This window comes from Leucoraja erinacea, unplaced genomic scaffold, assembly GCF_028641065.1.
Source record: "Leucoraja erinacea ecotype New England unplaced genomic scaffold, Leri_hhj_1 Leri_277S, whole genome shotgun sequence".
NCBI lineage: Eukaryota > Metazoa > Chordata > Chondrichthyes > Rajiformes > Rajidae > Leucoraja > Leucoraja erinaceus.
This window is the reverse complement of record NW_026576178.1, coordinates 6,614-150,300: the sequence shown is the minus strand read 5'-3', so window position 1 is coordinate 150,300 and position 143,687 is coordinate 6,614. Positions and strand designations below refer to the sequence as shown.

The 143,687-nt window shown below is 48.3% G+C and overlaps 4 protein-coding genes and 2 long non-coding RNA genes across 6 annotated transcripts in view; 3 read left to right on the top strand and 3 right to left on the bottom strand.

Annotated features, from left to right (window-relative positions):
* Positions 1-6,789, top strand: part of LOC129693398 (zinc-binding protein A33-like) — a 9,168-nt gene extending 2,379 nt beyond the window's left edge. The window contains exons 3-6 of the mRNA XM_055630226.1: positions 567-767; positions 2,761-2,783; positions 2,861-2,978; positions 5,939-6,789. Of these exons, the coding sequence (XP_055486201.1) occupies positions 567-767; positions 2,761-2,783; positions 2,861-2,978; positions 5,939-6,502 (906 nt within the window). The 3' untranslated portion in view covers positions 6,503-6,789. The remainder of the gene's footprint in view (positions 1-566; positions 768-2,760; positions 2,784-2,860; positions 2,979-5,938) is intronic.
* A 21,827-nt stretch (positions 6,790-28,616) lies between these two features.
* Positions 28,617-30,366, top strand: dhrs4 (dehydrogenase/reductase (SDR family) member 4). Its single transcript, XM_055630224.1, has 2 exons — positions 28,617-28,865; positions 29,682-30,366. Exons 1-2 carry the CDS (start codon positions 28,663-28,665, stop codon positions 30,229-30,231), a joined length of 753 nt encoding a protein of 250 aa, XP_055486199.1. The 5' UTR covers positions 28,617-28,662; the 3' UTR covers positions 30,232-30,366.
* A 4,300-nt stretch (positions 30,367-34,666) lies between these two features.
* Positions 34,667-40,244, bottom strand: LOC129693400 (uncharacterized). The gene is made up of 3 exons (XR_008722871.1): positions 39,953-40,244; positions 37,226-37,545; positions 34,667-35,329 (listed from the first exon to the last, which is right to left on the bottom strand). It is a non-coding gene; the product is annotated as an uncharacterized LOC129693400 (long non-coding RNA).
* A 30,271-nt stretch (positions 40,245-70,515) lies between these two features.
* LOC129693401 (uncharacterized) lies at positions 70,516-89,586 on the bottom strand. The gene is made up of 3 exons (XR_008722872.1): positions 89,163-89,586; positions 73,507-73,652; positions 70,516-71,316 (listed from the first exon to the last, which is right to left on the bottom strand). It is a non-coding gene; the product is annotated as an uncharacterized LOC129693401 (long non-coding RNA).
* A 937-nt stretch (positions 89,587-90,523) lies between these two features.
* On the top strand, positions 90,524-119,037 carry rnf25 (ring finger protein 25). Its single transcript, XM_055630227.1, has 11 exons — positions 90,524-90,584; positions 90,698-90,772; positions 91,083-91,185; positions 101,726-101,793; positions 103,546-103,615; positions 106,009-106,080; positions 106,373-106,516; positions 116,152-116,238; positions 116,450-116,584; positions 117,470-117,629; positions 118,913-119,037. The coding sequence occupies exons 1-11, from the start codon at positions 90,565-90,567 to the stop codon at positions 119,035-119,037; spliced, it is 1,059 nt and encodes a 352-aa protein (XP_055486202.1). The 5' UTR covers positions 90,524-90,564.
* Positions 119,038-119,585: 548 nt separating this feature from the next.
* LOC129693397 (carbonic anhydrase 4-like) lies at positions 119,586-133,014 on the bottom strand (the record flags this gene model as incomplete). Its single annotated transcript, XM_055630225.1, has 9 exons — positions 132,971-133,014; positions 132,406-132,478; positions 132,180-132,209; positions 129,513-129,680; positions 128,100-128,248; positions 127,711-127,800; positions 124,084-124,156; positions 120,454-120,617; positions 119,586-119,729 (listed from the first exon to the last, which is right to left on the bottom strand). Coding segments are annotated over exons 2-9 (882 nt in total), but the record flags the coding sequence as incomplete, so codon positions are not given.
* Positions 133,015-143,687: the final 10,673 nt, after the last annotated feature.

Here is a 143,687-nt window from a genome sequence, read left to right as displayed (position 1 = left end):
TGTGGAGAACATTGATAGATGACGTTTCGGGTCGAGACCCTTCTTCAGGATGAGAGTCAGGGGAAAAGAGAAATGAGAGATATTGACGGTGATGTAGAGAGGTAAAGAACAATGAATGAAAGATGCAAAAAGCAACGATGATCAAGGAAAGGTGGAGCCCACAAGAGTCCTGTGGGGGTAGGTGAGGGCTGGTGCAGGTGAGTGTAGTCCAGGTGAGGGCGGGTCCAGGTGAGTCGCCTGTTATGCTAGTTGTGGACTGAGTGTAACAGCTTTTTCCATGAGCAGTAGCTCTACTCAATAACCAAAAGTCTGTCGCCACCTCTTACTCTGGCATTTTATTTCATTGACATTTTTAAACTGTAATGTTTTATTCTTAATGTTTTAATATTTATGTTTTATTCTTAATTGTTGTCTGTTTGTCGCGTTGTTACTTTCGAGCGGAGCAGCAATGCAAATTCCTTGTATGTGATCATACTTTGCCAATATCCCTTCATTCATTCATTCATTCAAAGGATGTAACAGGCAGCAAATGCCTCTAACAAGCACCAATGCATGTGTCTGTGCAGGAGCAGTGCGGCAGCCTACACACGCTCATCACCGGCGAGTTTGCTGCCATGCACCGGTTTCTCACCGAGAGGGAGCAGCGTTTACTCAGGGAGTTGGGAGAGCAGCGGCGGACCATCCTCGGGGCGATGAAGCGGAACCTGCAGGCGCTCGACAACAACTTGCAATCTATCGAGCGCCAACTGGCAGAGTTGAAGGGGCAGGTGAAGGATTAGACCTGAACCAATCCCCCCCCCCCCCCATCCCATCCTCCCCCCTCTCCCCATCTCCCCATCCCCCACCCCCGCATCCTCCTCTCCTCCATCCCATATGTTGGTGTGTGTGTATGTGAACATTCTGTGTGTGCATACGCCCACACATGTGAGTGTGAACGTGTGTGTGTGAAAATATTTTGTGTGGGCGTGAGTGGGAGTATGTGGGTGTGAGTGTGTGGGTGTGTGTGTGTGTGTGTGTGAGTGTGTGTGTGTGGGTGTGAGTGTGTGGGTGTGTGTGTGTGGGGGGGTGTGTGTGTGTGTGTGTGTGTGTGGGGGTGTGGGTGTGGGTGTGTGTGTGGGGGTGTGTGTGGGTGTGTGTGTGTGTGTGTGTGTGTGGTGTGGGTGTGTGTGTGTGGGGGGGTGTGTGTGTGTGTGTGTGGGTGTGTGTGTGTGTGTGTGTGTGTGGGTGTGAGTGTGTGTGTGGTGTGAGTGTGTGTGGGAGACATTTTTCCCGTAGATTCGAAAACGCATGTGTATTATATTAAAGGGGGGGGTGAGTGTGTGTGTGTGTGGGGGTGAGTGTGGGTATGAGTGTGGGTGTGTGAGTGTGTGTGGGTGTGTGTGTGTGTGTGTGTGTGTGTGTGTGTGTGTGTGTGTGTGTGTGTGTGTGTGTGTGTGTGTGTGTGGTGTGTGTGGGTGTGTGTGTGTGTGGGTGTGTGTGTGTGTGTGTGTGTGTGTGTGTGTGTGTGTGAGTGTGTGTGTGTGTGTGTGTGTGTGTGTGTGTGTGTGTGTGTGTGTGTGTCTGTGGGTGTGTCTGTGTGTGTGTGTGCGTGTGTGTGAGTGTGTGTGTGTGTATGTGTGTGTGTGTGTGTGTGTGTGTGTGTGTGTGTGTGTGTGTGTGTGTGTGTGTGTGTGTGTGTGTGTGTGTGTGTGTGTGTGTGGGGGTGTGGGTGTGGGTGTGTGGGTGGGTGTGTGTGTGTGGGTGTGGGTGTGTGTGTGTGGGGGGGGGGGGGGGGTGAGGTGAGGTGTGGGTGTGTGTGTGGGGGGGGGGGTGGGGGTGAGGGGTGTGAGTGTGTGGGTGGGGAGGGTGGGGGTGAGGGGTGTGAGTGTGTGTGTGGGGAGGGTGGAGGTGAGGGGTGTGAGTATATGTGTGGGGGGGGTGAGGGACGTGACGTGGGGCTTTGGTGATGACGGGGTGGCGAGGAGGGTTTAAACAATAGACAATAGATGCAGGAGTAGGCCATTCGACCCTTCGAACCAGCACCGCCATTCACTGTGATCTCGGCTGATCATCCACAATCAGTACCCCGTTCCTGCCTTCTCCCCATATCCCGTGACCCCGCTATCTTTAAGAGCTCTATTAACTCTCTCTTGAAAGCATCCAGAGAACCGGCCTCCACCGCGCTGAGTCAGAGAATTCCACAGATTCACAACTCCCTGGGTGAAAACGTGTTTCCTCATCTGTGTTCTAAATGGCCTACCCTTTATTCTTAAACTGTGGCCCCTGGTTCTGGACTCCCCCAACATCGGGAACATGTTTCCTGCCTCTAGCATGTCCAAACCCTTAATAATCTTATATGTTTCAATAAGCTCCCCTCTCATCCTTCTAAATTCCAGAGTATACAAGCCCAGCCTCTCCATTCTATTAACATATGACAGTCCCGCCATCCCGGGAATAAACCTTGTAAACCAACGCTGCACTCCCTCAATAGCAAGAATGTCCTTGCTCAAATTTGGAGACCAAAACTGCACACAATATTCCAGGTGCGGTCTCACCAGGGCCCTGTACAACTGCAGAAGGACCTCTTTGCTCCTGTACTCAACTCTTGTTATGAAGGCCAACATGCCATAGAGGTGTAAGCATCCATTGGACATGTTCCTCATTATTGACATGGTCTGGGGTCCTGGGTTCGAGGGGAGGGGTCCCACAGCAGTGGGGGTGGGGTGAGTGGGGACCCTGCCCTCCAGGTCTAACCCTGCCCCCCCTCTCTGTGTCTTACAGGTGGAAGCGTCACGACAGAGCAGGTGAGGACAGGTGAGGGGAAGCGTTGTACGTGACTGGCTGCGGGCTCTCTCATTCTGGAACATTCCTGTCCCCGCAGGCCGCCCGGAGCGGGAGCTCACACGGTGCTGCGGCTGCAGCTGACCCTGGGGCAGTTCAGTGGCCCTCTGCAGTACGCTGCATGGAAGGCAATGCTGGCACACCTGTGGCCAGGTAAGGTGCACCTCCTCTCCCCCTCCCCCTCTCTCTCCCTCCTCCCCTCTCTCCCTTTTTCTTCACCCACTCCCTAATCAACATCTCCCCACCTCCCTGCCCCACCCCTCTCTGCCCCACCTCTCTCTGCCCCACCCCTCCCTGCCCCACCCCTCCCTGCCCCACCTCTCTCTGCCCCACCCCTCTGCCCCACCCCCCTCCCTGCCCCACCCCTCCCTGCCCCACCTCTCTCTGCCCCACCCCTCTCTGCCCCACACCTCTCTGCCCCACCCCTCTCTGCCCCACCCCTCTCTCTCCTCCCCCTCTCTCCTCCTCCCTTTCACTCTCTCTCTCCCCTGTCTCTTTAACCCAACTCTTCACTTTTTGTTTAAGAGGGAACTGCAGATGCTGGAGAATCGAAGGTTACACAGAAAAGCTGGAGAAACTCAGCGGGTGCAGCAGCATCTATGGAGCGAAGGAAATAGGCAACGTTTCGGGCCGAAACCCTTCTTCAGACTGATCAGGGGTGGGGGTGGGGGGGGGACAAGAAAGGGAAAAGGAGGAGTAGCCGGAAGGCTGGAGGGTGGGAGGAGACAGCAGGGGAGCTGAGGAAGGGGAGGAGACAGCAAGGACTAACAGAATTGGGAGAAGTCGATGTTCATGCCCCCGGGGTGCAGACTCCCCAAACGGAATATGAGTGCTGTTCCTCCAATTTCCGGTGCTGCTCGCTGTGGCCATGGAGGAGACCCAGGACAGAGAGGTCAGAGGCGGAGTGGGAGGGGGAGTTGAAGTGCTGAGCCACCGGGAGGTCAGCTAGGTTATTGCGGACCAAGCGGAGGTGTTCGGCGAAACGATCGCCCAACCTCCGCTTGGTCTCACCGATATAGATCTGCTGACATCTAGAGCAGCGGACGCAATAGATGAGGTTGGAAGAGATGCAGGTAAACCTCTGTCGCACCTGGAACGATTGCTTGGGTCCCTGAACGGAGTTGAGGGGGGAGGTAAAGGGACAAGTGTTGCATCTCCTGCGGCCGCAAGGGAAAGTGCCCGGGGAGGGGGTGGACCGAGAGGGAAGGGAAGAATTGACAAGGGAGTTATGGAGGGAGCGGTCTTTGTGGAAGGCAGATATGGGGGGAGATGGGAAGATGTGGCTGGTAGTGGGGTCACGTTGGAGGTGGCGAAACTGACGGAGGATTATTTTTTGTATGTGATGGCTGGTGGGGTGAAAGGTGAGGACTAGGGGGACTCGGCCCTTGTTGCGAGTGCGGGGATGGGGAGAGAGAGCAGTGTTGCGGGGTATGGAAGAGACCCTGGTGCGAGCCTCATTTATGGTGGAGGAGGGGAACCCCCGTTCCCTGAATAGTGAGGACATTTCAGATGTCCTGGTGTGGAACGCCTCATCCGTGGAGCAGATGCGGCGTAGACGGAGGAATTGGGAGTAGGGGATGGAGTCCTTACAGGAAGCAGGGTGGGAAGAAGTGTAGTCCAGATAGCCATGGGAGTCAGTGGGTTTATAGTGTATGTCGGTTATAAGTCTATCACCTGCAATGGAGATAGTGAGGTCAAGGAATGGTAGGGAAGTGTCGGAGATGGTCCAGGTGTATTTCAGTGCCGGGTGGAAATTAGTGGTGAAGTGGATGAAGTCAGTCAGTTGTGTGCGGGTGCAGGAGGTGGCACCAAAGCAGTCGTCGATGTAGCGGAGGTAGAGGTTGGGGATGGGGCCCTGGTATGTATTGAACAAGTCTGCACCCCGGGGGCATGAACATCGACTTCTCCCAATTCTGTTAGTCCTTGCTGTCTCCTCCCCTTCCTCAGCTCCCCTGCTGTCTCCTCCCACCCTCCAGCCTTCCGGCTACTCCTCCTTTTCCCTTTCTTTTCCCCACCCACCCCCCCCCCTGATCAGTCTGAAGAAGGGTTTCGGCCCGAAACGTTGCCTATTTCCTTCGCTCCATAGATGCTGCTGCACCCGCTGAGTTTCTCCAGCTTTTCTGTGTAATCTTCACTTTTTGTAATGGGCAAGCATAATACAGGCACATGTGAATACTGTGGGCAAGAGGAAACGATAGAGCATGTCATTGTACATTGTGAGAGGTATGAGGAGGAGAGAGAACAGATGAGTGAGCAGTTCAGAAAAGAAGGAGTACAATTTGATTTGGTAGATATTTTGCAAGGGAGTTCAAATAAGTGCTATCAAATCCTGTTGCTTTTTCTTAGGGAAACCAATTTGTTCGGAAGGGTATAGGATATTAGTGTATGTAATGGTGTTGTTTGATCCACACTCCATGCCAGTTGCGGTAATGCACCAAAAAAGTTGTTTGCCAACCGCCAAAAAACACTATATAGAAGAATAAGAAGAACCAACCTCTTTCCCTCTCCCTCTCGCTACCTCCCCCTCGCTCCCTCAACCCCTCTCTCTCCCTCTCCTGCTCTATCTCTCCCCCTCTCTTCCCCACTCCCCCCACTCTTCCCTTCCCTCTCTACCCTCCTCTCTCTCTCTCTCTCTCCCTCCCTCTCCCTTTCTCTCCCTCCCTCTCTCTCCCTATCCTCCTTCCTCTCTCTGTCCCCCTCCCGCTCTCTCCCCCTCCCCCCCTCTCTCTCTGTCCCGAGCCGAAAGAGAGAGAGAGAGAGAGAGAGAGAGAGAGGTCGAGACAGAGAGAGCGGAGAGAGAGAGAGAGAGAGGGGGGGGGGGGAGAGAGAGAGAGAGAGAGAGAGAGAGAGAGAGAGAGAGAGAGAGAGAGAGAGAGAGAGAGATCACCAATAAGCCCGTGTGCGGAACAGCAGAATGTGACATAAGGAATGTGCAACAAGCATAATATGTGTGGTAACAGGTATATCGTATCCACACATTAATCTACACCATGTCTCTTCCCCCCCCCTCTCTCCCCCCCCCCCCCCCCCCCCCCCCCTCCCCCCCCCCCCCCCCCTCCCTCTCACCCCCCCCCCCCCCCCCCCCCCCCCATCCTCACCTCCCCCCCCCCCCCCACAGCCCCGACCCCCCCTGACTCTAGATCCAGCCACTGCCCACCGGCGCTTGAGACTGAGCCCGGACCTGCGGTCGGTCAGCCACTGTGACATTGTCCGGGACGGGGCGACTCCCGGGCCGCTGCGCTTCGAGCCGTACGTCTGCGTGCTGGGGGCGGCGGGGGTGGGCGGGGGTCGCCGCTACTGGGAGGTGGAGGTGGGGGGCAAGAGCAAGTGGGAGGTCGGGGTGGTGGGAGAATCGGCCGACCGCAAGGGCCGCCACCACTCGCCCGCCCCGGACGCCAGCTACTGGCTGCTGTGGCTGAGGAAGGGCCGCGAATACTGGGCCCTGGAGCGGCCCCGCTGCCGCATCTGGCCCCGCCGGCCGCCCCGCACCGTCGGCATCTACCTGGACCACGAGGGCGGCCAGGTGTCCTTCTACGATGCCGACAACATGGCTCACCTGTACACCTTCACCCACACCTTCTCCGAGACCCTCTACCCCTACTTCTCCCCCTGCCTCAACGACGGGGGCACCAACTCACGGCCGCTCCGCATCTGCGACCCGCTGGGCACCCACTGGTCCTGACATTCGGCCCATCTAGCCCCCTGATAGCCCTCAGTATCCCCCCAAAGATCTCACCATCTAACTCCATGCCACCCCTGCAGTGAGTTCATAAGTGATAAGGACCCAATTAAGCCGGTGTCATATGGCCAAAAGGCATAGGAGCAGAATTAGGTCATTCGGCCCATCTAGCCCCCATGCCAGCCCTCAGCAACCTCCAGTGAGTTCACAAGCTCTTAAACATAGCGGAGTCAGAGGATATGGGGAGAAGGCAGGAGCGGGATACTGATTGGGTATGATCACATTGAATGGCTGTGCTGCCTCGAAGGACTGAACTCCTGCACCTGTTATCTATTGCTATTGTCATGATGAAAAACGTTTTCACCCAGAGAGTTGTGAATCTATGGAATTCTCTCCCTTAGAGCGCAGTGGATGCCAATTCTCTGGATCCTTTCAAGAGATTTGGATAGACGTCTTAAAGATAGTGGAGTCAGGCGATATGGGGAGAAGGCAGGAACGGGGTACTGATTGTGGATGATCAGTCAAGATTACACAGAATGGCGGTGCTGGCTCGAAGGGCCAAATGGCCTACTCCTGCACCTATTGTCTATAAGTGACAGTAGCACAATTAAGCCATTCGGCCCATCAAGTCCACTCCTCCATTCAATCACGGCTGATCTATCTCTCCCTCCGAACCCCATTTCCTGCCTTCTCCCCATAACCTCTGACACCTGTGCTAATCAAGAATCTATCTATCTCTGCCTTAAAAATATCCACTGACTTGGCCTCCACAGCCTTCTGTGGCAAACAATTCCACAGATTCACCACCCTCTGGATGCCATCTCAACGGCACTTCACTCCGCCCTCTCCCACCTCGATAACAGAGACACTTACGTAAGAATGCTGTTCATCGATTACAGCTCAGCATTCAACACCATTATACCATCTAAACTGATCACCAAACTCAGCCACCTGGGCATCAACCCCTCCCTCCGCAACTGGATACTGGCCTTTCTAACCAACAACCATCGTCGGTTAGGTCAGACGAGCACACCTCTTCAACCCTCACCCTGAACACCGGCGTTCCACAGGGCTGTGTGCTGAGCCCCCTCCTCTACTCCCTCTTCACCTACGACTGCACACCTGTACCTGGTACTAACACCATCATCAAGTATGCAGATGATACAATGGTGATTGGCCTCATCAGCAACAATGATCATTCGGCCTATAGGGAGGAGGTCCAGCTCCTAGCAGCATGGTGCGCTGACAACAACCTGGCCCTTAACTCCAAGAAGACCAAGGAGCTCATTGTAGACTTCAGGAAGTCTAGGGGCGGCACGCACAACCCCATCCATATTAACGGGATGGAGGTGGAACATGTTTCCAGCTTCAGGTTTCTGGGGGTCAACATCTCCGATTACCTCTCTTGGACCCACAATACCTCAACTCTGGTCAGGAAGACTCACCAGCGTCTCTTCTTCCTGAGGAGACTAAAGAACGTCCATCTGTCTCCTCAGATTCTGGTGAACTTCTACCGGTGCACCATCAAGAGCATCCTTACCAACTGTATCACAGTATGGAATGGCAACTGCTCTGTCTCTGACTGGAAAGCATTGCAGAGGGTGGTGAAAATTGCCCAACGCATCACCGATTCCTCACTCCCCTCCATTGAGTCTGTCCAAAGCAAGCAATGTCTGCGAAGTGTGCTCAGCATCATCAAGGACTGCTCTCACCCCAACCATGGACTGTTTACCCTGCTACCATCCGGGAGGCGCTACAGGTCTCTCCGTTGCCGGACCAGCTTCTTCCCTGCGGCTGTTACATTGCTTAACTCTGTGTCTCGGTGATTGCCAGTCACCCCCCCCCGGCCACTCCTTCCCCCAGAAAAAAATCGCACTACTACGACTGTATCTACGTAAATATATTTATTGCTCATATTCTATGTTCGCTCTTCTGGGGAGATGCTAACTGCATTTCGTTGTCTCTGTACTGTACACTGCACAATGACAATAAAGTTTGAATCTGACTCTCTGACTCTAGAATTTCTTCCTTCTTCTTCTTCTTCCTAAAAGAACGTCCTTTACTTCTGAGGCTGTGACCTCTAGTCCTGGACTCTCCCACTAGTAGAAACTTCCTCTCCACATCCTCTCAATCCAGGCCTTTCACTGTTCGCTAAGTTTCAATGAGGTACACCCCTCATCCTTCTAAACTCCAGCGGGTACAGGTCCAGTGCCGAGAAATGCTCATCATAAGTTCACTAGGTTAATTCCCGGGATGGCGGGACTGTCATATATTGATAGAATGGAGGGGCTCGGCTAGTATACTCTGGAATTTAGAAGGTTGAGAGGGGATCTTATTGAAACATATAAGATTAAGGGATTGGACACGCTAGAGGCAGGAAAAATGTTCCCAATGTTGGGAGAGTCCAGAACCAGGGGCCACAGTTTAAGAATAAGGGGTAAGCCATTTAGAACGGAGACAAGGAAAATCATTTTCACCCAGAGAGTTGTGAATCTGTGGAATTCTCCACCTCAGAGGGCAGGGTGGACGCTGGTTCTCTGAATACTTTTAAGGGAGATAGATAGAGCTCTTAAAGATAGTGGAGTCAAGGGATATGGGGAGAAGGCAGGAACTGATTGTGGACGATCAGCCATGATCCCAAAGGGCCGAACGGCCTACTGCTGCACCTATTGTCTATTGTCACTCATTCCTGTCATCGTTCTCGTAAACCTCCTCTGGACCCTCTCCAGAGGCAGCACATCCTTCCTCAGATATGGGGCCAAAACTGCTCACAATATTCCAAATGCGTAGATCACCGACGGCGTGTTAAATACATTGATATATGTTAATACCATACTAAACTAATATACTAAAACATGTGTAACCGATTCGGGAATGTCAATTCTCGTTATGTTTAATATAACCTAAGAATGAAATTCTGGAAGGGAAGCGATTTAAACAACTGCCAATTGGCCAACAGCCAAAAGTGTAATTTTGGTTAACCCCTTCCAACCAGCAGGTTATTATTTTAAGACACTGGGATATGATTGTGAAGTTTAATATAATAACTGTCAGTATATAGTAAATACATGTTTATTGGAAGACTTAAGTAGATTCATATCTTTGATGTTTCTCTATATACCATCTGGTCTCGAACTGGCCCTTCTTCCTTCCTATAATATTCGTTCAAGGGAGCAGAGCTTAATGTGAATTAACATTGACGGAAGTTCACAAAATTGTATCTACCACCAATCGGTGGTTTCACTGTTGCAGTATCCTGGGTTTTTTAAGATACTGTAATATCACTATTTTTAATTTTATATCACTTTACACTATTTTGGTTTTTTCTTTAAGGCTACTTCTAAAAGGGATATGCCAACAGAATCGAGTAGATGTAAGTGCCCACCCAACACCTAGAAGCCTGAGGTTTTGTGATGCACTACATGACATAAAGGTACCACAGTAATTTATGATGCAAGACGATACGCAAAAGAAAATTGGAGGAATCCCGTTCTGCAGCTGGAACATAAGGGGTATCAAAAGGGGTAAAATTCTTGCCCAATCACTTAATGCCAATATAATTTTCTTACACATTTGAAACCCCAAGCTCAGACAAGGCTGTAGGCAATTTGGATCGGTCAAACATGTCACTGCTCATATATCTCTAAATCTAGAGGCACGGCAATTATAATTCATAAAGGCATACCATTTAAACCAAAGAATACAATAGTAGACAAAGAGGGGGGTATGTTATAGATACAGGAGAGATACACTCTACTTCACTCACTATGGTAAATATTTATGCGCCTGACTTTGATAACCCTCTATTTTTTAACAAAATCCTGAATATATTCTCCAAGTTTAATTATCAAAATGTGATAATTGGGGGAGACTTCAACTGCATCCTAGATCTTTATCTGGATTAATCAGCACAACAAAAGAGGCTAAACATAAAATCAAAATCCAGTGAACTCTTAAATACATACATAAAAAACACAAATATAACAGACATATGGAGGATTGCAAACCCAGCTGGAAGGGAATATTCCTTCTACTCAATGGTACATAAAACCTACTCACGCATTGATTACTTCCTAGTGGACACAAAATTAATTCGATTCACAGCTAATCCTAAATACCATAATAGTATCATCTCTGATCACTCCCCGTTAACTTTTTTTCTAAAAATAGAAGGAATGCCCAATAAAAAATCGTTCTGGAGGTTCAACCCTCAAATTTTAAACATATCTAAAACAACAGATGGAATTTTTCTTTGAGACTAATGACACCCCAGGCATATCACCCTCTTTACTATGGGAATCGTTTAAGGCATTTATTGGAGGATCGATAATTTCATATCAAGCTTTTCAACATAAACAGAATAAGACTGAAAATTGCAATTGGAAGAACAAATTAGACAATTGGATTTAGACAACACAAAATACCCAACTGTAGATTAACACAATAAGATAACAATACTGACATTTAAATTGAACAGAATTTTATCTGCAAGAGTTATCAGGCTTTCAAATCACAAAACAGGAAAACTTTGAATTCGATGATAAACCAAACGCTTGGCACGACAACTGAAAAAAATGGGAAAAGGATTATAAGATTCCAAAAATTAAATCAGTTAAAGGGGAATTGATAACGTTACCTAAAGAAATTAATAAAAGGTTTGCTCAATTTTATCAAAACTTATATATATCTAAAAAATTAACAGACAGCATTAAACTCACAAATTGTTTGGATAACTGCAACCTCCCAAAACTTAATTTGCTGGAACAAGAGGAATTAGAAGCTCAAGTTTCAACTAAAGAAATAGAAGAGACAATAAATTCATTGAAAAATGGTAAAACACCAGGACCGGATGGATTTAGTAATGAATTCTATAAAGGATTTTATGAGATAATCTCACCACATTTAAACAAACTTTACACATATGCATTCAAAGAACAAACATTACCAGAAACATTAGCGGAATCAACCATTACACTTATACCTAAAAAGGATAAAGATTTAGAAGACCCAGGTTCATATAGAGCTATTGCACTGTTAAATACAGATCAGAAAATACTAGCGAAAACTAGCAAGAAGATTAAGCAAATATGTTAGTAAATTAATAAATCCGAATCAAACGGGGTTTATACCCAAGAGACATTCATCAATAACCTGAGATGTCTTTTCAACATAATGCATTCACATAAAATAGAAGAAGAGTATTTATCAATTATTTCACTGGATGCAGAAAAAGCATTCAACCAAGTAGAATGGGAATACCTCTTTAAAGTATTACAAAAATTTCATATGGGAGAGAATTTTATCTAATGGATAAAATTATTATATGGCAAGTCTACGGCTAGAATATTGACTAATAACATACAGTCTCTGAAATTTCACCTATCTAGGGGCAATAGACAGGGTTGTGCTTTATCACTCCTGCTATTCGCTCTTGTGATGGAGCCCCTAGCAGAAAATATAAGAAAGCATCTGAATATCCACGGTTATAATACTAAACAATCTAATAATAAAATATCACTATGTGCAGATGATGTACTATTATACAATACAAAATCGCAAATCAGCATACCAAACTTATTAAATTTAATAGAGGAATTTGGTTCCTTCTCAGGATATAGAATAAACTGTAACAAAAGCGAAATAATGACGATAAAACCTCAAGAGCCAACACACCTTTTAAAATTCCCCCTTAGAATTGCCACAGGAAAATTTAAATATCTGGGTATTCAAATTACCAGAAAATACAATTCTTTATTTAATGCAAATTATTTGCCTTTACCAAATTACATGCTTTGACCCAATTTTGGAAAACACTTCTGATGTCTTTAATAGGCAGAATAAATGCCATAAAAATGATTTTTCTCCTACAAATTTTGTACTTATTTCAATCAATACCAATATACCTGCCTAAAAAAAAATATTTTAAAAACGATTCACAAATCACAAATTTTATATGGAACTATAAATCCCATAGAATCCAAAGACGACATCTATGTAAACCCGAAGAATTTGGTGGACTTACACTCCCTAATTTTTTGTACTACTATTGGGCAGTGAATATCAAAAATGTAATTTACTGGTTGAACAACTCAACACAACAGGCAGAATGGATAGTAATGGAGAGAGAGGATTGTTCTCCTTTTAACATAGGAGCAATCCTTCTCTCCCCAATAAAATTGAATAATACAATATACAAGAGAAGTCCGATTATCCATAGCACAATACAAATTTGGAGACAAATAAAATTAATTCTCAAATCAAGAAACCTATAGCTTCTCTCTCCTCTAGCTAATAATCTGTCATTTAAACCATCTATTATTGAAAAAACGTTTACTCATTGGGAAAGAATAGGAATTAAAACGTTTGGAGATATGTATGAAATGGGAATCCTTTTATCATTCCAAGAATTACAACTTCAATACAATTTGAAAAGTAATCAATATTTTAGATCCCTGCAAATTCGAGATTACTTGAAAAAACATACACAAGAATATTAAACTGACGTCAGATCTACTAGATGAAGGCATGAACAGAAAGGCGGAATTAAATCATTTAATATCATACTTGTATAATACTACTTTAAATATAGAGATACCTTCGTCCGAAGTTATAAAAAGAGAGTGGGAACAAGAACTATTCATAAAAATTTCTAAAAACAGATGGGAGAAATATTTGCTATCTATATTACTAAAAGTCTGTTCTTGACCGGTTTTGGCCATCTGTGCTGCGATTTCCGAGAGAGCGCCGCCACCTATGGCCGTCATTTTTGGCCACCTTGCTCAGAGCCCCCCTCAGCCGCATGTGTACCGAGGATTTTTCCCGTCGATTGAAAATGACAGAGATATTAATATTTTTACAAAATTCCCCATTCTCTCTGCTGGCCCCGCTGGCGGCAGGGGGGGAGGGACTATAAAACCAGGAAGTGGTGTGCCACACAGTCTCTTCAAGATGGAGGAAGGCAGAGGGTCACGTTTCTCTGAGCTGTAAATAACACTGAACACATGTCTACTCAAATGTAAGTGCCCTTAGTGGCTCTAAAATGCTTGCAGAATATGTCTATTGGTTCTAAAGCTTGCAAAAAAAGTCTCTATTGGTTCTAAAGCTTGCAAAAAAGGTGTCTATTGGTTCTAAAGCTTGCAAAAAATGTCTATTGGCTCTAAAGCTTGCAAAAAAATGTCTATTGGTTCTAAAGCTTGCAAAAAAATGTCTATTGGTTCTAAAGCTTGCAAAAAAATGTCTATTGGTTCTAAAGCTTGCAAAAAGTGTCTCTATTGGTTCTAAAGCTTGCAAAAAATGTCTGTTGGTTCTAAAGCTTGCAGAAAAATGTCTATTGGTTCTAAAGCTTGCATGTGGTTCTAAAGCTTGCAAAAAAGTGTATTGGTTCTAAAGCTTGCAAAAAATGTCTATTGGTTCTAAAGCTTGCAAAAAAGTGTCTATTGGTTCTAAAGCTTGCAAAAAATATTGTTGGTTCTAAAGCTTGCAAAAAATGTCTATTGGTTCTAAAGCTTGCAAAAAAATGTCTATTGGTTCTAAAGCTTGCAAAAAAATTGTCTATTGGTTCTAAAGCTTGCAAAAAAATGTCTATTGGTTCTAAAGCATGCAAAAAAATGTCTATTGGTTCTAAAGCTTGCAAAAAATATGTCTATTGGTTCTAAAGCTTGCAAAAATATGTCTATTGGTTCTAAAGCTTGCAAAAAATATGTCTATTGGTTCTAAAGCTGGCAAAAATATGTCTCTATTGGTTCTTAGCTTGCAAAAATATGTCTATTGGTTCTAAAATGGTTCAAACTAGCGCTCCAGAAAGCCTCTCCCCCCCAACTGGCCACCAATATTAGAATTGGTGGAGAGGTGGAATTTGCGTTGGATGACCAGCCCTCCTGTGTGATGCTGTGACCCAATGGGTCCCACTTAGTCTAGTATGTACATAAATGCTTGATTAATGTTAGACACACCCTAATCCAATTTAAAATCTTACATAGACTATATTACTCGAAAACCAAACAGAATAAAATTTTTCCCGATGTCTCCCCCATCTGTGATGAATGTCACTCAAGAAGCAACCATAGCACACTCCTTTGTCTCTTGTATAAAACCTCATAACTTTTGGAACAAAATCTTTGAAATCTTCTCAAAACTATTTAAAATAAAATTGGACCCTAACACAGAATTGATTATTTTCGGAACAATGGAAGCCTGCTCTGAACTAACTTCATTTCAAATTTTCCTTAACCATGGTTTGATAACGGCAAAACAACATATACTCAAATTTTGGAAAAATGCACCGACCCCAACGCTTAAAATGTGGATCACAAACATGTCCGAAGCGTTACCGAGGCCCGGGACCGTTGGAGAGAGTGGAGGAGGGTCAGGGCGGTGAGTATATACATCGAGCGCGGGGCTTGCTTTTACAGAGGCCCGGGACCGTTGGAGCGAGTGGAGGAGGGTCAGGGCTTACCAAAGTCTGTAACGTTGCACACTTCATAGGTCAGTTCTGGTGGAAACCACTGATTGGTGGAAGCAGACTAGAGGAAGCAGCTGATTGGGTGCAACCTCAGGTTAGCATTTCTGCTTTCCGGTTAAAGTTACAGTGAGCCAAGGATACAGTGGACTAAAGGTACAGTGCTTTAGTAAACGTACAGTGAGTTAAGGGTACAGTGCTTTTTGTTTATATAATTAAGGTGCAGTTTAAAGGTCAAGAGGGAGCAGCTGTTGTGAGTCAGATACCTGCTGATTTCTCCCAGCAGTTTCTATTGTATTATACTTGTATCGGATCCAGGGTAAGGCGGGAGAATGACAGCCAGAGCAGTATACTGTTCTGGATGTCAGATGTGGGAGGTCATGGTGTCGGATGGCCCTCCAGACGTCCACATCTGCACCAGGTGCAGCGAGATGGGGCTCCTAAGGGACCGTATTAGGATCCTGGAGCAGCAGCTCAATGACCTCTGTCTGGTCAGGGAGAGAGAGGAGGTCATAGAGGGGAGTTATAGGGAGGTGGTCACTCCAAAACCACGGGAGAGAGACATGTGGGTCACGTTAATGAAGGGCAAGGGGCAGAGGCAGGGACGAGTGAGTACTCCAATGTCGGTACACCTCGCAAATAAGTACTCCTGTTTGAGTACGGATGGGGGTGACAGCCTACCCGGGGGTAGTGACAGCGGACGGGCCTCCAGTACAGAGACCGGCCCTGTTACTCCTGAAGGTAGGGACAAAAAGAAGAGGGCAATAGTAATTGGGGACTCTATTGTTAGCGGGTCGGATAGGCGATTCTGTGGATGCAGTCGGGAGACCAGGATGGTGGTCTGCCTCCCTGGTGCCAAGGTCTCGGACGTGTCTCAACGCGTCCAAGATATCCTGAAATCAGAGGGAGAGGAGCCTGAGGTCGTGGTACATATAGGTACCAATGACATAGGTAAAAAAAAGGGAAGAGGTCCTGAAGGGAGGATTTAGAGAGTTGGGAGGAGAGTTAAGGAAAAGGACCAAAAAGGTAACAATCTCAGGATTACTGCCTGTGCCACACGACAGTGAGAGTAGGAATGGAGCGAGGTGGAGGATAAATGCGTGGCTGAAAGACTGGTGCAGAGGGCAGTGATTCAAGTTTCTGAATCATTGGGACTTCTTTTGGGGAAGGTGGGACCTGTACAGAAAGGATGGGTTGCACTTGAACCCGAGGGGGACCAATATCCTGGCGGGGAAATTTGCAAAGGCTACTGGGGAGACTTTAAACTAGAATGGTTGGGGCGAGGGACTCAAATAGAGAAAGCTAGTAGACAGAATGGGAGGCAGGAAGCAGAAAAGGGAAGCACTCGGACACAAGAGGAGAAAGAAAAAAAAGGAACTTAAACAAAGAATAAGAGGTGGGGGGTTTCTTAAATGTGCATATTTTAATGCTAGGAGCATTGTAAGAAAGGTGGATGAGCTTAGAGTCTGGATAGACACCTGGAAGTATGATGTTGTGGCGATCAGTGAAACATGGTTGCAGGAGGGCTGTGATTGGAAACTAAATATTCCAGGATTTTGTTGCTTCAGGTGCGATAGAATTGGAGGGGCAAGAGGTGGAGGTGTTGCATTGCTAGTCAGGGAAGATATTACAGCAGTGCTTTGGCAGGATAGATTGGAGGGCTCATCTAGGGAGGCTATCTGGGTGGAACTGAGAAGTGGGAATAGGGGTGTATTATAGACCGCCAAATGGGGATCGAGAATTGGAAGAGCAAATATGTAAGGAGATAGCAGATATTAGTAGTAAGCACAAAGTAGTAATTGTGGGAGATTTCAACTTTCCACACATAATTTTAAGAGTACAGAATCTTTATGTTCCTGTTCCTGTTCCTGTCCTGAATCTTAAGAAAGAAATTAGAAAAGCTAAAAGAAGACATGAGGTTGCTTTGGCAAGTAAGGTAAAAGTAAATCCAAAGGGTTTCTACAGCTATATTAATAGCAAAAGGATAACGAGGGATAAAATTGTTCCATTGGAGAGACAGAGTGGACAGCTATCTGCAGAGCCAAAAGAGATGGGGGAGATATTGAACAATTTCTTTTCGTCGGTATTCACCAAGGAGAAGGATATTGAATCATGTGAGGTAAGGGAAACTAGTAGAGTAGCTATGGATACTATGAGTTTCAAAGTAAAAGAAGTACTGACACTTTTGAAAAATATAACAGTGGATAAGTCTCCAGGTCCGGACGGGATATTCCCTAGGACATTGAGGGAAGTTAGTGTAGAAATAGCCGGGGCTATGACAGAAATATTTCAAATGTCATTAGAAACGGGAATAGTCCCCGAGGATTGGCGTACTGCGCATGTTGTTCCATTGTTTAAAAGGGTTCTAAGAGTAAACCTAGCAATTATAGGCCTGTTAGTTTGACTTCAGTGGTGGGAAAATTAATGGAAATATACTTAGAGATAATATATATAAGCATCTGGATAAACATGGTCTGATTAGGAACAGTCAACATGGATTTGTGCCTGGAAGGTCATGTTTGACTAATCTTCTTGAATTTTTTGAAGAGTTTACTTGGGAAATTGATGAGGGTAAAGCAGTGGATGTTGTCTATATGTGAAAATTTGAATCCCCATTTATATGACCACTCTTGTACCTTTATTATAGCCCTCTGTAGTTTCTGCACAATAAACTTCACATTTCCCCCCCTTTTCCAGATTGCCCCATCATCCGCAGACAGTGAAACTCCCATTTCATTTACAATGTCTTCATATACATCATTTATCATTACTAAAAATAGTAAAGGACTTATTATGCTCCCTTGAGGTTTTCCATTTTCAATATGTAATATTCCTGAGTATTGATTTCCAACTCGTATTGACCTCCCAAATAAAAAATCCTTAATCCATTTAAATATACGACCTTTAATCCCCAATTTACCTCGTTTCACTAATAACCCTTCTCCCCACATCATATCATATGCTTTCTCAATATCAAAAAATACAGCTACTAAACTTTCTCTGTTAATTTGTGCTCTCCTAATTGCATGTTCTAAACATATAGCTGGATCCATGGTGTTTCTCCCCTTCCTGAAACCACTCTGGTAATTGGATAAATATCCTTTATTTTCTACATAATATGTTAACCTTTCATTTACCATTTTTTCCATTGCTTTACATATGTTGGATGTTAACGCAATAGGCCTATAATTCCCTAGGTTTGTCAGATCTTTACCTGGTTTTCCTATTGGGATTACTACTGCCTCCTTCCAGCTTTGCGGTAATTTCCCACCCTCCCACACTTTATTATAAAATTCTAACAAAAAATCCTTGGATGTTTCACTGGGATGGTTTAACATGGTGTAACAAATCTGATCTTTACCTGGTGCTGACATCTTGGTTTTTCTAAGAGCTCGATTGAATTCTGTCTTTGTGAATGGTTTGTTAAAAACATCGTTAGTGTCTTCCTCATATCGTATTAACTGTATATTCTCTGCTATAGTATTTTCTTTTCCTTTTCTTCCTTCTTCACTAACATTGTCTGAACTGTGAATTTTAGCAAAAGATTTTGCCAACATCTCTGCTTTCTCTTCATCTTTCACTGCTGTAATTTCACCGTCAGTTAGGATTGGATATTTGTATTCTCTTTTAATTCCTTTCATTCTCCTTATCATTCCCCAAACTTGACCTACTTTTGTCTCCCTTCCCACTGAGTTACAAAATGTCCTCCATGTTGTGTCTTCGTGTTTGATATCCTGATAATAAACGACACAATTCAGGTTGTTTCAGTTGCCTTATTGTACTCCTTTATTCAGCTCCTTTGTCTGTGTGGCGTAGTAATACTAAAGTGCTTACATACCTAATCACAGTGTGTGTGTGTGTGTGGTGAGTGTGCCTGATACAAAGTAGTGCAGGAGGTTGGGACTGCTACAATGAATATGTAGCATATGTAACATCCCCCCTTCTCAAAAGAAAGGAACAAAAATTAGTAAAATATCTAAGTTAGTTTGTAACACTAGAGGATTGCCAGAGCGAGGGTGGCAATCCTGTAGCAGATACCGTGGGATTATTCTGCCCACATTCGTGGCATTCTGCTTTCTAATATACTACACAACAAAATATATAATGGCAGCTTGTTTTCTTTCAGGTAGTGCGTAGCCAGTCAAGAGTCATGTCTTGGCGTGACTTGTCCCTTCCAGTGCTAGCGATAACGCGCTGGGGGTAAGATGTTGCTCCTGGATCTAGTAGATCTGGTTGTTGCCTGCAGTGTTGCACTCGATGTATTGGTAACTTGTTGAGTTGTTTCCTGGCCATTGGTTGGTGCTGGTTGACTATATGACTCACTGGTAGCAGTTTGTGAGAATGTGTTGTCATCAATGGTAGGTGTTGCTGCTGCTGTGGGTGGTGTCCTAGGAGTTGCTGGTGTTGTCTTTGAAGTTGCAGGTGTTGACATTTCAGGTGTCGGGCGGATGTGAATTCTGTTTCGTCTCAACTGCCTGCCCGGTTCTGTCTCTATGATATATGATTTTGGGGTTCCAGCCCTGCTGGTGATTTGTGCTGGGGTCCATTTCTTTGTTGTTGGATCCTGAGCATGTATGTTTTGGCCTTGAAATAGTTCAGGCAAGTACTGTGCATTTTTGTTGTATTGTTTCAGCCCCTCCTCCTGGGCAGCTGCCAATTTTGCCCTTGTTTCTTCTTGGTCGATAGGGGGTTGGATTTTGCTTGGCAGGGTGGTTTTGTATTTCCTGCCATTTAGCATTTCTGCAGGAGACTTCATGTCAGCCTTTAGTGGAGTTGCCCGTAAGGATAAAAGTGCCAGGTTTGGATCCTCCTTTGCCTCTCGGCATTTTATTAGTGTTTTCTTGACTGTCTGTACTTGCCTTTCAATAAACCCATGGCCCTTTGGGTAATGTGGTGAAGATGTTGTGATTTTGAACCCGTATTCGGTGGCTAGCTCTCTGAATTCCCGAGATGTGAATTGGGTTCCATTGTCACATACGATCTGCTCAGGTATTCCTTGCTCTGCAAACAACCCTCTAACAATTGACACAATTGTTTTAGCTTTCAAATCCTTTACGTTTCTCACAAATGGAAATTTGGAGTAGTAGCAGGCCATAATCAAATACCATTGCTGGTTCTCTGTGAACAGGTCTGCTCCGATGGTTTGCCATGGCCGGCTTGGGATATCACTGGGTGTCATTTCCTCCTTCTGTTGTGAATTCCTGTATTTTTGGCATATGTGGCATGTAGATACCAGCTTTTCTATGTCCTTGTACATGCCTATCCAGTACACAGCGGATTTAGCACGGAGTCTGCACTTTTCCGTTCCTAAGTGTCCCTGGTGGATCTTTTCGAGGATTTCTTTTTGCATGGACTTGGGTATGATGATTCGTGATCCGGCCATCAGGACTCCATTCTCTACCGAAATATCATCACGGATGGTCCAGTATTCGCGGAGGAGAGGCTGAACTTGTTGTCTCTTTTCTGGCCACCCCTGTATTACCATTTGGGTGAGGAGCTGGAGTTCTTCATCTCTGGCTGTTTCCTCTTTGATCTGTTCCAGCTTCACGCTTGTCACACTCACAATGTGGTGGATCTTTATGCTCAGCCCTTCCATCTCTTGTTTGTCATGTGTTGATAGTCTGGAGAGGGCGTCAGCTAGCAGCAGGTCTTTTCCTGGCTTGTATCTGATGTTGTAGTCGTAGTGCTGTAGCCTCAGTAATAGTCTCTGTAGTCTGGCTGGTGCTTTGGTGAGGTTTTTTTTTTCGATTTGGTCTGTTTCAATGTCGAAATTTCTTCCATATAGGTAAGTGTGAAATTTCTCGCAGCCATAGACTACTGCTAAGAGTTCTCTCTCTATGTTTGCGTACCTTTTTTTTTTTTTTTTTCCTCCCCCCTTCTCAAAAGAAAGGAACAAAAATTAGTAAAATATCTAAGTTAGTTTGTAACACTAGAGGATTGCCAGAGCGAGGGTGGCAATCCTGTAGCAGATACCGTGGGATTATTCTGCCCACATTCGTGGCATTCTGCTTTCTAATATACTACACAACAAAATATATAATGGCAGCTTGTTTTCTTCGCGGTTTTTTTACTCGAGAGTCACCGCTGCCACCATGTTGTGTCTTCGTGTTTGATATCCTGATAATAAACGACACAATTCAGGTTGTTTCAGTTGCCTTATTGTACTCCTTTATTCAGCTCCTTTGTCTGTGTGGCGTAGTAATACTAAAGTGCTTACATACCTAATCACAGTGTGTGTGTGTGTGTGTGGTGAGTGTGCCTGATACAAAGTAGTGCAGGAGGTTGGGACTGCTACAATGAATATGTAGCATATGTAACACTCCAAAATTCCCTCTTTGCATTTTTTATTACTCTTCTTACACTTGCTTGCAACCTTTTGTATTCAATAAGATTCTGGATTTCCATAATTGACAATTTCAGGGGGTTTTAACGGGCCCGCTACGCTAGAAACAATGGTAAGTGCCTACCTGCAGTACATCGCGTGTAATCCATTTGGAGTAGCATAGCAACAGTCATGGGTCGTGACCCGACTGCCGTGAAACCTCCCTATTCAGTAAAGTCGAAAAGCGGCGAAGAAAAGTAGAAAGGATCCCCACCCTCCCGGCACCCCCGGCAAGTGAAGTGATGGACGTGGGGGTCTGGACCAATCGCTGACGTCCCGCCCCCCGGCGACGTCATGTCAGTTATTTAGGTTTTCGGCGATGCGTCGTTCGATTAGTTGGCTTTTCCGCGATCCGACCATTCGGTTAGTTAGCTTTTCGGAGGTCCGCCATTTCGGTGAGTTGGATTTTAATCGTCGTTTCCGTTCAGCTCGTTGTCTTTTCAGCGATCCGCCACATCGGTTATTTACCTTTTCAGCGTAGTTTCTGTTCGGTTATTTGGCTTCCACTTCTTCGCTTCGGCATCTTGTCCTTGGACTACACGTCCGGGTACCCCGGCCAAAATGTTCCAGCTACACTAGTCCCACCTGCCTGCGATTGGTCCATATCCCTCCAAATTAGTGCTGCCCGTGTACCTCCAACTTTTTCTTAAACGTTGGGATAGTTCCAGCCTTAACTACCTGCTCTGGCAGCTTGTTCCATACATCCACCATCCTTTGTATTGTATAACCCTCTGATTCCTATTAAATCTTTCCTGTTTCACCTTGAACCTACCCTTGAATCTGGTCCTCGATTCCCGTACACAGGAGGGCTGTATTGGAAACTAAATATTCCAGGATTTCGTTGCTTGAGGTGTGATAGAATTGGAGGGGCAAGAGGTGGAGGTGTTGCATTGCTTCTCAGGGAAGATATTACAGCAGTGCTTTGGCAGGATAGATTAGAGGGCTCGTCTAGGGAGGCTATTTGGGTGGAACTGAGAAATGGGAAAGGGGTAGCAACACTTATAGGGGTGTATTATAGACCGCCAAATGGGGAGCGAGAATTGGAAGAGCAAATATGTAAGGAGATCGCAGATATTAGTAGTAAGCACAAGGTAGTGATTGTGGGAGATTTCAATTTTCCACACATCGACTGGGAAACACATTCTGTAAATGGGCTGGATGGTTTGGAGTTTGTAAAATGTGTGCAGGATAGTTTTTTGCAGCAATACATAGAGGTACCTACTAGAGAAGGGGCGGTGCTGGACCTGCTGTTATGAAATGAGACGGGTCAGGTGGCAGAGGTATGCGTTGGGGAACGGTTCGGGTCCAGTGATCACAATATCATTAGTTTCAATATAATTATGGAGAGGGTCAGAACTGGACCTAGGGTTGAGATTTTTGATTGGAGAAAGGCTAACTTTGAGGAGATGTGAAAGGATTTAACAGGAGTAAATTGGGACATTTTGTTTTATGGGAAAGATGTGGAAGAGAAATGGAGGACATTTAAAGGTGAAATTTTAAGAGTACAGAATCTTTATGTCGCTGTTCGGTTGAAAGGAAATAGTAAAAATTGGAAAGAGCCATGGTTTTCAAGGGAAATTGGACACTTGTTCAATTATCTACAATAATTATAGGCAGCATGGAGTAAATGAGGTGCTTGAGGAGTATAAAGAATGTAAAAAGAATCTTAAGGAAGAAATTAGAAAAGCTAAAAGAAGATACGAGATTGCCTAAGGTGAAAGTAAATCCAAAGGGTTTCTACAGCTATATTAATAGCAAAAGGATAATGAGGGATAAAATTGGTCCATTAGATAGAGTGGACAGCTATCTGCAGAGCCAAAAGAGATGGGGGAGATATTGAACAATTTCTTTTCTTCGGTATTCACCAAGGAGAAGGATATTGAATTATGTGAGGTAAGGGAAACAAGTAGAGTAGCTATGGAAACTATGAGATTCAAAGAAGAGGAAGTACTGACACTTTTGAAAAATATAAAAGTGGATAAGTCTCCAGGTCCGGACAGGATATTCCCTAGGACATTGAGGGAAGTTAGTGTAGAAATAGCAGGGGCTATGACAGAAATATTTCAAATGTCATTAGAAATAGTGCCGGAGGATTGGCGTACTGTGCATGTTGTTCCATTGTTTAAAAAGGGTTCTAAGAGTAAACCTAGCAATTATAGACCTGTTAGTTTGACGTCACTGGTGGGAAAATTAATGGAAAGGATACTTAGAGATAATATATATATAAGCATCTGGATAAACAGGGTCTGATTAGGAACAGTCAACATGGATTTGTGCCTGGAAGGTCATGTTTGACTAATCTTCTTGAATTTTTTGAAGAGGTTACTCGGGAAATTGATGAGGGTAAAGCAGTGGATGTTGTCTATATGGACTTCAGTAAGGCCTTTGATAAGGTTCCTCATGGAAGGTTGGTTAAGAAGGTTCAATTGTTGGGTATTAATGGTGGAGTAGCAAGATGGATTCAACAGTGGCTGAATGGGAGATGCTAGAGAGTAATGGTGGATGGCTGTTTGTCAGGTTGGAGGCCAGTGACTAGTGGGGTGCCACAGGGATCTGCGTTGGGTCCACTGTTGTTTGTCATGTACATCAATGATCTGGATGATGGTGTGGTAAATTGGATTAGTAAGTATGCAGATGATACTAAGATAGGTGGTGTGCATAATGAAGTAGATTTTCAAAGTCTACAGAGAGATTTATGCCAGTTGGAAGAGTGGGCTTAAATGATGGCATATGGAGTTTAATGCTGATAAGTATGAGGTGCTACATCTTGGCAGGGCAAATCAAAATAGAACGTACATGGTAAATGGTAGGGAATTGAAGAATGCAGTTGAACAGAGGGATCTGAGAATAACTGTGCACAGTTCCCTGAAGGTGGAATATCATGTAGATAGGGTGGTAAAGAAAGCTTTTGGTGTGCTGGGCATTATAAATCAGAGCATTGAGTATAGAAGTTGGGATGTAATGTTAAAATTGTACAAGGCATTGGTGAGGCCAATTCTGGAGTATGGTGTACAATTTTGGTCGCCTAATTATAGGAAGGATGTCAACAAAATAGAGAGCGTTCAGAGGAGATTTACTAGAATGTTGCCTGGGTTTCAGCAACTAAGTTACAGAGAAAGGTTGAACAAGTTAGGTATTTATTCTTTGGAGCGCAGAAGGTTAAGGGGGGACTTGATATAAGTCTTTACAATGATGAGAGGGATAGACACATTTGACGTGGATAAGCTTTTCCCACTGAGAGTAGGGAAGATTCAAACATGACTTGAGAATTAAAGGACAGAAGTTTTGGGGTAACATGAGGGGGAACTTCTTTACTCAGAGAGTGGTAGCTGTGTGGAATGAGCTTCCAGTGAAGGTGGTGGAGGCAGGTTCGATTTTATCATTTAAAAATAAATTGGATAGTTATATGGACGGGAAAGGAATGAAGGGTTATGGTCTGAGCGCAGGTGTATGGAACTAGGGGAGAATACGTGTTCGGCACGGACTAGAAGGGTCGAGATGGCCTGTTTCCGTGCTGTAATTGTTATATGGTTATATGGTTACTCTGGATAAGAGATTCTGTGCATCTAGCGGATCTATTCCTCTCAAGATTTTATACACTTCGAGAATATCGCTCATCATCCTCATGCGCTCCAAGGAATAGAGTCCCAGTCTGTCCCGACCTCTCTCCCTGTAGCTCAAGCCCCTCGACTCCTGGCAACATCCTCGTAAGTCTTCTCTGCACCGTTTCCAGCTTGAAACCATATTTCCTGTAACACGGTGCCCGGGACTGAACACAAAACTCTAAATGCGTCCTCGACATCATCTTGTACAACTGCAACACGACCTCCCAACTTCTACACTCATCTATCTACACGCAACTGTAAATTGTTGTTGACGGATGGAGGAACCTGGGTTGCAAATCATATGGAAAGTCTATCCACGCTGCAACAGGAAGTACTGCATTGTCGCTTCCCAGTTGTGATTGGAGCCGACCTCCTTGTACGCCATTGTTGCCTGTAAAGATCTCGGTGGCAATTCATGGGACGTCCTGACATTGGCGGCCTAAGATTAGTTGTTTAATGTATCAAATGTTGCCTTATTTTTTGGCGACAGATTTCTTGGAGTCCAGTTGCTGACACGCCCCGAAGGGCTGAGACAAAGCTTGTTTCCAAACCTATTGAAGAGCAACGAGAAACCAAGCAAATGACTGAGAGATAACACCCGGAGAATCAGATGGACTGCGATCCGGGGGCGATGATGAGGTGGAATTTAAACGCTGCCAATTGCAAAATGGTATGAGAAATGAAATGGTAGAATGCTCTTGTAGAAACAAGGAACTGCTGATGCTGCTCCATTCACAAATGGACACAAAAGTGCTGGAGTAACTCAGCGGGACCTGTCCATGTTCTCCACAGAGATGCCGCCTGACCCGCTGATTTACTCCAGCACTTTGTACCTGTCCACGTTCTTTGGGGAAGAATCCTCTGACCCCCATGGACCAGTGATATTATTGGCGGAGATTGTCTCAAACCCCATTGTCCCTCACATCCAGTCCCCGCGCCTCCTTGATTGGAGAAGCGACCGTCCATTAGAGTGCACCCGCCACCGTGGTGACCACTTACAGCTGACTTCGAGAAGGAATGGATCGCTGGTGTTTGTCTTGACCGGGTTGGACCCAGTGCAGTTGAACTCCTTGTCCGATCTGAGCACGCCGGAGATGGTGAGAGTGCAGTTGCCGTTACTCAAGACCAGCCGACCGCACGGGCTAAGCGTCAGGCCGTTCCTGGAGCAGGCATATGAGACTTCCGTGCCCACGGCCGCGCACGATAAAGTCACCGTGTCATTGTGCTCTACAGGGTGGGTGCATTGGATGTGATCACAGGCTGAGAGACAGGTTCTGTTAAAAACACAGCGAGATGATTCATTACCGGCATGGGTCACTCCGCGACCACTAACTAATACCTGCCCGAATACTTCACACATCTGGCTTCAGAGACCGCAATTGCTGCACACTTGGAAATGTGTCAGCATGGGTGGAGAGAATAAACAAAGTTAAAGTTTAGGTGTCAACTGCTCTATATCGGTGAGACCAAGCGCAGGCTAGGGGGATTGGGGGGGGGGGGGGGGGGGGGGGGGGGGGGGGAAACGAAAGGAAGAGGCTGAGACAGTAAGATTTGTGGGAGAACTGGGAAGGAGAGGGGAAGGAGGAAGAAGGCAAGGACTGTCTAAAATTGGAGAAGTCAATGTTCATACCGCTGGGTTGTAAACTGCCCAAGCGAAATATGAGGTGCTGTTCCTCCACTTTGCGCTGGGCCGCACTGTGACCACGGAGGAGGCCCTGGTCAGAAAGGTCAGATTGGGAATGGGAGGGGGGGGGGGGGGGGTTATGAAGTGCTGAGCAACCTGGAGATCAGGTTGATTATTGCGAACTGAGCGGGGGTGTTGGGAGAAGCGATCGCCGCACTTGCGCTTGGTCTCACCAATGTAGAGCAGTTGACACCTGGAACGGAGGATGCAGTAGATGAGGTTGGAGGAGGTGCAGGTGAACTTGTGATGTTATATCAACTGATTGGACAGCGGGCAAAACACGTTTTTCACTATACCTCGGAATACATGAGATAAATAAATCGAAAGGTAATGTTAAACCCAGATCCGGCCCCAAAAATCTCAAGCCAATCCGTTTCGGCAAAAACAGGACAGAACCCAAATGGGGCAGAAGTGTTTTTTGAACTTCCAATTGGACAGATCTAAAGAGGGGAGAGCCAAAACTCAAAACTTTGTTGAAGGGTTACTTGAAATTAGAGAAATCGATATTCACACTGCTTGGCTGTCAGTGGTGCGGGAACAAATGGGAAAATAGAGCTCTTAAAGATAGCGGAGTCAGGGGATATGGGGAGAAGGCAGAAACGGGGTACTGATTGGGGATCACAGTGAATGGCGGTGCTGGCTGGAAGGGCCGAATGGCCTACTCCTGCACCTATTCATATAACAATTACAGCACGGAAACAGGCCATCTCGACCCTTCTAGTCCGTGCCGAACACATAATCTCCCCTAGTCCCATATACCTGCGCTCAGACCATAACCCTCCATTCCCTTCCCATCCATATAACTATCCAATTTATTTTTAAATGATAAAAAAACGAACCTGCCTCCACCACCTTCACTGGAAGCTCATTCCACACAGCTACCACTCTCTGAGTAAAGAAGTTCCCCCTCATGTTACCCCTAAACTTCAGTCCCTTAATTCTCATGTCATGTCCCCTTGTTTGAATCTTCCCTACTCTCAATGGGAAAAGCTTTTCCACGTCAACTCTGTCTATCCCTCTCATCATTTTAAGACCTCTATCAAGTCCCCCCTTAACCTTCTGCGCTCCAAAGAATAAAGCCCTAACTTATTCAACCTTTCTCTGTAACTATTGTCAGGTAGATGAGGCGGAGAGGGCGACCCGGCCGCCAGCACGTTACCCACCTCTCTCAATCTCTCTGCCTCTCCCAAAGATCTTAGACCATATAATCTTTGGCCTCTCCCGCAGAAAGTCCCGCCCCATCCCTTATCCGTCACCAACACGACCTCGTCGCTCACCAGTCCCCGCCCCCCGCTCCCCCATTGGCCGCTCGCCCACGTCGCTCAACGTAACCCTCAAATCCCGCCCTTCACGCTTCCATTCAACCTTCCATTGGCCGCCTCCTAGGGATGATCGGCAGCAGCCATTGGCTGTTCCCCGCGTCGCTTAACGAACCGCCTAAGACACCGGCGCTCCCATTGGGTGCTGCCAGCGTCATTCAGGGCATCTAGCGTCCCCCATTGGTGGAAAGGGAGGTTAACGTCCCGCACCCTCTCTCCCATTGGCTGTTCCCCGCGTCGCTTAGCGCCGCATTCCGCGTCCCATTTGTTCGGGGTGGGGACGGGGCGGGGTAGCACCGTGACCTTCAACGAGCACATGGGCTGCGCCGCGCAACCGAGCTTGAACGAGGATGGCGCGACATAGTTTGGATACGCGACGTGGTGACGTCATCACGCCGTCTGACCGACCAGTGGGCGGAGATAGGGGGCGGGACATGGAGGTGCGCGTTGACGGATATCCGGTCCGAGCAATCAACGAGTGTCGACGTCGGTACGTCACGCCGTTGAGGGCAGGACATGAGGTGGGCAGTGACTGACATGCGGACGGACCAATGAACGAGCGTGGACGGTCATTGCATCACGCCGTAGTAGGTGGGATATCAGGCGGGACCAACCAATGAGAGGCCGTGATGGGGAAGGACGACGTTGATCGACAGCTGCTCCGCCCAATCGCCAGGCATCCGGGCATCCAACGTCGCCGCGGTCATCCCCCGCCATGTTGTCCGGCAAAGCGGCCGTGCTGACCGCTTCGACCCGCGGCATCGGCCTGGCCACCGCCCGCCGCCTGGCCCGCCACGGCGCCCGGGTGCTGGTGAGCAGCCGCCGGCAGGACCACGTGGACGAGGCGGTGTCGGGCCTGCGGGCTGAGGGGCTGGAGGCCTGGGGCGTCGCCTGTCACGTCGGCCGCGGGCCGGACAGGTAACGGCGCCGCTGCGTCACAGGGGGCAATCACAGCGGTGATGTCACAGGGTGGCCGTGACGTAACATGGCTGTGACGTCACGGAGGGGGAGGCGGCCAATGGGATGCGACAGTGGTGACGTTATGAGGGGCGAGACGGCGAATGGGAGAGGAGGTGGTGACGTAATGGGGGTAAAGGAGGCCAATGGGATGCGATAGCGGTGACATCATGGGGTGCGAAGCGGCCAATGGGAGACGGGGGTGGTGACGTCATCGTGGGCGAGGCAGCCAATGGCAGACAGGGTGGTGACGTCATCGTGGGCGAGGGGGCCAATGGGAGAGGGGAGCGGTGACGTAATGGCGGGGCGAGGCGGCCAATGGGAGGCGCGAGCGTTGACATCATGGCGAGGCAGCCAATGGGAGGCAGGATGGTGACGCATTTGGGGACGAGCCGGCCAATGGGAGGTGGGTTTGTGACGTGGGGCGAGGCAGCCAATGGGAGGCGGGTTCATAACATCCTAAGGGTGAGGCAGCCAATGGGAGGGAGGAGCGGTGACATCATGGGGGGCGAGGTGGCCAATGAGAGATGGGTTGGGTAGTGGGCAGATGCATGGCCGATACAATTTAATGATTGTGGATGATCTGCCATGATCACATTGAATGGCAGTGTTGGCTCGATGGGCCGAATGGCCTACTTCTGCACCTATTGTCTATTGCCAATTTTCAACAGAATATTGTAGGCATGAATACAGATCAGATCAGTGTGCCCACATTGAATGGCGGTGCTGGCTCGAAGGGCTGAATGGCCTACTCCTGCGTCTATTGTCTATTGACAGGGAGGCGCTGGTGGCTGAGGCCGTGCGCCTGTTCGGTGGAGTGGACATCCTCGTCTCCAATGCCGGAATCAACCCGCACGCGGGCAGCATCCTGGACTGCCCGGAGAGCGCTTGGGACAAGCTGTGGGAGGTGAACGTCAAGGCGGCGGCACTCCTCGCGGGGCTGGTGGTCCCCCACATGGAGAAGAGGGGAGGTGGGTCTATCGTGCTGGTTGGCTCGGTGGCCGGCTACAGGCCGTCGTTCCCCATCGGGGCGTACGGGGTGAGCAAGACGGCGCTGCTGGGCCTGACCAAGGCTCTGGCCGGGGAACTGGCCCCGCTCCGCATCCGGGTCAACTGCCTGGCCCCGGGCTTCATCAAGACCAACTTCAGCTCTGCTCTGTGGGAGGAGGATGGCCTCTGGCGGAAACTGGAGAAGGGGGTAGCCATGGGGCGGCTGGGAGAGGCAGAGGAGTGCGCCGGAGTCGTGGCGTTCCTCTGCTCACCCGACGCGGCCTACATCACCGGGGAGACGGTCGGGGTGAACGGGGGCATCGACTGCCGTCTCTGAGCTGCCTTCACCCTCCCCCCTCGTCTCCGATCCTCGAGCCCCCCAAGGAATGGCCGCAAAAAATCAACTCCAGAAATCCACAAAAATCGACTGGAATTATTCCTACTAATTATACCTGCTGCCCCTTCTCCTCACTCCGCAATAACCATCCTGATCTCCCGGTGGCTCAGCACTTCAACTTCCCCCTCCCATTCTAGGCTCGAAGGGTTGAATGGCCTATTCCTACACCTATTGTCTATTGTCTATTCCCAATCCGAACATTCTGTCCTGGGTCTCCTCCATGACCAGAGTGAGTCAATAGACAATAGGTGCAGGAGTAGGCCATTTGGCCCTTCGAGCCAGCACCCCATTGAATGTGATCATGGCTGATCATCCCCAATCAGTACCCTGTTCCTGCCTTCTCCCCATATCCCCTGACTCCGCTATCTTTAAGAGCTCTATCTAGCTCTCTCTTGAAAGCATCCAGAGAACCGACCTCCACTGCCCTCTGAGGCAGAGAATTCCACAGATTCACAACTCTCTGGGTGGAAAAGTGTTTCCTCGTCTCCGTTCTAAATGGCTTACCCCTTATTCTTAAACTGTGGCGCCCGGTTCTGGACTCCCCCAACATCGGGAACAAGTTTCCTGTCTCTAGTGTGTCCATCTCTTAGTAATCTTATTTGTTTCAATAAGAATCCCTCATCCTTCTAAACTCCAGAGTATACAAGCCCAGCAGCTCCATTCTCTCAGCATATGACAGTCCCGCCATCCAGGGAATTAACCTTGTAAACCTATGCTGCACTCTCTCAATAGCAAGAATGTCGTCCCTCAAATTAGGGGACTAAACCTGTGCGCAATACTCCAGGTGTGGTCTCACTAGGGCCCTATACAACTGACCCCTCGCAAATTGGAGGAGCAGCACCTCGTATTTCACTTGGGCAGTTTACACCCCAGTGATATGAACATTGACCATCAATTTCAGGTAGTCCCTGCCTTCTTCTTTCCCCTCCCCTTCCCAGCTCTCCAACAGCTCACTGTCTCCGCCTCTTCCTTTCTTCTTCCCGCCCCCACCAGCCCCACATCAGTCTGAAGAAGGGTCTCCACCCGAAACGTCGCCTATTCCTTCGCACCATAAATGCTGCCTCACCCGCTGAGTTTCTCCAGCATTTTTGTTTACCTTCGATTTTTTCAGCATCTGCAGTTCTTTCTTAAACATTCTACTTCTCGAGTCCGTGAGTGATACGGTGTGGAAAGAGGCCTAATTTGCCCACGCTGGCCACCTCCTCAACTTAATACCTTTCATCTAATCAATGATTGTTCTGGAATGGTTATATACATATATATTTTTTAAAATTTTAATTAAAATATTAATTCATAAGTCTGTTTATTGTCATTATTTCGGTCAAGAAAGCTAATTGCATGTTGACCTTCATAAGTAACATTCGCAAATTTGCAGATGACAAAGCTGGGTAGCAGTGTGAACTGTGAGGAGGATGCAGGGTGACTTGGACAGATTGGGTGAGTGGGCAGATGCAGTTTAATGTAGATAAATGTGAGGTTATTCACTTTGGTGGCAACAACAGGAAGAGATTATTATCCGAATGGTGTCAAGTTGGGAAAAGGGGAAGTACAATGGGATCTGGGGGTCCTTGTTCATCAGTCACTGAAAGTAAGCATGCAGGTACAGCAGGCAGTGAAGAAAGGGAATGGCATGTTGGCCTTCATAACGAGGATTTGAGTATAGGTCCTTCTGCAATTGTACCCTAGTGAGACCACACCTGGAGTATTGTGTGCAGTTTTGGTCTCCTAATTTGAGGAAGGACTGTACTGCTATTGAGGCACTGCAGCATAGGTTCACAGGGTTAATCCCCGGGATGGTGGGACTGTCATATGAGGAAAGATTGGAAAGACTGGACGTTTTTAGACTGGACTGGAATTTAGAAGGATGAGAGGATATCTTATAGAAACATATAAAATTACCAGACTAAGTGGGACCCGTTGGGTCCCATGTTCACACGGGAGGGCTGGTCCCCCAACGCAATATTCCACCTCTCCACTAATTCCAATATTGGCGGCCAGTAAGGGGGGGGGAGTGCTTTTTGGAGCGTTATTATGGATATTGTGGGCTGAAGGGTCTGGTTTCCAGAGGGCTAGTATGGACATTATGGGCCAAATGGATTCTTGCGGTGGCAGCTCAGTCACTCAAGCCTGATGTGCTGGCAGCTCACTCACGGCTGGTGGGCTGGCAGTTGACTCACGGCTTTTCCTTGAAATTCCATTTCAAGCAGGGTGCAAGGCCATCAAATTCAAGTGCAGTTTCTTACCACTTCAAACAGGGTGCAAGGCCACCAAATCCAATTTCAGTTTCATGCCACTTCAAGCAGGGTGCAAGGCCACCAAATTCAGGTGCAGTTTCCCACCACTTAAAGCAGGGTGCAAGGCCACCGAATTCAAGTGCAGTTTCCGACCACTTCAAGCAGGGTGCAAGGCCACCAAATTCATGTGCTTTTTCATGCCATTTCAAGCAGGGTGCAAGGCCACCAAATGCTAGTGCTGTTTCATGCCATTTCAAGCAGGGTGCACTGCCACCAAATTCAAATGCAGTTGCATACCATTTCATGCAGGGTGCAAGGCCACCACATTCAAATGCCGTTTCATACCATTTCAAGCAGGGTGAAACCACCATAAAACCACACAAAACACCACATAAAAAACAAACACAGTTCAGTAGACATTCAGTGTGTTCAGTTGATTAACAGCTCAGTCGTGACCTCTCCCTCCCCCATCTGGCAGAGGCTGAGCCACACCCACACTTCCGGGTATTATAATCCCTCCCACTCCCACCGGAAGGGGCGTGGCGTGAATAACAGGAGAGAGATTCTCAACATTTTTGAAACATTAATAACACTTTTATTTTTAATTGATGGGAAGAATCCTCTGCACCTGATGAGTGGAGGGGGACTGAGTAAGATGGCCAAAAATCAGCCGTAAGTGGTAGCGTTTGATCTAACATCAATGGACAGTGCAAACAGGAAGTTGTCACGTTTCCACCAACAACTATTTGCAGTGCAGCAGTTCAAAGTAACCACATTTTTATTTTCAAACCACATTAAGGGCACTCACATTTGAGTAGACATGTGTTCAGTGTTATTCACAGCTCAGAGAGACGTGGCCCTCTCGCTTCCTCCATCTTGCAGAGAATGAGTGAGGTACATCACCTCCCGGTTTATATTCTCTCCCCCTCCCACCAGCAGGGGCAGCAGAAAGAATCTCAACATTTTAAAACATGAATAACTCTTTTATTTTTCATCGATGGGAAAAATGCTCTTGCCCTGCACAGCGTAGGGGGACTCTGAGTGAGATGGCCAAAAATCACATCCGTAAGTGGCAGCGTTTTTTCCTTAAAATCACGAAAGAGAAAAACAGGGAATGGTCAAGATCTTACTTTTAGTAATATAGATAAAAGGACAGAACAGGCTAGATGCAGGAAAAATGTTCCCAATGTTGGGGCCGTCCAGTACCAGGGGCCACACACAGTTGAAGAATAAGGGGTCGGCAATTTAGAACAGAGATGAGGAAACACTTTTCCACCCAGAGAGTTGTGAGTCTGCGGAATTCTCTGCCTCAGAGAGCGGTGGAGGCTGGTTCCCTGGATACTTTCAAGAGAGAGCTGGATAGAGCTCTTAAAGATAGCGGAGTCAGGGGAGATGGGGAGAAGGCAGGAGCGGGGTACTGATTGTGGATGATCAGCCATGATCACATTGAATGGTGGTGCTGGCTTGAAGGGCTGAACGGCCTACTCCTGCACCGATTTACTGCTCTCTCAATCTGCAGGTGCTGGTTTAAACTGAAGATGGACGCAAAAAGCTGGAGTAACTCAGCGGGCCAGACAGCATCTCTGGAGAGAAGGAAGGAATAGGTGACGTTTCGGATCGAGACTTCTTCAGTCCCGAAATGTCACATATTCCTTTTCTCCAGAGATGCTGTCTGTCCCGCTGAGTTACTCCAGCTTTTTCTGCTCTCTAGTCTCTAGCGGCCCACAAGCTTCAAAAATAAGAAGGTGCACAAAAATGCTGGAGAAACTCAGCGGGTGCAGCAGCATCTATGGAGCGAAGGAAATAGGTGACGTTTCGGGCCGAAACTCTTCTTCAAAAATAAGAACGTCGTTTTATTGTGGGATGAACTGAGAAATGGACTGGATCAGAATGTCAGGACAGACAGCCATTCACTGAGATACTGTACCGCTGCGCCACAGAGGCAGCCCTACCCATTGATCTATCTATCTGTAGGTGACAATGTTCGTTTCCCGCCCATCGTTAGACCTGGTGTTATTCTAAACCTGGATTAGATCAAGCCGCTTGGTACAGTTGCCGGAGTGGGCGAGGGAAGGATCAGAATGCAATGTGAATCACAATATTTGGGGGGGGGGGGGGGGGGGGGGGGGGGGGGGGCTAGATGGGCGACCATAACATCACAAGAACCCCATAATTGTAAATTGCCCCCAGTGTGTGTGGGATGGTGTCAATCCAGAGAGTTGTGAGTCTGTGGAATTGAGCGGCTGGGTTTGTATACTCTGAAATTTAGAAGGATGAGAGGGATTCTTATTGAAACATATAGCATTATTAAGGGTTTGGACACGCTAGAGGCAGGAAGTAATTTCCCGATGTTGGGGGAGTCCAGAACCATGGGCCACACACAGTTTAAGGATAAGGGGGGAGCCATTTAGAACGGAGATAAGGACACACTTTTTCACCCAGACAGTTGTGAGTCTGTGGAATTCTCTGCCTCAGAGGGCGGTGTAGGCCGGTTCTCTGGATACTTTCAAGAGGGAGCAAGATAAGCTCTTGAGGATATGGGGCGAAGGGGATATGGGGAAAAGGCAGGAACGGGGTACTGATTGGGGATGATCAGCCATGACCGCAGTGAATGGCGGTGCTGGCTCGAAGGGCCGAGCGTTGGGCAAGCATCGTAGGGGGAGAGAGAATTACAACAATTGCAAAGGGGAAAAAATCTCAGTCTGGTCTAGCAAAGAGACACATCTCTCTCTCTGCCAGTCGCCATTTTCTCGTCGCCATTCACCATGAGCCAACAATCCTCTTCCGCCCAACCGGGTTGTCATCTGTTGGTAGAGATGTGATGGAGGTCAGCGCCAAGGAGGTGAAACACGGGCGACGATTACCCAAAACTGTTTTTAACCCCCCCCCCCACTGGAAGTGTGTCTCTTGTAAAAGTTCTCAGGCTAAGGAGAGCTGTGCCTGTAAAGCTATCGTCTCCAGCGTATTCCTGAAATCTACGTTTCATTTGTCAACAAAATAGAAAGTGTACAGAGGAAATTTACTAGAATGTTGCCTGGGTTTCAGCACCTAAGTTACAGGGAAAGGTTGAACACGTTAGGTCTTTATTCTTTACGGCGCAGAGGGTTAAGGGGGGACTTGATTGAGGTCTTTAAAATGATGAGAGGGATGGACAGAGTTGACGTGGATAAGCTTTTTCCATTGAGAATAGGGATGATTCAAACACGAGGACATGATTTGAGAATTAAGGGACAAAAGTTTAGGGGTAACATGAGGGGGAAATTCTTTACCCAGAAAGTGATAGCTGTGTGGAATGAGCTTCCAGTGGAAGTGGTGAGGGCAGGTTCGATTTTATCATTTAAAAATAAATTAGATAGGTATATGATTTAAATCTTTTTATTTGAATTTCACAGCAATTTGCATACATACAATTATAACAGACAGTGACAGTCAAGGCATAATTGTGCAACAGTATGTAAGCGACCCTCAACGCCCTTACCCTTACCCACCTTCAACCCACCCGATAGGTATATGAAAGGGAAAGGAATGGAAGGTTATGGTCTGAGTGCAGGTAGATGGGATTAGGTGAGAGTAAGTGTTCGGCACGGACTAGAAGGGCCAAGATGGCCTGTTTCCGTGCTGTAATTGTTATATGGTTATATTGACATGATGAAATAATCGGTCGCCTGGGCTTGTACTCACTGGAATTTAGAATAGACAATGGATAACAGGTGCAGGAGTAGGCCATTCGGCCCTTCGAGCCAGCACTACCATTCACCGTGATCATGGTTGATCATCCCCAATCAGCATCCCGTTCCTGCCTCCTCCCCATATCCCCTGACTTCGCTATCTTTAAGAGCCCTATCCACCTCTCACCTGAAAGTACCCAGAGAACCGGCCTCCACCGCCCTCTGAGGCAGGGAATTCTACAGACTCACCAAAATGCTGGAGTAACACATTGGGCCAGGCATATTGGTCCTTATTGCGAGAGGATTTGAGTTTAGCAGCAAGGAGGTTCTACTGCAGTTGTAAAGGACCCTGGTGAAACCGCACCTGGGGATTGTGTTAAATTTTGGTCTCCTAATTTGAGAAGGACATTATTGCTATTGAGGGAGTGCAGCGTAGGTTCAGCAGGTTAATTCCCGGTATAGCGGGACTGACATGATGAAATAATGGATCAACCAGGATTGGAATTTCACTGGAATTTAGAAGGGTGAGAGGGGATCTTACAGAAACATATAAAACCCTTCAAAATCCTAAGCATTTAGAACGGAGATGAGGAAACACATTTTCCCACGGAGAGTTGTGGATCTGTGGAATTCTCTGCCTCACCCGGTTCTCGGGTGGCTTTCAAGAGAGAGCTAGATAGGGCTCTTAAAGATAGGGGATTCGGGAGATATGACGGGAAGGCAGGAACGGGGTACTGATTGTGGATGATCAGCTATGATCACATTGAATGGAGGTGGTGGCACGAAGGACCGAATTGCTTAATCATGCACCTATTATCTATTGTCTATTGATCACTGTAAATCCCTCACCCCCGATTCCCAGTCTGAAGAAGGGTCTCGACCCGAAACGCCACCCGTTCCTTCTCTCCACAGATGCTGCCTGTCCCGCTGAGTTACTCCAACATTTCGCGCACATCTTCCATTCACCGCAAGTATGAAATGACAATAATAATTCGAGAGTTAATAATTGAACAAGATCGAAGTCAAACTCACCGAGTGCCTTCAGTGTGATGGTCGCTGAGGCTCGAGCGGCGCCGCCTTCTGCAGCGAGTGTCACTGTGTAATCCCCGTTGTCCGACTCGTTCACCGAACTCAGTACCAGCGACCCGCTGGTGAAGTTTAAATCCACCCGTGACCTGTACTCAGGATGGATCACCGCGGATGTTCCGATCCATGGGACGATCGTTTTTGATTAGCAAACCCAGTTTCTGTTGGAGACAGCACTTGACGGCCGCACGTGAACTCCACGTCTCCCCCAATGCGGACATCTATGTCGCTCTGTGCCGGCTCGACGGTAAACCACTGCGACCCGCCTGAGGATGAGAAAGGCGCATGAGAGCGGGGAAAAGCAAGTGACGGCCAAAGTTCACAAGGGATAGGAGAAGAATAAGGCCATTCTGCCAATCAGGGCTACCCCGCCATTCAATCATGTCTGATCTATCTCCCTCCTAGTCCCATTCTGCATTCTCCCCATAACACCTGACACCCGCATTAATCAAGAACTTGTCAATCTCTTCCTTAAATATATCCACTGACTTGTGGCCTCGGACATGTTGGATTGCAGACTGACATTCGCCACCAGTTCTGCGGACGGAATAAAGATTAAAATACATGTAGCAAGGAACTGCATATGCTGGTTCAATTCCCAGGTAGACACAACGTGCTGGAGCAACTCAGCGGGACAGGCGGCATCTCCGGAGAGAAGGAATGGGTGACATTTCGGGTCGAGACCTGTCTTCAGACTAAAGATTAAACAAATGGCAGAGCATAGAAACATAGACACACAGAAACATAGACAAATAGGTGCAGGATTAGGCCATTTGGCCCGTCGACACCCAGTCTACTCAACCTCTCCCTACAGCTTGCACCCTCAAGTCCTGGCATCATCGTTAATCTTTTTTGACCCCTTTCAAGCTTGACAAGGTTCCTGAAACCTTTTCACCGGGCTGGAGAACAGATTGAGACGTAGATTTAAAACCTGTTCAAATGGAGTTTTCTGTCCTAGTACATTCCAAGTACCAGTGAATTTAGCTGGACAGAAAACTGGACTGGTCCATGTAGAATTAGCCATCCCAGGAATTAACCTGGTGAGCCTATGCTGCACTCTCTCAATAGCTAGGTCTTTCCTCAAATATGGACACAATACTCCACAATACTGCAACTGCACACAATACTCCAGGCGTGGTCCCACTAGGGTCCTGTACAACGTCATTGAATCATCAAGCACACGCCGTTCGGCCCCACGTGCCCATGCAGCCCAACATGCGCCATTTACTCTAGACCCACCTGACCGCGTTTGGCCCATATCCCCCTAAACCTGTCCTATCCATTTACTTGTCCAAATGTTCAGGAAGCTAATGGCACATTGCTCTTTATTGTGAGAGGATTTTAGTTTAGGAGCAAGGTGGTTCTACTGCAGTTGTACAGAGCCTTGGTGAGACCGCACCTGGGGTGTTGTGTTAAAATTTGGTCTCCTAATTTGAGAAGAACATTATTGCTATTGAGGGAGTGCAGCCTGGTTAATTCCCGGGATGGCGGAGCTGGCATGATGAAATAATGGATCCACAAGGATTGCAATTTCACAGGAATTTAGGATGAGAGGGAATCTTACAGAAACAATTACAATCCTTAAGAATAATCCTAAACATTTAGAACGGAGATGAGGAAACACATTTTCACACAGAGTTGTGAATCTGTGGGATTCTCTGCCTCAGAGGGCGGTGGAGGTCGGTTCTCTGGAGGCTTTCAAGAGAGAGCTAGATAAGGCTCTTAAAGATAGCGGAGTCCGCGGATATGGGGTGGAACGGGGCACTGATTGATGATGATCAGCCATAATCATATTGAATGGCGGTGCTGGCTCGAAGGGCCGAATGACCTACTCCTGCATCTATTTTCTATTGATCACTGTAAATCTCTCACCCCCGATTCCCAGTCTGAAGAAGGGTCTCGACCCGAAACGCCACCCGTTCCTTCTCTCCACAGATGCTGCCTGTCCCGCTGAGTTACTCCAACATTTTGCGCACATTTTCCATTCACTGCAAGTATGAAATGACAATGATAATTCTAGAGTGAACGATTGAACAAGATCTAAGTCAAACTCACCGAGGGCCTTCAGTGTGATGGTCGCTGAGGCTCGAGCGGCGCCGCCTTCTGCAGCGAGTGTCACTGTGTAATCCCCGTTATCCGACTCGTTCACCGACCTCAGCACCAGCGACCCACTGATGAAGTTTAAATCCACCCGTGACCTGTACTCAGGATGGATCACCGCGGATGTTCCGATCCACGTGACGATCGTTTTCGATTGGAAAACCCAGTTTCCACCACAGATAGCACTCCACCAGAGACACAAAACGCCGTGATAATTCAGAGTTCAGGAACATCTCTGGAGTGAAGGAATAGGCGACGTTTCGGGCCGAGACCCTTCTTCAGACCCGAAACGTCACCCGTTCCTTCTCTCCGGAAATGCTGCCTGTCCCGCTGAGTAACTTCAGCATTTTGTGTTGATCTTCTGTTTAAACCAGCATCTGCAGTTCCTTAGACACAGTTCATTTAGAAGGGTGAGAGGGGATCTTACAGAAGGAAGTAACATTCCAGCGGGATTGTACAAGCTAGATGCAGGAAAAATGTTCCCGATGCTGGGGGAGTCCAGAACCAGGGGTTACAGAGACGGAGAGAGGGGGGCCTGTAGGGGAGGGGAGGTGAGGGTCGAGAGGTCCTTACCCAGCACGGTGAGGTTGGTTGTGCCCTCCTGTTTGCCCTCTGGGTAGGTGTAAAACTCACAGCTGTAGATGCCGTAGTCTCCCATCTGCAACGGGTTGATGATCAGCGTGGCATCGTCCAGGCTGGGCTGGCGGAAGATGATGCGGTCTCCGGTCTCGGCCGGGTAGTTGGTGCCCAGGATGGGGTTGTAGACGGCCAGGACGATCTTCGCACCTGACGCGTCCTTCACTCAGGCCACCTGGGTGCCCACAAACCCAGACACACACTGCTGCACCGTGACGTGCTGGGCTAGTGACCCTGGGGAAGTAAGGGGAGGAAGTGATGGAGACTCAGTCTTGTAATGGCGGTTAACACACACACACACACACAAACAGTATATGTATCTCTTGAAAGCATCCAGAGAACCTGCCTCCGCCGCCGTCTGATCACCATTCCGCAGATCACCATTTGCAGTAAGTAGTCCATTTCAACTTCAAGCAGAACACCCAAGCCACAATTTGCAGTAAGTAGTGCCTTTCAGCTTCAAGCCAAAGCTCACAAGCCACCATTTGCAGTAAGTAGTGCCTTTCAGCATCAAGCCAAAGCACCCAAACAACCATTTGCAGGCAGTGCCTTTTTACTTCAAACAAACCATATTTTCATTTTCAAACCACATTAAGGGTACTCAGTTGTGTAGACATTTGTTCAGTGTTATTCAGAGCTCAGAGAGACGCGACCCTTGGCTTCATCCATCTTGCAGAGACTGAGTGAGGCACACCACTTCCTGGTTTTATAGTCCCCCCCCCCCCCCCCCCCCCCTCCCTCCAGCAGGGGCAGCAGACAGAATGGTGATTTTTTTAAACTTCAAGCCAAATCACCCAAGCCACCTTGGGAGCTTTGCTTGAAGTTGAAAGGCACTACTTACTGCAAATGGTGGCATGAAGTTTAAAGGCACTACTTGCTGCAAATGGTGGCTTGGGAGCTTTGGCTTGAAGTTTGAAAAATTCACCATTCTGTCTGCTGCCCCTGCTGGAGGGAGGGGGAGGGACTATAAAACGAGGAATTGGTGTGCCTCACTCAGTCTCTGCAAGATGGATGAAGTAAAAAGGCACTGCCTGCAAATGGTGGCTTGGGTGCTTTGGCTTGAGGTTGAAAGGCACTAATTACTGCGAATGGTGGCTTGGGTGCTTTGGCTTGAAGTTGAAGGCACCTCTTACTGCAAATGGTGGCTTGGGTGCTTTGGCTTGAAGTTGAAATGCACTATTTATTGTAAATGATGGCCTTTCAACTTCAAGCCAAATCACCCGCCACCGTTGCAGTAAGTAGTGCCTTTCAACTTCAAGCCAAAGCACCCAAGATACCATTTGCAGTAAGCAGTGCCTTTCAATTTCAAGCAAAGCACCCAAGCCACTATTTGCAGTAAGTAGTGCCTTTCAACTTCAAGCCAAAGCAGCCAAACAACCATTTGCAGGCAGTGCCTTTCTACTTCTAACAAACCATATTTTCATTTTCAAACCACATTAAGGGTATTCAGTTGTGTAGACATTTGTTCAGTGTTATTGAAGTTGAAAGTCACTTCTTACTGCAAATGGTGGCTTGGGAGCTTTGCTTGAAGTTGAAAGGCACTACTTACTGCAAATGGTGGCTTGGGTGCTTTGGCTTGAGGTTGAAAGGCACTACTTACTGCAAATGGTGGCTTGTGTGCTTTGCTTGAAGTTGAAAGGCGCTACTTACTGCAAATGATGGCTTGGGTGATTTGGCTTGAAGTTGAAAGGCATTACTTACTGCAAATGGTGGCATGAGGTTTAAAGGCACTACTTGCTGCAAATGATGGCTTGGGAGCTTTGGCTTGAAGTTTGAAAAATCCACCATTCTGTCTGCTGCCCCTGCTGGAGGGACTATAAAATGAGGAATTGGTGTGCCTCACTCAGTCTCAGCAAGATGGATGAAGTAAAAAGGCACTGCCTGCAAATGGTTGTTTGGGTGCATTGGCTTGAAGTTGAAAGGCACTACTTACTGCAAATGGTGGCTTGGGAGCTTTGGCTTGAAGTTGAAATGCGCTATTTACTGTAAATTATGGCCTTTCAACTTCAAGCCAAATCACCCGCCACCATTGCAGTAAGTAGGGCCTTTCAACAAAGCAAAACACCCAAGCCACCATTTGCAGTAAGTAGTGCCTTTCAACTTAAAGCTAAAGCTCCCAAATCACCATTTGCAGGAAGAAGTGCCTTCAACCTCAAGCCAAAGCACCCAAGCCACCATTTGCAGTAAGTTGTGCCTTTCAACTTCAAGGCAAAGCACCAAAGCCACCATCAGCTTTAAGTAGTGCCTTTTGACTTCAAGCCAAATCACCCAAAGCATCATTTGCAGTACACAGTGCCTTTCAACCAAGCCAAAGCACCAAAGCCACCATTAGCATTACGTATTGCCTTTCAATTTCAAGCCAAAGCACCCAAGCCACCATCTGCAGTAAATAGTGCATTTCAACTGCAAGCCAAAGCACCCAAGCCACCATTTGCAGCAAGTAGTGCCTTTCAACCTCATGCCACCACTTGCAGTAAGTAGTGCCTTTCAACTTCAAGCCAAAGCACACAAGCCACCATTTGCTGTAAGAAGTGTCTTTCAACTTCAAGCCAAGTCACTCAAGCCATCATTTGCAGTAAGTAGTGCCTTTCAACTTCAAGCCAAAGCACTAAAGCCACCATTAGCATTAGGTATTGCCATTCAACTTCAAGCTAAAGCACCCAAGCCAGCATCTGCAGTAAATAGTGCATTTCAACTTCAAGCCAAAGCACCCAAGCATCAATTTGCAGTAAGTAGTGCCTTTCAACTTCATGCCACCATTTGCAGTAAGTAGTGCTTTTCAACTTCAAAGCAAAGCAACCAAACCACCATTTGCAGTAAGAATTGCCTTTCAACTTCAAGCCAAAGCACCCAAGCATCAATTTGCAGTAAGTAGTGCCTTTCAACTTCATGCCACCATTTGCAGTAAGTAGTGCCTTTCAACTTCAAGCCAAAGCACCCAAGCCACCATTTGCAGTAAGCAAGTATGATGTTGTGGCGATCAGTGACACATGGTTGCAGGAGGGCTGTGATTGGAAACTAAATATTCCAGGATTTTGTTGCTTCAGGTGTGATAGAATTGGAGGGACAAGAGGTGGAGGTGTTGCATTGCTTATCAGGGAGGAGAAATGGAGGACATTTAAAGGTTAAATTTTAAGAGTACAGAATCTTTATGTCCCTGTTCGGTTGAAAGGAAATAGTAAAAATTGGAAAGAGCCAAGGTTTTCAAGGGAAATTGGACACTTGGTGCGGAAAAAGAAAGTGATAGAATGACGGTCGAACTGATGGGCCGAATGGCCCAAATCTGCTCATATCGCTTATGAACTTATCATTGGACCACTGGTATTCATACAAAGAGCAAACATTGCAATACCTCCTCAGCAGGACGTAACAATCTTCACCTGACCTGTTGTGAGTCTACTCCTGCCATGCCACATCTTGCATATAACCACATAACCATATAACAATTACAGCACGGAAACAGGCCATCTCGGCCCTACAAGTCTGTGCTGAACATTTATTTTCTGCTAGTCCCATCTACCTGCACTCAGGCCATAACCCTCCATCCCTTTCCCATCCATATACCTATCCAATTTATTTTTAAATGATAAAATTGAACCCGCCTCCACCACATCCACTGGAAGCTCATTCCACACCGCTACCACTCTCTGAGTAAAGATGTTCCCCCTCATGTTCCCCCTAAACTTCTGCCCCTTAATTCTTGTCATGTACTCTTGTTTGAATCTTCCCTACTCTCAATGGGAAAAAAAACTTATCCACGTCAACTCTGTCTATCCCTCTCGTCATTTTAAAGACCTCTATCAAGTCCCCCCTTAACCTTCTGCGCTACAAAGAATAAAGACCTAACTTATTAAACCTTTCTCTGTAACTTAGTTGCTGAAACTCAGGCAACATTCTAGTAAATCTCCTCTGTGCTCTCTCTATTTTGTTGACAGTCTTCCTATAATTGGGCGACCAAAATTGTACACCATACTCCAGAATTGGTCTCACCAATGCCTTGTACAATTTTAACATTGCATCCCAACTTCTATACACAATGCTTTGATTTATAAAGGCTACCACACCAAAAGCTTTATTTACCACCCTATCTACATGAGATTCCACCTTCAGGGAACAATGTACAGTTATTCCTAGATCCCTCTGTTCAACTGCATTCCTCAATTCACTACCATTTACCATGTACGCCCTATTTTGATTTGTCCTGCCAAGATGTAGCACCTCACACTTATCAGCATTAAACTCCATCTGCCATATTTCAGGCCATCTTTCAGCCAATTCTTCCAAATGGCCTAAATCTCTCTAGACTTTGAAAATCTACTTCATTATCCACAACACCACCTATCTTAGTATCATCTGCATACTTACTAATCAAATTTACCACACCATCATCCAGATAATTGATGTACATGACAAACAACAGTGGACCCAACGCAGATCCCTGAGGAACCCCACTAGTCACTGGCCTCCAACCTGACAAACAGCCATCCACCATTACTCTCTGGCATCTCCCATTCAGCCACTGTTGAATCCATTCAGATTCAGATTCAGATTCAACTTTAATTGTCATTGTCAGTGTACAGTACAGAGACAACGAAATGCATTTAGCATCTCCCTGGAAGAGCGACATAGCATATGATTTGAATAAATATTTACATTAGCATATATACAGACATAGTGTTTTTCCTGTGGGAGGAGTGTCCGGGGGGGGGGGTGATTGGCAGTCACCGAGGTACGTTGTTCAGTAGAGTGACAGCCGCCGGGAAGAAGCTGTTCCTGGACCTGCTGGTCCGGCAACGGAGAGACCTGTAGCATCTCCCGGATGGTAGGAGGGTAAACAGTCCATGGTTGGGGTGAGAGCAGTCCTTGGCGATGCTGATCGCCCTCCGCAGACAACGCTTGCTTTGGACAGACTCAATGGAGGGGAGCGAGGAACCGGTGATGCATTGGGCAATTTTCACCACCCTCTGCAACGCCTTCCGGTCTGAGACAGAGCAGTTGCCATACCATACTGTGATACAGTTGGTAAGGATGCTCTCGATGGTGCAGCGGTAGAAGTTCACCAGGATCTGAGGAGACAGATGGACCTTCTGCAGTCACCTCAGGAAGAAGAGACGCTGGTGAGCCTTCTTCATCAGGGTTGAGGTATTGTGGGTCCAAGAGAGGTCGTCGGAGATGTTAACACCCAGGAACCTGAAGCTAGAAACACGTTCCACCTCCGTCCCGTTAATGTGGATGGGGGTGTGCATGCCGCCCCTGGACTTCCTGATGTCTACAATGAGCTCCTTGGTTTTCTTGGAGATAAGCTGGGTTGCTGTCAGTGCACCTTGCTGCTAAGTGCTGGACCTCCTCCCTGTAGGCCGACTCATCGTTGTTGCTGATGAGGCCAATCACCGTTGTATCATCTGCATACTTCATGATGGTGTTAGTACCATGTACAGGTGTGCAGTCATAGGTGAAGAGGGAGTAGAGGAGGGGGCTCAGCATACAGCCCTGTGGAACGCCGGTGTTCAGGGTGAGGGTTGAAGAGGTGTGCATGTCTAACCTAACAGACAGGGGTCTGTTGGTTAGAAAGTCCAGTATACAGTTGCAGAGGGAGGGATCGATGCCCAGGTTACCGAGTTTGGTGATCAGTTTAGATGGTATAATGGTGTTGAATGCTGAGCTGTAATCGATGAACAGCATTCTTACGTAAGTGTCTCTGTTGTCGAGGTGGGAGAGGGCGGAGTGAAGTACCTTGAGATGGCATCCTCCGTATTCCTGTTCTTGCAGTAGGCAAACTGATAGGGATCCAGTGTGGGGGGTAGGCAGCTTTTGAGGTGTGCCAGGACCAGCCTCTCGAAGCACTTGGTGATGATGGGGGTAAGTGCAACTGGAGTAATTAAATGGTGGCGGCGCGGGCACATGTGCCCTGTGTCTCCCAAAAATGGGGAAAATAGCGACGATTCCCCTTGTATCCCATCTTGCTATTCCTGCATTAATACCCAACAATTGAACCTTCTTAAGCAACCTTCCATGAGGAACCTTGTCAAAGGCCTTACTAAAGTCCATATAGACAACATCCACTGCGTTACCCTCATCAATTTCTCTAGTAACCTCTTCAAATGATTCGTCAAGATTTGTCAAACATGACCTTCCAGGCACAAATCCGTTGACTATTCCTAATCAGACCCTGTTTATCCAGATGCTTATATATATTATATCTTAGTATCCTCTCCATTAATGTGCCCACCACTGAAGTCAAACTAACAGGTCTATAATTGCTAGGTTTACTCTTAGAACCCTTTTTAACCCTTAACCCTGAACAACATTCGCAATACGCCAATCCTCCGGCACTATTCCCGTTTCTAATGACATTCGAAATATTTCTGTCATTGCCCCTGCTATTTCAACACTAACTTCCCTCAATGTCCTAAGGAATATCCTGTCAGGACCTGGAGACTTATCCACTTTAATATTTTTCAAAAGTGTCAGTATTTCTTTTTCTTAGCTAGTCTACATGTTTCCCTTACCTCACATAATACAATATCCTTCTCCTTGGTGAATACCGAAGAAAATAAACTGTTCAATATCTCCCCCATCTCTTTTGACTCTGCAGATTGCTGTCCAATCTGTCTCTCTAATGGACCAATTTTATCTCTCGTTATCCTTTTGCTATTAATGTAGCTGTAGAAACCCTTTGGATTTACTTTCACCTTCCTTGCCAAAGCAATCTCATATCTTCTTTTAACTTTTCTAATTTCTTCTAATAATATATATCTAGTTACAACTTATTTGTGAGGTCAATGGTATTATTTGTTTTAGTTGAAGAGCCTCGCCTGCTTGTGGGATTCGATTCCTTCTTATGAACATGGCGTTGAGCTTGTTCCGATAATATATGATAATTCGGATAATATATGAATTGGCCAATAGATTATGGATAATTATGGATAAATTAAATATACTATGATTTTCTCACAAGCTGTCAATTTAAAGAGAACGACCTCTTCCTTATCTGCAGCGTTAGGGGCAACACGTAATTTAACAGCGGACTGAACAACTCGCCAATGAAGTATTGGCTTGCCTGTGGCGCCCTATCAATCAAAAATTGTGGCTCCATTTCAATATGCGCTTTGTAGCTTTGGAACAAATTAGCTAATCTAGGCTGAATAATCATCTCTCGGGAGAATAAACTCGTTAGCATCCCCGATTTAATTCTACTGATGCAACAATTTAACTTCGTATTCTGATTTTTTTTTCTTTCTGAAGGATGTTGTAACCCTGTACCCGTGAGGATTTTCACAGGATATAAATTAACAGCTAAGGCCATATCTTCATTCACAGAGGTTGAGTGTCGCGAAAACGGATCAATCGCCTCACAAAGAACATGTTGCAAACGTTTTACAATATGAGAAAACTATACTATCTGATCATTGCAGCGATTGGCTTTGCTGGTAAGCACAACTGAACAACGTGAAACTTTTTATACATTTATTGAACTGATCTCTGAATTCCCTTCTTGAGTTCATGTTAGTAACTTGGCCTCCTATTTCGTTGTTTCAAATCTCTTGAATAAATTAATTATATGATGTTTTTGAGGTCAATAAATAGACGTTAGGCACGACTGCCTGTTCAAGAAGGAACTGGAGATGCTGGAAGATCGAAGGTACACAAAAATGCTGGAGAAACTCAGCGGGTGCAGCAGCATCTATGGAGCGAAGGAAATAGGCGACGTTTCGGGCCGAAACTGGGTCTGAAGAAGGGTTTCGGACCGAAACGTCGCTGAGTTACTCCAGTATTTCTGTGTAGGCACGACTGTCTCTCTGAATAATCTATGCAATCTCTTTAGCATTGATTAAAATAGTGCAACAGTGCGGAATAATTTACGACTGGATCATGACGAAAATATTAATTTGTGAGCAGGTCTCATCTATTTCTAAGAACATGTGAGATTAGTACCATAAACGAGTGTGGGGGCACTGTCATTTGTTGTGATTGTTTTTGGTTTGAGTTCCGTCCCAGATTATAAATGACTGTTGTTTCGCTGAGGATTTGTTGTAATGTGCGAACATCGCTCGATGGCGCGGACCCGGAGGGCCGAACGGGCCTGTTTCCACGATGTATCTCTGAACTAAACTAAACAAAAGCTGCCTCTAATTTATTGCAGAACTCAGGTAATGAGTTATTCGTCGGGGAAAACTGAAAACAAAAATTGAAGGGATTGCGACAGAGAAAGGAATTTTCAAGCAGCAACAACTAAAAATAACGTGTAAAACATGTTACTTCGAGAACATTTGTAATGTTGATCGAATTTAAACAAAATTTAACAGCTCACCCGGTTGGTGCTTTTGATCGCTGTTGTCAGAAACAAATATTTCTCGTACATATTCACATCAATAACGACTTTCTATGACATATGCAAGAGACGCTAAGGTTTTGTTTATGTTTTTTCCATCTCTATTTCTTGAATAAATTAACTTTCATTCCATTAGGTTCAATTCAATGTCCATTACACATATCTCGCCTGGGTAGTTTGTAGCCCAACGAAATTAACGTTGAATTATCCAATTTTAGGTAATTTACCTACAAAAACAGCCTCACACAATTTGACCCTTTCCTCCCGATGTCCGAGTTGGATTCGTACCTATATATTGCCACCCCATCCCCCTGTCCCAGTCCATCTTTAGTCCTTCCTTTGGCTTCACAAATCGCAACTCTGCTATCTTTATCTCACACCAATCGTTTCCACTCTGGCCTTCCTCCAATAATCTGACGATTAAAAACAGCCCACTCGCTTACCTGCACCTACACTTGCCCATGAATTGTACTGCCTCGTCCCTTTACTAGTCTCCCCATACTCTCACCACTATCAGTCTGGGAAAAGTTTCCGACCGAAACACCACCTGTCCACATTATTCGGCGACGCTGCTTGACCTGTTGAGTTACTGCTGAACTCAGTGTCGTTGTCCCGTCGTTTCAACACCAGTCGTTCGAGTCCAGAGCCTGGATTTTGGATTGCTCTCTCTGTGACGTCGGATGTTGCGCAGAAATGCGATTGAAGTATATGAAATGGTGACAGGCACAGATAGTATAGATAATGACATCATGCTCCTTTGAGGTACCGCTCCGTGTTCTAATTTCTAATCTGGTTAACTGTTTCATTGAACGGTGTTCATCCGAAACATCCACCACCTGCTCCTAGCAGAGTAATTGCATACGATTTCCTTATTTCCCTGAAACCTCGCAACGTATTCCATCAAACATCGCCGTGTGGTCTTGTTTAATATTTCGGCACCCTCGTGTAACAAGACGTACTTTGTTGAGGTCCGCAAGCTCTACGTGTATATAGGAAAAATAGCTGCATCGGTGCAAAGCTTACTTGCCCACGGGCAGGACCAAATGGAACCACCAGCTAACGCATCATCGCCTCTCATAACTTTATTTGCCTCTTTCAGGCCACAGCTCAGCATAGCTGACTGCAGAATAATCTAGCACATATTACCCAATCTTCGCAGAAAGAAAGTCAGTGAATGCATGCAGCATCCTGGTGAATCACTTCTACAATTTATTGAGTACAACTAGATTACCTTCTCGTGTGGCGGTCAAATTCCAGGTGAGGTTTACCCAACATTTTGTCACGTTACAACATCAGGTTTCCGTTTAAACATTCTACACCCTGACAATTGCCCGCCATCTTCACCACCACTTGTCAATATGACACTCGCCTGTGAACATCGACTGAAGTCTTTTGGTTCCTTTATGTATTGACATATTTTACTGCCCCAACATGTACTGCTTATGTCTTATCCCTTTCAACTTCCGGAAAATGCATCGCTCCACATTGTTTTCAATTCCAACTCCCAAAGCTCCGTGCATCTTTCCACCTAATTAATTTCCAACTCTATCTAAAGAGAATATTTATCACAATCTACAACACCATCAACGGTCGTGTCCTTTCCCATTCCAACTAATCAAACATTACATATTCGCATCGAAGTCATCAATAAACATAATGCCCATCAAGCGACACAGCATTGATCCCAGCAGTATACAACTGGTCACGGACGCCCAACAAGAAATGTATCCTTCCACCACAAATCTTCATCACTGGGGATCTCCCTGCAGTTGCGAGGCTGAGGCATTAAAAGTCTTGTCATTAACCAAGGCAACCCAGCCAATGTACTCATCCAATCACTGCTCAAACGAAAGACGTAGCCTATAAACTATTGACACAAAATGATCTTCACAGACAAATATATAACTATTCAAATGCGGTTCCATATGTGTCGTGATCTGCGGAAGATATTGTAAGTGCGCACCGGAGGCGTATGACCCGACTCTAAATGTAACCTATCGATATGATCGCGAGCAATTATTGGTCACGCAAGACTTTATTTAGCCGGATGACGTCAGTAAAATTAAAGCATATAAATAATTGATAACTTTCCATGGCCACGCCCCGCCAGGCGTGACATTTTGTGTTTGAAGCGGAAGTGGTTATAACATATTTACTCTATCGCACGAGCCAATATTAGCTGCGCTGTCTGACATTAAAATACTAACGTATGACATGTGATTTGCATGTTTTTCTCTTGTTTAATTCCAGTGAATGTCGTTGCGATTGCGATCCTGTCACGGGGGAAATGCGGGCTCTCCCGCTGCACTACACGCTACCTGGTGGCCATGGCAGCGGCGGACCTCCTGGCTGTTGTAACTGCGGTACTAATGCGGATGAACTACTATTTCCCAGGATCTTTCCTCGAGATTTATCCTCTGTGCAGTATTATCTTTGTGCTGCAATGTGCTACTAGAGATTGCTCGGTCTGGTTCACAGTTGCATTTACCTTTGATCGTTGTGTCGCCATTTGCTACCAGAAGCTGAAAACTAAATACTGCACACCTAAAACAGCCGCCCTAGTAATGACGAGCACGGGCATTTTAATGTGTTTGAAAAACATTCCTTTCTATTTCATACATACACCACGACAGCTGATCAACAACGTGATATGGTATTGTAAATTGAAATCAGGTTATTACACTGAAAGCGGGTGGATAGGATTTGACAGGTTCGACAAGAGTTTAACACCGTTGATTCCATTCGCGTTAATTTTGCTTCTCAATGGGCTGACAATTAGGCACATATTAGTGGCAAGTCGCGTACGAAAAGCACTGAAGGGGAAAAGCAAGGGAGAGAACCGTAGTGACCCAGAGATGGAAGGTAGGCGGAAATCTGTGATTTTACTTTTTACCATTTCCGGAAGTTTTATCATTTTGTGGTCGGTGGCAGTTATAAATTTCATAATTTATTCCATTGCCGGAGCAGATCCTGATAACTTTAGTGATTATATCTTGCAATACGTCGGTTACATGCTACAAAATTTGAGTCTGTGCACCAACACTTTTATCTATGGTGTGACACAGTCCAAATTCAGGGAACAGCTCATAAACGCTATTAAATATCCAGTGACGTCAATTTTACGCTTCACTAACAAACAAAACAGATGAGTTCGATCACAGCCGGCTCCCTATGATCAGACCGCGTGTCTATTGACAATTATCGGCATTGTTGGAATCAACTGGACTCGGAATGGTTGTTGAATGTGCTAAGAACCTGCTACAACACTTATATTTTATTTACAATGTAGTAGGCATTGGTTTTCTCTGAGCAGCTTTCTCGTTGTATTTTATACACCATTCATACTCTTTATGAATAGTTCATGTCACAGGTTTTTAGGAAAACTCCGCAGAAACGCGCCCGTCGCCTACAGTCCATCTCGATCATCGATCAACTGTACACACTTTATCTGTGTTTTCCCATATCCTTATTCACTCCCTACCGAGTCAACGTATGCTGGTCAGTTCACTTGCAAACATGCACATTTTAGGGATGTGGTAGGAACCCGGAACACCCGCAGGAAGCCCACTATGTCACCGAACCAACGTGTAAACTCCCCACATACAACACTCGACGCTAGGAACGAAACCAAGTCACTGGCGCTGTGAGGTATCGGTGGCGCCACTGTTGCGTTTGGAACAGACAGAACATTACTAATTTCCTCCCTGAGATGCATAGAACGGACACCGTACATCCGGACAGAGAGAAGGGGAGCACAGTCGCCAACAGGATTGAAGAGATATGCCCAGATGTGCATTTAAATATTTGAGACGGTGAAGGCTATGGGGCAAATGCTGAAATATGGAATTACATGGAGTGGGTGTCGAAAGGTTGGCGGGGACGCATTAGTCAAATGGCCCATTTACATGCTGAATGATTCTATGACTTTCTACTATGATAATCAGCGACTTAAAACCCCCTTTTCACGGGGCGACGACGCAAGAGGTAACCAGAGTTTAACATCGTGGGAACCTCGTGCGGTAACAGTACGGCATTCGTGGACCACCGTGGCGCTAACGGCAGGTAATCGTGTAACTTGGGTTATCGGGAGAAAATTCAAACATGTTTGAATTTGTCCAAGAGTGACTTGTACACTTGTGGTTGAGCATTGCAACATTTTATGAAGGTAGTGGCCAGTGCGATATCCGTAGTAACTCTTGCGGTTACCGTGGGAACTCCTGCGAACGGTGAACCCGGAAGTTGGATAGAGTGAATCCAGCCAGTTTGCTATTTACATACAAATCTAATAAAACTAGCTAACAAGCATTTCATTAATGTCAGTGTGTCTCTTTTTGTCTGAAAGCAGTTTCTAACTGGAGGGACTCCGCGGGCAAGGCAGCTTCTACGGAGGGAAATTGACAGGCGAGCCTTTCCTCAGGCTGCCTTATCTCTACCCCCCCCCCCCCCCCCCCCCCCCACACCCACACACAAAATGCTGGAGAAACTCAGCGGGTGCAGCAGCATCTATGGAACGAAGGAAATAGGCAACGTTTCGGCCCGAAAAGTTGCTTATTTCTTGTGTATGTGTTGGAAGGAACAGCAGATGCCGGTTTAAAGAGAATGAGTAACTCGACGGCAGGCAGCATCTTTGGGGAGAAGGAATGGGTGACATTTCGGGTCGAGACCCTTCTGATATACTGCTTGTCCCGCTGAGCTACATGTTGTGTCTATCTTCGTTTTAATCCAGCATCTGCAGTTCCTTCCTGGCCGAACCCGATTGAAAGATGAGAGGCTGGGCGATAGAAATCATTAATTGAATTAAATAACTAGATAGCTGTCTAATCGTATCTACAGGATTGTACAGGCTAGATGGAGGAAGAATGTTCCCGATGTTGGGGGAGTCCAGAACCAGGGTCCCAGTTTTACAGTCTACCGTGGGAACTCTTTCATTACAGCGGGAAACCTTCAGTTTCCCAGGGGGTCGGGACGGGACTGGAGTTGGGAGGGAAAGGTGGGGGAGTCGAGGGAGAGGAGGGGGAGACAGATGGGGGTGTCTTCATTTACTGGCGGTGGGTGTCTGTCACTGAAACAGGCAGGTGAGATTTCGCATCCACCTTGTGTGTGCCTCTCTCTCTCTCTCTCTCTCCCTCCCTCACTCTCACACAGGCATGAATGGAGGAACTCCGCGGGCCAGGCAGCATTTACAGAGGGAAATGGACAGGCGACCCACTCTTCAGGCTGCCTTATTCTCTCTCCCCCCCCCCAACTCCTGCACCTATTTTCTATGTTTCTATGTTTCAATCCACAGACGGACACGTTTCTGCACTTACAGCATCGTACACCTCATGTCAGGGCCCCAACTCCCACCCACACACGCGAATGCTGCAGAAACTCCGCGGGTGCAGCAGCATCTATGGAATGAAGGAAATAGACAACGTTTCGGCCCCGCTGCACCCGCTGAGTTTCTCCAGCATTCGTGTGTTTCTTGTTCTAGCGTGTCCAATCCCTTACTAATCTGATATGTTTCAATACGGTCCCGTCTCATGCTGCTAAATTCCAGAGTATCCAAGTCCAGCCGCTTCTCTTAACATATGACAGTCCCGCAATCCCGGGAATTAACCTGGTGAACCTACGCTGAACTCTCTCAATAGCAAGAATGCCTTTCATCAAATGTGGAGAATAAAACTGCACACAATACTCCAGGTGTGGTCTCACTAGGGCTCTGTACAACTGCAGAAGGACCTCTTTGCTATTATACTCAACTCCTATTGTTATGAAGGCCAACATGCCATCCGCTTTCTGGCTGCTGTACCTGCATGTTTACTTTCATTGACTGATGAACACGGACCCCAGATCCCGTTGTACTTCCCCTTTTCCCAACTTTTATGTTTGTTCATATTTCAAGGAGCTGTGGATTTGGGCCCGATTGTCCTAATGATCGTTGATTTTAATGGTCTTAATACTTTCTCTGTCCATTCGACTTCCTGTTGTGAACGCACCACGCGGGTTCCGATTAAATGCCATCTGGCCTGTTTCCGCCGGTTTCCGTACCTAATCTAAATACCACGGTAAACGTTGATAACCATGCCCGTTGCCCCAAGGTCCATCAATTGTTGTGTGGTCCTCAAACGTACAAACTAATCCAAACATAGACACAACGATTTGCAACTGGCTTTCAGATCACCGCATTTCTTCTGCTTTTTTTTGTTTTAAATCGCTAGATTTTTTCTCACAGTGTTTCCAGGGCCTGCATTACAGCTGCGGATTCGCGGGAAAAAACAAATATGGCATTACAACAGCAACGCATGTCGGTACGATGTTTAGGAATTTGCACCGGTTCAATAACAAGAGTAGGGCTTTGACATGAGGTGTACGATGCTGTAAGTGCAGAAACGTGTCCGTCTGTGGATTGAAACATAGAAACATAGAACATGGGTGCAGGAGTAGGCCATTCGGCCCTTCGAACCTGCACCACTATTCAATATGACCATGGCTGATCATTCAACTCAGTATCCTGTACCTGCCTTCTCTCCATACCCCCTGATCCCTTTAGCCAAAAGGGCCACATCTTACTCCCTCTTAAATATATCCAATGAACTGGCCTCAACTACCTTCTGCGGCAGATAATTCCACAGATTCACCACTCTCTGTGTGAAAAATGTTTTTCTCATCTCGGTCCAGGTAGTGCAGGAGTCCCCTGCGGTCATCTCCCTCCTAAACAGGTATACCATTTTGGATACTGTTGTGGGAGATGGCTCATCAGGGGAAGGCAGCAGCAGCCAAGTTCATGGCACAAGAGGGGAGACAAAATAGTGGAAGGACAATAGTAATATGGGATCCAATTGTAAGGGGAATAGATAGGCATTTCTGCGGCCGCAAACGAGACTCCAGGATGGTATGTTGCCTCCCTGGTGCAAGGGTCAGGGATGTCACTGAACGGCTGCAGAACATTCTGGAGGGGGAGGGTGAACAGCCAGTTGTCGTGGTGCATATTGGCACCAACCATATAGGTAAAAAAAAGGGACGAGGACCTACAAGGTGAATTTAGGAAGCTAGGAGATAAACTTAAAAGTAGGACCTGAAAGGTAATAATCTCGACTTCCAGTTTGAGAGGTAGATGGTGTAGATGTACTAAGCGAGTGCTCCGGTAATCTTATCATTTTCATAACATTCCACCCTCTAACTTTTTCACCAGAACAAAGTCAGCTTTTCTTTACTTGTCTGACATTTCTTTAGAGTAAGTGTTGCCGTCTTTCTAATGGTCTACGAAGTCGGCGACAAAACATACGCATCCTGGGTCTACCGGAATCCATTGAAAGCGGACGGCCCACCGAGTTTTTTCAAGTTTGCTGCGAGAGGTATTCGGGAGCGAGACGTTGACATCCCCTCCAGAGGTCAACAGAGCCCATCGCTCTCTAGAAGCTAAACCTGCCCCCGGCCAGAGACCGCGGCCAGTCATTCTCCGCCTGCATCGGTACCAGACGAAGGGTCTCCTCATCAGAGAGGCAAGGCGGAGAGGGAATCTCGAATTTTGCGGCAAACCAATTCGGATTGTGGAGGGTTACAGCCCTGAAGTTCAGAGCCAGCGTGCAGAGTACAGAGACGTCATGGCAAAACTTTACAAACTGGGACTAAAGCCTGCTCTGCTATAGGGTGATTTCACCAAAGGTCAAATGAGCGTAGATCCCCCTTCACGTGACCGAAACATTTAACTGGAGGACATATGTCACTTCGGTACATGTTAGTGAATGGGGGAACACGCACTTTCACACCCGTTAAAAACATGGAAAACAGACGATTTTTTAGCTGAAATTTTCTGTGCTATTCGGGGTGACCGTTCAGGCAAAAAAAAGATAGAAAGTAAGATAATTACAAGAAGGAACTGAAGGTGGAAAAACAGCGGAAGTGAACAGCAGACATTTGCCATGGAGATTTAAAGATCCAAAATATCGGGCATTATCGCATTTACTCGCTGAATTTCATCAAAAGTAAGTCAATAATCTTTTTTTTTGCCTGAAAATTTAAGTCACTGTGCTTCACGGTCACCCCGACTAGCACAGAAAATTTCAGCTCAAAAATCGGCCGTTTTCCATTTTTTTAACGGGTGTGAAAGTGCGTGTTTCCCCATTCACTAACATGTACCGAAGTGACATATATCCTCCAGTTAAATTTTTCGGTCACATGAGGGGGGATCTACGCTCATTTGACCTTTGGTGAAATCACCCTATATCCAGCTCAACTCCGTCTCACGATGTTTGGTGGAGCCAGATAGTGGATAAACTCAGCCGAGGAGGCGCAGAAATACATCGAAAGCCTCCATAGGTCATCTAAACCCCCATAAAGACTCTGTTTTGGGACTTTGAACCCACTGGATGAGAGGTAACACTGTTTAGGTCTACCTACTGGCACGAAATGCAGCATGTCAGCTAACGTTTGTGGTTTGTTTACATGGCTGAACATGCTTATTCATCTGGGTGTGCTGCTTATTTACTAAGATGCTTATACAAAATGGCTACAGCCAAATATCACTATATGTGCACTGTAAATTAGAAATGATTTCCAACTGGATTTCACTCCACATGTGGCCTGGCCCTATATCTGTATGTTGTTGTGTTTTAACTTCGGCTGTTTAAAAGCTTTTATGGGCCAGTAAGTAACTTTCAAGCTACAATCATATTTTCAAGGACATGTTAACCCATGTGAGTTTTCGGTTACATTTAACCAATTAGTTTACAGTTGACACAGTTCAGGGTTTGCACTGTTCAGTTATTCCAAAGTTTTTTGGGGGGGCTATTTAGATGCCAAAATGTTATCATAGAGGTGCTTAAATGAATTTTCTAGTATACTATATTGGAGACTATTAGACAGGAAGATTCGATTTGTAAAATGTTTGTTTGGAAGAGCTTGCTGCTTCTTTTTAAAGCAACATTATTGAGGGGGGGGGGGGTTATGTCACTGCCAGTAACATTGTAGCAATGTATATAAACACACCATTACACACTAGTCATTTTCAACCTGCATTAACCCGTTGCTTCGTATTCAGCCGGCCTTTTGGTTCATTGTATTTACATTACAACTTAATGTTTTTCTTTATTATACATGGATAGACACATAAAGCTAGTAAGCTGGAATGTCAAAGGTTTAAACCATCCTGTTAAAAGAAGAACGTTTTTTTCGCATCTTAAACAACTCAAAACAGAAATAGCCTTTGTGCAAGAAACTCATATCCATTGCTCAGACAACGGCCGTCTCTTGTCAGGTTGGGTGGGGCAGGGGTTCCATTCTTCCTTTCAGGCTAAAGCCAGAGGAGTTTCAATCCTTATCAGCCAGAATATTTCATTCGAGCTACATAATGTGATCTCTGACAAGTTTGGTTGGTATGTAATTGTAACTGGAAAGTTATATAATACACTGGTAGTATTTGTCAACGTGTGTGCCCCTAATGTAGATGATGTTGGGTTTTTTGAGCGGTTATTTTCATTGTTTCCAGACCTGAACACATACTCTCTTGTACTCGGTGGTGATTACAATTGTTGTTTAGATCCTATTTTAGACCGATCCTCTACTAACCCCAGTACAGTAAGTAAACCAGCTCGTTTCATCCAAGCCTTTCTCTCCCAGTACGGTGTCTGCGAAGTGTGGCGCTCTTTACATCCACAAGACAAGGATTACTCATTTTTCTCACATGTCCATCGTACGTATTCTAGAATTGACTATTTCTTTCTTGATAACCAACTTGTACCCCTGGTTCATTCCTGTGACTATGAGAGTATTGTCATTTCTGACCATGCCCCTCTTTCTCTGGCCTTGTCCCTTCCAGATCTCCCTCAAAAGAGTAGGCAGTGGCGATTCAATTCAACTTTACTTTCGGATGATAAATTTGTAGAGTTTATGGAAAGAGAGATAACTTTTTTCCCCCACTAATATATCCCCTGAAATCTCTAGCCTGATCGTATGGGATGCCCTTAAGGCTTACCTTTAGGGGGCAAATCATACATTACACTGCTCAAATGAAGCAGAAATCCAATAAAGAGCGTTTAGATCTTGCTCATCAAATTGGAGAAATTGTAATTTGAATACCCAGATACTTGAATTTTTCTGTTGCAATTTTGAAGGGGAATTTTAGTGTCTCGAATCCTGTGGTGTTAAAGACATAAATTCGCTTTTATTCCAATTTATTCTATATCCTGAAAAAGAGCCGCATTCCTCAATTAGTGTTAATAATACTCGTTTGTGCATTAGTAATATATAAAAGGATATCATCAGCACATAATGAAATTTTATTCTTTGAGTCCTTAGTGTTATATCCGTGAATATTCGGGTGATTTCTAATCCTTTCGGCCAGCGGTTCTATCATAAGGGCAAATAGCAATGGTGAAATTTTAGCTAAGGTTCTAGCACATTGACTAGAGAATGCCCTCCCTACTGTTATATCTGAGGACCAAACTGGCTTTGTTAAGAACAGACATTCCTTCTTTAACATACGTCGATTATTAGATATTGTCTACTCTGCTTCTGAGGATGTCCCTGAGTGTGTCGTATCTATTGATGCAGAAAAAGCATTCGGCCGTGTTGGGTGAGTCTATCTATGGGCTGTTCTGAACAAATGTGGTTTTGGAACAAACTTTATTTCATGGATCAGGTTACTATACTCTCATCCCACAGCCTCAATTCGAACTAATTCCCAGTTGTACAAGTCGTTCGACTTGCATCGTGGAACCCGCCAGGGGTGTCCTCTGAGCCCCATGCTTTTGACTTGGCCATTGAACCACTTGCCATGGCCTTTCACAGCTGTGAGGACATAGCCGGTATTTGGAGGGACAGGACACAGCGTAAGGTCTCACTGTATGCTGATGACCTTTTGCTTTTTGTCTCAAACCCAGGCACCTCCCTGCATTCTGCTATGTCACTGCTCAATCATTTTGGTCAATTTTCAGGTTATAAGATAAATCTTGGAAAAAGCGAACTGTTACCCATTAACTATGAAGTACAACCCTCGGATCTTACCAACGCCATTCAAAATTGAAAAAAACAAGCTCTCATATTTGGGCATTTTAGTTATGAGGAATATACACCGATTCTTGATGCGCATTTGGAGTAGTGCATGATTTCGGACAATTATGGAAAAATAGAGGATTTCTTACCTCGGCGGGGACTTAAATATTAAACAAACAATTGGTGACATATTTACTGAAGGCCCTGATGCTGTCCAGACAAATGGTGGTTATAAAATGTAGTGCACACACAAGAAGGCAGAACCCAATAGGCAGTGGAAATCGTAATGCCGACCAGGCAGCAAAAGAAATATACTGGGAACATAAGATGGTCGTACCGAAGATGATGAGGCAGTCTAAAAGTTTAAATAACCGTTCCCCGTCGGAGTAGCCAATGCCAACCGTAATAGAGATTGTTCAGTTGCAGGAGGAGGCTAATGAAAGCGATAATGAACGATGGAAGCAACTTGGGTATACATTGGATTGTATGACAGAATTATGGACCACACGAGCAGGGCACTTGCATGACGGATTCACTAGCAGCATTGCTTATAGAGTGCATGCACTATGCAACTCATTGTGGTCCAGAAGCAGTAGGAGACACTCTCTTGGCTACTTGGTGGTATCCAAGGTTACAAACGTTAGCTCAAAAAGTAAGTAGTGGTTGCCTGGTTTGCCAGAAATACAATCCTGGAAAAGCAGTAGGTTGTGGAGATGGAAAGACACCTTTGCCCATGTCATTTTGAGATATTACAGATGGATTACATCGAATTGGAGCAGTGCCAGGGTTACAGATATGTACTTGTCAGAGTCGATGTATTCACCCAGTGGATCAAAGCCTATCCAACTCTTGATAATAAAGTGGCTACTGTTAGCAGAAAGCAATTATCGCTAGATTTGGCACCCGTATTCGACTTAGTTCAGACAATGGTCCACATTTTATTGGGCAAAAGAGTTTTGTGAACAGTTGGCCACCAGCAGCAATTACACTGTGCTTATCGACCACATGCTGCTGGACTTGTAGAAAGGCCAAATTAGATCATGAAAACGAAATTAGCTAAATTAAAGGCGGAGACTGGATTTGTTTGGATTATATTACTCCCCACAGCTGTATTTCATATGTGAGTCATGCCTGCAGGGAAATCTAGACTGAGCCCAGCTGAAATTGTTTATGGTATCACCTTGCAACCAGAATGCGATGACATTTATAAAGGGCCGGTCCCACGAGCATGCGACTGCTCGACCTAACGTGGTCGCTTGAGCCGTACGGCCTCGCGGGGCCAGTCCCACTTTGATCGCCGGAGCTGTATGGAGTTGTGCGGAGCTGGTCGCGAAAACGCGCGGGGCTCCGGAAAACTGACAGTGTTCAAAAATTCCACGCGGCAACGGCCATCCGGCCCACAGCCGCCTCGACGCCGTACGCACCGCCTCAACAGACGTACGCAGCGTCTCAACGCCGTATGCAGCATCTTGGCACCGTACGTCAAGCGTGAAATTCCTGCGGACTTCGCTCAAACTTCACGGCACTCACTCAACCTCTGCACAGCCCCCACTTCTGGTTTGGTCGCGCTCGCCGCATGAAGGCGCATGCTCGTGGGACAGGCCCTTTAATCTCCAATCATATGACTGCGGAGATGACCTACTACATTCTGACTCTGACTCGAGCTTTGATCGAATGTCATTGTAGGGTAAGAGCAGCTTATGGCCAGTTGCCTTTTTTGACTGCCTCTACTAAGGTGGAGCCTGAAGACAATGTCCTTATAAAGAGCTGGGTAAGGAAAGAGTTGGAGTTTCGCTGGGCAGGACCTTACTAGGTTCTCCTAAAGACTCCGACAGCAATGAAGGAAGAGGGCAGAAGTCCATGGGGGCTTCTCCACCACTGCAAGTGTATCAGAGAGAGAGTTGGTTGTTAACTTATCTATCTATATTTAAAACTGTGTGTGTGTGTGTGTGTGTGTGTGTGTGTGTGTGTGTGTGTGTGTGTGTGTGTGTGTGTGTGTGTGTGTGTGTGTGTGTGTGTGTGTGTGTGTGTGTGTGTGTGTGTGTGTGTGTGTGTGTGTGTGTGTGTGTGTGTGTGTGTGTGTGTGTGTGTGTGTGTGTGTGTGTGTGTGTGTGTGTGTTGTGGCTGCGTTGTGGCTGCCAGCCTTTAGTTTGTTGCCAACACCAAAGCAGAATCGCTGAGATTTTTTCCATTTCGGTAGAGATTTCACTTTTCATTCCAAGTATTCACTTGTGGCGGTCCCTTGGGGGTAGGCCACTCCTTGGATCATCCTTCTCGCCGATTGAGGGACGGGGCGTTGGTCTGCCACGAGGTTTCCTGACGACACTCCCTAGGGGTTCTGACAAGGGTGTCGTGGTGTGTACTCTGACTGTTGGAATTAAAAAGCTTCTTTTGAATCCGCCTGGCGTCTGGTCTTTTCCTGACCGTGACCATGCCACTACACTGGTGACCCCACATCGTTCATCACGCGTCGTGATGGATAATAACGCTGTTGCGCTGAAGCTCCCAACTCTGTGGACCGAAGAACCCGAAACCTGGTTCCAGCAGCAGAGGCCCAGTTTGCTGTGAGAGGCATCACGCAGGATGAGACTAAGTACTATTACGTGGTTGGCTCGCTTGACCAACTAACTGCGAGGCGAGTTAAGCCTTTCCTCAGGCCCCCCCTCCGGTAACAAATAAATATACTGGCCTTAAAGCATTTCTCATCAGGAGGTTTGGCCTGGGTGACGCTGACTGTCATTTTCAGAATGGACGGCCTGGGCGACCGCCGGCCGTCTGCCCTCCTGGAAGACATGCTCACCCTAATGGGGGACCATGAGCGGTGTTTTTTATTTAAATATGCCTACCTGCAGCAGCTGCCTCCCGACATTCGCATGCAGCTCGCCAGGGATCCTTTTACTGACATGCTGGCGCTGGGTGAACAAGCCGACGAGCTGTTGAATTCTCACCATCACAACCTGGAGGCACTGGACGTCCTTTCCCGAGGCGTTTGGAGACTCAGAGCAGGTCGGGACCGCTATCCACCGCATCTCCACTGATCTCAGTTGGCCCCCGCGGCAAAATCCGCCGACCATTATGCATTCACAGCAGGCACGTTCAAACCAGCCTAATTCGCCTGCAGTTCCACCAGACGCCAGCAAAGCTGGTTGGTGCTATTACCATCGCTGCTGGCGAGCTGCAGCCAGGCTTTGTCGCCCACCCTGTTCGTTCTCGGGAAACTAAAGGGCCGGTCGTCAGTGATTCCTTCGGCGGCCGGCACGATTCATCGCGTTTCCGCTTGGGATCGCCGCAGTGGGGGACGTTTCCTCGTCGACTCTGGTGCAGAAGTGAGTGTTCTGCCTCCCTCCATCACTGACATCCGTGCGGGCAAACAAGGCCCCCTCCTCACCGTGGCGAACGGGAGTGCTATTCGCACCTATGCGTTTCGCACCATCCCCCTCAACTTTGGCCGCAACTCGTTTTCGTGGAGGTTCATCATTGCAGACGTTTTTCCCAGCCGCTGCTGGGTGCCGACTTCCTTCGAGCCCATTCACTGCTCGTGGATGTCAAGCGGTGGCGCCTGATGCACTCTGTCACGCTGGAGCCGGTCTTCCTCCGTACTGGTGATCCTGTAGTACGCCCTGATGGCCCCCTGTCATCCGTCGATGCAACTTTCGCGCGCATCCTGGCAGATTCTCCTGGCATTCTCGAACCCCACTTCCACTCCTCCACCCCGAAGCACGGGGTGGAGCACCATATCCCCACTACTGGCCCACCTGTGCATGCCCGGGCACGTCGTCTCGCCCCAGACAAGCTCCGTCTAGCTCGGGAGGAGTTCCGCCAGATGGAGGCGATGGGCATCGTGCGTCCCTCCGATAACCCATGGGCCTCACCGCTCCACATGGTCCCTAAGAAGAACGGGGGCTGGCGCCCGTGTGGGGATTACCGTCGCCTGAATGATGCGACCGTCGCCGACAGGTATCCGGTCCCGCACATTCAGGACTTCAATGCCCATCTGGCCGGAGCATCTGTATTTTCCAAGGTGGACCTTGTGCGAGGGTACAATCAAATTCCAGTCCGCCCCGAAGATATCCCGAAGACGGCCATTATTACACCATTTGGTCTAGACGAATTTGTGCGGATGCCGTTTGGGTTGAAGAACGCCGCGCAGGCCTTTCAGCGGCTTATGGACTGCGTGTGCCGCGGATTGGACTTTGTCTTTGTGTACCTGGACAACATTCTGGTGGCCAGTCCCTCATGACAGGAGCACTGCATCCACCTCTGTCAACTGTGTCAGCGCCTCAGCGATTTCGGTTTGGCTATCAACGCGTCTAAGTGCCGTTTCGGGGTGACGGCTATCGACTTCCTCAGCCACCGCGTGACTGCACAAGGGGTGGTGCCTCTGCCGACCAGGGTAGACGCTATCCGCAGGTTTCCCCGTCCGACCACAGTTAGGGGCCTGCAGGAATTCGTGGGGATGGTCACCTTCTATCACCGCTTCCTGCCGTTAGCTGCCGCAGTCATGCGTCCGCTTTTCCACCTGATTGCTGGTCATCGCAGGGAGGTTGATTGGTCCGTGGAAGCAACAGCGGCTATCGAGAGGGCTAAACAGGCACTGGCTGAGGCCACAATGCTCGTCCACCCACGAGAGGACGCCACGACCGCCTTGACGGTGGATGCTTCAGAGATTGCGGTTGGGGCAGTGTTGGAGCAGCTCGCTGAGGGTTGCTGGTGGCCACTTGCATTCTTCAGCAGGCATCTCAGTGGTCCTCAGCGTCGTTACAGCGCCTTCGACCGTGAGCTCCTTGCCCTATATCTCGCCATACGTCATTTCCGCTATTTTCTGGAGGGGAGACCATTTACTGCATTCACGGACTACAAGCCACTAACCTTCGCGTTCGCCAAGGTATCAGACCCGTGGTCTGCCCGGCAGCAGAGGCTGTTGGCGTATGTGGCCGAGTACACCACCTCCGCGCCGTTGCAGGAGTTCCCCATTCCTCAGAAATTTTTCGACCACATTCACGTGGACATCGTGGGGCTGCTGCCGCCGTCCCAGGGCATGACGTATCTATTCACCGTTGTGGACCGCTTCACGCGGTGGCCTGAAGCCATTCCGCTACAGAATTCCGCAACAACCACCTGTGCTCGAGCATTGTTGGCGCACTGGATCGCCTGGTTCGGTGTTCCACTGGACATAACTTCCGACCGGGGGCATCAGTTCACATCAGAGCTGTGGTCGGCCATGGCACGCCTCCTGGGTGTTCGTCTCTGCACCACACGACGGCGTACCACCCGCAGTCGAACGGCCTAGCGGAGCGGTTTCACCGACAGCTTAAGGGTGCCCTGAGGGCGCGACTCACTGACCCAGACTGGGTAGACGCTCTACCGTGGGTTTTGCTGGGGATACGCACCGCACCCAAGGAGGACTTGGCCTCCTCCTCCGCTGAGTTGGTGTATGGGTCTCCGTTAACGGTGCCTGGGGAGTTCATCCCGCCGGCACGTGGCCAGGTGGAGCAGCCTTCAGAAGCTCTGCAACGTCTTCGGCAGACGGTGGGCAAGCTGGCGCCGGTGCCCACTTCTCGTCATGGGTCCTTCCGTCCGCACGTTCCCTCTGCTCTGGAGGACTGCCAGTTTGTTTTTCTGCGCAGGGATCCACCTCTACAGTGGCCGTACGAAGGTCACTTCCGGGTCTTGGAACAAGGCTCGTCGACGTTCGTCCTGGACATGGGGGGTCGGCGTGAGACTGTTTCAGTTGCGCGGCTGAAGCCAGCACATATAACCATATAACCATATAACAATTACAGCACGGAAACAGGCCATCTCGACCCTTCTAGTCCGTGCCGAACACATAATCTCCCCTAGTCCCATATACCTGCGCTCAGACCATAACCCTCCATTTCCTTCCCATCCATATAACTATCCAATTTATTTTTAAATGATAAAAACGAACCTGCCTCCACCACCTTCACTGGAAGCTCATTCCACACAGCTACCACTCTCTGAGTAAAGAAGTTCCCCCTCATGTTACCCCTAAACTTCAGTCCCTTAATTCTCAAGTCAAGTCCCCTTGTTTGAATCTTCCCTACTCTCAGTGGGAAAAGCTTTTCCACGTCAACTCTGTCTATCCCTCTCATCATTTTAAAAACCTCTATCAAGTCCCCCCTTAACCTTCTGCGCTTCAAAGAATAAAGCCCTAACTTGTTCAACCTTTCTCTGTAACTTAGTTGCTGAAACCCAGGCAACATTCTAGTAAATCTCCTCTGTACTCTCTCTATTTTGTTGACATCCTTCCTATAATTAGGCGACCAAAATTGTACACCATACTCCAGAATTGGCCTCACCAATTCACATATTGATATAGGTCGGCCGGCGCTGGTAGCGCTGCCCCGTAAGCGAGAGCGGCCTCTGTCTAGGGTACCTCCTCCTCTGGCTACTTCATCCCCCGCACTTGTTGATCAGTCGCCTGTTCCGGGGCCAAGCATTGTGTGCACCCGGACTGGCCGCCGTGTACGCCCTCCTGTCCGTTTCGTACCTCGGGTACTTGGGGGGGGGGGGTCCTGTGGCGGTCCCTGGGGGGTAGGCCACTCCTTGGATCATCCTTCTCGCCGATTGAGGGACAGGGGCGTTGGTCTGCCACGTGGTTTCCTGACGACTCTCCCTAGGGGTTCTGACAAGGGTGTCGTGGTGTGTACTCTGACTGTTGGAATTAAAAAGCTTCTTTTGAATCCGCCTGGCGTCTGGTCTTTTCCTGACCTTGACCAGGCCACTACACACACCTCATTAAATTTCTCCGTGTTTATGTAGACATTTTGAATCAAATCGTTCTTCCCCCCCCCCAATTTAAAAAAACGGCCTCTCACCCGGTTGGTGACCGTTCCATCGTGTGATGTCACAATGCCCCATGCTCACAGATGTCCAATCGGAATGGATTCATTTACATATGCCTTTGCAGCAGCCCCAGCCCCGCAGCCTGTGTCGAAGCGTCATCATGTGTGTGGGAATAGAGAAAGTGGATTGGGGGTGATAGGGAATGGGGAACAGATGGACTGTCCCTACCCCTCCCCCTTACACTCTCACTCCCCACTATTTCCACTCTCTCCCCCCACCCCTCTCCCCCTCCCTCCACCGTCTTATCCCTCCCTCCACTACCCCATCCCGCACCCCCCCCCCCCCCACCTCTCTCCCCCACCTCCCCAATCCCTCTCTCCCCCTCCCCATCCCCTCTCTCCCCTCTCTCCCCCCTCTCTCCCTCCCCCCCCTCTCCCATCTCCCTCTCCATCTCCCTCCCTCACCCTCCCCTCTCCCTCTCCTCCCCCTCCTCCTCCCCATCCCTCTCTCCCCACCCCCCCCTCCCCTCTCTCCCCCCCTCACCCCCCCGCCCCCTACCCCCTTCCCTCCCCCACCCCTTTCCCTCTCTCCCTCCCCCCCTTCCCTTCTCCCCTCCCCACCCCCCCCTCCATCCACACTCTTCCCCTCGCCTTACACTAAACCCTTACCCCATCCCCCTCCCTCCTCTCCCCCCTCCCCCCTCCCCCCCCTCTCTCCCCCCTCCCCTCTCCTCCCCTCACCTCTCCCCTCTCTCCCCCCTCCCCCCCTCTCCCTCCCTCTCCTCACCCCGCTCCCTCTCCCCTCTCCCCCCACACCCCTTCCCTCTCTAAGCCACCCCCTCCCCCTCTCTCCCCCGCCCCCTTCCCCCTACCCCTCTCCCTCTTCCCCCTCCCCCCTCCCGCTACAACCTCTCTCCTCCCCTCCCCTCTTCCACCTCTCCTCCTTAACCCACCCCTCTCCCTCTCCCCCTCCCATCCCCTTTCTCTCTCTCCCTCCCTTCCCCTCCCTCTCCTCTCCCCCCCCCCTTTTGCCCCTCTCTCCCTCTCCCCTCCACCCCTCCTCCCTCCCCCCCCCCCCCGCCCCCCCGCCTCCCCCTCCCCTCTCCTCCTCCCTCTCTCCCCCCTCTCCCCCCTCTCCTCCCTCCTTCCCTCCCTCCCTCCCCTCCCTCCCCCCCCTCATTCTCTCTCCTCTCTCCACCTCCCCTCTCCATCTCCCTCTCCCTCCCCATTCCCTCTCCCTCCCTCACTGCCCCCCTCTCCCTCTCTATTCCCCTCTCTCCCCCCCTCCCCTCTCCCCCCTCCCCCCTCCCCCCCTCTCCCTCTCCTCACTCCTCCCTCCCACCACCCCATCCCCCCCACCACCTCCCCCCCCCCCTTCCCCTCCCCCACCCCTCTCCCTATTATTCCCCCTCCATCCACACCCCCCTCCTCCCCCCCTACCCCCATCTCCCCCTACTCCCCTCCCCCCCTTCCCTCTCTCCCCCTCGCCCCCTCCCCCCCACCCCCTGTCCCTCTTCCTCCCTACCCCCTCCCTCCCCCCTCTCCCCTCTCTCTCCCCCCCCCACCCCTCCCTCCCCCCCCCTCCCTCTCTCCCCCCTCCCCCTTCCCCCCCTACCCTCTGTCCTCTTCCACCACTCCCGCTCCCTCTTCCCCCTCTCCCCCTCCCCTCTCCCTCCCTCCCCTCACCTTCCCCCCTCTCCTCCACCGCCCTCTCTTTCCCCTCTCCTCCCCCCCCACTTTTGCTCCCCCTTCCCCTCCCCTCTTCCACCACTCCCTTCCCCCTCCCCCTCCCACTCTCCCCCTCCCTCCCTCTTCCCCCTGTCCCCTCCCTCCTCCCTCCCTCTTCCCTACTCTTCTCCCTCCCCCCCTCTCCCCCTCCCTCCCCCCCCTCTCCCCCCCCCCCCCCCTCCCCCTCTCTCCCCCCCTCTCCCCCCCCCCCTCCCTCTCTCTCCCCCTCTCCCCCCTTCCCCTCCTTCCCCCCTCTCCACTTCTCCCTCCCTCCTCTCCCCTCTCCCTCCTCCCTCTCCCCCCCCACTCATCTCTCCCTCCCCCCCCTTTCTCTCCCCCCCTTCCCTTCCCTATCCTTCCACACTCTTCCCCCTCTCTCCCCCCCTACCCATCTCCCCCTCCCTCCACACTCTCCCCCCTTTCCCCCCCCTTTCCCTCCTCCTTCCCCCTTCCTCTTCCCCTACTCCTCCCTCTCCCCTTCCCCCCCCCTCTGCCCCTCCCCATCACACTCTCATCCTCCCCTTCTCCCCTCTCTCCTCACCCCCCCCCCTTCCCTCCCACCTCTCTTCCTCCTCCTCCCCTCTCTCCACCCTCTCCCACCCCTCTTCAAACCCCATCTCCCCACTACCCCTCTCTCACCCCTACCCCTCTCCCCCCTTCCTGCCCCTCCCCACTCTCCTCCCATTCCCCACTCTCCTCCCCTTCCCATCCCCCTCTCACTTCCCCTACCCCGCTTTGCTCTCCCTTCCAAATCTCTCCCATGTCCTCCTCCCCCTCTCCCCACTTCCCCTCTTCTCACCCTCCCCTGTCCCCATCCAGTCTCCCCCTCACCCCCTCCCCCCACCTGTGTGTTTGGGGGGTGGTTAGTGTGAGTGTGATGCCGCAGCTCCCTCCTCCCCCCCCCGCAAACGCACGTTGGGGAAACAGACACAACGGGTCTACACTTGGTCTAGTTCTATTTAAAATTCTCTTAGAAACATCATACTCTGCAAAGAGACAGAAACAGATACACCTGACAGGATAGATGGATGGGATTCGCGCCCATGAATACTTGGGAGGTGAAGACTCATCAGACAGGAATCATGAAGCTATGCCCATGAGAACTCGGGAAGCTTGGTGAATTTCTGAGAAATTATATCTGCATCATCATGTTGGGATATCTGACCAGAATGGAGTTGTGTTATTGTTGTAATTTGGTTATCATAACATGATAAAAGAGGTGAATTATAATATTGGCCAAATAAACAAAATGGAGAATCTCTGCATTTTCAAAGCCTGCTTGTCCCCTTTCTGTGAAAGCTGCAGGGCCACGAGTTATGGCTTCAAGGTGTCTGGAACCTGGGATGAAGTAAGTGTCCAGATGTGCTCCTTATTGTTAATATGTATGAGGGTTTTGCAAAGAACTAAGCAGGGTGGCAAGTGAATGATTATGATTGGTTATAGAGTGGGCTGTGGTAAGGTATTGTTAATTATGTTGCAGAGTGTTGTGCTGTTATCTTGTGATTGGTTAAAGTGTGAAGCCTTGTTCAAATTGTTCATACGACCTAGAGAAATGTTTATTTACTTTGGTGAACTGTCTCCCAAATAGGACCTTCAGTAGAAACAATGTATTGCCGTATTTTGTGATTAGGTTAGGGAGCTGTCAATAAATGTATTAAAATTATATTTATTTGTGATTGGCTTGTAGGGGTTGCCCCCCCCCCCCCCCATACAGTTTCAAATGGAAATGAAATGACAATGCCACGAGTTGTTTGGACTGCCCTGTTCTTGAGGCTGCAATGCTAAATGGAAATGAATGGACAATGAGTAGGCTGGCCTGCCCTCTGCTTGACACTGCAAATAGAGGGAAGGAGGGGGAGTCGGGGAGGTAGAGGTTGGGGAATAGAGGGAGAGGAGGGCAGTGGGGGAGGTGAGGAGGGATAATGGGGTGGATATGGGGAGGTGAGGACTGGGGAGGTGGTGGATTGAGGGATAGGAAGTGAGGGAAAAGGATAGGGAGGGAGGGAAGGAGGGAGGGAGGGAGTGACTAAGGGTAGCGGAAAGGATGGCGAGGGAGAGTTGAGGGAGGGATTGGGGAGGGTTGGAGGAGGGGAAAGAAGAGGGAGAGTGAACAGGAGGGGGAGGGAGTGCTGGGGAATGAGGGGAAATGAGCTGTGCCTGCGCAGTTTGGGGCTATCCGTTTGTGGTGCAATATTGCATTGGGAAACGGGTTGCATTGGGGTTCCAGACATCCTATGTGACAAGGACCCAACGGGTCCCACTTAGTCTAGTTTTTTTATTAACTCACTCTGACGTCTGGGGTCTTTGGGCCATTATATGGGGGGACTTCGGCACGGACTAGAAGGGTCGAGATGGCCTGTTTCCGTGCTGTAATTGCTGTAATTGTTATATGTTACTTCACCCAGTAGGATTGGCCATTCATCAAAAAATTGATCAATAGGATATACATTGCATTTCATTAGATTGTATGCATTTAACTAAACAAATCATATCCATGTTTTTTGATTGTGTTTGCTAAGTTTAAAGAACATTCAAAACAAATATATATAATTGAACTAAACACTACCTTTTGTTTGGTCATATCCAGAAGACCAACTGAATATCTTTCAACATTTAAATAAATACAAACTGTGTATGAAACTTTGTGGAATTGCAGTTCAATGTCTGTGAGTTCTTCACATTCCTTGTTTGCGGACCATAAAGGGATCTGTTGATCGGGACCAAAATATATCTACTAGGATCTATGAAGGAAAGGCTACATCATGCCACATCTGGTTTGCATGTCAAGTTGTGAAACACCAAAAGGTTTCAGATTCAAAGAGTTGTACAGAATTAGGGATCCCTTGATAGTGAGGGCATTGTCTATTGTGCATGAGACATGGTTTTATGCGGCAAAGAATAGTTTCAAATTAGGAAACAAAGGAATAAAAGTAGGTCATGCTGACTCACCGCCATTTCTTTCTCAGTTTCTATTGTGCACATGGGCAAGAATATCGGGTTGCAGAGCTGAAGGATGTTAGGTGAAATCGAACTGTATAAATGCAGAAAAGAAATGCAATTACGATATTTTTCGAGTTCTGAGTGTAGCATATAAAGACTGATATACTGAATGATTTAAATGTACATATTGGTTGTGAAGCAGTGCAGAATTCTGAATTCTTTACATCACTTTCTTGAACAAATGGGTGGTCAGATGGAAATTGCAGCATTTGTGACAAGTACACAAAACAAAAATGATCACTAATATATTTTGTTTTGGTAATAGTTTATTATTGTCACATGTACAGAGATACAGTGAAACACTTTGTTTACATGTTTTCCTGTTTGTTCCCTTGTGTGTCAGACGATGTGTAGCTCGCTGTTGGCTTCTGTCGTCGGCCAACATGTTGACAGAATTGGTCGCCCGATGCGTCACTGAATGCGTCGTGTCATCATTTCCGGGGATCGCCACAAGGAGGCTTCTGTCATGATCCGGATTAGGAAAAGGGGAGATGCAGTGAGACCTGGGTGTCATGGTACACCAGTCATTGAAGGTAGGCATGCAGGTGCAGCAGGCAGTGAAGAAAGCCAATGGTATGATAGCTTTCATAGCAAAAGGATTTGAGTATAGGAGCAGGGAGGTTCTACTGCAGTTGTACAGGGTCTTGGTGAGACCACACCTGGAGTATTGCGTACAGTTTTGGTCTCCAAATCTGAGGAAGGAGATTTGCCATATTGCCATAGAGGGAGCGCAGAGAAGGTTCACCAGACTGATTCCTGGGATGTCAGGACTGTCTTATGAAGAAAGACTGGATAGACTTGGTTTATACTCTCTAGAATTTAGGAGATTGAGAGGGGATCTTATAGAAACTTACAAAATTCTTAAGGGGTTGGACAGGCTTGATGCAGGAAGATTGTTCCCGATGTTGGGGATGTCCAGGACAAAGGGTCACAGCTTAAGGATAAGGGGGAAATCCTTTAAAACCGAGATGAGAAAAACATTTTTCACACAGAGAGTGGTGAATCTCTGGAACTCTCTGCCACAGAGGGTAGTTGAGGTCAGTTCATTGGCTATATTTAAGAGGGAGTTAGATGTGGCCCTTGTGGCTAAGGGGGTCAGAGGGTATGGAGAGAAGGCAGGTACGGGATACTGAGTTGGATGATCAGCCATGATCATATTGAATGGCGGTGCAGGCTCGAAGGGCCGAATGGCCTACTCCTGCACCTAATTTTTATGTTTCTATCCCCACTTTCCACTTAAACCATACTAGACATAAGTATAAGTTCAATTTAAACTAGCACCTGCATAATACATGGTACACGAAAAAGCTGGAGAAACTCAGCGGGTGCAGCAGCATCTATGGAGCGAAGGAAATAGCCAACGTTTCGGGCCGAAACCCTTCTTCAGACTGAGTTTCTCCAGCTTTTTTGTGTACCTTCGATTTTCCAGCATCTGCAGTTCCTTCTTAAACACCCTGCATAATACATAATCTGCACTGTACATACATACAATCAATTAAAACAATACACAGTACACCAGGTAATGCAAGAGAAACAATAGCAGATTATTGTGTTCACAACATCATAATGTTATAGTGCGGAGGAGATAAGGTATGAGGGCTGTAAAAAGTAGGATTGAAAGTTGGGATCACACTGTTAGCCGGTGGGAGGTCCATTCAGTAGTCTGATAACAAAGGGTAAGAAGCATCTAGAGTCTAGTTTATGTGCTTTCAAGCATTTGTATCTTTGGCCCGATGGGTGAAGGAGGGTGGAATTACCGGGCTGTAAACGGCCCTTGATTATGTTGGCTGCTTTCCTGAGGCATCATGGTGAATAAATGAAGTAAATGGGGGAGGGGGATGTAGTGGGCTGGTCTGTATGATGGACTGGTGGCATCCACGCATCTCTGCAGTTTTCTTGTCTTGAGCAGAGCAGTTGCCAAGTTGTGATGCCTCCCAGTGGAATGTGTTCTGTGGTGCATCTGGAGAATTGTTGTAGACATGCTGGGTTTCCAGAGCCTTTTGGGCAAGTAGAGGAATTGGTGCACTTTCCTAGACATACCACCAATGTATTTAGACCAGTACACATCGTTAGTGATATTTACACCTACAAACATGAACCGAAGATGAACACAAAATGCTGAAGTAACTCAGCAGTGCAGGCAGCATCTCTGGAGAACACTGTGGGACAGGCAGCAACGCTGGGGAACTCAGTGGGACAGGCGACATCTCTGGGGAACTCAGCAGTGCAGGCAGCATCACTGGAGAACACAGTGGGACAGGCGGCATCTCTGCAGTGAACCACTCAACTATCTCTATTTCAACATCATTGATGCTGATGACGACATTATTTCACACCATTTCCAGAAGTCAATGACTAGCTCCTTTGTCTTGCTGACATTGAGGGAGAGGTTGGTGTTTTAGACAATAGACAATAGGTGCAGGAGTAGGCCATATGGCCCATCAAACCATCAATTCAATGTGATCATGGTTGATCATCCCCAATCAGTACCCCATATCCCTGGACTCTGCTATCTTCAAGAACCCTATCTAGCTCTCTCTTGAAAGTTTCCAGAAATCTGGCCTCCACCGGATTCACTAAGGCAGATAATTCCACACGCACAATTCCCTGTGTGAAAAAGTGTTTCCTCAACTCCATTCTAAACGGCTTACCTTATCGATAAGCAAATGGTTGGAACAGAGGCTGGGGGTAAGAGCAGGTTATGAGACAAGGTTGAAGAGTTGAAGATTGTGAAGCCAGAGGGAGCAATGTAGCAGGAACTGACTTGTCTTGTCTAGGTTTGGGCCGTGACTATCAGCTGGAAAGTGAAAAACAAACAATTTTGAGTACTTGGCAAGGTTGATGCTAGAGCTCATATCTGTGTAAAGTATGTGGAGTAAATCAAATAGTCCGACTGGCTTGTGGCCCTCCTCCAGCCCTCTCTCTCCCCCCTCCTACAGCCCTCTCTCCCCACTCCTACAGCCCTCTCTCCCCCACTCCTACAGCCCTCTCTCCCCCCTCCTAGAAACATAGAGCCCTCTCTCTCCCCCCCCTCCTCCAGCCCCCTCTCCTCCCCATTCCTACGCCCTCCCTCCCTCCTCCAACAGCCCTCTCCTCCCCCTCCCTCCTCCTCCAGCCCTCTCTCTCCCCACTCCTACAGCCCCCTCTCCCCCCTCCATAGAAACATAGAAATTAGGTGCAGGAGTAGGCCATTCGGCCCTTTGAGCCTGCACCGCCATTCAATATGATCATGGCTGATCATCCAACTCAGTATCCCGTACCTGCCTTCTCTCCATACCCCCTGATCCCCCCAGCCCCTCCCTCCCTCCTCCAACAGCCCTCTCTCTCCCCACTCCAACAGCCCTCTCTCTCCCCACTCCCAACAGCCCTCTCTCCCCACTCCTACAGCCCTCTCTCCCCACTCCTACGGCCCTCTGCCTTGACGAATCTTCTGGATTTTTTTAGGATGTAACGAGAAAATGGACAAGGGACAGCCCGTGGATTTAGTTTACCCGGACTTTCAGAACGCCTTTGATAAATTCCTTCATAGGAGATTAGTGGGCAAAATTAGAGCACATGGGGGTAGAGTACTGACATGGATAGAGAAGTGGTTGGCAGACAGGAAACAAACAGTAGGGATTAACGGGTCCCTTTCAGAATGGCAGGCAGTGACTAGTGGGGTACCGCAAGCCTCGGCGCTGGGACCGCAGCTATTTATAATATACATCAATGGTTTAGTTGAAAACATTAGCAAATGTGCAAATGACACAAAGCTGGGTGGCAGTGTGAACTGTGAGGTGAATGCTATGAGAATGCAGGATGAATTGGACAGTTTGGGCGAGTGGGCAGATGCATGGCAGATGTAGTTTAATGTGGATAAATGTGAGATTATCCACTTTGGTGGCAAGGACAGGAAGGCAGATTATTATCTGAATGGTGTCAAGTTGGGAAAAGGGGAAGTACAACGAGATCTGGGGGTCAATGTTCATCACTCACTGAAAGTAAGCATGCAGGTACAGCAGGCAGTGAAGAAAGCTAATGGCATGTTGGCCTTCATAACAAGAGGAGGTGAGCAAAGGAGCAAAGTAGTCCTTCTGCAGTTGTACAGGGCCCTAGTGAGACCACACCTGGAGTATTGCGTTCTGTTTTGGTCTCCAAATTTGAGGAAGGACATTCTTGCTATTGAGGGAGTGCAGCGTCGGTTCATAAGGTTAATTCCCTGGATGGTGGGACTGTCATATGTTGAAAGAATGGAGCAACTCGGCTTGTGTACACTGGAATTTAGGATGAGAGGGAATCTTACTGAAGCATACAGGATTATTAAGGGGTAGGACACGCTCGAGGCAGGAAACATGTTTGTGATGTTGGGGGAGTCCAGAACCAGGGGCCCTAGTTTAGGAATAATGAGTAGGCCATTTAGAACGGAAATGAGGAAAAACGTTTTCATTCTCTGCCTCAGAAGGCAGTGGAGGACAATTCTCTGGATGCTTTCAAGAGAGAGTTCGATGGAGCTCTTAAATATAGTGGAGTCAGGGGATATGGGGAGAAAGCAGGATAGGGGTACTATCACAGGGTCAGCCATGATCACAGTGATTGGAGGTGCTGGCTGGAAGGGCTGAAAGCCCTACTCCTGCACCTATTGTCTATTGTCTCTCTCCCCTCCAGCTCCCTCTCCATCCCCCTCTCCCCCCCTCCACCACCCCCTCTCCCCCCCTCCAGCACCCTCTCCCCTCCTCCACCCCCTCTCCCCTCCTCCTCACCCCCTCTCCACTCCTCCATCCCCCCCTCTCCCCCTCCATCCCCCTCTCCCCTCCATCCCCCTCTCCCCTCCTCCATCCCCCTCTCCACTCCTCCATCCCCCTCTCCCCTCCAGCCCCCTCTCCCCCTCCTCCCTCCTCTCCCCTCCTCCATCCCCCCTCTCCCCTCCTCCAGCCCCCTCTCCACTCCATCCCCCTCCTCCCCTCCATCCCCCACTCCACTCCTCCATCCCCCCTCCACTCCTCCCCTCCTCCTCCCTCCCCCTCCTCCATCCTCCTCTCCCCTCCTCCATCCCCCTCTCCCCCCTCCTCCACCCCCTCTCCACTCCATCCCCCTCTCCCCCTCCATCCCCCACTCCACTCCTCCCATCCCCCTCTCCCACTCCTCCAGCCCCCTCTCCCCTCCAGCCCCCTCTCCCCTCCTCCCTCTCCATCCCCCTCTCCCCTCCTCCAGCCCCCTCTCCACTCCTCCAGCCCCCTCTCCACTCTCCTCCAGCCCCCTCTCCCCCCCTCCCCTCCTCTCCCCTCCTCCTCCCCCCCCCTCTCCCCTCCTCCATCCTCCTCTCTCCCCTCCTCCATCCCCCTCTCCCCTCCAGCCCCCTCTCCACTCCTCCATCCCCCTCTCCCCTCCATCCCCCACTCCACTCCTCCATCCCCTCTCCCATCCACTCCTCCATCCCTCCTCTCCACTCCCTCCATCCTCCTCTCCCCTCCATCCCCCTCTCCCCTCCACTCCCTCTCCACTCCTCCATCCCCCTCTCCCCTCCTCCATCCCCCTCTCCCCCTCCAGCCCCCTCTCCACTCTCCCTCCACCCCCTCTCCCCTCCACCACCCCCCTCTCCCCTCCTCCAGCCCCTCTCCCCTCCACCTCCCTCCCCCTCCTCCCCCCCCTCCTCTCCCCCCTCCCCCTCCCCCTCCTCCATCCCCCTCTCCTCCCCTCCAGCCCCCTCTCCCACTCCTCCAGCCCCTTCTCCCCACTCTTCCGTCCCTTTATCCACACCTTCATCCCTCTTTTCTCCCGACGCCTCTATCTTCTCCCCCCTTCCCCCGTCTTGCCTCACACCCATGCCTCCAGCCCTTTGTCTCCCCACCTCTTCCCCATTTCCCCAACTCTCCTTACCCATTCCCCTCCTGCTCTCCCCAAAATACTGCATCATACTTGCCCCTCCTTGCGCTGTCCATTGCTCTCTTTCTCCTCTTCACCTCTACATTGCTCCCCTCTTCCTCTCCTTCCCAACACTCCTCCCCACACACCCCTTTCCATCTCCCCACTCCTTGCCCACTCTCTCAACACAAGCCTTCCGCTCACTCTCCGCACACACCTACACTCTCCTCTCTCTCTCTCTGCCCACTCTCCCCTACACACTCCTCCCCTCTCCCTCTCTCCTCCGATCCCCATTCACACACACGTCCCCTTTCTCTCCCCACTCCTCCCATTTCTCTCCCCACACTCCACCTTGTCTGCCCCCACTGCCTCTCTCTCTGCCATCTCCCTCCCAACCTCTTCCATTTCAACCCCCACTCTCTCCCCACACTCCTTCCGCCCGCTCATAATCCCCCTCTCCCCTCCTCCCTCTCCTCCTCTTCTCTTCCTTTATCTTCCTCCCCCTCCTCCCCTTCTCTCCACTCCTCGCCCCCTCCTCCCCTCCTCCCCTCCTCCTCTCTATCACACCCTTCTCCTTTTCCTCGTTCCTCCTCCTCTTCCAATCATCTCCACTCCCCCCCTCTCCCCTCAACTCCCTCTCACCTCTGCTCTCCTCTCCTCATATTACTACTCTCCCTCCTCTCCTCCCCCCTCCTGATCTCTCCATAACATCACTCAATGCTGCCCTTATCTCCTCTCCCTCTCCCCATCAGTTTCCTCTCCCCTGCTCTCCCTCTATCCCTTCCACTTCTCCCATCCACTGCCTCCACTCCATCCTCTCACTCTCCCCTCCTCCACTCTCCCCTCTCCCTTCATGTCTTTCCATATCTCCTCTCTCCCTCACTAACATCTCTGCATCCCTCCGTTCTCACTGCCCCCACAGCCTTCACCTCTCTCCCCACTCCCTCTATCCACTCAACCGTCTCTTTACCCTCTTCCCCCCAGTTCTACCGCCTCACCTCACCCTCTCTCTCCCCTCCTAGAAACATAGAAACATAGAAATTAGGTGCAGGAGTAGGCCATTCGGCCCTTCGAGCATGCACCGCCATTCAATATGATCGTGGTTGATCATCCAACTCAGTATCCCGTTCCTGCCTTCTCTCCATACCCCCTGATCCCTTTAGCCACAAGGGCCACATCTAACTCCCTCTTAAACACTGCACACAAGGGGTGATGGACAGGAAACTCCAATAAAAGTAATGATATCGGATCTGAAACAAAATGACCGTGTTGAATGGGACAGTGGAGGATGGAGTTAAAGGGAAAGGGTTTCTTAAATGTGTGAGCGTAGAGACCGAGGGGTGTAAAATGAGGGTAGAAGAAATAGATAGCAAGGTGAAAAGTAAAAGTGGCAGGCAGACAAAACCAGGGCAAAAATCAAAAAGGGCCACTTTTCAACATAATTGTATTAGGGGGAAGAGTGTTGTAAAAACAAGCCTGAAGGCTTTGTGTCTCAATGCAAGGAGCATTCGTAATAAGGTGGATGAGTTGAATGTGCAGATAGCTATTAATGACTATGATATAATTGGGATCACGGAGACATGGCTCCAGGGTGACCAAGGCTGGGAGCTGAACATCCAGGGATATTCAATATTCAGGAGGGATAGACAGAAAGGAAAAGGAGGTGGGGTAGCGTTACTGATTAGAGAGGGGATTAATGCAATGGAAAGGAAGGACATTAGTTTGGAGGATGTGGAATCGGTATGGGTAGAGCTGCAAAACACTAAGGGGCAGAAAACGCTGGTGGGTGTTGTGTACAGGCCACCTAACAGTAGTTGTGAAGTTGGAGATGGTAACAAACAGGAAATTAGAAATGCGTGCGACAAAGGCAAAACGGTTATAATGGGTGACTTCAATCTACATATAGATTGGGTGAATCAAATTGGCAGGGGTGCTGAGGAAGAGGATTTCTTGGAATGTATGCGGGATAGTTATCTAAATCAACATGTAGAGGAACCAACGAGAGAGCAGGCTATTTTAGACTGGGTATTGAGTAATGATGAAGGGTTAGTTAGCAATCTTGTTGTACGTGCCCCCTTGGGCAAGAGTGACCATAATATGGTTGAGTTCTTCATTAGGATGGAGAGTGACATTGTTAATTCAGAAACAATGGTTCTGAACTTAAAGAAAGGTAACTTTGAGGGTATGAGGCGTGAATTGGCCAAGATTGACTGGCAATTAATTCTAAAAGGGTTGACAGTGGATATGCAATGGAAGACATTTAAAGACTGCATGGATGAACTACAAAAATTGTTCATCCCAGTTTGGCAAAAGAATAAATCAGGGAAGGTAGTACATCCATGGATAACAAGGGAAATCAGGGATAGTATCAAAACGAAGGATGATGCATACAAATTAGCCAGAAAAAGCAGCATACCGGAGGACTGGGAGAAATTCAAAGACCAGCAGAGGAGGACAAAGGGCTTAATTAGGAAAGGAAAAATAGATTATGAAAGAAAACTGGCAGGGAACATAAAAACTGACTGCAAAAGTTTTTATAGACATGTGAAAAGAAAGAGATTAGTTAAAACAAATGTGGGTCCCTTGCAGTCAGAAACAGGTGAGTTGATCATGGGGAACAAGGATATGGCGGACCAATTGAATAACTACTTTGGTTCCGTCTTCACTAAGGAAGACATAAATAATTTGCCGGAAATAGCAGGGGACCGCGGGTCAAAGGAGTTGGAGGAATTGAGTGAAATCCAGGTTAGCCGGGAAGTGGTGTTGGGTAAATTGAATGGATTAAAGGCCGATAAATCCCCAGGGCCAGATAGGCTGCATCCCAGAATACTTAAGGAAGTAGCTCCAGAAATAGTGGATGCATTAGTAATAATCTTTCAAAACTCTTTAGATTCTGGAGTAGTTCCTGAAGATTGGCGGGTAGCAAACGTAACCCCACTTTTTAAGAAGGGAGGGAGAGAGAAAATGGGGAATTACAGACCAGTTAGTCTAACATCGGTAGTGGGGAAACTGCTAGAGTCAGTTATTAAAGATGGGATAGCAGCACATTTGGAAAGTGGTGAAATCATTGGACAAAGTCAGCATGGATTTACGAAAGGTAAATCATGTCTGACGAATCTTATAGAATTTTTCGAGGATGTAACTAGTAGCGTGGATAGGGGAGAACCAGTGGATGTGGTGTATCTGGACTTCCAGAAGGCTTTCGACAAGGTCCCACATAAGAGATTAGTATACAAACTTAAAGCACAAGGCATTGGGGGTTCAGTATTGATGTGGATAGAGAACTGGCTGGCAAACAGGAAGCAAAGAGTAGGAGTAAACGGGTCCTTTTCACAATGGCAGGCAGTGACTAGTGGGGTACCCCAAGGCTCAGTACTGGGACCCCAGCTATTTACAATATATATTAATGATCTGGATGAGGGAATTGAAGGCAATATCTCCAAGTTTGAGGATGACACTAAGATGGGGGGCAGTGTTAGCTGTGAGGAGGATGCTAGGAGACTGCAGGGTGACTTGGATAGGCTGGGTGAGTGGGCAAATGTTTGGCAGATGCAGTATAATGTGGATAAATGTGAGGTTATCCATTTTGGTGGCAAAAACAGGAAAGCAGACTATTATCTAAATGGTGGCCGATTGGGAAAGGGGGAGATGCAGCGAGACACCAGTCATTGAAGGTAGGCATGCAGGTGCAGCAGGCAGTAAAGAAAGCGAATGGTATGTTAGCTTTCATTGCAAAAGGATTTGAGTATAGGAGCAGAGAGGTTCTACTGCAGTTGTACAGGGTCTTGGTGAGACCACACCTGGAGTATTGCGTACAGTTTTGGTCTCCAAATCTGAGGAAGGACATTATTGCCATAGAGGGAGTGCAGAGACGGTTCACCAGACTGATTCCTGGGATGTCAGGACTGTCTTATGAAGAAAGACTGGATAGACTTGGTTTATACTCTCTAGAATTTAGAAGATTGAGAGGGGATCTTATAGAAACTTACAAAATTCTTAAAGGGTTGGACAGGCTAGATGCAGGAAGATTGTTCCTGATGTTAGGGAAGTCCAGGACAAGGGGTCACAGCTTAAGGATAAAGGGGAAATCCTTTAAAACCGAGATGAGAATAACTTTTTTTCACACAGAGAGTGGTGAATCTCTGGAACTCTCTGCCACAGAGGGTAGTTGAGGCCAGTTCATTGGCTATATTTAAGAGGGAGTTAGATGTGGCCCTTGTGGCTAAGGGGATCAGGGGGTATGGAGAGAAGGCAGGTACGGGATACTGAGTTGGATGATCAGCCATGATCATATTGAATGGCGGTGCAGGCTCGAAGGGCCGAATGGCCTACTCCTGCACCTAATTTCTATGTTTCTATGTTTCTATGACCAGTAGATCGGCCGCTGCCATGGCCACCAGGTAGCGAGTGCTGCAGGTGGAGAGGCCGCACTTTCCCCGGGACAGGATCACAATCGCCACTAAATTCACTGCAGAAAGAGAAGGGAACGGACACTGGGTGTTACTGACACGTTCTCCGGGGCTGAACACCGGCTCGATTTTCAGCTAAAGATCAGGAGTGTCGGAGTCGGTGCGCGGCTGCAAGTTTAACAATGTCAGACCCGGCTCCGACTGTGCCCAACATGTCTGCTACAGGGGAGAAGAGATAAGGCGGTGGACGGGGTAAAGGGCGGGAAGTGAAAGAAGAGGCGCCCGCTACAATAGGCGAATGGTCCTTTCAAAAGTGAAACCGGCTCACAGTCTCTGACAGAGTAAGTTAATAATGCCTTACTTTTGATGAAATTCAGCGAGCAAACGCGATAATTCCCGATATTTTGGACCTGTAAATATCCACGGCAAATGTCGGCTGTTCATTTCCGCCGGTTTGGCGGCACCAGTTCCCTCTTGAATTTACCTTACTTGCTATCTTTTTTTTTCCTGTAAATCTAGGTAACTGTGCCTCACGGTCACCCCGACTGGCACAGTAAATTGCAGCTCACAACCTCGCTGTTTTCTATGTTTTTAACGGGTGGGAAAATGCGTTTTTCCCCATCCACTAACATGTACCGAACCCTCGAGTGTCCTCCACTTGAGAATTTTGGTCACGTGGGTGCGGATCTACGCTCCAGTGACCTTTAGTGAAATCACCCTATAAACAGGGCTCAGGGAACTCGGCATCTGATGGGGACGAGGAGGGGTCCAGAGAGAAGGCAGCAGGAGCAACTTAGAATCCAGCAGCTGAGTAGCTCCGTTAATGGACTCATTCCACAGTGAGTTCAGTTTTGTAACAACACCGCGGGTGGATCCGCGGCCACTGGTTCAAGTGATCGATCCAATTATTGACAAACAGGCGGTGGAAACTGACTGTCACAGACTCCATAGTGAGACACAGTGACCACAGGAGCGGGTGTTCACTCTGACCAATAACTCAGACACAGTGAACTTTATAATGTAAGCCCCCCCAAAGTCACCGGCCTGGAGAGCTACCCGGCCTGAGCACTGGGTCAACTCTGGGCAAGGTCCCACTGAGGGCAAGTACAACATTCTAGTGGCTTTCGCCAGTCAGAGAGAAAGAGGGGTAGTTTCGTATCTCTGAGGAAAAATGGCAACGTTAAAAATTATTTAACTAAGAGGATTGAAATCGCTGATGTATTCTTTTTTTTTAAATTTTAAGTAATTTATTTATTTAGGGGACAGTGCATATTAATAAACATTTACATGTAATACACAAGATTGTAGCCAGTAGCTAATTTCCATCTTTAGTCCCTCTGTTAAACAAGGTAAACACATCACAACACAATCAATCAATAAGAAAAGAGACAAAACAAAAATCAAAAACAAAACAAAACAAACAATAAAGTAAAAAAGTAACAATAAAAGAGTACCATAGGATAATGTTAAGGTAGATTATGATTGCAGTTTTGATTTTGCAGTAACCATGTTTTTAGATGTTTGGTAAATGTTTCCAGGTCTGCGACGCTCGATATGAAAATACTGACTGCCCAAAGACACTTTTCCCAAACAGGACTATACAATCACCCCTGGAGGCTGCTCTTGTCGACCTATTTGTGTTTTTCTTTATGAAGTCCTTTAACGGAGGTGGGGCCAGTCCACGGAAGATTTTGTAAACTAAAATCAAGTCCGAATATTTTATTACGTTTTCCCAGCTCAGCAGATCAAATTTCTTCAGGATGCTACAGTGATGGTACATTCTGGGCTTTTTGTCAAGAGTTTTTAGGGCTCTGGGGGGGGGGGGGGAGTCTACAGGGGAACAAGCCTCAGCACCGCAGCGAACTCAGCCGTGAGTATTCAACGCTAAGCAGGGAGCGGCCAGGCGGGCGGTTGTGTTAACTCGTTCGGTGCCGGTACAACAGCAGACCAGGTTGGAGGTTTGAGTGTGTTAACATTTGTGTCGGGGTTAATGTCCGGGCCGGGGTACGGGTGAGATTTAACCCTCTGTCTGTGTGTATGTGTATATCTCTGTGTTTCTGTGGTTGTGTGTGTGTATCTCTATCTGCGTGTGTGTGGGGGTGTGGGGGTGTGGGGGTGGGGGGGGCAGTGGAAAGACAGAGAGAGGGGGATTTTTCAGAAGAGTTGGAAATGATTACTGTCAATACGAGCCGCTCACGGAGCAGAGTCAGAATGAGAAACACTGCTCGACTCTCACACACACACACACTCGTGGAGTGAACTGGAGATATAAATGTGGCTGGGGGGAGAGGAGTTGGGGGGGGAGAGAGAGGAAGGGGGGGGGGGGGGGGGGGTGGCAGGGAGAGAGAGAGAGAGGGGGAGAGGGGAGGGGGAATTGTAGAGAAGGGGGGAAGCCGGGGAGAGAGGAAGGGGAGAGGGAGAGAGAGAATTGGAGAGGGGGAGAGAGAGAGAGGAGGGGGGTGGGGGGTGGGGACAGAGAGAGAGGGGGGGGGGGGGGGAGAGAGGGGGGATAGGGGAGAGAAAGCTCCCTTCTGCCTCACCACCACTGTTGGCTGTCCTTTGTGTAGCAATGTTACAAAATTTTGAGATTTAAAAAATCAAATCTGCAATTTATCCCATCAGATAAAGCATAACAATAAGTTTAATTTGACACCAAATTCACTTTCATATCTCAAGTATTAAAAAAGTTATGACCATTTTCATACTCGGAAATTAGCATCTTGTTCCCTATTGATTTTCAATGGACATTACAAAAAAGCTGTGATCTTGGATAATCAAAAGCCCATTTCTTAAGGAAAGATTAACATTTTTAAATAGCGTAAGTGTCCAAAGATTATTCACAAATAATTCACATTATAACATGATTTTTATATCTAATTTACATTAATTTATAGGCCAAATGGAAGGAATTTAGTGTTCAATTGCTGTAAATAAATGCCCATTTAAATCGGCTTTTTAGTGGGTTCATGTGGAACGCGCTGGTTTAGAACGTTGACATAGCGCTGGATTAGTGCCCTCAAATGCCGAGAAAAATACTGCGGGATATCAAAAAGCCCAAAATGAACTATTCGTTATAGATAACTTGATATATAGGGTTATATATATATATGCCCCATTTAATGTAAAAATAAGGTACATACCTTTAATTGTTTGCTTTATAAAACCTTGGGGCTGCGAGAGGTTGCGGAATGAAACAGTAATTTTAAAACTATTAGAACTATATTATCGAGGCCTATAAAACTAATAATACCTTTTGCGACCGGGTCTTGCAGCGATTTTTCGTTAATTATTTACTAGGCTGAACATGTGCGATTAGTACAGCCTAGTAAAAATCGCGTTTTAAACCCGCCCCCTCCAAACAGCGCCAAAATCGCAGACATGGCTGAGGGCAGATTCCCAATGACGATTCAGGTAGGTTTTGTAACATACCTACTTTGTGAGGTGATTGGAGACCAAAACCAGTTACTCTTTAGATCTCCCTCTCACTCCCTCCTTCTTTAGAGAGGGGGGGGGGGTGGGAAGGAAGTGGGAGAGGGCAGAGGGGAGGGAGGAGTGTGCCTTGCTTGGCGGGGGAGAGGGATGTGGGAACGCTGTACGCAGGTGGTGACTCACTCTCACACTGGGATCCCCTCACTGTTATTACGCAGTCTATCTGATTCCCAGCACCCCCCCCCCCACCCCCCATGGAGCTCAGGAAATGTGCAACGTTTCCGGTCGAAACCCTTCTCTGACCCGGCTCAAAACTTTGGCTATATCCTTCGCTCCATAGATGCTGCATCAACCCCTGTCCCACTGTGTGAGTTCACCCAAGAGCTCTCCCGAGTTTAAAATCTCTGTGTCGCATCTCTGTCCCTATCTTCAAATTCCCACTTTGAAATAAAATACAACTTTCGACTTAGAAATTTTGCAGTAGGATCACGATTAGTGGATTCCCACGCAAATCAGCAAAGATCAAGTAATATTGGAATTGTTTTATTTTGCATCAAACTTTGATGTATTAAAGCTATTGCTTAATGTAGGTACGTTATAAAACTTATCTTCAGCAGGGCTGCAGTTCTGCCACTGCCCATGTGTGTCGGTTTTATTACATTTTGTTTAACTGCTCTGGATATTTTAATTGCTGGAGTAATTTAAAAATCAACTTCTAAAGCCTTCAACACCGACAACGGGAACGGATCTCACATACGGGCCAGGTAAACGAAAGCCGTTTATTTTACATATAAACGTGCTTGTTAGGATGCCTTTAATCAAAATTTTACGTTGCGAAAAGGTGACTTAGGACCCATACGAACCGGCAGTATTTTTCCTGCCGACATGGGGTTGAAATTCACCGCAACCGCAACGTTCCAAACCATCGCGTTCCCCAAAATCCCACTCGCAAGATGATTTAAATGGCCATTAATTTACGGGAATTAAACACTAAATTCCTTCCATTTGGCCTATAAATTCATGACAATGAGATTTAAAAATCATGTTATATTGTGAATTATTGTGTGAATGTTATTTGGACACTTAGGCTAGAAATTGAGAGATGTTTAGATCTAGTAATTGAATTTTGTAATTAGCTACAATTAGGTAACTAACTAATTATATGCGTTAATTTCAGGTCATCCATGTTAGATTGTTTCATATTTGTTTCAGAATGCTTCAATCTATAATAACTGAATATTTCATTCAGTTCTCATAATTTTTAAGAAAGTTATGGGCTTTTGACTGTCCTCGATCACAGCTTTTGAGTTAAGTCAATGGAAATGCAATAGGGAACAAGATGCTAATTTCCGAGAATTAAAATGGACTAACTTTCTTTATACTGAAGATATGAAAGTGAATCAGGTGTCAAATTAAACTTATTTTTATGCTTTATATGATGGGATAAAGTACAGGCTTGATTTTTTAAATCTCAAAATGTTGAAACATTGCTACTTAATGATGGTGAGAATATGGATTCCAGTTGCAACAATTGTAAAATTTGCAGCACTTACCCATCATGTGTACTAAAAATTCTGACATCCAACAGACTTCATGACAAGGCATATGATAACCTTTATGAACTTTATAAAGTCATCTGCACACTATCAGTTACTCAAGTCCAATGTGAGAGAACATTTTCAAAGCTAAAGATCATAAAGACAAGGTTAAGAAATACGCTGTCTGAGGAGAATTTGGAATCATACATGTTGCTATCCATCGAAAAGGAATTGTTAGATGAATTGGATGCAGAAGCAATTATTGGCAGATTTGCACAATCATCTAGCGAACCCAAACGATTGCTCTTAATATAGTGGACTGCATGTAATGCTCTATTGTGCTTTTGAACTATCTGTTAATGTGTAAATTGTGCAGTAAACTATTTTAAAATATCAACGAATTATTTAAATTAAAATAAATAAATAATAAAATGCAATTATAACATTCGGTATTTACATTCGGTATCTACTGCCAGTAATATTCTGTGCTGTAATTGTTATATGGTTAATATGTACAGTACATGTACACTGTAATTACTAAGAAATACATATTTTTTCCACAAAAATTTTAATTGTACCCTTTTTTCCATATGTATTTTTTGAAAAATTTATTTATTCGTTATAAAAATTATGAGGGAAATGAATGCAACATCTCCAAGTTTGCGGATGACACGAAGCTGGGGGGCAGTGTTAGCTGTGAGGAGGATACTAGGAGGCAACAAGGTGACTTGGATAGGCTGGGTGAGTGGGCAAATGCATGGCAGATGCTGTATAATGTGGATAAATGTGAGGTTATCCACTTTGGTGGCAAAAACAGGAAAGTAGACTATTATCTGAATGGAGGCCGATTAGGAAGAGAGATGCAACGAGACCTGGGTGTCATGGTACACCAGTCATTGAAAGTAGGCATGTAGGTGCAGCAGGTGGTGAAGAAAGCGAATGGTATGTTAGCATTCCTAGCAAAAGGATTTGAGTATAGGAGCAGTAAGGTTCTACTGCAGCTGTACAGGGTCTTGGTGAGACCACACTTGGAGTATTGCGTACAGTTTTGGTCTCCTAATCTGAGGAAAGACATTCATGCCACAGAGGGAGTACAGAGAAGGTTCACCAGACTGATTCCTGGAATGCCAGGACTTTCATATGAAGAAAAACTGAATAGACTCGGTTTGTACTCGCTCTAATTTAGAAGATTGAGGGGGGAAACTTGCAAAATTCTTAAGGGGTTGGACAGGCTAGTTGCAGGAAGATTGTTCCCGATGTTGGGGAAGTCCAGAACAAGGGGTCACAGTTTAAGGATAAGGGGGAAATCTTTTTGGACCGAGATGAGAAAAACAAAACATTTTTCACACAGCGAGTGGGGAATCTCTGGAATTCACTGCCACAGAAGGTAGTTGAGGCCAGTTCATTGGCTATATTTAAGAGGGAGTTAGATGTGGCCCTTGTGGCTAAGGGGATCAGGGGGTATGGAGAGAAGGCAGGTACAGGATACTGAGTTGGATGATCAGCCATGATCATATTGAATGGCGGTGCAGGCTCGAAGGGCCGAATGGCCTACTCCTGCGCCTATTTTCTATGTTTCTAAATGATAACATTGTAGCTGTGGGTGGGCCCCCTTTGTCTCCTGGCAACCAATATTTTTAGACGCAGTCCGCCACAATTTATGGCGATACTGTGGGATGTAAATTGGGAGCGGTATTCTTCCAGCAAAGGGGACATCGTTTCAAACTCCATCAGATTCAATTCTCCACCTTGTGTTTATCTGATTTCCTTCTATCCGCTTCACTCAGCAAGGCAATCCTAAATTCCAGGGTTTCTTTCAGGGCTTAGTTATCCAATTAGTTCAACAGATTGCCTCGGACTAAAATGGCCCCTCCACTCTGCTTCGCCACTCAAGATGATCGCGGCTTATCTCTGCCTGGAATGGATCTGACTTTACCCTGGGATAATAAAACTATCTGCCTTCATCACCTCTGAGGAGGAACGTCCAAACTCACGACACTCAGAGGACAGAAACATTGCCACATCTGAATTGTCCTAAACATAGATAAAACGGCGAATGATGCAGCACAGCGCGCTCCTCCCTTTCTCTTTCCACCCTTCCTTACTGCTGTCACTCTCTCTGAACTGTCACTCTCTATCCCACCCTCCCTATTCTCCCTCTCTGCGTTTCTGTCTCTCCCCCTTCCCCCTCCGCCCCTCCCATTCTCACTGCATCTCTCTGACCCTTCCCTCTCTCCCCTTTGCCAACCCATTCGCTCTGAACTCCATCTTCCCACTCTCCCTTTGGGATAGTTCACTCTCCCTCCATCTTTTCCCCTTTCGCCTTCTCTATCTCCCCCTTTCATCTTTGTACATCCTATCTGTCTCTCTCCACAACCATCTTCCTGCTCGCTCCCACGCCTTTCTTGGGAAGTGTGGTTAAAATGGTTAGTCACCATGGGATGTAACGACTGTCCCAAAACACCAGAGGAGACTAAAGAAGGTACATCTGTCTCCTCAGATTCTGGTGAACTTCTACCGCTGCATGATCGAAAGCATCCTTACCAACTGTATCACAGTATGGTATGGCAACTGCTCTGTCTCCGACCGGAAAGCACTGCAGAGGGTGGTGAAAACTGCCCAACGCATCACCAGTTCCTCACTACCCTCCATTTAGTCTGTCCAGAGCAAGCGATGTCTGCGAAGGGCGCGCAGCATCGTCAAGGACTACTCTCACCCCAACCATAGATTGTTTACCCTCCTCCCATCCTTGAGGCGCTACAGGTCTCTCCGTGGCTGGACCAGAAGGTCCAGGAACAGCTTCTTCCCTGTAGCTGTTACACACCTTAACTCTGCACCTTGGTGATTGCCAATCACCTCCCTGGCCACTCCCTCCCACAGAAAAATTGCACTAATGTATGTACATATATATATATATCCCACAGAAATATTGCACTAATGTATGCATATATATATATATATATTCTGCTGTTCATTATTCTATGTTCGCTCTTCTGGGTGAGATGCTAACTGCATTTCGTTGTCTCTGTACTGCACACTGCACAATGACAATAAAGATTGAATCTGAATCTTACACTCCCGCAGCCGTACCAGATGTGACAGATGTTCACCTGCACCTCCTCTAATCTCATCTCCTGCATGCGATGTTCCAGATGTGGCCTCCTTGATATCGACCTGGTCCAAGGTAGACTCGGCGACCTGTTTACTCTCGTTCCGCCACGGCCTGCCATAGTGAAGCGACTGAAAGAAAGACCACTTCACATTCCGCTGTGGGGGCCACACTGTATGTGTGGGGGTGGGGGCACTGTGAGTGTCACTGGGGGTCTCACTGTGTGCGTGGGGGGTCCGGGTTACTGGTGGAGGTTACTACTGGTGGACTGACACTACCCCGCAGTGTGGAACTACAATAGTACTGCGGCCCGGGACTGTGTTAGTGGTGACAACAAACACACTGGTGTTGTACTCATGGATTGTGGATCCTCAGCACAGAGAGGGGGAGATGGAGGAGGGGGAGGGGGAGGGGGAGATGGAGGAGGGGAGGGGGAGATGGGATGGGGGAGGGGGAGATGGAGGAGGGGGAGATGGGAGGAGGGGGGGAGATGGAGGAGGGGGAGATGGAGGAGAGGGGAGGGGGAGATGGGGGAGGGGGAGATGGGGGGGAGGGGAGGGGGAGATGGGGGAGATGGGGGAGGGGAGGGGGGAGATGGAGGAGGGGGGAGGGGGAGATGGAGGAGGGGGGGATGGGAGGGGGGGGGGGGGGGGGGAGATGGGGAAGGGAGGGGGGGGGGGGGGGGGGGGGGGGGGGGGGGGGGGGGGGGGGGGGGGGGGGGGGGGGGAGAGGGGGGGGGGGGGGGGGGGGGGAGGCGAAGGGGAGGGGGGGGGGCGGGGAGGGGGGAGAAAGGGGAGGGGGGAGGGAGGGGGAGGGGAGGGGGGAGAGATGGGGGAGGGGGAGATGGAGGGGGGAGGGGAGATTGGGGAGGGGGAGATGGAGGAGGGGGAGATGGAGGAGGGGGATGGGGGGGAGGGGAGGGGGAGATGGAGGAGGGGGAGATGGAGGAGGGGGATGGAGGAGGGGGAGATGGAGGAGGGGGAGATGGAGGAGGGGGATGGAGGAGGGGAGGGGGAGATGGAGGAGGGGGAGATGGAGGAGGGGGAGATGGAGGAGGGGGAGAGGGGGAGAGGGGGGAGGGGGAGATGGGGGAGGGGAGGGGGAGGGGGAGGGGGGGAGGGATGGATGGGGGAGGGGAGATGGAGGAGGGGGAGATGGGGGAGGGGGATGGAGGAGGGGGAGATGGAGGAGGGGGAGATGGGGGAGGGGGAGATGGAGGAGGGGGAGATGGAGGAGGGGGAGGGGAACAGAGAGAGAGGGAGAGAGGAAGAGGAAGCGATAGAGAGAGGGCGGGACGTGCAGCCGCTGAGCCAATGGGAGCGGCTGCTGGGCTGACGGACGGGCGCTGGAGCCAATCAGCGGACGGGGAGGGTGAGGGACAAGATGGCGTCTGGAGAGAGAGAGTGAGGAAGGGAGAGAGACGAAGAGAGGGAGGGAGGGAGGGATGGAGGGGAGGAATGAGGAGGTGGTGCAGGGTGAAGTTAACTCTTTCTCTTCCTCTCCCCTCCCCCTACAGTGACCCACACTCTGAGCTGGACATTCTTCGTTCAATCTATCTCGACGAGGTACAAATCGACCACGATGCAAACGGGTACGTTTCCCCTCCCCTCCCTCCTGTTGCCTTTCTCCCCAGCTCCCAACTATATAATATTAATCTCTCTGTCTTCCCCTCTTCCTTCCCTTTCCCCCCTCTCCCTCACTCCCCTCTCCAATCCCCTCTCGTCCCTAACACTGCCCTCTCACCCCCCCCCCCCCCCCCCCCTCTCTCGCCCTGTTCCACTCCCTCTCCCCTCCCCCCTCATTCCCTATCTCCCTCTCCTTCTCACCCACCTCTCCTTCCCCTTTCACCTCTGGCTCCCTACGATATAATCTGTTCATCTCTCTCACTCTCTCCCACACAGGGAGCACCCATGGGTGCTCAGTATCACCCTCCACCCGTCCACAGCTCACGTCACAGAGTCCCAGTTTGTGCGCCTCACCCTCCACCTCTGTCTAACAGAGCAGGTGAGTGTGGGATAATGTTAGTGTACTGGGTGATCGTTGGTCGGCATGGACTCAGTGGGCCGAAGGGCCTGTTTCCACACTGTATCTCTAAACTAAAGTAAACACCAGGGGCGCAGCATTAGAGTTGCTGTCTTACAGCGCCAAGAACCCAGGTTTGATCCTGACTACAGGTGCTGCCTGTACGGAGTTGGTACGTTCTCCCCGTGACCGCGTGGGTTTTCCACAGGTGCTCCAGTTTCCTCCCACACTCCAAATACATACAGGTTTACAGGTAAATTATCCCTTGGTGAGCTGAAAGGCCTGTTTCCGCGCTGTATCTGTGAAGTCTAAAGTAAAGTCTAGTTTAGAGTTACAGTGTTGAAACAGGCTCTTCCTAAAGATCTGTTATATTAACTTACAAGCGTATACCTATTTGGAGTGTGGGAGGAAACCGGAGATTCCGGAGAAAAACCCATGCAGTTCACCGGGAGAACATACAAATTTCATACAGGCAGCACCTGTACTCGGGACCAAACCCGGGACTGGCGCTATGAGGCAGCAACACTACCGCTGCACCTCTGTGTCACCCTGAGTGTGTAGGATAGTGCTCGTGTACGGGGTGATCAGTGGTCGGTGCGGACTCGGGTAGGCTGAAGGGCCTGTTTCCGTGTTGCATCTCTGAAGTCAAAAGGATCTATTAAATTAGTAAATGTATTAAAGTCTAACATAAAGTCTAGTTTAGAGAAACAGGCCCTGTGGTAAAACTTGTTAAATTAACCTACAAACCTGTACATCTTTGGAGTGTGGGAGGAAACTGGAGATCACGGAGAAAATTCACGCAGGTCACGGGGAGAACGTAAAACTCCGTACAGACAGCACCCATAGTCAGAATCATATGGGCAGCACGGTGGCGCAGCGGTAGAGTTACTGCCTTACAGTACCAGAGACCCATGTTCCATCCTGACTACGGGTGCTGTCTACGGAGTTTGTACATTCTCCCCATGAACTGCGTGGGTTTTCTCCGGGTGCTCCGGTCTCCTCCCACACTCCAAAGATGTACAGGTTTGTAGGTTAATTGGCTTTGGTAAAATTATAAATTGTCCATAGTGTACAGGGATTGCTGGTCAGTGTGGACTCGCTGAGCCGAAGGGCCTGTTTCCGCGTTGTATCTCTGAAGTCCAATGTAAGTCTAGTTTAGAGCATGGAAACAAGCTTAAAGACCTATTAAATGACTCTACAAACCTGTACGCGTTTGGAGTTTTCCCTGTCACTGTGTGGCTTTTCTCCGGGTGCTCCAGTTTCCTCCCGCACTCTATATATGTACGGGTTTGTAGGTTAATAAGCTTGTTTTGAAGGTAAAATTGTCGCTAGTGTGCGTAGGATAGTGCTAATGTACGGGGATCGCTAGTTGCTGTGGACTCGGTGGGTCGATTCCACGCTGTATAACTAAACTAAACACTAGGTGGCGCAGCAATAGAGTTGCTGTCTTACAGCCCCAGAGACCCATGTTCGATTCTGTCTATATGGAGTTTGTACGTTCTCCCTGTGACCTGTGGGGGTTTTCTCCGGGTGCTCTGCTTTCCTCCTACACACCCAATACGTGCCGGTTTGTTGGTTAATTGGCTTCGGTAAACAAAAATTATAAATTATCCCTAGTGTGCAGGATAGTGTTAATAATAATAATAATAATAATAATAATAAATTTTATTTGTTGGGCGTCTTTCAGACATCTCAAGGACACCTTACATAGATTAACAGGAATATAAACATATAATCAGAGTAAAATAAATAATAAAGACATCACAGAGACACAAACTAAAAACAGAATTCAGTCCAAAAACAGAAAATCAAAAACACAATGTACAGGGATCGCTGGTTAGCATGGGCCCGGTGGGCCGAAGGGCCTGTTTCCACGCAGTATCTCTAAAGTCTTAAGGGACCTATTAAATTAACCTACAACCCTGCACGTCTTTCGATTCAGTGAAGAAGGCGAATGGTATGTTAGCATTCATAGCAAAAGGATTTGAGTATAGGAGCAGGGAGGTTCTACTGCAGTTGTACACAGTCTTGGTGAGACCACACTTGGAGTATTGTGTACAGTTTTGGTCTCCTAATCTGAGGAAAGACATTCTTGCCATAGAGGGAGTACAGAGAAGGTTCACCAGACTGATTCCTGGGATGTCAGGACTTTCATATGAAGAAAGACTGGATAGACTCGGCTTGTACTCGCTAGAATCTAGAAGATCGAGGGGGAATCTCATAGAAACTTACAAAATTCTTAAGGGGTTGGACAGGCTACATGCAGGAAGATTGTTCCCGATGTTGGGGAAGTCCAGAACAAGGGGTCACAGTTTAAGGATAAGGGGGAAATCTTTTAGGACCGAGATGAGGAAAACATTTTTCACACAGAGAGTGGTGAATCTCTGGAATTCTCTCCCGCAGAAGGTAGTTGAGGCCAGTTCATTGGCTATATTTAAGGGAGTTGGATGTGGCCCTTGTGGCTAAAGGGATCAAGGGGTATGGAGAGAAGGCAGGTACAAGATACTGAGTTGGATGATCAGCCATGATCATATTGAATGGCGGTGCAGGCTCGAAGGGCCGAATGGCCTACTCCTGCACCTATTTTCTATGTTTCTATGTAAACCCCCGCAGGTCACGGGGAGAACGTACAAACTCCGTACAGACAGCACCCACAGTCAGGATCGAACCTGGGTCTCTGGCGCTGGGTTCGAACCTGGGTCTACAGTGCTGCTGTAGCACCATGCTGCCTCTAGTGTGTAATTTAGTTTAGTTTAGAGATACAGCACGGAAGCAGGCCCTTCGGCCCACCAATTTCGCACTGACCAGTGAGTCTGCAAACTAATACTATCCTACACACAGTAGGTTAGTAGGTTAATTTAATAGATCCTTTAAACTAAGCTAATCTATACACTAGGGGCGGTACGGTGCGCAGCAGTAGAGTTGCTGCCTCAAAGCGCCAGAGACCTGGGTTCGATCCTGACTATGGGTGCTGTCTGTACGGAGTTTGTATGCTCTCCCCGTGACTGTGCGTTTTCTCCAGGATCTCTGGTTGCTTCCCACACTCCAAAGACGTACAGGTCTGTTGGTTTATTGACCTTTTAGAATTTAGAGATACAGCGTGGAAACAGGCCTTTGGCCCACTGAGTACACACCGACCAACGATTCCCGCACAATAACTATCCTGCACACATGGAACAAGTTTACATTTATACCAAGCCAATTAACCTACAAACTTGCACGTATTTGGATTGTGGGAGGAAACGGGAGCTCCCGGAGAAAACCCACATAGGTCACAGGGAGAACGTACAAACTGTGCAGACTGCACCCATAGTCAGGATCAAACCCGGGTGTCTGGCGCTGTGAGGCAGCAACTCCATCTCTGCGCCACATTGCCGTCCTAACTCCAGACCATACTCTTATCTGCCTGCACGTGATCCATATCCCTCCATTTCCTGCACTTCCATGTGCCTATCTAAAAGCCTATCGTATCAGGCTCCACCACCACCTCTGGTAGCGCGTTCCAGACACCCAGCCCCTCTGTATAAAAATAACTTTCCCCGTACATCTCCTTTAAACAGTCCCCCTCTCACCTTAAAGCTGTGCCTTCTAGTCTGTGACATTTCCATCCTAGGTGTAAAAAGGTTCTGACTGTCTACTCTATCTACGCCTCTTAGAGAAAACAATTCAAGTTTGCCCACCTTCTCCCTGCAGCTAAGAGGTTATAGAAGTCCCTGACCGCCAGATTAAAAAACAGCTCAGACACGAACATCTGGAGTAACTCAGCGGGACAGGCAGCATCTCTGGAGAGAGGGAATGGGTGACGTTTCGGGTCGAGACCGTTCTTCAGACAAGATCAGCTTCTTTAGTTTAGTTTAGTTTAGGGCAGGGGTCTCCAAACTATGGCCCGCGGGCCTCATCCGGCCCGCCACGGAATTTTATCCGGCCTACAGCAAGCAAGCTGTTAACATGTTCCGTGCGGCAGGCTATTTAGCAGGTTCTGTGGTAGCCAAGCTTTAGAGATACAGTGCGGAAAACAGGCCCTTCGGCCCATCGTATGCACGAGCACTATCCTACACACACGGGACAAATTCAATTAACCTGCAAACGTGGAGTGGGAGGAAACCAGAGCACCCGGAGAAAACCCACGCAGGTGTCGGTGAAAACCCACCCAGTGTCGGTGTGCGGGTCTATGCCTGCATGTTTCGGTGTGTCAGTCACCGTGTGTGAGACCGTGGGAGTGTGTGGGTGTGTTAGTCTGTGTGTGTGTGTGTGTGTGTGTGTCACCGTGTCTATGTGTTTGTCAGTGTGTGTGTCTGTCACAGTGTGTATGTGTGTGTCAGTGTGTGTGTGTCACAGTGTGTATGTGTGTGTCAGTGTGTGTATGTGTGTGTGTCACAGTGTGTGTGTGTGTGTGTCACAGTGTGTATGTGTGTGTCAGTGTGTGTATGTGTGTGTGTCACAGTGTGTGTGTGTGTGTGTCACAGTGTGTATGTGTGTGTCAGTATGTGTGTGTGTCAGTGTGTGTGTGACATTTCTTTTTTCCTACAGCCTGCAAAAATGTGCCAAATATTTAACGTGGCCCTCATGCTGAAAGGTTTGGAGCCCTCTGGTTTACAGATACAGCGTGCAAACAGTGCCTTCGGCCCACCCAGTCCTTGCCGACCAGTGATCATCCGTTCACATTTGTTTAGTTTAGAAATACAGCGCGGAAACGGGCCATTCGGCCCACCAAGTCCGTGCCAACCAGCAACGTTCTCCCCATGACCTGCGTGGGTTTTCTCCCGGATACTCTGGTTTCCTCCCACACTCCAAAGACGAACAGGGTTGCAGGTTAATTGGTTTGGTCTAAATGTAAAATTGTCCTTAGTGTGCGCAGGACAGTGTTAATTGGTGGGGATCACTGGTCGGTGCCGACTCGGTGGGCCGAAGGGCCTATTTCAATAGACAATTGGTGCAGGTGTAGGCCATGCGGCCGTTCCAGCCAGCACCGCCATTCATTGTGATCACGGCTGATCATCCCCAATCAGTTCCTGCCTTCTCACCATATCCCCTGACTCCGCTATCTTTAAGAGCCCTAAATAGTTATCTCTTCTAAGTATCCAGAGAACCATCTCCACCGCCTTCTGAGGCAGAGAATTCCACAGACTAACTACTTTCTGTGAAACAAAGTGTTTCCTCGTCTCCGATCTAAATGGCTTACCCCTTATTCTTAAACTGTGGCCCCTGGTTCTGGACTCCCCCAACATCGGGAACATGTTTCCTGCCTCTAGCGTGTCCAACCCCTTAATAATCTTATATGTTTCAATAAGATGCCCTCTCATCCTTCTAAACTCCAGAGTATACATAGAAACATAGAAATTAGGTGCAGGAGTAGGCCATTCGGCCATTCGAGCCTGCACCGCCATTCAATATGATCATGGCTGATCATCCAACTCAGTATCCCGTACCTGCCTTCTCTCCATACCCCCTGATCCCCTTAGCCACAAGGGCCCACATCTAACTCAGGAATATAGCCAATGAACTGGCCTCAACTACCCTCTGTGGCAGAGAGTTCCAGAGATTCACCACTCTCTGTGTGAAAAAAAGTTCTTCTCATATCGGTTTTAAAGGATTTCCCCCTTATCCTTAAGCTGTGACCCCTTGTCCTGGACTTCCCCAACATCGGGAACAATCTTCCTGCATCTAGTCTGTCCAACCCCTTAAGAATTTTGTAAGTTTCTATAAGATCCCCTCTCAATCTCCTAAATTCTAGAGAGTATAAACCAAGTCTATCCAGTCTTTCTTCATAAGACAGTCCTGACATCCCAGGAATCAGTCTGGTGAACCGTCTCTGCACTCCCTCTATGGCAATAATGTCCTTCCTCAGATTTGGCGACCAAAACTGTACGCAATACTCCAGGTGTGGTCTCACCAAGACCCTGTACAACTGCAGTAGAACCTCTCTGCTCCTATACTCAAATCCAAATACAAACCCAACTGCTTTATTCTCTCAGCATATGACAGTCCTGCCATGCCGGGAATTAACCATGTAAACCTACGCTGCAGTCCCTCAATAGCAAGAATGCCCTTAATACTAATAATAATAAATTTTATTTATGGGCGCCTTTCAAGAGTCTCAAGGACACCTTGCAAAAATTTAGCAGGTAGAGGAAAAACATGTAAGGGGAATGAAATAAATAGTAGAGACATGACTAGTACACGAAGTAAAGACAGAATTCAATACAAAACACAATATGAGGCAATTAATGCACAGATGAAAAGGGAGGGGGACGTGGGGCTAAGGATAGGCAGAGGTGAAGAGATGGGTCTTGAGGCGGGACTGGAAGATGGTGAGGGACACGGAATTGCGGATCAGTTGGGGGAGGGAGTTCCAGAGCCTGGGAGCTGCCCTGGAGAAGGCTCTGTCCCCAAAACTGCGGAGGTTGGACTTGTGGATGGAGAGGAGACCGGCTGATGTGGATCTGAGGGACCGTGAGGGTTGGTAGGGGGAGATGAGGTCAGTGAGATATGGGGGGGGGCAGATGGTGGAGGGCTTTGTAGGTGAGGATCAGGCTTTTGTAGTTGATCCGGTGGGAGATGGGAAGCCAGTGAAGTTGTTTGAGGACTGGAGTGATGTGATGCCAGGATTTGGTGTGGGTGATGAGTCGGGCGGCTGCGTTCTGGACCAGTTGGAGTCGGTTGATGTAAGGTGGAGCTGATGCCAAAGAGAAGTGAGTTGCAGTAGTCCAGTCGGGAGGAGATGAAGGCATGGATGAGTCTTTCATTAGGGGACCAAAACTGCACACAATACTCCAGGTGTGGTCTCTCTAGGGCCCTGTACAACTGCAGAAGGACCTCTTTGCTCCTATACTGAACTCCTCTTGTTATAAAGGCCAACATGCCATTCGCTTTCCTCACTGCCTGCTGTACCTGCATGCTTACTTTCATTGACTGATGAACAAGGACCCCCAGATGCCGTTGTACTTTCCCTTTTCCCAACCTGACACCATTTAGACAGTAATCCAACACCATTTCCTGCCTAATGTTGATTTCCTTCGGTTCCTCCGTCACCCCAGTCAAGAAGATTGTTTGTGTCCTCCTTGGTGAAGACGGATCCAGAGTACCTGGTCAAATCCTCTGCCATTTCCTTGTTCCCCATCATAAATTCACCCTTTTCAGTCTTCATAGGTCCAACTTTGATCTTAACTATTTTTTTCACTTCACATACCTAAAGAAGCTTATACTATCCTCCTTTATATTCTTGCCTAGCTTCCCTTCGGACCTCATCTTTTCTCCCCGTATTGCCTTTTTAGTTATCTTCTGTTGCTCTTTAAACATTACCCAATGCTCTTGCTTCCCGCTCATCTTTGCTACATTGTACTTCTCTTTTACTTTTGTACTGTCCCTGACGTCTCTTGTCAGCCACGGTCGCCCCTTGCTCACCTTGGAATCTTTCTTCCTCTTTAGAATGAACTGATCCTGCACCTTCTGTATTTTTCCCAGAAATACTTGCCATTGTTGGTCCACTGTCATCCCTGCTAGGGTATCTTTTCAGTCAACTTTGGCCAGCTGTTCCCTCATGCCTCCATAGTCCCCTTTAGTCCCCATAGTTTCCGCGCAGTATCTCTAAACGGAACTAAATTACACATTAGAGGCGGTTCTGTATGAATGGAGTTTGTACGTTCTCCCCGTGACCTGGCTGGGTTTTATCCGGGTGCTTCCGTTTCCTCCCACATTCCAAAGGCGAAAAGGTTTGTAGGAAAATTGGCTTCAGTAAAAATTGTAAATTGTTCCCTGTGTGTAGGATAGTGCTAGTCAAGTCAAGTCGTCACATTTATTTATATAGCACATTTCAAAAACAACTCTTGTTGGCCAAAGTGCTTTATATTTGTTATAAGAATAGCACAACAAAACAAACTACATACATATATACATGTAGCCCTCACTCAGAGGACGTCAGGAAAGGCTTGGGAGTATAGATAAGTCTTTAGTCTTAACTTAAAAGAGTCGATGGAGGGGGCAGTTCTAATGGGAAAGGGGATGCTGTTCCACAGTCTAGGGGCTGCAACCGCAAAGGCGCGGTCGCCCCTGAGCTTATGCCTAGACCGTGGGATATTCAGCAACCCCAAGTCGGCTGATCTGAGGGGCCTGGAGGTGGAGTGGTGGGTGAGAAGACTTTTTATGTAGGTGGGGGCAAGCCCATTGAGGGCTTTGTAGACATGGAGGAGGATCTTGAAGTTTATACGGAACCGCACAGGGAGCCAGTGGAGAGAGGCCGGGATCGGGGTGATGTGGTCCCTTTTTCGGGTGCCCGTCAGGAGTCTCGCTGCTGCGTTTTGGACCAGTTGCAGGCGGGACAGGGAAGATTGGCTGATGCCACTGTAAAGGGAGTTGCAATAATCTAGGCGGGAGGAGATGAATGTGTGGATGATCTTTTCCAGGTCATCAAACTGGAGGAATTGTTTTATTTTAGCTATCGTCCGAAGCTGAAAGAAGCTAGCTTTTACCACGGCATTGACTTGTTTGTCAAATTTCAATGCTGAGTCAAATATCACGCCAAGGTTTTTGACGTGAGGTTTGAGTAATGGGGTAAGTCTTCCAAGACTGCCTGCTATCATTTGGATTGAGTCCGAGGGACCGAGGAGGATGACCTCAGACTTACTCTCGTTTAGGTGGAGGAAGTTCTGGGCCATCCAACACTTTATATCCTCGAGGCAGCGGGTAAGGTTAAGCAGATTAGATTGGTTTTTGGGCTTCAGGAGGAGATAGAGTTGGGTATCGTCTGCGTAGCAATGGAAGGAAATGCCGAGCCTTTCAATTACTTGGCCTAAGGGGAGCATATACAGGGAGAAGAGAATGGGGCCAAGGATGGAACCTTGTGGAACCCCTCAGCAGAGATTAGCTGGGGAGGAGAATTAGTTGCCTATGTTGGTCGAGAAACTCCTACCTTTGAGGTAGGAGATGAACCAGCTCAGGGCAGTGCCATCAATACCAACCCCGTACCGGAGACGGTCAATTAGGATGGTGTGGTCGACAGTATCAAATGCTGCACTGAGGTCAAGAAGGAGCAGACTTGCACAGACGCCGGAGTCAACGGTGAGCAGTAGGTCATTGTGTACCTTCAACAAGGCAGACTCTGTGCTATGGTGAGCCCTGAAACCTGATTGGAAAGTTTCCAGGATAGTGTTTTGGTGAAGGTAAGGTATAAGTTGACTTAAAATTACATTTTCAAGGGCTTATGAGAGGAAAGGCAGTTTAGAAATGGGTCTAATTGCTTGGCAAGGTGGGGTCGAGGTTAGGTTTTTTCAGGAGTGGCAGGACCATCGCATGCTTGAAGCAGGTAGGTACAGTGCCAGTGGCCAGAGAGCTGTTGAAGATGGCGAGGATGCTGGGACCAGCTGTTGTAATGACGTCCCTAGTGTACATGGATTGCTGGTCGGTGCGGACTCGGTGGGCCGAAGGGCCTGTTTCTGTGCTGTATCTATAAAGTCTAAAGAACTCTAAATGGAAGTCTAAATTAACCTACAAAGCTGTACGTCTTTGCAATGTGGCAGGAAACCAGAACACTCGGAGAAAACCCACGCACGCAGTCACAGGGAGAATGTACAAACTCCGTACAGACAGCACCCGTAGTCAAGATGGAAACCGGGTCTCTGGCGCTGTAAGGCAGCAACTCTACTGCTGCGCCACCGTGCCGCCCCTAGTGTATAGATTAGTTTAGTTTAAAGGATCTATTAAATTAACTTACTAAACTGTACGTCTTTGGAATGTGGGAGGAAGGAAACCGGAGCTCCCTCCTGTACAACATCTGTACCTCTTGCCCGATGGGAAAGGGGAGAAGAGGGAGTGACTGGGGTAAGACTGGTCCTTGATGATATTGCTGGGCTTGCCGAGGCAGTGTGAGGCATTGATGGAGTCAATGGAAGGGAGGTTGGTTTGTGTGTTTGTCTGGGGTCTCAAGTCCCTGCAATTTCTTGTGGGTCTCTTCCCTCCCCTCTGCTCCCCGTGCCCCTCCCCTCCCTCTCTCTTCCCCCTCTCCCTTTTCCATCTATCCCCTATCACTCTTCCCCTCCCCCTATGTCTCTTCCCCCCCCCTCTTCCTCCACTCTCTCCCTCCCCTCCCTCTCTTTCCCCTTCCAGTATCTCCCCTCCCCATCTCTCCCCCCTTCATTCTCACTCTTCCCTCTCTCTTCCGCTCCCCACTCCATCCTCCCCTTCTCCCCTCCCTCTTTTCCTCTCCTCTCCTCTCCCCTCTCTCTTCTCCTCCCCCTTTCTCCCCTCCTCTCCCTCCCCCTCCCTTTCTCCTTTCTCCCCCTCTTTATTTCTTTAGCCAGAGGGTGGTGAATCCATGGAATTCTTTGCCACAGAAGGCTGTGGAAGCCATCAACAATAGATAGATTGTGGATTAGTGCGCGTGTCAGGGGTTGTGGGGAGAAAGGTGGAGAATGGCTTTAGCAGGGAGAGATTGATCAGCCCTGATTGGATGGTGGCGTAGACTTGATGGGCCGAATGGCCTCAATCTGCTCCAAGAACATATGACCTTATGAATTACCTCTCCCAGTATCCAGATGCTGTTCCCACCATCTCTATCCGAAATTCTCGAGGACTCTCGGATGAACAGATTCAGAGGTGAGAAAAAAACGCTGCGGGACGGAGGGAGGGAGAGAGGGGGGGAGAGCAGGGAGGGAGGGACAGAGGGAGGGAGAGAGGGGGGGAGAGCAGGGAGGGAGAGAGAGAGAGGGGGGGAGAGCAGGGAGGGAGAGAGGGGGGGAGGAGAGCAAGGAGGGAGAGAGGGGGGGAGAGCAGGGAGGGAGAGGGGGGGGAGAGCAGGGAGGGAGGAGGGGGGGGGAGAGCAGGGAGGGAGAGAGAGGGGGGGGAGAGCAGGGAGGGAGAGGGGGAGGAGAGCAGGAGGGGAGGAGAGCAGGGAGGGTGGGAGAGGAGAGGGGAGGAGAAACAGGGAGGGTGGGGGAGGGAGAGGAGAGGAGAACAGGGGGAGAGAGGGGGCGGGGCGGTGAGGAGGGAGGAGGGGGGCACTGAGGGAGAGTGGTGGAGGTGGGATGGAGTGGGGGAGGTGGGATAGAGTGGGGGAGGGGGCAGGGAGGGGACGGTGAGGGAGGAGGGAGGGAGGAGGGGGCAGGGAGGGAGTGGGAGGTGGGAGGGAGTGGAGGAGGGTGGGGACGGTGAGCAGGGAAACGCTGAGGAGCACCACAGGGGGAGGGAAGGTGCTTCAAGACCTGAAATGTCTCCAGTTTCCCTCACCCCTGACTCTCAGACTGAAGAAGGGTCTCGACCTAAAACTTCACCCATTCCTTCTCTCCAGAGATGCTGACAGTTACTCCAGCAGTTTGTATCTATCCACCTTCTCCATGGATGCTATCTGACTAGTGTTGTGCCTCAGGGTTCGGTGCTGGGCCCGTTACTATTTGTCATCTACATCAATGATTTGGATGAGAACATACTGGGCAAGATTAGAAAGTTAGCTGATGGTACAAAAGTTAGTGGTTTTGCAGACAGTGAAGATGGTTGTGAACGATTGCAGCAGAATCAGGAGCGATTGTGGGCGGAGGAATGGTTGATGCACTTTAATACAGAGAAGTGTGAGGTGTGGGATTTTAGGATGTCGAACAAGGGCAGGACCTACACAGTAAATGGTAGGCCTCTGGGGAGTGTTGTAGAGCAGAGGGATCTAGGAGTACGTGCATGGTTCCATGAAGGTCGAGTTGCAGGTCGATAAGGTGGTCAAAAAGGCTTTTGGCACTTTGGCCTTCATCAGTCAGAATATTATATAGAAGTTGGGAGGGTTCCATGTTACAAGAAACATATTGTCAAGCTTGAAAAGGTTCAGAACACATTTACGAGGATGTTGCCAGGACTAGAGGGTGTGAGCTATAGGGGGAGGTTGAGTAGGCTGGGTCTCTATTCCATGGAGCGCAGCAGGATGAGGAGTGATCCTATAGAGGTGTACAAAATCATGAGAGGAATAGATTGGGTAGATGCATAGTCTCTTGCCCAGAGTAGGGGGAATCGAGGACCTGCGGACATAGATTCAAGGTGAAGGGGAAAAGATTTAATAGGAATCTGAGGGGTAACCTTTTCATACAAAGGGTGGTGGGTGTATGGAACAAGCTGCCAGAGGAGGTAGTTGAGGCTGGGACCGATCTCATTTTTTAAGAAACAGATTAGACAGGTACATGAATAGGACAGGTTTGGAGGGATATGGACCAAGCGCAGGCAAGTGGGACTAGTTTCCACACTGTATCACTCTATGACTCTATGACCCGCTGAGTTACTCCAGCACTTTGGGGGGGGTGGGGGAGAAAGGCGGGTTTCATCCAGAATTCTCTGATTTTTTTTGGCTGACTTGATTGTCATTCGATGCAGAATACAAAAGGAACTTGAGGAAGAGGCAGTGAAGAGGAGAGGAGAGCAAGTGTTGTACCAACTCATTGAGGTAGGTCAAAATCAGTGTAGGCCTATATCACAAAACGGTGCTGGTCAGGTTGCATTTGGCATGTTGTGAGCAGTTTTGGGCACCATATCTGAAGAAGGATGTGCTGGTTCTGGAGAGGTTTACCGAGAACGATCCCAGGAATGAGTGGATTAACATTTGATGAGCGTTTGACGGCACTGGGCCTATACTCACTGAAGTTTAGAAATATGAGGGGGGACCTCGTTGAAACGTACCGAATAGTGCAAGGAGTGGATGTGGAGAGAATGTTTCCACTGGTGGGAGAGTCTAGGACCAGAGGGCACAGCCTCAGAATTAAAGGACGTTCCTTGAGGAATGAGATGAGGAGGAATGTCTTTAGTCAGGGGGTAGTGAATCTGTGGAACTCTTTGCCACAGACGGCTGTGGAGGCCAAGTCGGTGGATATTTTTAAGGCAGAGATACAGTCCCTTCATAATGTTTGGGACAACGACCCATCATTTATTTATTTGCCTCTGTACTCCACAATTTGAGGTTTGTAATAGAAAAAAATCATATGTGGTTAAAGTGCACATTGTCAGATTTTATTGAAGGCAATTTTTATACATTTTGGTTTCACCATGTAGAAATTACAGCTGTGTTTATACATGGTTCCCCCCCCATTTCAGGGCACCATAATGTTTGGGACACGTGGCTTCACAGGTGTTTGTAATTACCCAGGTGTGTTTAAATGCCTTCTTATTGCAGGTATAAGAGAGCTCTCAGCACCTAGTCTCTCCTCCAGTCTTTCCATCACCTTTGGAAACTTTTATTGCTGTTTATCAACGTGATGACCAAAGTTGTGCCAATGAAAGTCTTCTTTAAGCCATTATGAGACTGAGAAACAAGATTAAAACTGTTCGAGACGTCAGACAAACCTTAGGCTTACCAAAATCAACTGTTTTGAACATCATTAAGAAGAAAGAGAGCACTGGTGAGCTTACTAATCGCAAAGGGACTGGCAGGCCAAGGAAGACCTCCACAGCTGACAGAAGAATTCCCTATAATAAAGAAAAATCCCCAAACACCTGTCCGACAGATCAGACTCCAACATTTTTCAGGAGTCAGGTGTGGATTTGTCAATGACCACTGTCCGTAGAAGACGTCATGAACAGAAATACAGAAGCTACACTGCAAGATGCAAACCACTGGTTAGCTGCAAAAATAGGATGGCCGGGTTACAGTTTGCCTAAAAGTACTTAAAAGAGCAAACACAGTTCTGGAAAAAGGTCTAGTGGACAAATGAGGTGAAGATTAACTTATATCAGAGTGATGGCAAGAGCAAAGTATAGAGGAGAGAAGGAACTGCCCAAGATCCAAAACATACCACTTCATCTGCGAAACACGGTGGTGGGGGTATGCTTGTATGGCTGCTGAAGGTTCTGGCTCACTTATCTTCATTGATGATACATCTACTGATGGTAGTAGCATAATGAGTTCTGAAGTGTATAGACACATCCCATCTGCTCAAGTTCAAACCAATGCTTCAAAGCTCATTGGCTGGCATTTCATTCTACAGCAAGACAATGATCCCAAACATTCTGCTAAAGCACCAAAGGAGTTAAAAGTTAAAAAATGGTCAATTCTTGAGTGGCCGAGTCAATCATCCGATCTGAACCCAATTGAGCATGCCTTTTATGTGCTGAAGAGAAAACTGAAGGGCACTGGCCCCAAAACAAGCATAAGCTAAAGATGGCTGCAATACAGGCCTGGCAGAGCATCACCAGAGAAGACACCCAGCAACTGGTGATGTCCATGAATCGCAGACTTCAAGCAGTCATTGCATGGAAAGGATATGCAACAAAATACTAAACATGACTACTTTCATTTACATTACATTGCTGTGTCCCAAACATTATGGTGCCCTGAAATGGAGGGACTATGTATAAACACTGCTGTCATTTCTACATGGTGAAACCAAAATGTATAAAAATGGCCTCCAGTAAAATCTGACTATGTCCACTTTAATGGGTCTTTGTCCCAAACATTATGGAGGGCACTGTAGATAGATTCTTGGTTAGTATGTCGGGGGTAATGGGGAGTAGGCGGAGAATGGGGTTAGGAGAGATAGATCAGTCATGATTGAATTGCGGAATCGATTTATTGGGCCGAACATGATCTTATGAAACAGTCAAAGGTGAGGAAGTGTACGAGGGAGAGAGGGTTCACTGATTAAGTTCACTGGATTAACATGGGTGGCGGGCGATACAGTCAAACACAAGGCTCTGGGAAGAGTGGTCACTGTCAGGCAACTGTGTACCTGCGCTGCTAGATCCCTCTGCTCCACTCCACTCTCTGATGGATCAATGGCAGTGACAGAGAGTGGGGAGAGAGGAGTCACTGAGAGAGCTGGATTAAGTCTTTATCTTTCTCTGCAGAAAGCGAAGGACATTCTCACAAACAGTAACATCCCTTTTGGACACTGTGTGATCTGTCTAAATAGTTTTCTGGTAAGAAAAGGGGACGGAGAGGGAGGGAAGGAGGGAGGAGAGGGAAAGGGAGGGTAATGGAAGGAGGGAGGAGGAGGGGGGGTGGAGTGGAGGAGAGCGGGAGGGAGAGGGAGGTAGCTGGGGGAGAGGGGTTTGGAGAGGGAATGGGAGGGAGGGGATGGAGAGGGGGTGGAGGATGTGAGTGTTTGTCCAACCATCTCTCCCCACCTCTAACATTTTGCCTCTCTCCCCCTTCTCTCCCTCCACCTCCTCCCTCCACCCCCTCCCTCCCTCCCTCTCTTCCATACGCCAGGAGAGTGAATCTTTCACACGTACACCCTGCTTCCACCACTTCCACACCTATTGCCTGGCCTCTTACCTTCGGCACGGCGACACTCACCACGAGACCACCGTGACTGGTACGCCCTCCCCCCACAAAGAGCCCCGGGCCCCCACGGTAAGATGCTTGTCGGGGGGAGGAGGGGGAGGGAGAGGGAATGTACGGTGAAAATAAAGAGGGAGGGGCTGAAAGGGGAGGGTGTAGGAGGAAGTGGGGTAGGAAGATAGGGGGAGGAAGGGAGAGGAGTTGAGGGGACTGGAGGGAGGAGGAGGAGAGAAGAAAAGGGACGGTATGGTGAAAGGTGAGGGAGGGAGAGGGCGGTGGGGTGAGAGAATGAGGAAGAGGGATGGTGTGAGAGGAGGGAGTGACAGCACTGAGAGGGATGGAGGGAGTGGGATGAGAGTGGAGAGGAATGGTGAGAGGGGAGAGTGAGGTATGGCTGAGAGGGGAGGGATGAGGTGGAGGGGAAGGAGAGAGAGAGAGGGAGGGAGGTGAGAGGGGAGGTGGGAGGGTGGGTGAGGTGGGGGTGGAGGTTTGTGGAGAAGAGTAGGTAAACCTGTGACCTGCGTGGGTTTTCTCCGGTTTCCTCCCACACTCCAAAGAGTTGGGTTTGATAAAATTGTAAATTGTCCCAGTGTGAGTAGGATAATGCTAATGTACAGGGCGATCGCTTGTTGGCATGAGCTCGGTGGGCCGAAGGGCCTGTTTCCTCGCTGTATCTCTGAGGCCTTTTAGTTTAGTTTGGTTTATTGTCACGTGTACTGAGGTACAGTGAAAAGCTGTTTTGTTCCGTGCTATCGAGTCAGCGGAAGGACAATGTGTGATTACAATCGAGCCGTTTACAGTGTATAGACACACAATCAGGACAATAATGACAAAGCATCATCAGGACAAAGTAAAGCCAGCAAAGTCCGATTAAAGATAGTCCGAGGACGTAGATAGTAGATCAGCACCGCTCTCTAGTTGCTGAGAGGCCATAGAAACATAGAAAATAGGTGCAGGAGTAGGCCATTCGGCCCATCAAGCCTGCACTGCCATTTAATATGATCATGGCTGATCATCCAAATCAATATCCCATACCTGCCTTCTCTCCATACCCCCTGAGCCCTTTAGCCACAAGGGCCACATCTAACTCCCCAAGTTGACTTCCCCAATATCGGGAATAATCTTCCTGCATCTAGCCTCTTAAGAATGTTGTAAGTTTCTATAAGATCCAGTCCAACCCCTTAAGAATTTTGTACGTTTCTATAAGATCCCCCCTCAATCTTCTAAATTCTAGCGTGTACATAAAACCATATAACCATATAACAATTACAGCACGGAAACAGGCCATCTCGGCCTTTCTAGTCCGTGCCGTACACTTATTCTCCCCTAGTCCCATCTATCTGCACTCAGACCATAACCCTCCATTTCCGTCCATATACCTATCCAATTTATTTTTAAATGATAAAATCGAACCTGCCTCCACCACTTCCACTGGAAGCTCATTCCACACCGCTACCACTCTCTGAGTAAAGAAGTTCCCCCTCATGTTACCCCTAAACTTCTGGGAAAAGCTTATCCACATCAACTCTGTCTATCCCTCTCATCATTTTAAAGACCTCTATCAAGTCCCCCCTTAACCTTCTGCGCTCCAAAGAATAAAGTCCTAACTTGTTCAACCTTTCTCTGTAACTTAGTTGCTGAAACTCAGGCAACATTCTAGTAAATCTCCGCTGTACTCTCTCTATTTTGTTGACATCCTTCCTATAATTAGGCGACCAAAATTGTACACCATACTCCAGAATTGGTCTCACCAATGCCTTGTACAATTTTAACATTACATCCCAACTTCTATACTACCATATAACCATATAACCATACAACATCCCAACTTCTATACTCAATGCTCTGATTTATAAAGGCCAGCACACCAAAAGCTTTCTTTACTACCCTATCTACATGAGATTCCACAGGGAACTGTGCACAGTTATTCCTAGATCCCGCTGTTCAACTGCTTTCCTTACCTCACTGCCATTTACCATGTACTATTTACTATTTTGATTTGTCCTGCCAAGATGTAGCACCTCACACTTATCAGCATTAAACTCCATCTGCCATCTTTCAGCCCACTCTTCCAAATGGCCTAAATCTCTCTGTAGACTTTGAAAATCGACTTCATTATCCACAACCCCACCTATTTTAGTATCATCTGCATACTTACTAATCCAATTTACCACACCATCATCCAGATCAGTGGACCGAACACGGATCCCTGTGGCACCCCACTAGTCACTGGCCTCCAACCTGACAAACAACCATCCACCATTACTCTCTGGCATCTCCCATTCAGCCACTGTTGAATCCATCTTGCTACTCCACCATTAATACCCAACAATTGAATCTTCTTAACCAACCTTCCATGAGGAACCTTGTCAAAGGCCTTACTGAAGTCCATATAGACAACATCCACTGCTTTACCCTCATCCATTTCCCGAGTAACCTCTTCAAAACATTTAAGAAGATTAGTCAAACATGACCTTCCAGGCACAAATCCATGTTGACTGTTCCTAATCAGGCCCTGTTTATCCAGGTGCTTATATATATTATCTCTAAGTATCCTTTCCATTAATTTGCCCACCACAGAAGTCAAACTAACAGGTCTATAATTGCTAGGTTTACTCTTAGAACCCTTTTTAAACAATGGGACAACATGCGCAGTACGCCAATCCTCCGGCACTATTCCCGTTTCTAATGACAATTGAAATATTTCTGTCATAGCCCCGGCTATTTCTACACTAACTTCCCTCAATGTCGTAGGAAATATCCTGTCCGGACCTGGAGACTTATCCACATTTATATTTTTCAAAAGTGTCAGTACTTCCTCTTCTTTGAATCTCATAGTTTCCATAGCTACTTGTTTTCCTTACCTCACATAATTCAATATCCTTCTCCTTGGTGAATACCAAAGAAAATTTTACAAAATCCAAACCATCCAGCCCAATTACAGAATGTGTTTCCCAGTCTATGTGTGGAAAATTGAAATCTCCCACAATCACTACCTTGTGCTTACTACTAATAACTGTGATCTCCTTACACATTTGCTCTTCCAATTCTCGCTCCCCATTAGGCAGTCTATAATACACCCCTATAAGTGTTGCTACCCCTTTCCCATTTCTCAGTTCCACCCAAATAGCCTCCCTAGACGAGCCCTCTAACCATTCTGCCAAAGCACTGCTGTAATATCTTCCCTGACAAGCAATGCAACACCTCCACCTCTTGCCCCTCCAATTCTATCACAACCGAAGCAACAAAATCCTGGAATTTTTAGTTTCCAATCACAGCCCTCCTGCAACCATGTTTCACTGATCGCCACAACATCATACTTCCAGGTGTCTATCCAGACTCTAAACTCATCCACCTTTTTTACAACGCTCCTAGCATTAAAATATGCACATTTAAGAAACCCACCCCCTCGTATTCTCTGTTTATTATCTTTTTCTTATTTTTCCCCTACATTTTGAGTCAGAGTGCTACACTTCTCTGCCTCCTGCCTCACACACTAACTACCAGCTTTCCCTATTTGAGTCCCTCCCCCCAACCATTCTAGTTTAAAGTCTCCGCAGTAGCCTTTGCAAATTTCCCCACCAGGATATTGGTCCCCCTCGGGTTCAAGTGCAACCCATCCTTTTTGTACAGGTCGCACCTTCCCCAAAGGAGGTCCCAATGATCCAGAAACTTGAATCCCTGCCCTCTGCACCAGTCCTTCAGCCACGCATTTATCCTCCACCTCGCTCCGTTCCTACTCTCACTGTCGTGTGGCACAGGCAGTATAAGCTGAGTCTATCCAGACTTCTTATGAACGCCCTGCCATCCCAGGAATCAGTCTGGTGAACCTTCTCTGTGCTCCCTCTATGGCAAGAATGTCTTTCCTCAGATTAGGACACCAAAACTGAACGCAACACTCCAGGTGTGGTCTCACCAAGACCCTGTACAACTGCAGTAGAACCTCCCCGCTCTGATACTCAAATACTTTTGCTATGAATGCTAACATACCATTCGCTTTCTTCACTGCCTGCTGCACCTGCATACCTACTTTCAATGACTGGTGTACCATGACACCCAGGTCTCGTTGCATCTCCCCTTTTCCCAATAAGCCACCATTCAGATAATAGTCTACTTTCCTGTTTTTGCCACCAAAGTGGATAACCGCACATTTATCCACATTATACTGCATCTGCCATGCATTTGCCCACTCACCCAACCTATCCACGTCACCTTGCAGCCTCCTAGCATCCTGCTCACAGCTAACACTGCTCCCCAACTTTGTGTCATCCGCAAACTTGGAGATGTTGCATTCAATTCCCTCATCCAGATCATTAATATATATTGTAAATGAGGGGGAACTTCTTTACGCAGAGAGTGGTGGCGGTGTGGAATGAGCTCCCAGTGGAAGTGGTGGAGGCAGGTTCATTGGTATCATTTAAAAATAAATTGGATAGGCATATGGATGAGAAGGGAATGGAGGGTTATGGTACGAGTGCAGGCAGGTGGGACTAAGGGGAAAAAAATTTGTTCGGCATGGACTTGTAGGGCCAAGATGGCCTGTTTCCGTGCTGTAATTGTTATATGGTTATATGGTTAAATAGCTGGGGTCCCAGCACTGAGCCTTGCTGTATCCCACTAGTCACTGCCTGCCATTCTGAAAGTGACCCGTTTACTCCTACTCTTTGCTTCCTCTCTGCCAGCCAGTTCTCTATCCACGTCAATACTGTACCCCCAATACCGTATGCTTTAAGTATGCATACTAATCTCTTATGTGGGACCTTGTCGAAAGCCTTCTGAAAGTCCAGATATAACCATATAACAATTACAGCACGGAAACAGGCCATCTTGGCCCTACAAGTCCGTGCCGAACTATTATTTTCCCTTAGTCCCACCTGCCTGCACTCATACCATAACCCTCCATTCCCTTCTCATCCATATGCCTATCCAATTTATTTTTAAATGATAACATCGAACCTGCCTCCACCACTTCCACTGGAAGCTCATTCCACACCGCTACCACTCTCTGAGTAAAGAAGTTCCCCCTCAAGTTACCCCTAAACGTCTGTCCCTTAATTCTGAAGTCATGTCCTCTTGTTTGAATCTTCCCTCTTCTCAAAGGGAAAAGCTTGTCCACATCAACTCTGTCTATCCCTCTCATCATTTTAAAGACCTCTATCAAGTCCCCCCTTAACCTTCTGCGCTCCAGAGAATAAAGACCTAACTTATTCAACCTATCTCTGTAACTTAGTTGTTGAAACCCAGGCAACATTCTAGTAAATATCCTCTGTACTCTCTCTATTTTGTTGACATCCTTCCTATAATTGGGCGACCAAAATTGTACATCATACTCCAGATTTGGTCTCACCAATGCCTTGTACAATTTTAACATTACATCCCAGCTTCTATACTCAATGCTCTGATTTATAAAGGCTAGCATACCAAAAGCTTTCTTTACCGTCAAGGAACGTCCTATTTTGATTTGTCCTGCCATGGTGTAGCACCTCACATTTATTAGCATTAAACTCCATCTGCCATCTTTCAGCCCATTCTTCCAAATGGCCTAAATCACTCTGTAGACTTTGGAAATCCTCTTCATTATCCACAACACCTATCTTGGTATCATCTGCATACTTACTAATCCAATTTACCACACCTTCGTCCAGATCATTGATGTACATGACAAACAACAAAGGACCCAACACAGATCCCTGAGGCACCCCACTAGTCACCTGGCTCCAACCCGATATAACACGTCCACTGGTTCACCCTTATCCACTCTACTAGTTACATCCTCGAAATGTTCTATAAGATTCGTCAGACTTGAGTTACCTTTCATAAATCCATGCTGACTTTGTCCAATGAATTCACCACTTTCCAAATGTGCTGCAATCCCATCTTTAATAACTAGCAGTTTCCGCATTACCGACGTTAGACTAACTGGTCTGTAATTTTCCGTTTTCTCTCTCCGTCCCTTTTTAAAAAGTGGGGTTACATTAGCTGCCCTCCAATCATCAGGAACTACTCCAGAATCTAAAGAATGTTGAAAATTTATCACTAATGCATCCACTATTTCTGCGGCTACTTCCTTCAGTACTCTGGGATGCAACTTATCTGGCCCTGAGGATTTATCGGCCTTTAATCCATTCAATTTAACTAACACCACTTCCCGGCTAACCTGGATTTCACTCAGTTCCTCCATCTCATTTAACCCCCGGTCCCTTGCTATTTCCGGTAGATTATTTATGTCTTCCTCAGTGAAGACAGAACCAAAGTAGTTATTCAATTGGTCTTCCGTGTCCTTGTTCCCCATGATCAATTCGCCTGTTTCTGACTGCAAGGGACCTATATTTGTTTTTAACGAATCTTTTCCTCTTCACATATCTATAAAACTTTTGTAGTCAGTTTTTATGTTCCCTGCCAATTTTCTTACATAATCTATTTTCCCTTTCCTAATTAAGCCCTTTGTCCTCCTCTGCTGGACTCTGAATTTCTCCCAGTCCCCTGGTAGGCTGCTTTTTCTGGCTAATTTGTATGTTTCATCTTTTGTTTTGATACTATCCCTTATTTCCCTTGTTATCCACGGATGCACTACCTTCCCTGATTTATTCTTTTGCCAAACTGGGATGAACAATTGTTGTAGTTCATCATGCAGTTTTTAAATGCCTTCCATTGCATATTCACTGTCAACCCTGCCTTGGTCACCCTGGAGCCATGTCTCCATGATCCCAACCAAATCATATTCATTAATAACTATCTGCACATTCAACTCATCCACCTTATTACGAATGCTCCTTGCATTGAGACACAAAGCCTTCAGGCTTGTTTTTACAACACTCTTATACAATTATGTTGAAAAGTGGCCCCTTTTGCTTTTTTCCCTGGATTTGTCTGCCTGCCACTTTTACTTTTCACCTTGCTACCTATTGCTTCTACCCTCATTTTACACCCCTCTGTCTCTCTGCTCTTGCACCCATCCCCCTGCCACATTAGTTTAAATCCTCCCCGACAGCACTAGCAAACACTCCGCCAAGTAATTGGTTCTATTCCAGCCCAGGTGCAGACCGTCCTGTTTGTGCTGGTCCTACCTCCCCCTGAACTAATGCCCTAGAAATTTGAATCGCTCCCCTATGCACCATTTTTCAGGACGATTTGGTTGCCTTGCCACAGTTGTGAAGAAACTGTCCCTGAATGTGGAGGTTTGCGTTTTCACATTTCTGTACCTCTTGCTTGATGGCAGAGGGGAGAAGAGGGAGTGACTGGGGTGAGATTGGCCCTTGATTATGCTGCTGGCCTTGCCGAGGCAGCGTGAGGTGTAGGTGGAGTCGATGGATGGGAGGTTGGTTTGTGCGATGGTCTGGGCTGTGATTTCTTGTGGGTCTAGGATGGAGCTGTTCCCAAACCAAACTGTGGTGCATCCCAGTAAAATGCTCCCTACGGCACCTGTGTAGAAGTTGGTGAGAGTTGTATGGGACTGGAAGGCCAGATAGATTTGTAGATCCTGGGCCTTAGTTTAGTTTATTTTGGGACAGCATGGTGGTGCAGCAGTAGAGTTGCTGCCTCACAGCACCAGAGACCCTGGATTGATCCTGTCTATGGGTGCTGTCAGTACAAAGTTTGTACCTTCTCCCCGTGACCTGTGTGGGTTTTCTCCGGGTGCTCTGGTTTCCTCCCACACTCCAAAGACGTGCAGGTTAGTAGGTTAATTGGCTTGATATAAATGTAAAATAGTCCCTAATATGTAGGATAGCGTTAATGTAGGATAGGATAGGGGATGGCTGGACACGGTGGGCTGAAGGGCCTGTATCTGTGAACTGTATATCTATATCTCTAAACTAAACTAATGTGTGAACGGGTGATTGCTGGTCGGTATGGACTCGGTGGGCCGCAGGGCCGGTTTCCGCACTGTATGTCTGGTCTCTGAAGATATTGCTTGGCCTGCTGAGTTAATCCAGCACTTTGTGTCTTTTTTCATTTTAGTTGTAACGGAGGTGCAGTGAAAAGCTTCTATGTTGCGTGATATCCAGTCAGCGGAAAGACAATGCATACATTATTACAATTAAGCCATTTACATAATGTAGGTAGATAGATATATAGGAACATAGAAAATAGGTGCAGGAGTAGGCCATTCGGCCCTTCGAGCCTGCACCGCCATTCAATATGATCATGGCTGATCATCCAACTCAGTATCCTGTACCTGCCTTCACTCCAGCCCCCCTGATCCCTTTAGCCACAAGGGCCACATCTAACTCCCTCTTAAATATAGCCAAAGAACTGGCCTCAACTACCTTCTGTGGCAGTGAGTTCCAGAGATTCACCACTCTCTGTGTGAAAAATGTTTTTCTCATCTCGGTCCTATAGGATTTCCCCTTTATCCTTAAACTGTGACCCCTTGTTCTGGACTTCCCCAACACCGGGAACAATCTTCCTGCATCTAGCCTGTCCAACCCCTACAGGATTAAGGACAAGGTAAATTCAGCAAAGTCCCATCAAAGATAGTCCGAGGGTCTCCAATGAGGGTCTCTAGTTGGTAAGAGGAAGGTTCAGTTGCCTGATAACAGCTGGGAAGAATATGTCCTTGAATCTGGAGGTGTGCGTTTTCACACTTCTGTACCTCTTGCCCGATGGGAGAGGGGAGAAGAGGGAGTGACTGGGGCGAGACTGATGATGTTGCTGGCCTTGAGAGATAGATGGAGTAAATTGTGGGATGGTCTGGACTGTATCCACAACTCACTGCGATTTCTTGGGGGTCTTGGATGGAGCTGTTCCCAAACCATGCCATGATGCATCATAGTGTCATAGAGTGATACAGCGTGGAAACAGGCCCTTCGGCCCATCTTGCCCACAACCGCCAACATGCCCAATGTACACTAGTCCCAATTGCCTGGCCCTGCTCCATATCCCTCCAAACCTGACCTATCCATGTATCTGTTTAACTATTACTTAAACCTTGGGATAGTCCAAGCCTCAACAACCTCCTCTGGTAGTTTACACCCCAGCGGTATGAACATTGACTTCTCTAACTTCAGATGACCCTTGCTTTCCCTCTCACCCCCTCCCCCTTCCCAGTTCTCCCACCGGTCTTACTGTCTCCCACTACATTCTATCCCTGTCCCGACCCCTTCCCTGACATCAGTCTGAAGGAGGGTCTCCACCCGAAACGTCACCCATTCCTTCTCTCCAGAGATGCTCCCTGTCCCGCTGAGTTACTCCAGCATTTTGTTTCTATCAACATTTAAACCAGCATCTGCAGTTCTTTCCTACACATAGATAAATTCTTCATAAGCTCGGGTTTCGGGATGTGGGGAGAAGGCAGGAGAATGGGGTTGAGAGGGAAAGATAGATCAACCACGATTGAATGGCAGAATCGACTTGATGGGCCGAATGGCCTCAATCTGCTCCTGGTACTTATGAACTCTGACCTCTCTCTCTTCCCTCCCTCTCTCTTCCTCCGTATCTCTCTCCTCCACATACTGATCCTCTCTCTCTCCCACTATCTCTCTCCCTCTCCCTCTCCCTCTCTCTCTCCCACTATCTCCCTCTCCCTCTCTCTCTCCCACTATCTCCCTCCCTCTCCCTCTCCCTCTCCCACTATCTCCCCCTCCCTCTCCCTCGCCCTCCTTTCCACTCCCTCCCTCTCTTCCTCCCTCCCTCTCTCCGCCCTTATCTCTCTGTCACTCCCTCCCCCCTCTCCCCACACACACGAACGCTCCCTCTGTCTATCCCAGACCGCTGCCCTTTGCCCTGTGTGCCGTGAACCTCTGACCTATGACCTTGGGCGGCTGTCGACCGCTGTTGACCCCGACCGCCCTTTGGTAAGTACAGGGTCAGGGGTCGAAGGGTCAAAGGCGATCACTGCGAGGTCATGACCCACGCATTTAACCTCCCTCTCTCTCCCCACTCTCCCCCTCTCCCTCTTTCTCTCCCCCCCCTTCTTTCTCCCTCTTTCTCTCTTCCCCTTTATGTCCCCCCTCTCTCCCTCTCTCCCCCCCCTCTCTCTCCCCCCCCTCTCTCCCCACTGCTCAGGAACCTTATAATCCCAGCGAGGGGTGGCTGCAGAGATGGACTGAACTGCAGGCTGTGTATCGCAGGCAGGAAGAGAGAGGGGGAATCATTGACCCCGAAGCTGAGAGGAACAGATTCCTTCTCAGTCTGTCTCACGTAAGGAGGGAGACGGAGAGCGGAGGGGGTGGGGGAGATGGAGGGTGTGGGAGGGGGGAGGACTGATGCAGAAGGAGGAGGTGTGTGGCAAAGGGGCAGGGTGGAGGGAGAAGGGGAGAGAGAGAGAGAGGGGTAAAGGGGAGGGAGATGGGAGGGCGGAGGGGGGACTGGAAAGGGGAGAGGTGGAGAGAGCAAGGAAGGGACAGGGGACCACCCCAAGCTCTATACTTACCTCTCACCCCTCCCTCCCTCTCCCCCCCCTCTCTGCCCCCTCTCTCCCCTCTTCGTCCTCCCTCTCTCCTCCCCCTCCCTCTCTCCCCCCTCCAACCTCTCTCCCCCTCCCCTCTCCCCCCCCTCTCTCATCCCCCCTCCCCCTCTCTCTTCCCCCCCCCCCCTCTCCCCCCCTCTCTCCTCTCTCGCCCCCTCCTTCCCTCTCTCCCCGTCTCTCTCTCCCTACCTCTCTCTCTCTCCCTATTTCTCGCCTCTCTCTCTCTCTCACTCCCTCTCTCTCCCCCCCCTCTCTCTCTCTCTCTCCCCCCCCCTCTCTCTCTTCCCTCTTCTCTCCTCCCCCCCCCTCTCTTCTTCTTCCCCCCCCTCTCTCTCTCTCGCTCCCCCTCTCTCTCTCTTCTCCCCCCCTCTCTCTCTTCTCTTCTCCCCTCTCTCTCTCTTCTCCCCTCCTCCGCCCCCCCTCTCTCTCTTCTCCCTCTCTCTTCTCTCTCTCTCTCTCTCTCTTCCTCCCTCTCTCCTCTCTCCCCCTCTCTCGTTCTCCCCCTCTCTCTCTCTCTCTCTCCCCCCCTCTCTCTCTCTCCCCCTCTCTCTCTCTCCCCTCTCCCCCTCTCTCTCTCTCTCTCCCCTCTCTCTCTCTCTCTCCCCTTCCCCCAACAGCGGCCAGATACCAGGACGGGTGATGAGGACCGTTCGACTTCTCCTCCCGCGTCCTGCCCCCCTCCCCCCACGCCGCCTTTCTCTCCCCCCCATCGCCCCGTCGCTGCCTCGGGGGAGGGGAGTCTCCCCTGGCGGTGCCGGGGGAGGGGGGGGGGGGGGGGTGGGGGGAGGGAGGGGCGCCGGGGCCACCGCCGGGAAGCGCGGGGGAGAGCTGGAGGGGGAGGGGGAGGGGGGGGGGGCGTCAGAGAGGATCTGGCAACTTGGAGAACGGTCGGCACTCCGTATACACTCCGGAGTAACCCGCTTCTGGTCTTGGGGCGAACCGGAGACAGAATCAGTGCGGATTGATCCACCCCTGGTTTTGGGGCTCACCGGGTATAGGTGAAGTCCGGAATGAACCGCTCAGTGTTTTGCAGATGACCAGTGATCGGTCCACTCTGGGCAAACCTAATCCAGGTCTTGAGGATCCCCCTCGATGTGTCCGGTCCAGATTGATCCACTCACTGTTTTGGGAATGACAGGTATTGGGTCCCGTCCATACTGATTCGTTACAAGTTTTGGTGGTGACCAGGAATTGGTCCTGTCTGGACAGTTCCAGTCCGGGTTTAAGGAATGACCAGTGATTGGTCCACTCCAGATTGATCCACTCCAAGTTTTGGGAACGACTGGTGAAGCTGCAGTCCCACTGATCCACCGGGTTGTGGGGGGAACTGATGATGGGTCCAGTGAATAAAGTGATGCAGAAACAAACCCAGTGTCCGTGACTTCATCTCTCCCCCCCCTCCCTCCCTCCCTCCCTCCCCCCTCCCTCCCTCCCCCCTCCCCTCCCTCCCCGCCCCTCCCGTCACTCCCTCCCTCCCCCCTCCCTCACCCTTCCTCCCTCCCCCTTCTCCCTCCCTCCCTCCCTCCCTCTCTCTCTCCCCCCTCCCTCCCTCCTCCCTCCTCCCTCCCCCCTCCCTCCCCCCTCCCTCCTCCCTCCCTCCCTCCCTCCCCTCCCTCTCTCCCCCTCCTTCTTTCTTCCTCCCCCTCTCCCTCCCTCCCTCCCTCCCCCTGCCCTCCCCCCCTCCCTCCTCCCTCCCTCCCTCATCCTCCTCCTCCTCCCTCTCTCCTCCTCCTCTCCCTCCCTCTCCTCCCTCTCTCTCTCTCCCTCCCTCTCTCTCCCTCCCTCACCCTCTCCCCCATCGTCTCCCCACTCCGAACTGACCAACTGTTGTGGATTAAGTCTGGATCGACCCGCTTTGGAACTTGGGGGGGGGGGGGATCCTGGAATGGTTCTGGTCCGGACTGATTCTCTCAGGGTTTATTAGATGACCGGTGATGATCTGGTCTGGGTTTTGGGAATGACCAGTGATGGGTCCAGTCCAGAATCCCCACTACGGGTTTTATGGATGACCAGTGAAGTGTCCGGTCCCACCGTACCACTCCGGGTTTTTGGGGTGCCAGGAATGATGCACACTTTTTTGGGAATGGCTGGGATTGGATCTGATCCAGATGACCCGTGCCAGGTCTTGGGGAGAACCGGGATTGGACCCAGTCCGGGATTACACCGTCCAGGATCCAGTGAATAAACTGACGTGGAAACAAACCTAGTGTCTGTGACCTCTCCCCCCCGCACACTCTCCCCATCACAATTAAACACACACAACATTCAATCACCGTACACTTTAATTAAAGGAGTTACATTTACTGTTCCCTCTCTCCCACCCACATTCTCCCCCCCTCCCTCTTGTCACCCTCTTTATCTCTCTCACTATCCCCCCCCCCCCCTCTCTCCACCTCACACCTCTCCATCTCTCCACCTCACACCTCTCCATCTCACTCCCACTACCCCTCCCCATTTGTGAGAGAGCAGGGAGGCTCAGGGCTTCAGGGAGAGAGAGACGAGGAGCAACAGCAGAAGTGGGAGAGGAGAGAGAGCGGGGGAGAAGATTCCAGCGGTGTTACCTGCCGTAGGTGAGGTGGTGGAGGGGACGGGGGGAGAGGGGGGGGGGACGGGGGGGAGAGGTGGAGGGGACGGGGGGAGAGGTGGTGGAGGGGACGGGGGGGAGAGGGGTGGGGGGGGCGGGGGGAGAGGTGGTGGAGGGGGCGGGGCGAGAGAGCGGGGGGGGGGGGCGGGGGGGAGAGGGGGGGCGGGGGGAGAGGAGGAAGCATCTCGAGACATCCACACTGCATTGACGTTCTGCTGAGTTGGGCGGAAGGTGTTGAGCAGCAGACTACCCTGGGTAGAGTTCACGAAGATGTCCGTGAAGAAAGTCTCGACCTGTAGGGGAGAGAAGGGGGAGAGGAGTGAGATGGGGAAGGTGAGAGACTGAGACACACACACACTCACAGACACACACACAGGTAACAGGCCCTTCGGCCCAACTTGCCCACACTGGCCAACATGCCCCATCTACAATAGTCCCACCTGCCTGCATTTGGCCCATATCCCTCCAAACCTGTCCTATCCATGCAACTTGTTTCTTAAACATTGGGATAATCCTGGCTCAACTACCTCCTCTGGCAGCTTGTTCCATACAGCTACCACCCTTTGTGTGAAAAAGTTACCCCTCAGACTCCTATTAAATCTTTTGCCCCACGCCATAAGCCCATGTTCTCTGGTCCTCGATTTCCCTACTCTGGGCAAGAGACTGTGCATCTACCTGAACTATTCCTCATTATTTTGTACACCTGCAAGATCACCCCTCATCCACCTGCGCTCCATGGAATAGAGACCCAGCCTGCTCAACCTCTCCCTTTAGCTCAATCCCTCTAGTCCTGGCAACATCCTCGTAGAATGGGTGTCAAGGGTTATGGGGAGAAGGCAGGAGAATGGGATTAGGAGGGAGAGATAGATCAGCCATTGATTGAATGGCGGACTGGACACATTGGGCCAATTGTACTCGTCTAACTTCTGAACTGAACTAAGCGAAACCAAACATCTTTCCGATAACACAGTACCCAAAACACAAGACTCGAACACGGGGTTGATTTAAATGCCTTACCAGTGAAGCATTTAAACGAATTGGTTCCTGGAAGATGGTCCAGAGAACGACCTCATCACACTCTGGAGTAGTGAGGGAACCATTGTATCTGAAATACTTTGTTAGATTCACACTGCCGATCAAATCCATCAGAGAAAGCGGGGCATTGATGGTCAGCTCATCACCTACACAGGAGAGAGACTGGTTAGTGTACAGATATCCCCCTGAGAGAGAGAGAGAGAGACTGGTTAGTGTACAGATATCCCCTGAGAGAGAGAGAGAGACTGGTTAGTGTACAGATATCCCCCTGAGAGAGAGAGAGAGAGACTGGTTAGTGTCAAAACCAAAAAGGCCTAAGGAAGGCAACGCCATTGTAGTGGGAGACTCCATTGTGAGAGGTACGGACAGGGGTTTCCGCGGCAACAGACGGGATGCGAGGATGGTGTGCTGCCTTCCTGGTGCCAGGATCCAGGATATCACGGACAGAGTGCAGAAAATCCTCAAGGGCGAAGGTGAACATCCGGAAGTGGTAGTGCATGTCGGCATAAACGATGTCGGAAAGAAAGGGGTGAATATTCTGCAGCGTGACTTTCGAGAGCTTGGAAAAATGCTGAAAAGCAGGACCTCCAGGGTTGTTATCTTCGGTTTGCTTCCAGTTCCTCGTGCTGGCGAGAGCAGGAACAGAGGGATACGGGACTTGAACGTGTGGCTGAGGAACTGGTGCACGGGGCAGGGATTTAGATTCTTAGATCACTGGGATCTGTTTTGGGGTAAGGGGGAACTGTACAAAAGGGACGGATTGCATCTTAACAGGTGTGGGACCAGCATTCTGGCAGGCAGGTTTGCCACTGCTACACGGGTGGTTTTAAACTGAATAAGGGGGGTGGGGTGTCGTATGGGATAGTGGAAGATGGAGTTAAAGAGAAAGGGTTTCTTAAATGTGTGAGCGTTGAGACAGAGGGGTGTGAAATGAGCGTAGAAGCAATAGGTAGCAAGGTGAAAAGTAAAAGTAGCAGGCCGGCAAATCCAGGACAAAAATCACAAAGGACCACTTTTCAGCATAATAGTATAAGGGGTAAGAGTGTTGTAAAAACAAGCCTGAAGGCTTTGTGTCTCAATGCAAGGAGCATTCGTAATAAGGTGGATGAGTTGAATGTGCAGATAGTTATTAATGACTATGATATAGTTGGGATCACGGAGACATGGCTCCAGGGTGACGAAGGCTGGGAGCTGAACATCCAGGGATATTCAATATTCAGGAGGGATAGACAGAAAGTGAAAGGAGGTGGGGTAGCGTTGCTGGTTAGAGAGCAGATTAACGCAATAGAAAGGAAGGACATTAGTTTGGAGGATGTGGAATCGATATGGGTAGAGCTGCGAAACACTAAGGGGCAGAAAACGCTAGTGGGAGTTGTGTACAGGCCACCTAACAGTAGTAGTGGAGTTGGGGATGGCATCAAACAGGAAATTAGAAATGCGTGCAACAAAGGTAAAACAGTTATAATGGGTGACTTCAATCTACATATAGATTGGGTGAATCAAATTGGCAGGGGTGCTGAGGAAGAGGATTTCTTGGAATGTATGCGGGATAGTTTTCTAAACCCACATGTAGAGGAACCAACGAGAGAGCAGGCTATTCTAGACTGGGTATTGAGTAATGAGGAAGGGTTAGTTAGCAGTCTTGTTGTGCGTGGCCCCTTGGGCAAGAGTGACCATAATATGGTTGAGTTCTTCATTAGGATGGAGAGTGACATCATTAATTCAGAAACAAGGGTCCTGAACTTAAAGAAAGGTAACTTTGAGGGTATGAGACGTGAATTCGCCAAGATTGACTGGCAATTGATTCTTAATGGGTTGACGGTGGATATGCAATGGAAGGCATTTAAAGACTGCATGGATGAACTACAACAAGTAGCAGGGGACCGGGGGGAAATGAGATGGAGGAACTGAGTGAAATCCAGGTTACCGGGAAGTGGTGTTAGGTAAATTGAATGTATTAAAGGCCGATAAATCCCCAGGGCCAGATAGGCTGCATCCCAGAGTACTTGAGGAAGTAGCCCCAGAAATAGTGGATGCATTAGTGATAATTTTTCAAAACTCTTTAGATTCTTGAGTAGTTCCTGTGGATTGGAGGGTAGCTAATGTAACACCACTTTTTAAAATGGGAGGGGGAGAGAAAACGGGGAATTACAGACCAGTTAGTCTAACGTCGGTAGTGGGGAAACTGCTAGAATCGGTTATTAAAGATGGGATAGCAGCACATTTGGAAAGTGGTGAAATCATTGGATAAAGTCAGCATGGATTTATGAAGGGTAAATCATGTCTGACGAATCTTATAGAATTTTTCGAGGATGTAACCAGTAGAGTGGATAAGGGAGAACCAGTGGATGTGGTGTATCTGGACTTTCAGAAGGCATTCGACAAGGTCCCACATAAGAGATTAGTATACAAACATAAAGCACACGGTATTGGGGGTTCAGTATTGATGTGGATAGAGAACTGGTTGACAGACAGGAAGCAAAGAGTAGGAGTAAACGGGTCCTTTTCACAATGGCAGGCAGTGACTAGTGGGGTACCGCAAGGCTCAGGGACCCCAGCTAGTTACGATATATATTAATGATTTGGACGAGGGAATTGAATGCAACATCTCCAAGTTTGCAGATGACATGAAGCTGGGGGGCAGTGTTAGCTGTGAGGAGGATGCTAGGAGGCTGCAAGATGACTTGGGTGGGCTGGGTGAGTGGGCAAATGCTTGGCAGATGCAGTATAATGTGGATAAATGTGAGGTTATCCACTTTGGTGGCAAAAACAGGAAAGTAGATTATTATCTGAATGGTGGCCGATTAGGAAAGGGGGAGATGCAACGAGACCTGGGTGGCATGGTACACCAGTCATTAAAAGTAGGCATGCAGGTGCAGCAGGCAGTGAAGGAGGCGAATGGTATGTCAGCATTCATAGCAAAAGGATTTGAGTATAGGAGCAGGGAGGTTCTACTGCAGTTGTACAGGGTCTTGGTGAGACCACACCTGGAGTATTGCGTACAGTTTTGGTCTCCTGCTCTGAGGAAAGACATTATTGCCATAGAGGGAGTACAGAGAAGGTTCACCAGACTGATTCCTGGAATGTGAGGACTTTCATGTGAAGAAAGACTGGATAGACTCGGTTTGTACTCGCTCTAATTTAGAAGATTGAGGGGGGATCTTATAGAAAGTTACAAAATTCTTAAGGGGTTGGACAGGCTTGATGCAGGAAGATTGTTCCTGATGTTGGGGAAGTCCAGAACAAGGGGTCACAGTTTAAGGATAAGGGGGAAATCTTTTAGGACCGAGATGAGGAAAACCTTTTTCACACAGAGAGTGATGAATCTCTGGAATTCTCTGCCGCAGAAGGTAGTTGAGGCCAGTTCATTGGCTATATTTAAGAGGGAGTTAGATGTGGCCCTTGTGGCTAAAGGGATCAGGGGGTATGGAGAGAAGGCAGGTACAGGATACTGAGTTGGATGATCAGCCATGATCACATTGAATGGCGGTGCAGGCTCGAAGGGCCGAATGGCCTACTCCTGCACCTATGTTCTATGTTTCTATGTACCGATATCCCCCTGAGAGAGAGAGAGAGACTGGGAGACACTAGTCAGTGCACAATCTGTCTTACCATCTTCTGTAAGATTTTTGACCAGACGCGTTAAGTTCTTCCACGATGGATTTTCTTGGATGTTCGACTCGATCTGTAAAATAAATCCTCAACTTAATGGCATCATTTCCAGGCCCGTACGAAGCTTTCAAAAAAGGTGGGTGGGATGACAGGATTACAAAAAATGTAATGTGAAATAGTGTGCGCGCTGCGAACATCATGAGCGCGAAGCGTGAAGTCCCTCGATGCCGGGGCCCGCTTAAGGGCCCTGGAAGCTCAGGGGTTTTAGATGCATTCTGAACCTTATTTTGGAGCATTTTTGCACCAAATTTATGACCAATATTTCAGAAATTAACAGGAATCTGAGAGGTAGCTTTTTCACACAAAGGGTGCTGGGTGTATGGAACGAGCTGCCAGAGCAGGTAGTTAAGGCTGGGGCTATCCTAATGTTTAAGAGACATTTGGACACGTACATGGATAGGACAGATTTAGATGGATATGGGCCAAACGCGTGTGAGTGGGTCTAGTGTAGATGGGACATGTTGGTCGGTGTGGGCAAGTTGGGCTGAAGGGCCTGTTTCCACACTGCATGATTCTATGACTAAAAAGTTAAGAAAAATGAATGTAGATAAGTAGAGCAGATTTGAAAGAGGAGTGAACCGTAAAGGCAGAGAGGGGTTTATGGGTGGAAAGGAACATAGGAAAGGAGGGGGGAGAGTGGGCTTGGGCAGATGGGTGAAGGGAAAATAGACACAAAGTGCTGGAGTAACTCAGCGGGTCAGGCAGCATCTCTGGAGAACATGGATAGATTGCATGTCACAGAGTGCTGGAGTAACTCAGCGGGTCAGGCAGCATCTCGAGATTATATTTCGGGTCAAGACCGTTCTTCATTAATATTCATGATGTGGCATGCATGTTATGAATGTTACATCATGAGTTACTTTGTTACGGTGCTTGCCCTCTCCTATAACATCTCTGCTGCCTTGGGTGATGCAGGACAGGACACGAGCGTTGAGACATGGTGTGAAGCTGTTGCAGTCTGTCCCAGCCTGGTAATAACCTGGGTGGAGAGGATGTTTCCACTAGTGGGAGAGTCTAGGACCAGTGGCCACAGCCTCAGAATTAAAAGACATTCCTTTAGGAAGGAGATGAGCAGGATTTCTTAAGTCAGAGGGTGGTGAACTGTGGAATTCAATGCCACAGACAGCTGTGGAGGTCAAGTCAATGGACAATTTTCAGGAGGAGATTGATAGATTCTTGATTGATACGGGTGTCAGAGATAATGGGGAGAAGGCAGGAGAATGTGTTTGAGAGGGAAAGATAGATAGAGTCATAGAGTGATACAGTGTGGAAACAGGCCCTTCGGCCCTGCATGTCCCATCTGCACTAGTCCCACCTGCCCACGTTTGATCCATATCCCTCCAAACCTGTCCTATCCATGTACCTGTCTAACTGTTTCTTAAATGTTGCGATAGTCCCCGCCTCAGCTACCTCCTCTGGCAGCTTGTTCCATACACCTACCACCCTTTGTGTGAAAAACATACCCCTCAGATTCCTATTAAATCTTTTGCCGTTCACCTTAAACTTATGTCCTCTGCTCCTCGATTCACTTACTCTGGGCAAAAGACTCAACCATATCTATTCAAATCATGATTTCATACACCTCTATTAGATCATCCCTCATCCTCCTGTGCTCCATGAAATAGTGTCCCAGCCTACTCAACCTCTCCCTATAGCGCTGGCCCTCTAGTCCTGGCAACATCCTCATAAATCTTCACTGTACCCTTTCCAGTTTGATGACATATTTCCTATAGCATGGTGCCCGGAACTGAATACAATACTCTGAATGCGGTCTCACCAACTTCTTATGCAACTGCAACATGACCTCCCAACTTCTATACTCAGCCTGGCCCGCTGAGTTACTCCTGCACTCTGTGAAACGTCACAGAACAGGGTAAGATTATCAAGTTTGCTGATGATACAGATGTGATTGGTTTTGCATATAGTGAAGATTGTTGTGAAAGATTGCAGCAGGATCTGGATCAATTAGCCAGGTGGGCAGAGGAATGGTTGATGGTTGCATGGTTCCTTGAAGGTCGTGTCGCAGGTATATCAGGTGGTCAAAACATATTTTGGCACTTTGGCCTTCATCAGTCAGAGTATTGAGTATAGAAGTTGGGAGGTCATGTTGCAGTTGTATAAGACGTTGGTGAGATCGCATTCAGAATATTGTGTTCAGTTCTGGGCACCATGTTATAGGAAAGATGTCAAATTAAAAAGGGTACAGAGATCCCCATCCTGGATCAGTCCAATCAGGGATATGTCAGCTGCAAATTTGAGAAGCTTGACAGAGGTGTCTGTGGAGGTGCAGTCATTGGTGTGGCAAGAGTAGAGGAGAGGGGAGAGTACGCATCTTGTGGTGCTCCTATGCTGAGCGTTTGGGGGTCCGAGATATGCTTTCCCATCTCACATGCTGCTTCCTGTCTGTCAGGAAGCTGGTGATCCACCAACAGAGGGGTTCAGGCACAGTCAACTCAGAAAGTTTGGAGCGCAGTAGCTCTGGCACAATGGTGTTGAATGCAGAGCTAAAATCAACAAACAAAATCCACGCATAGGTCCCCTGGCGGTCTTGATGCTGGAGGATGAAGTGCAGGCCCAGATTGACTGCATCATCCACAGATCTATTGGCCCAATGTGCAAAATGCAGAGGGTTCAGCAGAGGGATTGTGATATTTTTCAGCGTGGCCTTTCAACGGTCTCCATGACTACAGAGGTCAGTGCGACAAGCCTGTAGTCATTAAGACGTTGATGTAATCCTTACCTTTTTGGGTACAGGGACAATAGTGGTGACTTTGAAGCAGGCAGGGCGTGCATCTTTGCAGGGACTTGTTAAAAATGAGTAATTGGGTGGGAAGTGTTGGTGCGGGTGGGACCACACCTGGAGAATTGCGTACAGTTTTGGTCTCCTAATCTGAGGAACGACATTCTTGCCATAGAGGGAATACAGAGAAGGTTCACCAGACTGATTCCTGGGATGTCAGGACTTTCATATGGAGAATGCGTAGACTTGGCTTGTACTCGCTTGAATTTAGGAGATTGAGGGGGGATCTTATAGAAAGTTACAAAATTCTTAAGGGGTTGGACAGGCTGGATGCAGGAAGATTGTTCCCGATGTTGGGGAAGTCCAGAACCAGGGGTCACAGTTTAAGGATAAGGGGGAAAGAGGGAGGGACAGGAACGGAGAGGTGGAAAGGACAATATTTGCCACAAGGCGATTCTCCCTCATCCAAACTCCCTCGCTCTTTACCCCCACTCCCCCCCTTCTCTCTCTCTCTGCCCCTCACTCTCCACTATCTCCGCTCTCTCCCCTTCTCACTTCCCCATTCCCTCTCCTCATTCTCTCCTCCCCCCCCCTCTCCCCCTTCCATCTCCCCTCCCTCTGCCCTCTCGCTCTCCACCTCATTCTCTGCCCCTCACTCTCTAATATCTCCGCGCTTTCCCCTTCTCAATTTCCCATTCCCTTTTCCCCCTCCCTCTCTCCCCCTGTCTCTCCTTCTCACACCCCGTCTCTCTCACTCCCTCTCTCCCTCCCCCCTCCATTTCACTGCCTTCCCTCCCCCCTTCCCTCTCTCTCCCTATGTCTCGTACCTTTATGAAGAAACCCATCACTGCAAGACCTTGGGGTCCACTGAAGGCTTCGGTGAGATTAATCCCTTCTCTTCTGTGAACAATGTGGAGCTGTGAGGGAGAGAGGGGGTGAGGAAGATGGGGAGAGGGGGGTGAGGGAGGGAGAGAGAGTGGGAGGGCACAGGCAGTTAATAGTTAGCCCCTCTCTCTCCCCCCCCCCCTCCCCTCTCTACCCCCCCTCTCCCCCCCCCCCTCTCCACCCCTCCCCCCCCCTCCCCCTCCCCCCCTCCCCCTCCTTCTCTCCCCCTCCCCCTCTCTCTCTCTCTCTCTCTCTCTCTCTCTCTCCCTCACCCCCCCCCCCCTCTCTCCCCCCCCCTCCCCCCCCCCCCCCCCCCCCCACCCTCCCTCACCTCCATTCCGTACTGTTGGCCATCCAGTCTGTGTTCTGATCCTCCCGAAGCCACAGACCCCCCCCAGTGAAGATGAAACTGCACGGGGAGATACGTCCACGGGAGACCTCCGCCCGTCACCTTCATTCCCGGGGCTAGGGTCACCCTAACTGCAGGGGGAGAGAGGGGAGGGATTGTTAAAGAGAGACAAGGCTCCAACCCTTCCTGCCCTCCATCCCCTCCACCATTCTCCACCCTCTCCCTCTCTAATCCCCTTCTCGCCCTCAATTACCCTTCCCCCACTCCACCCCACTCCCATTTTCACCTCCCACTCTCCCCCTCCCTCCATTCCTTCCCACCATCTCTGGAGAAGAAGGATAGGTGACATTTTGGGCCAGGAATTCATCTAGATTCAGATTCAAACTTTATTGTCATTGTGCAGTGTACAGTACAGAGACAACGAAATGCAGTTAGCATCTCCCTAGAAGAGCGACATAGAATATGAGCAATTAATAAATATATTTATGTGCATACAGTTGTAGCAGTGCAATTTGTTTCTGGTGGAGGAGTGTCCGGGGGGGGGGGTGATTGGCAATCACCGAGGTACAGTGTTGGATCTACGAAGGGTCTCGGAGAAGAATATAATCTATCCACATTCTTCAGAAATGCTGCCTGACCCGCTGAGATATAGAGACATGGAGTGATATAGTGTGGAACCAGGCCCTTCGGCCCAACTTGCCAACATGCTCGCATTTGGTCCACATCCTCTATTTCCTTTGCTCCAGAGATGCAGCCTCACCCGCTGAGCCATCCATGTACCTGTCTGTTTCTTAAACACTGAGATAGTCCCAGCCTCAACTACCTCCTCTGGCAGCTAGTTCCATACACCCACCACCCTTTGTGTGAAAATATTATCCCTCAGATTCCTATTCCCCTTCACCTTGAACCTTTGTCCTCTGGTCCTCGATTCCCCTACTCTGGGCAATTAGCTCTGTGCATCTACCCAATCTATTCCTCTCATGATCTCAATAAGATCACCCCTCATCCTCCTGCGCTACAAGGAACATAGACCCAGCCTACTCAACCTCTCCCTGCAGCTCACACCCTCTAGTCCTGGCAACATCCTCGTAAATCCTCTCGACCCTTTCCAGCATGACAACATTTTTTTTAATAACACGGTGCCCAGAACTGAACCCAATACTCAAAATGCGGTCTCACCAATGCCTTAAACAACTGCAACATGACCTTCCAGTTACTCCGGCACTTTGTACCTATTTGTGTTCTACAGTGATGCTGCCTGACCCGCTGAGTTACTCCAGCACTTGCTGTCCCTCTACCTGTTGTGGGGCCGAGCAAACTAGGCTGAGACTGAAGCCTGGGACTTTCCTGACTGGCTGCCCCCGTTGGGAGCGACGGTTTGCTTCGGATACTCACTGGTCTTCTTTGTGTGTGTGATGTTCAGCAGACGATTGGATTCGTTGTACCCTTGGAAGGAGAAGGCACCAAGTTGATCCATTCTCCATGTGGTGTTGGTCTTAATATCAATCGGTGACTGCATGGTTCCATTACAAGTCGGATATGTGTGATCCCAACTTTCAGGACCTAGAAATGCAACAGAAAATGTCTGTACACTGACCACCAGTAAACCATATAACAATTACAGCACGGAAACAGGCCATCTCGGCCCTACAAGTCCGTGCCGACAGAACGTTTTTTCCCTTAGTCCCACCTGCCTGCACTCATACCATAACCCTCCATTCCCTTCTCATCCATATGCCTATCCAATTTAGTTTTAAATGATTTATTTTTAAACGAACCTGCCTCCACCACTTCCACTGGAAGCTCATTCCACACCGCTACCACTCTCTGAGTAAAGAAGTTCCCCCTCATGTTACCCCTAAACTTCTGTCCCTTAATTCTGAAGTCATGTCCTCTTGTTTGAATCTTCCCTACTCTCAAAGGGAAAAGCTTATCCACATCAACTCTGTCTATCCCTCTCATCATTTTAAAGACCTCTATCAAGTCCCCCCTTAACCTTCTGCGCTCCAGAGAATAAAGACCTAACTTATTCAACCTATCTCTGTAACTTAGTTGTTGAAACCCAGGCAACATTCTAGTAAATCTCCTCTGTACTCTCTATTTTGTTGACATCCTTCCTATAATTGGGCGACCAAAATTGTACACCAGTTCACTCATTTTAAATCATCTCGCATCTCATCAAAGTTAGCCTTTCTCCAATCAAAAATCTCAACCCTAGGTCCAGTTCTGACCCTCTCCATAATTATATTGAAACTAATGGTATTGTGATCACTGGACCCGAAGTGCTCCCCAACGCATACCTCCGCCACCTGTCCCGTCTCATTTCCTAACCATATAACCATATAACAATTACAGCACGGAAACAGGCCATCTCGACCCTTCTAGTCCGTGCCGAACACATATTCTCCCCTAGTCCCATATACCTGCGCTCAGACCATAACCTTCCATTCCCTTCCCGTCCATATAACTATCCAATTTATTTTTAAATGATAAAAACGAACCTGCCTCCACCACCTTAACTGGAAGCTCATTCCACACAGCCACCACTCTCTGAGTAAAGAAGTTCCCCCTCATGTTACCCCTAAACTTCAGTCCCTTAATTCTCAAGTCATGTCCCCTTGTTTGAATCTTCCCTACTCTCAGTGGAAGAAACTGTTCAATATCTCCCCCATCTCTTTTGGCTCTGCAGATAGTTGTCCACTCTGACTCTCTAATGGACCAATTTTAACAGGAGGGCCAGCACTACCCCTCCTCTAGTAGGTACCTCTATGTCTCCAAATCTGAGGAAGGACATTATTGCCATAGAGGGAGTGCAGAGAAGGTTCACCAGACTGATTCCTGGGATGTCCGGACTGTCTTATGAAGAAAGACTAGATAGACTTGGTTTATACTCTCTAGGATTTAGGAGATTGAGAGGGGATCTTATAGAAACTTACAAAATTCTTAAGGGGTTGGACAGGCTAGATGCAGGAAGATTGTTCCCGATGTTGGGGAAGTCCAGGACAAGGGGTCACAGCTTAAGGATAAGGGGGAAATCCTTTAAAACCGAGATGAGAAGAACCTTTTTCACACAGAGAGTGGTGAATCTCTGGAACTCTCTGCCACAGAGGGTAGTCGAGGCCAGTTCATTGGCTATATTTACGAGGGAGTTAGATGTGGCCCTTGTGGCTAAGGTGATCAGAGGGTATGGGGAGAAGGCAGGTACAGGATACTGAGTTGGATGATCAGCCATGATCATATTAAATGGCGGTGCAGGCTCGAAGGGCCGAATGGCCTACTCCTGCACCTAATTTCTATGTTTCTATGTATTGCTGCAAAAAACTATCCTGCACACATTTTACAAACTCCAAACCATCCAGCCCATTTACAGAATGTGTTTCTCAGTCTATGTGTGGAAAGTTGAAATCTCCCACAATCACTACCTTGTGCTTACTACTATTATCTGCAATATCCTTACATATTTGCTCTTCCAATTCTCGTTCCCCATTTGGCGGTCTATAATACACCCCTATAAGTGTTGCTACACCTTTCCCACCTCTCAGTTCCACCCACAATAGCCTCCCTAGATGAGCCCTCTAATCTATCCTGCCAAAGCACTGCTGTAATATCTTCCCTGACTAGCAATGCAACACCTCTTGCCCCTCCAATTCTATCACACCTGAAGCAACGAAATTCTGGAATATTTAGTTTCCAATCACAGCCCTCCTGCAACCATGTTTCACTGATCGCCACAACAACATACTTCCAGGTATCTTTCCAGACTCTAAGTATCTCGTACATCGACTCTCCCTCTCTCTCTCAGTTCCTCTCTCTTTCACTCTCTCTCTCAAGAGAATATATGTACAATGACCCTCAGTTTCTCTCTATCCCCCCCCCCCCCCCCCCCCCCTCTCCCTCTGCCCCCCTCTCCTGGGTGGATATCTGTACACTGACCGGTGTCTCCCTGTAGCTCAGAACCTCTCTCTCTCCTTCTCAGTTCCGCTCTCAGTCTCTCTCTCTCCTCTCATTTGCTCTCTCTCAATCCCTCTCTCTCTCTCTCTCGGAGATATCTGATAAACTTACCACATTCAGGGTTTTGATAGCAGAAAGTGTCTGAAACAAAGATAAGAGTAGGTTTAGTTCAATGTGAATGTAACATATACTTTCCCAGTGTCCGTATCCCTGGGTCAGACCCACACCGGGATAGTTCCCAGTCTCCGTATCCCACACCGGGATGGTTCCCGATCTCCATATCCCACACCAGGATGGTTCCCAGTCTCCATATCCCACACTGGGAGCATTATCTCACCTGTGGAAGAATCTATTTGCTGGAGTCCAAGAAGCAAGATCGTGAAAACAATCTTCATTCTCATCTCGAAATCCTGGAGGAAAATAGAAAGGTGAATAGCCCAATAAGAATTTTGTAAGTTATTCGGCGAGTGAAGATCGTAAGATCATTAGGAGCAGAAATAGGCCATTCGGCCCATCAAAATTCTTAAGGGGTTGGACAGGCTAGATGCAGGAAGATTGTTCCCGATGTTGGGGAAGTCCAGGACAAGGGGTCACAGCTTAAGGATAAGGGGGAAATCCTTTAGGACCGAGATGAGAAAAACATTTTTCACGCAGAGTGGTGAATTTTTCACGCAGAGTGGTGAATCTCTGGAACTCTCTGCTACAGTAGGTAGTTGAGGCCAGTTCATTGGCTATATTGAAGAGTTAGATGTGGCCCTTGTGGGTAAAGGGATCAGGGGGTATGGAGAGAAGGCAGGTACGGGATACTGAGTTGGATGATCAGCCATGATCATATTGAATGGCGGTGCAGGCTCGAAGGGCCGAATGGCCTACTCCTGCACCTATTTTCTATGTTTCTATACCGATGTCTTGTAAAAGTTGTTTTGATGAGTTGTTTGTTGTTGGTCTTTTCCTCAAATGTTGACATTCCGATGTTCATTTAGCCTCAAGCTCCTTGAATCATCACAGAACCAATGGTACAATTAGATTGAAGGCAGATAGACACAAAATGCTGAAGTGACTAAACGAGTCTGGCAGCTTCTCTAGAGAACACAGAACGGTACAAGGTGCTGGAGATATGGGAGAGATGGAGGGAGGGAGGATGGGGAGAGGTAAAGGGAGAGAGAAAGAATGAGGGAAAGGGAGAGAGGAGAGAGCAAGACGAAGAGAGAGAGGGCGAGAGAGGATGGGAGAGGGAGGGAGAATGAGAGCAAGAGGGAGGGAGAGAGTGAGAGAGAGGGAGAGACAGTGGGAAAATGCTGGAGTAATTCAGCGGGACAGGCAGCAAACTGGAGAGAAGGAATGGGTGATGTTTCGGGTTGAGACACTTCTTCAGACTGATGTCAGGGTACATCGATAAGGAAGTGTAAGATGTGAAAACAGGACAATGGGAATGAGGGTGAAGGAAAATGTAGAATAGATCAAATGTGTAAATGTGAAATACTGTAAATGTGGTCTTATACAACTGTAACATGACCTGCGTGGGTTTTCTCTTGGTGCTCTGGTTTCCTCCCACTTTTGAAAAGACATACATGTTTGTAGTTTAATTGGCTTCTGTAAATTGTCCCTAGTGTGTGGGATACTGTTAGTGTACAGGGATCACTGGTCAGTACAGACACGCTGGGCCAGAGGGCTCGTTTCCACACTGTATCTATAAACTAAACATCTCTGGCTAAAGAAATTCCTCCTCATCGCCATTCTAAAGGTACGTGATCCTAGACTTTCCCACTGGGCTCCAGAAGTGTGGAGGTCATGTTACAGTTGTACAAGAATTGGTGAGGCCGCATTTAGAGAATTGTGTTCAGTTATGGTCACCCTGCTGTGGAAAACATGTTGAAAAGCTGGAAAGGGTGCAGAGAAGATTTACGAGGATGTTGCCAGGACTCGAGGGGCCTGAGCTACAGGGAGTCGTTGAGCAGGCTAGGGCTCTATTCCTTGTAGTGCAGGAGAATGAGGGGGGATATTATAGGGGTGTATAAAATCATAAGAATAAATCGGATAGACACAGAGTTTCTTGCCCAGAGTAGGGGACTCGAGAACCAGACATAAGTTTTAGGTGAGGGGGGGGGGGGGGGGGGGGGTAAATGTAATAAAAACAACTGCAATAGAAAAGACTGCAACAAGTAGTAAACACTCCCCAGTCCATCATCGGCTCTGACCTTTCTTCCATCGAGGGGATTTATTGCAGTTGCTGCCTCAAAAAGGCTGGCAGTATCATCAAAGACCCACACCATCCTGGCCACACACTCATCTCCCCGCTACCTTCAGGTAGAAGATACAGAAGCCTGAAGACTGCAACAACCAGGTTCAGGAATAGCTACTTCCCCACAGCCATCAGGCTATTAAACTTGGCTCGGACAAACCTCTGATTATTAATAACCCATTATCTGTTATTTGCACTTGATCAGTTTATTTATTCATGTGTGTATATATTTATACAATGGTATACGGACACATTTATCTGTTTTGTAGTAAATGCCTACTATGTTCTGTGTGCTGAAGCAAAGCAAGAATTTCATTGTCCTATACAGGGACACATGACAATAAACTCACTTGAACTTGAACTTGAACCTGAGGGGTAATTTTTCACCCTGGTGGCGGGTGGATGCAACTAGCTGCCGGATAAACGATTGCAACGTCACTTTGTGTCTATCTGCCTTCAATCTAATTGTCCCATTGGTTCTGTGATGATACAAGGAACTTGAGGCTGAAAGAAAATCAGAATGTCACCTCACCGGTCTTGAAACATTTGAGGAAACGACCAATAACTAACAACTCATAAAAACAACTTTTACAAGACATCTGTATTCGGCGAGTGAAGATCGTAAGATCATTAGGAGCAGAAATAGGCCATTCGGCCCATCAATGCTCCCCCGCCAATCAATCATGGCTCTCCTATCTCTCCCTCTCAACCCCATTCTTCTGCCTGACACGTGTACCAATCAAGAATCTAGCTATCTCTACCTTAAAAATATCCATTGTCTTGGCAATGTTTATACCACTGGGGTGTAAGATGAGGAGAGGATGTTTCCACCAGTGGGAGAGTCTTGGACCAGAGGTCATAGCCTCAGAATAAAAGGACATTATTTTAGGAAGGAGATGAGGAGGAATGTCTTAGGCCAGAGCCTGGTGAATCTGTGGAATTGTTTGTTAGGGGTTTTGGGGAGAAGGCAGGAGAATTGGGTTGAGAGGGAAAGATAGATCAGCCATGATCGAATGGCGGACTAGATGGGCCGAATGGTCTAATTCTGCTCCTTGTACCTATGAAAGTGGGATCACAGGTAGCCAAGGGCGTTGAAGAGCAGAAGGATCTAGGAGTGCAGGTACATAGTTCCCTGAAAATTGTGTCACGGGTAAACAGTTTGTGAAACGTTGCAATCGTTTATCCGGCAGCGAGTTGCACCCACCCACCACCAGGGTGAAAACATTACCCCTCAGGTTCAAGTTCAAGTGAGTTTATTGTCATGCCTTGATAGGACAATGAAATTCTTGCTTTGCTTCAGCACACAGAACACAGTAGGCAAAACAGATCAGTGTGTCCATATACCATAATATAAACATATAAACACATGCATAAATAAACTGATCAAGTGCAAATAACAGATAATGGGTTATTAATGTTCAGAGGTTTGTCCAAGCCAGGTTTAATAGCCTGATGGCTGTGGGGAAGTAACTATTCCTGGTCAGTGCAGTCTTCAGGCTCCTGTACCTTTAACCTGAAGGTAGCAGGGAGATGAGTGTGTGGCCAGGATGGTGTGGGTCCTTGATGTTACTGCCAGCCTTTTTGAGGCAGCGACTGCGATAAATCCCCTCGATGGAAGGGAGGTCAGAGCCGATGATGGACTGCGCAGTGTTTACTACTTTTTGTAGTCTTTTCTATTGCAGTTGTTTCTATTAGATTTTACCCCCCCTCACCTTAAACTTATGTCTGGTTCTCGAGTCCCCTACTCTGGGCAAGAGACTCTGTGTAACTAACCGATCTATTCCTCTCATGATTTTATACACCTCTAGAAAATCATCCTCATCCTCCTGCGCTCCAAGCCTGTACAACATGTGCCTGTAGCTCAGACCCTCCAGTCCTGGCGAAATCCTCGTTAATCTTCTCTGCACCCTTTCCAGCTTGACAACATCTTTCCTATAACACGGTGCCCAGAACTGAACACAGAACTTTAAATGCGGTCCCACCAGCGTCTTACTGTATATGCGTGTGAAGGGATAGAGGGATAGGGGGGGGGGGGGGGGGGGGGGGGGGGGGGGGGGGGGGGGGGGGGGGGGAGAGACAGAGAAAGCGGTAGAGGGGGGAGGGAAGAAAATAGATCACTCTGCCCGGATGAGAACTAGTGTGTGAACGGGTGATCGCTAGTCGGCGTGGACTCGGGGGGCCGAAGGGCCTGTTTCTGCGCTGTATCTCTAAACTAAACCCCCTCTCTCTCATCTCTCTCTCTCTGTCACCCCTCTCCACTCTTTCTCTTTTCTCTTCCACCGCTCTCTTTCCCCTCTCGCTTTCCTCTCTCTATCTGTCTCTTCCTCCATCCTCTCCCGTCTCCTTTCGCTCTCTCCCTCTCTCTCTCTCTTCCCCTCTCCCTACCACCCTTTTCCTCTTATTCACTCTTCCCTCTCCCTCATCTCCCCCTCTCTTTCCCCGCTCCCATCCCGTCTTTATCTCCCATCCTTCATCTCCCCCACTCCATCTTTCTCTCCCCTCACTCCCCCCTATCTCTCCCCCGCCAATTTCTCCCCACCTCCCTCCTCTGTCTCTCTTCCTCTCCTCGCCCCTCTCTTTTTGTCTCTCCCTCTCCCAACTCTCTCTCTCTCTCCCCTTCCACATGGGAACTGCATACCCGTAACACCGGTTTGCCAAACCAGTCGCTGATGAAGGGAGAGACAGCTGTGTTGAGGGAGAGACAGCCCCGGTCAGACTCTCCCTCTGACCTACTCCCGCGTATGTAAACACTTCACTCGCCTCTTCCTCCCTCTCCCACTCACTCCGTCACCCTCCCTCCATCACTCCCTCTTTCCTCTCTCTATCAGTCTCTCTCCTCCATCCCTTCCTCTCTCTCTCCCTTCTATCTCTCTCCCCCCACTTCTCTCTCCACCTCTCTCTCTCTCTCTCCTCTCCCATCTTTCTCCCCCCCCCCCCCTCCCTCCTCTCTCTCTCTCTCTCTCTCTCTCTCTCTCTCTCTCTCTCTCTCTCTCTCTCTCTCTCTCTCTCTCTCTCTCTCTCTCTCTCTCTCTCTCCTCTCCTCTCTCTCCATCCTCTCCTCTCCCCTCCCCTCCTCTCCGCTCTCTCTTTCTCTCCCCCTTCTCTGTCCCTTTCACTCTCTCCCCCTTTTCTCCATCCCCATCTTCCCTCTTCTCTCTCTCTCCCCCTCTCTCTCCCACCTCTCTCCCCCCTCTCCACCCTCTGTCCCCCTCACTCTCCCCCTCCCCTCTCCCTCCCTCTCTCTCTCCCCCCTCATCAGAGATAGCCTCTCTCTCCTCTCTCTCCCCCCTCTCAAACTGCATCTTTCTACATCCTCTGATCTCTTTCGCCCTCTCTCTGCACAGAAACATAGACAACAGGTGCAGGCGTAGAGCCCCTTCCGCCCCTCCAGCCTGCACCCTTCCCCCTTCAACCCGTCCCCCCCCCTCCCTCCCCCTCCCCCCCCCCCCCCCTCCCCCTCCTCCTTCCTCTCCCCTCCCTCCCTCCCTTCCCCCCTCCCCCTCCCCCCTCCTTCCTTCCCTCCCTCCCTCCCTCCCTTCCCCCCCTCCTCCTCCCTCCCTCCCCTCTCTCTCTCCCCCCCCCACCCCTCTGCAGCCTGGGACCCGTGCAGCATTCCTGGGATTCACACCTTCCCGCTCTGCTGGATCTGATCTGGAACGCTGGGATTCGGTGGCTGTGACAACTCCCCGGGAGAGAGGGAGGGGGAGCGAGGGGGGGAGGGGGGAGAGAGGGAGAGAGGGAGGGAGAGGGAAAGAGGGTGGTGGGGGAGGAGGGTGAAGGGAGAGAGGGAAGGTGGGAGAGGGAGAGCTGTCTATATTTTCTTGGTTTCTTCCCGGCTGTTATCAGGCAACGGAACCGTCCTCTCACCAACGAGAGAGCGGACCTGACCTCCCATGGACCCCCGTTGGAGACCCTGGAACTATCTTTAATCGGACTTTACCAGACTTTATCTAGCACTAAATAGTTCTCTTTACCCTGTATCTGTGCACTGTGCCTGGCTAGATTGTAATCATGCACAATCTTCCCGCTGGCTGGATACCCAGCAACACGAATGCTGTTCACCTCAGTACACGTTAATTATTCAATTATTCAAGATTGCAAATGTTCAGGGAGGAACTGCAGGTGCAGTTTAAATATCACGATCTTAGCCATAGGTGTTTATCTACTGTTTACTGATTCATAGTTTTTCCAGGAAATAATTGTATTCTAAATTTAACAGCTGGTTCAACCCTTTGGCACGTTGGCACGTTCTGTCACGTTGGCCTTCATGTGTCAGGGAGTGTTATACAGGAGAGGGATCCAGGTACACACTCCCTTCCCCTCCATCATAGAAACATAGAAAATAGGTGCAGGAGTAGGCCATTCGGCCTTTCGAGCCTGCACCGCCATTCAATATGATCATGGCTGATCATCCAACTCAGTATCCTGTACCTGCCTTCTCTCCATACCCCCTGATCCCTTTGGCCACATCTAACTCCCTCTTAAATATAGCCAATTAACTGACCTCAACTACCTTCTGTGGCAGAGAGTTCCAGAGATTCACCACTCTCCATGTGAAAAATGTTTTTCTCATCTCGGTCCTAAAAGATTTTCCCCTTATCCTTAAACTGTGACCCCTTGTCCTGGACTTCCCCTACATTGGGAACAATCTTCCTGCACCTAGCCTGTCCAACCCCTTAAGAATTTTGTAAGTTTTTATAAGATCCCCCCTCAATCTTCTAAATTCTAGCGAACACAAGCCAAATCTATCCAGTCTTTCTTCATATGAAAGTCTTGACATCCCAGGAATCAGTCTGGTGAACCTTCTCTGTACTCTCTCTGTGGCAAGAATGTCCTTCCTCAGAATAGACCAAAACTGTACGCAATACTTCAGGTGTGGTCTCAGCAAGACCCTGTACAACTGCAGTAGAACCTTCCTGCTCCTATACTCAAATCCTTTAGCTATGAATGCTAACATACCATTCGCTTTCTTCACTGCCTGCTGCACCTGCATGCCTACTTTCAATGACTGGTGTACCATGACACCCAGGTCTCGTTGCATCCTTCCACATTCCCTCCATCAATCTCCCCACTTCAATTGACCCTCTCTCCCTCCCTCCCTCTCTCCCTCCCCCTCTCTTCTCTCTCTCCCCCCCACTACTTTTCCCCCCCCTCTCTCTCTCTCTCTCTCTCTCTCTCTCTCTCTCTCTCTCTCTCCTTCTCCCCCCTCTCTCTCCCTTTCTCCCTCACTCTTTCCCCTGCCCCCACCCTCCGTCCGCACATCCCACTCTCCCTCCCTGCCTCCATCTGACTCTCTCCCACTCTCTCTCCATCTCCCTCCATCCCCCTGCCTCCATCCCTCCATCCCCCCCCTCCATCTCACCCATTCTCACCCTCCCTCTCTCTCTCCCACGCTCCCTAATACCAACTTTATAGAGGGAGTACAGAGATGGTTCACCAGACTGATTCCTGGGATGGCAGAACTTTCATATGAAGAAAGACTGGATAGACTCGGCTCGTACTCGCTAGAATTTAGAAGATTGGGGGGGGATCTTATAGAAACTTACAAAATTCTTAAGGGGTTGGACAGGCTAGATGCAGGACGATTGTTCCCGATGTTGGGGAAGTCCAGGACAAGGGGTCACAGTTTAAGGATAAAGCCGAGGATGAGAAAAACATTTTTCACACAGAGTGGTGAATCTCTGGAATTCTCTGCCGCAGAAGATAGTTGAGGCCAGTTCATTGGCTATATTTAAGAGGGAGTTAGATGTGGTCCTTGTGGCTAAAGGGATCAGGAGGTATGGAGAGAAGGCAGGTACAGGATACTGAGTTGGATGATCAGCCATGATCATATTGAATGGCGGTGCAGGCTCGAAGGGCCGAATGGCCTACTCCTGCACCTATTGTCTATGTTTATGTCTCCAGCCCTCCCCGTCTCTGTAACCCCCTCCCTCCCTCCCACCACCTCTCCTTTCTCCCTCCCTCCCTCGACACATCTTCACTTTCACACATAATTCCCTGACCGATTAAAGCTGTTATTCTTTTGCTAACTGCGTGATAATTCACCCGAAACCAAGCAACATAACAAGTTGGACACAAACCAATATCTGCTCAGGTCATCTCAAAGTAGAGCAGCGTGGAATGCCTCACGGGACTATCTCTCTCTCCCCCTCCCTCCTTGCTCTTGCTCTCACTCTCCTCCCCCTCTCTCTCTCTCTCTCTCTCTCCTCCCCTCTCTCTCTCTCTCTCCCTCTCTCTACCCCTCCCACTCTCTCTCAGAGGTTATGCAGAGCAGGCAGAAGAATGGGGTTCGGAGGGTGAGATAGATCAGCCAATGGCGTAGCCTTAATGGGCCGAATGGCCTAATCCTGATCCTATCACATGAATCCTCTCTCCCCTCTCCCGCTCCCTCTCTTCCTCTCCCCCTCACCTCTCTCTCTCTGCCTTCCTCTCTCCCGCTCTATTTCCCTCTCTCATCCTCTCTTTCCCCCTCTCTCTCTCTTCCTCCCGCTCTCTCCCTCCCTTCCCCTCTCTTTATCTCCCCTCTCTCTCTCCCTCTCTCTCTCTCTCTCTCCACCCCTCTCTCTCTTTCTCCCTCTGCCTTCCTCCATCTCTGTCTCCCTGTCTTCCGTCTCTCTCTCTCCCTCACCCTCTTTCTCTCTCTCTCTCCACCCTCTCTCTTTCTCCCTTTACCTTCCTCCCTCTCTCTCCCCCTCTCCCTCTCCCTCTCCCTCACCCTCTCTCTTCCTCCCTTTCTCTGTCTCTTCCACTCTCAACGATGTTAACACCAAAGATCTTATAGCAGAGCTCTGCTCTAAGATCTTTGGTTACCACGACTAGTGAGTGTGAGCTATAGGAAGAGGTTGAGTAGGATCTATTCCTTGGAGCACAGGAGGATGAGGATCTTATACAAGATGATGAGGGAATCAGTGACTGGAGGACAAAGGTTCAAGTTGAAGGGGAAATGATTGAATAGGTATCTGAGGGGTAACATTTTCACTCAGGGCGGTGGGTGCATGAAACAAGCTGCAAGATGAGACAGTTGAGGCTGGGACTATCCCAACATTTAAGAAACATTTAGACAGGAACAGTGGCAGGACAGATTTGGAGGATATGGACCACACGGCAAGTGCGACTAGTAGCTAGAACATTGTTGGCAAGTTGGGCCGAAGGGCCTGTTTCCACATTGCATCACTCTCTGACTATGACTCTCCCTCCCTCCCTCTTTCCGCTCGCGCTCCCCCTCTCCTCTCCCTCACCCACCCTCTCTCCCCTTTCTCTCTCTTTCTATCTCCCCCTCTCTCACCTCTCCCTCTCTCTCTCTCTCCTCCTCCTCCCTCTCTCCCTCTCCCTCTCTCTCTCTCCTCCATCGCTCCCTCTCTCCCTCTCCCTCTCTCCCTCCATCGCCCCCTATCCCCTCCTCTCTCTCTCTCTTTCCCTCTCTCTATCCCTCCCTCCCTCTCTCTTCCCTCTCTATCCCTCTCCCTTCCCCCTGTCCCTCTCTCTCTCTCTCTCTCTCTCTCTCTCTCTCTCTCCCTCTCTCTCTCTCCCAGGGTAGACAGAAGGGGGAGGGGAGGGAGGGAGTGTGAGGAAAGGAGAGAGAGGGATGGAGGGAGGGAAGGAGAGAGGGTTGGTGGGAGACAGGGAGGGAGAGAATGTGTGTAGGGGAGAGGGGCATTGCGAGAGGAGGAGAGAGAAATGAGGGTGGGAGGAAGGGAAAGGGCAGAGGGGAGAAAGAGGGTGGGAGGGAGGAAGGGAGGGAGGGGGAGAGGGAGGGAGGGAGATCAGATATATTTGAGGATACAGTGGGAAAATAGTGTGGGAATTGCAGGAGCCCTGACTGATATTTAAGTCACAGAATCACACAGTGTGGAAACAGGCCCTTCGGCCCAACTTGCCCACACCGGCCAACATGCCCCATCTACACTCGTCCCACCTGCCTGCGTTTGGCCCTTATCCCTCCAAACCTGTTCTATCCATGTACCTGTCCAAATGTTTCTTAAACGTTGCGATCGTTCCTGCCTCAACTGCCTCCTCTGGCAGCTTGTTGCACACACCCACAACTCTCTGTGAAATAGTTACCCCTCAGGTTCCTATTAAATCTTTCCCCCCTTTCCTTGAAACCAATGTCATAAAACATATATTCATTGTAGATACATAGACAATGGGTGCAGGAGTAGGCCATTCATCCCTTCAAACCAGTTCCGCCATTCATTGTGATCATGGCTGATCATCCACAATCAGTACCCCGTTCCTGCCTTCTCCCCATATCCCTTGATTCTGCTAGCCCTAAGAGCCCTATAACCATATAACCATATAACAATTACAGCACGGAAACAGGCCATCTCGACCCTTCTAGTCCGTGCCGAACACGTATTCTCCCCTAGTTCCATATACCTGCGCTCAGACCATACCCCCTCCATTCCTTTCCCGTCCATATAACTATCCAATTTATTTTTAAATGATAAAAACGAACCTGCCTCCACCACCTTCACTGGAAGATCATTCCACACAGCTACCACTCTCTGAGTAAAGAAGTTCCCCCTCATGTTACCCCTAAACTTCAGTCCCTTAATTCTCAAGTCATGTCCCCTTGTTTGAATCTTCCCTACTCTCAGTGGGAAAAGCTTATCCACGTCAACTCTGTCTATCCCTCTCATCATTTTAAAGACCTCTATCAAGTCCCCCCTTAACCTTCTGCGCTCCAAAGAATAAAGCCCTAACTTGTTCAACCTTTCTCTGTAACTTAGAAAACGAATGGCATGTTGGCATTCATAACGAGCAGGTTTAAGTACAGTAGAGGTTCTTCTGTAGTTGTACAGGACCCTGGTGTGGTCACATCTGGAGTATTGTGTACAGTTTTGGTCACCTAATTTGAGGAAGGGCATTCTTGCTGTCTAACTCTCTCTTGATCCAGAGAATTGGCGTCCACTGCCTTCTCAGGCAGAGAATTACACAGATTCACAACTCTCTGGTTGGAAAGGTTTTTCCTCATCTCCGTTCTAAATGGCCTACCCCTTATTCTTAAGCTGTCATGCCTGGTTCTGGGCTCCCCCAATACCAGGAACATGTTTCCTGCATCTAGCGTGTCCAATCCCTTAATAATTTTATAATAATAATCTTCAATATGATATCCTCTCATCCTTCTAAATTCCAATGAATACAAGCCCAGTCTTTCCAATTGTTCCCCACATGACAGTCCCGACATCCCAGGGATTAACCTGGTGAACCTACGCTGCACTGTCTCAATAGCAAGAATGCCCTTCCTCAAATTAGGAGACCAAAACTGTACACAATACTCCAGATGTGATCACACCAGGGTCCTGTACAACTACAGAAAAACCTCTACTGTACTTAAACTTGCTCATTATGAATGCCAACATGCCATTAGTTTTCTT

Bases quoted from the DNA above. Each gene is read 5' to 3' on its own strand.
- dhrs4 (XM_055630224.1), top strand. From the start codon at position 28,663: ATGTTGTCCGGCAAAGCGGCCGTGCTGACCGCTTCGACCCGCGGCATC. The intron at 28,866-29,681 runs GTAACGGCGCCG...GTCTATTGACAG, and splicing joins GTCGGCCGCGGGCCGGACAG to GGAGGCGCTGGTGGCTGAGG.
- rnf25 (XM_055630227.1), top strand. From the start codon at position 90,565: ATGGCGTCTGGAGAGAGAGA. The intron at 106,517-116,151 runs GTAAGATGCTTG...TGTCTATCCCAG, and splicing joins AAGAGCCCCGGGCCCCCACG to ACCGCTGCCCTTTGCCCTGT. The intron at 116,585-117,469 runs GTAAGGAGGGAG...TTCCCCCAACAG, and splicing joins TCCTTCTCAGTCTGTCTCAC to CGGCCAGATACCAGGACGGG.